Source organism: Ornithodoros turicata, chromosome 3 (genome assembly GCF_037126465.1).
Source record: "Ornithodoros turicata isolate Travis chromosome 3, ASM3712646v1, whole genome shotgun sequence".
Taxonomy (NCBI): Eukaryota; Metazoa; Arthropoda; class Arachnida; order Ixodida; family Argasidae; genus Ornithodoros; species Ornithodoros turicata.
Genome location: NC_088203.1, coordinates 70,113,610 through 70,257,788, shown reverse-complemented (window position 1 = coordinate 70,257,788; position 144,179 = coordinate 70,113,610). Strand labels below are relative to the sequence as shown.

The following is a 144,179-nucleotide window of genomic DNA, read 5'->3' as shown; positions in this document are numbered from 1 at the left end:
TCGTTCGACGCTTTCAAGATTACAGTCATTTAAGGTGCGTATTATATCTATGAAGTAATTATTCGTCCGCACGACGCGTTTTCGTTCATTTTCGCTCTGATTCCCAGTGGTCCTGATCACCGGCAGGCTGGACACAACGACTGAGGGACGGAGACAACGAAGTTTGCGCTTCATGCACGAACGTTGACGCGCGAATTAGAGAAGCCTAGATTGCACTTTATACCTGGATTACACAAGCAAGTAGGCATGTTTTTCAGGCAAGCTATTTCGGGTGTTGGATTTTTTTTGCATTGTATTTTCTCCTAGGTTACATCCAGGCGATGTCGTAAATGGGTGAGTCAATCATCTTCTGTGGTTGGTATTATGTGGCGGAAAAAAACGGAAGTTGAGGAAGAACAGCAGTCCAAAGGCGTGGAAGAGATAAAGAAGCGAGCAGCTGCAATGGTGAAGGAGAGATGCAGTGGTCAGCGTTCATCAATATACGTTGTGCCCCGTGTGTTCGGCGTTTGTGCATCATGACAATGCAGGCTTGCGATGGACAAGCATCACCCCCTGAAATTGACGTAATTTTCGAATAAAGGTATTTGTTTGTGATATTTATCGTACAGCGTAGCTTCCTGGGGCTGTTAATATATCGTAGAGGAGGGGAACCACACCGACGGGTAGGCCTAAATCGCTGCGCGCTATCCGTTGCATGTACCGCATGTGAGGGCGGTGTACCTCTTAAATTTAAGAGGTACATTTTTTTTTAATGTAGCTCTTCGCCAAGCGGTACTTAACCGTTACATATGCGTTACCTGGTTTAGAGTGTACCCCATGCCGTCCACCGAGGCTGAACTGGTCCGCATTCTTACCGCCCTGGAATACATTACTCACTTGCCACCCCAGAAAAGGGTCATCCTCACCGACAGCACGGCGTCCCTCCTCCACTTGATGTCGCCTCGCACCAACCTCATACAGGATATACCCAGCATGATCATTCAGACGTACAACAGACTCCGTGCCAGTGGTCATGCTTTGTCCCTTTAATGGTTGCCCGGTCATATGGGCCAGACCGGTAATACACGCGCAGAAGCGGCTGCAAGACGAGCTGCCGCAGCTGCTACTCCTGCCACTGCACGTCTGCCACTTAGACTTTCGGCTTTCCATTTAGCTATTCGCCGCTGGTGTGCAGCCCAAGCATTTAGATCTCAGGCCGCCGCCCATAGTCACGTGCAGTCCATCAACCCCTCGGTTGCCTTTTTCATTGCGTGTCACTGCAGTCGTCAGGAGGAATCACTGCTGAACCGCCTGCGTCTCAACGTTGCCCGCACCCCATCGCTTCTTTACAAAATGGGCCACCCAGCTCCCCCTTGTGTTCCAGCTGTGGCGAGGTGGCCGACATTCCTCATTGTCTTGTGCACGTCAGCAGTACATTCCCCAACGGCCCAATGGCAAGCCCTCCATCGCCGTCTAATGCAGCTGGGCTGCAACACAATGTCCATGACCACCCTCCTTGGTCCCGTCCCTCGGCCTACTCAGTGGGCCCTCACCACAGCCCCGCTTCGCTTTCTGAAAGACTCGGGCCTTACGTCTGCCCTCTGACTGGACTTTTTTGGACCATGTCGAGCCAGTACTGCACTACCTGGTTTTCTTTCTTTTTTCTCGTCCTTTTTCCTTTTTCTTTATTTTCAGTTTCTTTCGTTTTTGGAATAGCAAGCTGGCATTAGCCTGGCTGACATTTCCTTTATTCTCACGTGTTAAGGATTACCGCATGGATTCAGTGCTTTGCTGACAAGTATCGACTGAAAAGAGGCCACGGCCCAGTCATCGCCGAACAGATTAGCAGGGCCGAAATATATTGGATCAAGGAGGCTCAGAAATCCGAGTACGGGGTCGAAATACAAGAATTGACGCACAGCGGTAGCGTGAATGAGAAGTGTTCAATCGCAAATTTCGTGTCGATGCTCTACGAAGACCACATTCTAAGCATATCAGGACGGCCTATCTGTGTCCAGCGGCAGCTGACTGCCGACTTAATACATAACGTCCGAGACCGAGTGGTAGTATACACAGATGGCTCCACTACAACGACTGGATCGACGAGTGCCTCCGTCATACCTGCCTGTGGTGTTGAAAGTGGAGTGCGTTTGTCCCATGCGACATCGTCGACACTGTACTGTACGCTCTGCTCATTGCTATGGAATATATAGCGTCGACTCATTCACGAACCAGTCGGCCCAGGACGCATACTAACCCCCCTGTCCCCCACTCCTTCCTGCTGTCCTCTCTCCATCTGTCCACATCTGTACGCCGCTCATAGCCACCGTTGCTTCGCGGCGCTAACACAGAATAAAAAATTCATTCACGGACCAAGTGGGTTATTATCTCGGATTCCCAGGCTGCTCTGCAGTCCCTTGTTTCTGCAGGAACTACCAGTGCTGTCAACCCTGTAGTTGCTGATGTTGTAAAATTACACGCAAAGGCGGTGGCTGCTGGACACGACATGTGCTTTCAATGGATTCCAGGATACTGCGGCATTCCTGGGCATGATGTGGCTGATGATGCGGCACGCAGAGCACATCAGAAGCGTGCGTCACGACTCATCTATTTCCCAAGTCCGACGCTAGGGCCCTGTTGACTGCTTTGTGTCGCCAACTGGCTGAGGTACAATAGCTGTCCGGCGGGGCTCGCGCCTCGCTGCGCACCACCAGCTCCGCCTAAACGTGCCCTACAGGCGACGTCTTCTTCACAAGCTTGGAAAGGCGAATTCACCCAACTGTGGCACCTGTGGGAATGTTGAGGACACTGAACGTATCTTATTATCCTGTCCACGGTATCAGCAGCAGGGCACAGACAATCTCTACAAGCTTCCTTAGCTCGGCTGGATGGCAGACCATTTGATGTTGTTAAGGTTCTGGGCCCATGAACACCCGACCATCAGTTTCACGCCATACAGGCGTTTGTGCGATTTTGTGCAGACTCCAAGTTGGTGGACACACTGTGACTGACAGTGTGTGTGGACAGTGTGTGGACAGCGTGTGTGGACAGTGTGTGTGAGTGACTGACTGAGTGTCTTTGTCACTCATTGGTTTTATTGTAGATAGCCATTTGTGTTTTCCCAAGTGATCTGGAGTAGCCGGCTCTCGTAATGAGTGCCTATTTCTCCATTTTTTTCTTTTTTATCAACTCAACTTAACTCAGAACAGCTGCAGTATATTGCGCTGCCAACAAACGTTAAACAACCAGTACTATTACCCCACAGTCATAGGTTTACCTAGCTGGTTGTAGGAAGAGTTCATCGTGAATACTGCATGGCGGTACGCAAGACACTATCACGTCAGTCCGAGAACGCTACTGGATCCGTAGATGTCGTCAGCTGGTCAAAAATGTGCAGCTCCGCTGCATTGTTCGCGCCCGACTCAAAGTGAAACCTGCTGCTGCTCCTATGGCACCGCTTCCTGCTGACAGAGTGACTGAAAATGGACCTTTCAATGTGGTCGGCATCGATTTCGCGGGGCCTCTGTACGTGAAATCTAAGAACAGCATTGACCAGAAGACATTTATCGTTCTCTTCACCTCGAGCGTTACATCTCGAGTTAGTATCCAGGATGACCACAGCTTGCTTCCTACTGGCCTTTCAACGCTTCACCTCTCGACGAAGACCACCTTCAGTCATTTATACTGACAACTCATTAACCTTCAAGAGAGTGGAGAAGGAGATTTGGAAAGCGCTAAATGGAACAAGATTCCATGACCACCTCTCCACTCTTGGTACTCGACGGAAGAACATCATCGAGCGTGCCGCTTGGTGAGGCGGCTTTTGGGAATGGTTCGTGAGAAGTGTGAAGACCGTCTTAAAAAAGGTGATTGATTGATTGATTATTTAAAAGAAAACCAGGGAGAAATTGAACTTGCCTCCTGACTAGTTCTGCTACTCCCAAAACAAAATAACAAACAAACAAACCCCAAAAAAAACAAAAGTACATTTCCCCATCCCCAACAATTAGTGTGTTAGTACACTAGGTGCAAGTGAATAAATATCACTAGAACATGCAGAGAAACAGATACACACTAATGCAACGATACACGCTACAAATACACACTAATACACATTACTGATAGAGGCACTCACACAAAATCCTAAAATATGAGTTCCATGCCGCAGCTCACAAGGAAGTTCTCAAGTGCCGCAAAGGCAGTGTCTCGCTTTCTTGGGTCCCACAGTCCGAGCACTTTCACCACGTCGAATCGCCTGTTGTCTAGGCGGTCGAGGGTATACCTCAACCTAGCCCTTTGTGGGGCATACTTTGTACAATGCAGGAGAATGTGCTCAGTGTCCTCCACTGTCGCACACACTGAACAGTCTGCAGAGTCAGCCCGCCCAATCTTGTGGAAGAACTGTTGACCGTACGGGACATTCAACCGAAAACGATGCAGCAGTGTCTCAATGGGCCTCCGTGTACCGGATGGGAACCGGTATTTCCCTTCCGGATCGATCTTGAAGAGGAGATATGATCGGTGATCAGCTTCCTGCCACTGTTCCTCCATACCTGCTCTTGAAATGGACGGAAGTAGCGATTTCACGTCTGCCTTTAAAAATGGCACCACATATTTTGTTGACGAAAGATGTCCTACGTCCGCTAATTTGTCTGCGGCCTCATTACCCGGTATGCCAATGTGCCCAGGTATCCACTGGATGAGGACGTCATGACCGGTGATGTACGATCTTGCGTATTCTTTTAGTATGTCGTGAACAACTGGATTAATACGTCCGCCAGTCAAGAACGATTGTATAGCTTGAAGTCCAGCCTTGGAAGTTACAGTATATAACCCACTGAGCCGGTATCTCCCTTGTGCCTATATAATCTATTGCCATTTTAATCGCAACTAACTCAGCCATGGTCGACGACGTGCGATGCGATAGTCTCGCGATCCCTTCCCTACTATGCTCTGGCACCACAAATGCAGATGCAGATCCTGAGGTCTTCGTCGAGCCGTCAGTAAAAATCGCCGTCCTGTTCTTGTGATTGTCCATTGCGGCAAGGCAGTACTGTCGGATTGCCAAGGTTGGGTGATGTGCTTTTTTCTGCAAACCTGGTACGGACGTGCAAACTACCGGGGGTATAAATGTCCATGGAGGATGCAGCGCCGTTTCCTGTCTTTGCGCCTTAGGAATTGTTCGGTGGTGTTGAGCGATCGCATTTGAAAAATTCCATTTTCGGTGGACTAATTGCCGTGCAAGCGGGTGTTTGTAGTGTGACGTGCTTAGCCGCGCATAATGACGCACTGATTCCTGTGTCCGCAGCACAGCGAGCGAAAGTTCTCGGGATTCTATTGTGGTTAGAATATTAGAAGTGGCGCACGGTACTCCAAGACATATCTTCAGGCCCTTGGCTAGTGCACTCTGCAGTGTTCGCTCTGAGGTGTCAGATATACCATGTAACACCGGAAGGTGGAATGCAATCATCTGCCGAATGAGAGCTCTGTGTATGGCCAATAGGGACCTGGTCGACAGTCCCCAGTGAGAACCTGTGGTATGGCGCAACACGTTGCTTCTCGCATCGGCTCTTCCTTTTATATATTTGACATGAGCAGCCCATGAGAGTTGTGCGTCGATGGTTACTCCCAGAAAGTGACAGTGAGATACTCTTGTTACTCGTTGCCCATTTAGATGCAAATGAAAATGCTTCAATTTCTTTCGGGTGAATGGAAGGAAGACCGTCTTCTCTGCTGAGATGTCCATTCCTCTCTGCATTAAGAAGCCGTCAGTTACGTCTAGCGCATTTTGAAGACTGAAGCACTCCGGAGCCCCACAAACATATATCGTCAGCGTAGATGGTAATATGTACATTCTTTGGCAGCAGCTGTGGCAGAGATGATAAGACCACATTAAACAGTAGAGGACTCAGTATGCCCCCCTGTGGGACTCCACATGTGAGAACATGATTATCGCTTGCACCGTTCTCCGTCCTCATGTAAACAGACCTGCCCTGGATGTAGTCAGCAATCCACCGTAAAGGACGCCCTTGGATGCCTTGAGTGAAGAGGTGGTGGAGCACGTGACCGTATCGTATGCTCTTTTAATATCCAGGAAGACTGCTGCAGTTGTCCGGCCTTGAGCGCGCTCATGCTCTACATACGTGACCAAGTCCAGCACACTATCCATTGTACATCTGCCTTTACGAAACCCGGACATGGAGTCAGGGAAAACGCAATGCGCTTCTCTGAGCCACTCCAACCGACTTAGGACCATTTTTTCCATGATCTTGCACACACAGCTGGAGAGACTGATGGGACGAAACAAATTGACCTCACGAGGGGACTTTCAGGGTTTGAGTAGAGGAACCACTCTAGAGACTTTCCATGACGCTGGTAGTCTGCCTTCAGCCCAACTGGCGTTCATGATATGCAGTAAGGCCGTCTGAGCAGTTGGGTCCAAGTTAACCACATGTCTATATATAACACCATCAGGACCTGGCGATGACTGGCGAGCCCTTGATTTCAATGCAGCCTGGAGTTCCGCAAGGCTGAAGTCGAAGTCAAGTGCTTCGCACTGCGCATTGCGAGTAAAGCACGTGGTGTCAGTGACCTCTTTCACAGATGTTTGATGCACGCTAGTTGCAGATGCCACTGACGGTTTAGCAAGTGACATGCAGAATTCATTAGCCACCGTCTTCTCGTCCGTATTCCGATAGATAGCCAAGGCCCTAAACGGGTATGTCTGGGTAGTCGGCGTCCCAAGCGTTCTAATGATCTGCCATACTCTCGTTGTAGGTGTGAAAGGAGTCAAAGTAGAGCAAAAGGTTCTCCATTGTTGCTGCGACAACCTTTGAAGATGACGGCGGATGACCCTCTGTAAGCGGCATGCTTCGCGGTAGTCGGCACGGCTTCCAGACCTACGGAACCTCCTTTCAGCCCTGCGCCGTATCGCCCGCAGTCTCTCGTATTCCGCGTCCACCTGACGATACGTGTCGGGAACTGTGACAACCTTGGTTGCAGCCTCTTCTTCCCCTGTAGTTACTGAGGTCATGTGGCGAGGGGACTGAAGCTTGTATAGCCTCCAGTCTCTTACCCGAACTTGCCTCCGTCCTTTCGTAGGTGTGAACAGACGGTGCATAACAAGCACAGGCATGTGGTCGCTGTCCAAAGAATCTGTATGGGTAGTCCATTCCATGTGGTGAGCTATGTCACAAGAGCACAAGGTGACATCTATGGAACTGTGGCAGGAGTGGCCTCGAAAGAATGTCGGCGAACCGTCATTGAGGACAGTCAAATTAAACTCATCCATCACACACTCAAGCACGTGTCCCCGAGTATCGGTGTGCCGGCTACCCCAAACAACACTGTCAGCATTCATGTCTCCACAGATGATGACCGGTGAAGGAACTCCTCGGAGAAAGTCGCGAAACTGATCCACGTTGATCCTTACATTTGGGGCCACATACATACTAGTCACTGTGATACGCGTACTCTTGAGGTGCACCCGGCACGTTACATATTCAAAATTTTCATCTGTCGAGCATCGTAGGAAGGCACACGGTATGTCTTTTCTCACGCACAACATTGCTCTACTGTGGTTACCTGTCCTCTGAGAACTGTACACCTCGTACCCTGAGAGACCAAAGCTACTGTCCCCTCTCGGTTCGCTGAATGCCAATATTGGAAAACTATGGCAAAAAATAACGTTGCGAAAATCTCCCATTTTCGGCTTAAGGCTTCCACTGGATTGGATAAGGAATTCCAGGAATAAGGAATAGGAATAAGGAATAAGGATAAGGAATTCCACTGGAAGATGATGGCCGACTTAAGAGCCGTTGCCATGATGTGAGTCAGTGCTTCTTTCACGGTTTTTTTCTAGTAAGATAGCCTCCATGGCTAGCAACGCTTGTACCTCTGGGAGGTTCTGTGACGCAGGGTGATCTCGCAGAATGACACGCAAGACGACGAATAACATTGGTACAATCATATCTAAGGACTGCACAGTAGTCCTGCACGAATTCGCTTTCACACGAAGTCGTCGGGGCTCCGGGGTTGTGCTATGACGTCCCGCCGACTTCTCAAGGGGGCCATGGGCCTCTCCTTGAACGTGAGGTTTTCCAGCTGCGACGACAGCATACGTTCCTATGCCCTTATTCTTCCCAGCTTTGGGCTTTGCCTTTTGCTTTGTCTGGCTGGTGAGACGGGGATACTCTTGTGAAGTAGCTCTTACGTAGTCGGGGTTGGGTGGGGCCATCTTGCTAGTAGTAGGCTGACCATTTGTCACCCGACGAACTTGGGCTGCGACTGCCGCTCTAACCACCCTGCACGCTCCGTACGTCGCCGCATGTGGGAGGCTACAGTTAGCGCACTTTGTCTCCCTCCGTGCGGTGCACACCTTGTAGTCATGGGGGCCCGCGCACACTTTGCATCGTTCATCGTATCGGCATTGCCGAGCAATATGCCCGAATCGTTGGCAGCGAAAACACCGAGTAGGAGGTGACACATATTCTTCTACAGGGTAGCTAGTGAAACCTAGTCGAACCTCCGACGGCAGTGCTTGCCCTGACTGAAATGTGAGGATGACGCTGTCCTTCTCAACAGAGGAGCACGTCCCGTCATCGTCTCGGATGAAAGCAAATTCACGTTTCACAGCTTGGATGTTATGTGCGCTCAGGTAATCTTTCAACTGAAGCTCGGAATATCTCTTAGGGACCTTCCTTATCCTTCTCATTGTTCGAAGATACGACGATGGCACAAATACCTCGACTGCGAGGCCGGCAACCACCTCAATTTTCAGCAGGCTAGTCGCGGACCCCTCCGATGCGACGTTGATGACCAAACAACCTCCTCCATTGATTCTGTGCGAGAGGATTTTCTCTTGCGTTTCTTTTAGAATGTCTTTTGCGATGGTGTTTGGGTTAACATCCCAAAACGTCCGACTTAAGTCCTTCGGTTTGAAGACAACTGGAATGCCCGCAGGACGGTTCTTTTTGTATGTGACGACTTGGAAAGGAGTCGTGTCGTCGTCGTCTTCGTTATCGATTTCCAGGTTTACCACTGTAGCGTCGGAGGCGGGATTCGCGTCATCGTGAGGGACGTACCCACGCTCAAAGACATCATCATTTTCGTCTCGTTGGCGTTTCGCTGGAGGTTCTGGAAGCCTAGCAGCTGCAACGGCACTTGTTCTAGCTGTGCCCATGACACCGGCGTGCCGACGTCCGTCAAAGGCCCCAATGGGGCTGGAGGGACCTCCCCCTGGCGAGCCAAAGGGCGGTGCAGGGCAGGGAAATAGGGAAAACTTCGTCTTGAGGATAAAATTGACAAAAATCGCTAGGCATAGAGTGAAGAACGCGCAGAAAACACGTCCTCTTCGGCCGTCTTCGTCTTCGTGTAAAAAAGGTACTTGGCAAAGACAGATCCGCTTGCTTTTTCCTTTTCTGTTTTTTTTTACAAGGAATAGGAAGTCGGCTTCTGCTTGGCTGACTTTTCCTTTTTGCCTGCCTTTTTTTCGTAATAAACATATCCCCCCTGGTTGGGAGGAGTTGACTACAGTGCTACACAGCGTAGAAGCCGTTATAAATTCTCGTGCATTGACGTTTCTCAGCGACCCAAACGAGACAGCACCACTCACACCAGGCCACTTCCGTCATTTAACGACTCCCAGGAACTGCCGCCCAACCTGCAAGTACGTTGGACACGTCACCAGCAAAAGACAGCATCTGAAAACGTTGGATGAACGAATATCTCCTAGAGTTGAGATCTGCTCATCAAGTAACGATTAACAAGAGTAACAGTCCAGCATTACAAGTCGGGAACTTGATGATTGTGCAAAACGAAAGGATCCCTCGGCAGTTGTGGCAAACGGGACGTGTTACGGAACTATTAATAGGAAGGAATAAAAACGTTCCTGCCTGTGCGGTAAAATTCGGTACCGAAACTATTTTACGTAGGCCTGTCCAGTTGGTTTATGAGCTGGAGGTTTGCTAAATGTTTGTGATTTGGGGTTCGGCTTTTCATAGTGTGAAAATGAGACATCTCATTTGAGGGGGAGGTTGTTTTGGATTTGTTTGAGATTTAGCACAACTTCGTCGTCGATGCGTACGCAACATAAAAGTCTGAAAGGGTGAGAACAATTGTCACGATGTGATTGGTGGATGGTTTGGATTCTTGGTGATGTCGATGTAGTGTTATTACACTAACTCTTCTTGGAGATGGAGGAACGCTGTTTCCCCTGAGTATGGAACGTTGGACTACCGCTCTGCTTCACCTGTAACTCTTCACCTTTACCTTTACCTTGCCTTACTTTACTTTACCCTTATCCCTTACCCTTGCTTTACATTGATTTACCTTACCCTACTCTAGCCTACCATACCTTACATTACCCTAGCCTACCTCACTTTACCCTAGCTTACATTACCTTACCTTAACTTACCCTACCCTACCTTATCCTACCCTACCTCACCCTACCTTACCCACAGGAGAGCAATACCGTGCATGGTTCTGTTGAAATGAGGCCAGTGATTTATCCAGATCCCCCCTACACCTCTCTAAACCCCCCAAATGTGCAGTGACACCCCCTAACTTTTTCACCTGTGTACCCCCTACAGCCGGGTGTGCCCTTGCGATTTCAGCTTTAGACACATGTCGGTAATGATATGTTAAGCTGTGATGATGTAACTATAATAATGCCCCCCCCCCCCCAATTTTTTCCAACACCCCCCCATGCTTGGGATTCTGGATAAACCACTGAATGAGGCAGTCGTTGGAAAAGCCAGACAGTAACGGACTCTATTTCAATTGTTCATGTACCTACGAGCTTGAGGCTGCTTATATTGACTAGAGAGGAGGTGGACGATGGTCAATCAACCCGAGCCATACCCGAGCTTTGTGGTGCTTTGTGGATCAGCGGGTGGACCAAGAGCGTTGGGTGCGTGATTTCGCTATATTATGGACACAGGAGGCTATTGTACGACGGACTGTGCGCTTTTGAGTGTGCCAGAAGCTTTAGTGATTACATACGCGACCAAGTCATGGGCTAAGAAGACGTGCTTTTGCGCTGCTTTGGCCTAACTCTCTATGCTCCCAGGCAGCACACGACATCGGGCCGATATCGGCAGCAAGTTGGGCGTGTCGGCCCAACATATCCCCGACACTGCCAACTTGTGACCGATGTACGACATAAGTTGGCAATGTCGGCTCGATGTTGATGGAAAAACGCGACATCTAGCCGACACTGCCAACTTGCGACCGATATCACGCTGAAGTTGGCAATGTCGGTACAGTGTTGACGGAAATAAGCGACATGTAGCCGACAATGCCAACTTGCCACCGATATCACTTTGAAGTTGGCAATGTCGGCTTGATGTTGACCGACACCAACGAGAAGACGCTGACAATGTCAACTTGCGATTGACATCCCACAGAGATTGACAATGTCGCCTTGATTATCATAGAAACCAGAGACATGACGCCGACATTGCCAACTTCCGACCAACATCCCACTGAAGTTGGCAATGTCGGCTCGATGTTGACCGAAGCCAACGACATGACGCTGACACTGGCTTTCCATAGACTGACTTGGTGTCCCGCGCCAAAAGCAAGTAGCAAACACATTCGTTACGTTGATGTCGAGTTAATATTCGAAGCAATTCCTCACTTGAGCCTTGTTTGTATGCTTGAGCGAATTAAACTGAGATACGTCACCTCCACCATTTTGATTCCGAGACGAGCAGGGCTCTCGAATTTGCGGAAGCTCGTAAGACATGAAATATATAGTATCTGTTTTCGCTTCGAAAGGAATGCCGGTACCTTTTGAAACCTTCTTACACTTCGTGGTCCTAGGAGCTTTGAAACTTTTTTCGTCAAAAGAAACCATCAGAAAATGAAACGAGTAAGAAATAATGGCAGAAATAAAACGTTGTTTCCTAGCAAATAACAGTCTAACTTTGTTTTTGTAGTTACGATTGCCCACACACGAATATAAATACAAAATTATGTTGGCGCAACATCGGTCACAAATCGGTAGCATGTCGAAATGACATCGGCAGCATGTCCAAATGATATCGGGCCAATATCCTGACCCCACATCGGCCCAACTCTGGGCGGTCTTGCAAAGTGTATGTTGGGCCGATATCGGGGGTGTCGGCAGGAGCACATCGGGCCGATGTCGGCACGATATCGGGGTGCTGCTTGGGCTGCCTGTGACCGGACCTGAAAAGTCCATAATGTCGGAAATTTTGAGTGTGTTTTTCGTGATATGTTCCACCAATACTGTGAGTGTTCTTGTGCGACGAATGTAGTTTTAGTACTAGCCCGTATCCGGCTACTCAAACGGCTCACACGAATGTTCCAAAGAGTGTTCGTGCCCAATTAATTTAACGCCAGCGGTGTAAGTGATGTGGGAATGGTAAATAAATGAAATGTATTACAGACAGAGCAGCTATATGCAAATTTATTGCGCTACAGTTGGTGGGAAAAGCAAGCAATCATGCGATTAGGTTGCCAATATGTAAAGCAGATTTCTGCATCTATTTCTGGTAACAGCATAGGTGGTAGCGCACAGCATAGGTGGTAGCGGGTGGAGGTATTTACAAAAGTAATTAATGAAAAACCTGACAAGACAATGGAGCTGACTTTGGTGTTTGAACACACCCCAGCAGGAGCACCTGTCCGCACAATTACAGGAAGGAGTGTTACAAAGGCACATATCCTTTTATTCTTGCATGTTCAGATTCGTTCACAATAAACGGCAGTGGTATTGTAAATGCTGCAAGCAGGAATGGTCAAACAATCACCTAGTAGTGGTAAATGGAAGCCGTTGTCAAACAGTACCATAGTAGAATCGTATGCAATGTGGAGTAATTATAAAAACAACCAGCAAATGCACTAGTAAGGAACAGAATTTCAGAGCTTGCTGTCGAAGTGAGGGGACAGACAAATTGGCAGCATCACTTTGTGTAGCCAGTAAACTCTTGACTACGCAAGGAAGTTAAAGACTGTAAAATAAAAGTGAAAAATGTACACATAATTTACACAAACACTCAACATATATTTGTCACACAAGATTGCACGAGCTACATCTGTGTAAGTCGCATAACAATCTGCTTCAACATTCACTGGTGGTGAAAGATTACCAGTTTTGTTAACTTTTGCCTAACTTGAGCCCTCTTCTGCTTCTCAAAGGTTCTCTTGAACAGCTCATGGAGACCTAGTACTGCAAACATCCGTATCAGTACCTTCGCTAGGGCAATGACATGGGTGGGTTCAGTGTTGAAGTGCGGCAACTTCCTCACAGCATCACTTCTGTCACTGACTAACTTGCTAAATGCAGCAAGGACAACAGTGTCCACTCTGAGCGCACTCGGGCAGCCTGCTGCCGTCCTTATAACCCTTTCGCAAACACGAAGTGCCTCGTAGACGAATACATCGCCTTTATAAGTCCTCCGTTGTCCCTTATCGCAATGAGGATACTGTCTACACCTGTCCTCCACAAGTGTACTCACAGAGTCAGAACATGTCAGGGTTTTCGACAGTTGACCCACTAAGAACCCGCCGATGTAGGTCAGTACTTCTGAAGAAAATGTGGAAAGTGCAACTGAGCTCTGCATGCAGAGCTCTTCCACAACAGCAGTGGGAGTGTCGTCAACCTCTTCCGTACGGAACGGCTGCGCAACAGTTAACGACACACCCTCGTAGTCGCTGTGCACATTTGCGTTCTTGGATGGTGTCACACCAACAGTGACGGGCAGTACTTGAACTACCAAGTACTCAAGTAGTACTTTAAGTAGATTTCTGTGTACTTGTACTTTACTTCCAAGTACATTTTAAATCGTGTACTTTGTACCGTACTTAAAGTACTTTTTTCCGAGTACTTCCACATCAAGTACTCAAGTACCCAAACTTGGACTCCAGACAAAAAATCACAAAAGAGTATCAAAAATGCACCCTACTAAAAGTGCTAAAATGACAACAAGAAAACGAGAACACACAGATAGCGCTATCTGTGTGTTTTCGTCGTCTTGCCTTCATTTTAGCGCTTTTAGTGGGATGCAGTACCAAGAGTCCCAGTCTGACATTTTACCAAAAAGGATTTTTGTGCTGTTGTAAAGAGCATATTTGTTGAAGCAAATTTATTGTTGAGAGGCTTGAAATGTTGAAAAAGTATCAACGCTTCTATGATTATGTAAAACGAATGAAATACAAAGACACGCGCACATTATGACACTGCAACCGGCAGCACAATGACTTGGTCAATTGTCATTTCAATTCTCCCAATGCAGGGTTCTATGCTTTTTTTATATTGTTTCCTTCTTTGGCAATTAATAATCATCTTATATCACAATGTGTGATTGCATTACATGGTGAACACTCTGAAAGACACACAGGCTTTAATTTTTACATTTTACGTTTTTTTAATTGGTCACGTGGATTACATTGCTGCAGATCACAGTCGTATAAAAATTATGGCTTACATTGTGCTTCATCCTTTTCTACTTTCTTCATATTCTTTTTTTAAACATGTTGTATTTGAAAAAGTAGCATGGAATGTCGAGAAGTATATAATCTCCGTTGACTTGTACTTTTTTTCCCTTGAAATTTCCCAGCCTGTTATAGAAGAAGATTAGTACCGGAACACCACACTAGGTGGGTGATCTTGGATCAGTCAGGGTATAATACATAATCACTGATTACCTCTCTACATGTAACTGCAAATTATGTCATCTGATTAAGTTCATATTCACGGGTTAGCACTTAACCTTGGACTTTATGGCTTTTGAGCATTTGTCAAGAATGCTCGCTAAAGTTTTGCAAAAAAAAGCAAGACACTTACAGATACTAAACAGTGAAATGCAAAGTGATACAAATTAAATTCGCAGTGTACTTGATGAATACTTGGACTTTGTCTGGTACTTTGTACTTTACTTGAAGTACATTTGGAATTGGGTACTTTGTACTGTACTTGAAGTACTAATGACGCCAGGTACTTGGCACTTTACTTTAAGTATAATTTTGAAGTACTTTGCCCATCACTGCACACCAACGTGGACGAGAAGTTTCCGGTACGCCAGCCGGAACTGTGCTGCTGTCGGGTTATTGCTCCAGCCACCTCGCTGGCGGGAGCAGGAGAAAAACATCTCAACAACAACAAATAAGTAATGATAATGAATGGGGAAATTCGCCACGTAAGGTGCGGCCCACTACCCCAAGGCACAATGGGGCAGGATGAGATGTGTCCTGATGATGAGGTGATGAACGATGCTAAATAGAGTCGATAGTCAGTGGAGTCAGTAAGACATCAGAACGGTAGGAAACACCACAGCACACAAACACACACACACACAGCACACAGCTACGCAGGCAGATCATAGGGTAGAGAGGAGACCAGTGTCCCGGAGAAAAATCTTTAAATACTCAAGAACTTGGCGATGGTCAAACTGGTTAGACCAAGGACCGAGAATGGTTGCCAATGTGAATGGTGCGGCCGTGATCAACTGCAGGTGACACTGTAGAGCTGCTCTTTGGGAGGTGCACAGATGGCAGTCGAGGAGCACATGCTTGGTATCCGCCAAAACAGCACAGCGAGAGCAGAGCACCGAGTCGGAGCGGCCAATGAGATGCTTGAAATGGGGGGAGAATGCAACCCCAAGACGAAGCCTGTGTACCAGCGACGCAAAATGGCGAGGCACACGAGAAGGCATGGTGAAGCCAAAGTCAGGGGATGGAACGTCCCGAGACCATTGCGCATGTGCGAGAGGCCTCACCACATCATTTAGGAAGGTTCGCCTGTCGCCTTTGGGGAGGGTAATCCGCACGCTTGATCGAGAATGATACGCAGATGCTGCAGCCTCGTCAGCTTCTTCATTGCCCCGGATGCCGCAGTGTGCAGGAACCCACTGGAAATAGTGCCCGCTGATCTCAAGACGGCTTAGTTCCTCGTATGTCCACCACCACAGGTGCAAGTGATCGACGAATACCCATGTTCGCTATACACTGGAGAGCTGCCTTGGGGTCGCAGTATATCACCCAGCTGCTGATAGCGGCGGATGCAATGTGCTTGAGGAAGAACTACATGGCATGCAACTCTGCAGACGTGGGTGAGGTGCAGTGCGAGAGACGGTATGCGTGGCACGACGACATGGTCGGGATTGTAAAGGCAGCAGTGGAGCAGTGTAAGTTGGTCGACCCATCTGTGAATACTGCAGTGTGCGAAGGGTAACGGCACTGCATCATGTCTAGCGCAAGTTCTTTCAACACGGGTGCTGCAACGTGATCCCTCTTGCTCTTGAGCCCAGGAATGGTAGTGGAGATCGAAGGTATCGAAAAGACCCACGGAGGGGACCTGGGGACGACTGATCTTCCAACAAAAGCCGGTTGCACAGCAGCGATGCATTGAGAAATGTTGCTCTGCCTCCGCCTTTTGAGCTTCTAAACCAAGTGGTGACGACAGTGTCCCACGACGAGGCGTAGATAATGGCGCACAGTTTCTCTGAGACGTAAGACTTCTACTGGCAGCTCCCGGGCCTCTGCCACCACCATGCGCGTTTCAGCGGCGCGGGGTACACCGAGGCAGATCCTCAAGCTTCTGGCCAACATACACCGAAGCCTCTGTTCAGATGTTCTTGAGATGCCGTGTAAGACCGGGAGGCTGTAGAGAATGGTTCCCCGAACCAATGCCCCATGAATCGAGAGGAGCACTTCCTGATCAATCCCCCATGCAGCGCCAGCGAAGTGAGAAATGACATTGGTCCAGCGTTGAACTTTCGCTTCCAGGTACCTGATATGGGCGCTCCACGAAAGATTGGCATCCAAGATAACACCCAGGAATGTGTGGCACCTCACTTGGCTGAGTGTATTATTGCCTAGCGAAAGAGGGAAGGCGCTCATGCGTTTCCGCGTGAACGGGAGCACAACTGTCTTCTCAGCCGAGATGTCCATGCCAGCCTTGGTGAAGTAATGCTGAACAGCATCCAACGAGTTTTGAAGGCGGCGTTGAATCGCTGGCTGGCCTTGATTTACCGGTGGTTCAAACGCACACATCGTCTGCATATACAGAGAGCTGAACTTTGCGATGAACGCATCGCTTGATATCCGCCATAACCAAATTGAAGAGGATGGGGCTTAATACACTTCCTTGAGGAACGCCTTTGGTCAAAACTGTTTTTTGCGTGTCACCATCCCGAGTGCAGACGAAAATGGTTCTGTTGGACAAGAAGTCAGCCACCCAGACAAAAAGCCTGCGAGACACTCTAGCCCGGAGGAGGGTGTGCAATACATAAGTGTGACTGACCGTATCATAGGCACGTTTGACATCAAGGAAAACAGCCTCGACAATCCTCTTCCAGCTCTTGGCGACTTCAACAGCAGTCACAAGGTCCATAAAGGAGTCAACTCAGCTACGGTGCCGACGGAAGCCCGCCATCTCATCATGGAAAACGTGATTCCTTTCCAACCACCGTTCCAGCCTGTGTAGAACCATCCGCTCCATGACCTTACCAACACAACTGGTAAGGCTAACTGGACGGAAAGAGGACAGGTGCGTGTTGGCAAATAAAGAAAGCGTGACCTCGTGATCAAGCTCGTTAGAGCAGAAGCTCTTCTTCTTGCGCTAAGAAGAAGCAGCATCAACCGTTCGTCTCCTTGTAGGACGAACTTCTCCTGTGAAGCAACCTCCGGTCGACGAGTCTTCGACTTCGCCTTAGGGACACCGGCTTTCCCGGTGCCTTTTCTCTTGGCACCCCCAGTCATCGACCTCCCCCCCTGTGCTCGGTAAGGGCGGTTGGCCCGGGTGGGCGCGGTTAGAGGAGATGCCGTCCACTAGTAGTGGACCCGACCCGTACTGGTCGGCGTCTGTGGACATCCGTTCGACTTCTCTTGAAGCTTTTGCGGCTAACGGGCTCCGCTCGGTCCCGGTTGTCATCAAGCCAACCAATGGTTCTGCTATCCGATCCCGGAACCCTAAAGCTCTGATACAATGCCTGGAGGCGATTACTCCCGACTTTCGAGAGATTAGCGAAGTTCGCCAATATGGCAAGGACGGTGTCATCTGCAAATCTGACAATGTAAGAGTCGTCAGGTCACTTTTGTCGACGTCCTCCTTTGGTGGTGTACCTGTCGAGGCCTTCGTTCCGCACCACCTTACTTGTATTAAGGGCGTCGTGAAGGGAGTGGACACCTCCCTGCACGCGACCGAACTCTTAGATCTATTCGCCGACGTCGGAGCTCTCGCCGTCTACCGCTGTAGCAGGCCAGAGAATGATCGCCGCGTTCCTACCGAATCTGTCATTGTTACGTTCGTCGGCCACTCCTGCCCTGAGGAGATTAAGTCCTGGCCTCTCATCTTTCGTGTTGACCCATTCAGGAGGAGACCCTTGCAGTGCAGGCGCTGCTTCCGGTTCGGTCACTCAACCAAGAACTGCAAGTCCGATGTGCGCTGCCGCCGATGCGGAGAAGCTCATGAAGAATCTGCGTGCTCTGACGGCACCCCCCTCAGATGCTGCCTTTGTGGTGATGCGCACTCTGCCGATTGCCAGTCCTGCTCTTACCGAGACCAAGAGGCTGCTCTGCTGGAGATTATGGACTCCCGCCATTGTTCGCGTGCTGATGCTATCGCTTCGATGAAAGGTCGCAGATCCGGCTTCGCAGGGAAAGCCCAGGTGAATGCGTGCTCTGACGACAAGCTCCAAAGAATGATCAACTCCGCAGTTGAGGCCGCTATGGCCACGCTTAAAGACGAGCTCAGCTCGTTATGCTCCATGTTCGCAACCCTCTCCTCCGTGATCTCTGGCGCTGTTCCAGTCATCTCTTGCAACGGCTCAGCCTCCCTGGTGCAGGAGCCAAAGGCCCAACCTCCAGCTGTATCTCCTGACCCTCGACCCCCCACGCGCTGCGAACCAGCGTCAAGCCAGGCCGACCCCCAGTGCATGGCTCCCTCTTCAGATTCCATGGACGCAACATCATTCAACCCTAAGCGCGGCGCTTCTCCGCCCGCGTTAAGGTGGTGCAGCCCCAGTGACAACCCCCATGGCAAACGCTCCAAGAAGGTGGGCCCAAATAAGGGATGCAGTGATGTTCTCGCTGCTGCAGTGGCGGAATCTCTCCTTGGTGATGGATAGCCTTCGGGTCCTCCAATGGAATTGCCTTTCGGTCTCATCTGCTTTACCGGACCTTTACTCACTCGTCTCTCATTGCTCTCCTGACATTATAGTTCTTCAAGAAACGTGGTTGGCTTCGCATCGGCCATTTTCCTTCCCCGGCTTCCATGTGTATCGCTTGGACAGGCCTGTGGGTAGGGGAGGTGGGCTTTTAACTCTCATCTCTTTAAAATTGGTGCATACTTCTTCCGTCGTTTCTCAGGTCACATCTTCCTCACTTGAGTGCCTTGCAGTTCAGCTTACGCTCCGAGATAACAGATCCGTGGCTGTTGTTAACGTGTACTGCCCGGCGGGCTTCCAGTCCCCCTCTGCCATCAATGGTGTTCTGACTGGTGTTCCTCGTGGACACCTTGTTCTCGGCGACTTCAACTCCCATCATGTCACATGGGGTCTGAGAACTGACTCTAGCGGTCGGGAACTGTGGAATTGGATCTGTCAACATAACCTCTCAGTTGCGAAATACGGGTCCCCCACGTTCCTTCGTGGTACTTCCCGCTCCGTCCTGGACCTTACCCTGTGCTCCACATCGATTCGCCTTGCAGCATGGAAAACTCTTGACTTGGGCACTAATAGTGATCATCTTCCCATCTACTTCGAAATTCTCACTCCTAGTAAGCTGACTGTGTCCGTGCGCCCCCTCTGTAACTACTCCCTGCAGGCAGAAAGCCTGGCCGGTCTCTTGAAGGAATGCGCAGGCCTCCCTGCCATCGATCGCGCCGCCAAGGCAGCGGCCTCTTTGTCTCGCTCTCTCGTGAAGTCCACGTTCCATATCCAGAAGCACTCGTCGTCGGACTGCGCGCCATGGTGGAACGAGGAATGTACAAGAGCGTTTCGTCGGCGCAAGGCCGCCTGGAAGCAGCTGCTATCGAATTCATGCCATGTAAACTGGAAGAACTTCCAGTTCCTTAAAGCTGTGTTCAAGCGCACCGTCTCGGCGGCGAAACATTCCTTCTATAATGGGCGCAACTCATTCCTCTCTCACCCGAAGCGCAGGAGGGACCTGCACAGGCACGTCTCCTACATCCGCGGATCGTTCTCGGGTACCGCCTCCCCAGAGCTCTCCGTCGCTGCCGACGATGTCGCCAAAGCCAAGCTCGAAGACATTGCCAGGGGTCTTTCGCTCCGCTTCAGGAATACTGTTCCCCACTCCTACGCAGGTCCCCACGTATCGCCCTCAGGCTTCTTCAGAGTTACTGAGGAGGAACTGGATTCTGTCGTGCACGCCCTCCCAAAATCAGCTCCTGGCCCGGACGGTATCACTGGCAAGATAGTAAAGTCCCTTTGGTCCTCCCACCCCCAAGAACTTCTCAACATCGTGAACATGTCTCTAGAGCACTCATGGGTTCCCGACGAATGGAAGGTGGCAAAAGTGGTGGTCATCAAAAAATCCGTCGCCAGGGGTCTTGACCTGGATAACATCCGCCCAATTGCCCTGACCTCAGTCCTCTGCAAGACGGTCGAGCGCATCTTGCATCGCCGCCTCTCTTCTCACATGGAAGCCGCATCCATTCTAAATGATAGCCAGATTGGGTTTCGTCCTCGCTGCTCCATCTGGATGGCTCATGTCAATCTCGAAAGCCAGATCCGTCTTGCCCGTGAAAATGGGAAGCTCTCCGCTCTCGTTACTTTGGACGTCGCCAAGGCCTACGATAGCGTGGAGCACAGTGTCCTCCTGCAAAGAATGGCTTCCTTAAATATCCCACCGTACATCCTCTCGTGGGTCGCGAATTTCCTCACCGGTAGATCGTTTTACTGCTCTGATGGCCGCTCCACTTCATCGCCGCATGTACAGCTTCGGGGAGTGCCCCAAGGATCTGTCTTGTCACCCCTGCTCTTCAACATCCTTATGAGTTCTCTGCCCCTGGACCAGGGCATCCTCACAATCACCTATGCCGACGACATAGCATTCTTCGCCTCATCGCCCTCATTGCTTTCGTTGTACGAGAAGTTGCAAGCGTACCTTGTCACCCTGTCTGCCTGGATGCGATCCGTTCATCTCTCGCTGAACGTACAGAAGTCTGCCGTGCTCCTCTTTCCCCATTCCGGACGCTCAACGGGCGTCATGACTCTCGATCTGAAGGTTTCGTCGGAGTCCATCCGCCAGGCAAACACACTCAAGTACCTCGGTGTGTGGTACGACAGCGAGCTTGATTGGTCCCTCCACCTTGAAGCCCTGAGCCAAAAAGCTGCGAAGGCCGGCAGCATCATTAATCGTTGCTCCGGCGCCCGCATCGGGATGCGTAGGAAAGCTTTACTGTTCCTGTATCAGAGTTACGTACGCCCGATACTGGAGTTTGGCTGCGTCCTCTTTTCTCATCTCCCAGACTACCGCTTGGCTAGACTCTTCACCATCGAGAAGCGGATGCTACGCCTTTGCCTCGGTCTCCCTAAGTATGCCTCGAACCTGGCGCTGTACTCAGAAGCCCAAGTTCCTCCTTTAAAGTCGCGCTTTCGCCTGCTCACAGTCAATACCTACCTTTCTCTATGCCAAAGCCCTCTCTCTCTCAGACACACGGCTGCCCTCAGGGACATGCCTCAGTGGCTGTCTAGGCGGTGGCGCAAGGCAAACACCCCGCAGCTAGTGTTCACTCAGCGCTTACTGGCGCCGTTAGGGGTATCGCTGACTGATCTCTTCTCACATGGATCTCCCCGGCCGAGCCCTTTGGTGCTGTCCGCTGACGCCTTCCAACCTGGCATCACCTCCGCCAATCCGGACAGGTTGGAAGCCATCCTCTCCGGCCATATCAACCGTTTCCCTCACCACCTAGCGGTTGCAACCGATGCGTCCGTTTCGGAGGAGCGGGCTGGCGTAGGCATAGTCTGCCCTCGTTTTGACGCGCATTTCCCTGTCCGCCTGCCTGACTACACCCCAGCTTTCGAAAGTGAGTTTCTCGCCATTACCCTTGCGGTTAGGATGGTCCCAGGGCCCTTCTGCAAAGTCCTAGTCCTGTCGGACTGTCTGTCCGTCATCTCTTCTCTCTCTAACCCGTCAAGCCCGCTACAGCAGCTCTTGGCCTCCCTTGCTCCGCCTCACGTCTCAGAGATTGTGCTCACCTGGATACCGGGGCACCGTGGTCTCTCGCTCAACGAGGCGGCAGACAGCCTAGCCAAGGCGGCACTCTCTGGTCCTATCATCAATGTTCTCCCCCCTCTGGCTGACGTTACTAAAGCCAGGTATCGGAGGTTCCTGCAGCTCACTGGGTCCCGCCTTGCTCCCTTCAGATACGCCCACCTCTCCTACTCATGGCAGCCTCACTGCTGCGCTTCTCGCCACGTCGAGGTGCTCCTTACACGTCTCCGATGCCTCGCCCTCCCGCTTGACTTTTATCTACACCGAGCTGGAGTCTCCAATTCTCCCGCGTGCTTGCACTGTGGTCAGGACGAGACTGTGGAGCACTTCCTTCTCCACTGCCACCGCTTTGAGCGCCTTCGTCAAGAATACCTGGCTCGCCCTCTGGCCAGAGCCGGCGCCCCCCTCTGCCTGCAGTCCATCCTATCATTTGGGGCTTCTCACTTGGGGAGGTGGAGCTGGGCCGTAGCGTCCAATGTGGCTGCTTTTGTCATCCTATCTGATCGTACCTGATATCTAAGGTCGCTTCACGCGTTACATCATGACTAGCCCTGGCCAATCGCCCTCAGTGGCTAACGGCCATTGCCCTGAGGTAGAAGAAGAAGAAGAAGAAATAAAGAAAGCGACAACATACGTGCTTATAGCGCGCGCGCTCAGCCCACTCTGCGCGGGACGGTTGAATAGACCATTGTTCTACCGTCATTGGATTGCTTTAGAGTTAGTGACTAGAGTTAGTGACTTTAGATTGCTTTTCTCCGACCCACATCAGGTTATGGGCCCAGGACACGGTTGCACTGTTTGCTGAAGGAGAAGATATGTCTGACTCAAGCAAGTTCGCGGTGGCCAAGTTGGTGGACGGAAACTACCAGGCATGGAAATTTAAAATGAAGATGCTTCTCATCCGTGAAGAAACCTGGAAGTATGTCACCGAGGCAGCACCGGAGAGTCCTCCCAGTACTTGGATCGCAGGAGACCGTAAGGCGCAAAGCACGATTTGTCTCAGCATTGATGACAGTCAGATTATTCATGTGTGCAATTGTTCCTCGGCAAGGCAAATGTGGGAAGAGCTGAGAAAGATCCACGAGAGGGCAAACCTCACGAATAAGCTCTACCTTTTGAGAAAGCTCTATCAGTTGAAGCTGGGTAAGGATGAAGACATGCAGGCATATATCAGGCGCGTTCTGGAACTGGTGTAACGTCTCAGAGGGATTGGTCAAGACGTCAGATTTCCAAGTGGCTGCCCTTCTTCTGAGTGGACTTCCGGACAGCTACGAAGCACTTGTTACAGCACTCGATACTCGCCCTGATGACGATCTCACACTGGAATATGTGAAAGGGAAATTGGCCGACGAGTACAAGAGGAGACACGAGATGACTGCTTGAACGTCTGATACGGAAACTGCGCTTCGTGCTCAAGGTCAGGGCACCGCAAGGACTTCTCGGGACAGTCGGGAATGTTTCTTCTGCAAGAAGATTGGCCATATTCGGCGAAATTGTACCGCATGGCAAGCCCAGAGGAGGAACCTTCAGCGACAGCGTGGGAGGCAGAGAGTCAAGACGGCAGCGTCCGAACGATCGTCATCGACAGAGATAACCTTCTTTTCGGGAGGTGATTCTTCTCTGAAGAACTGGTGCATCGACTCTGGAGCCACTATCCACATGTGTAATGACCGCAGATTCTTCACGAAGAATTATAAGGATAAGACGGAACTTGTCACCGTGGCTAATGGACAGCATGACACCTCTCAAGGCATAGGAGACGGAATCCTTTATTGCCAAGTATCCCAGTCCACAGTCAAGAGGATTCAAGTCAGAAACGTCCTTTATGTGCATGCTCCAGAAATGAACCTTCTCTCTGTGAAGCGGCTAACAGAGTTTGGGCACATGGTGACATTTGAGGACGACCGTTGCATCATTACCAGGACTGGTGCAATGGTAGCTACAGGAGGAATTCAGGGAGATCTATACCGATTAGGTACAAGCAGTACGGAAGGTGCCTACGTCACGCGAGTTTCGAGCCACAGGAACTGCATTCATGTCTGGCACCATCGTTTGGGACATAGGAGTTCACAGGCAGTTAAACGGCTTCACAGCGAAGCCTTAGCAGAGGGAATTCACATCCAAGACTGTGACCATATGCAAAAATGCACAAGTTGCATCAAAGGCAAGATGAAGCGGAAATCCTTTACGAAAGAAAGCTCCCGTGCTGATCACATCCTGGATTTTGTCCACACAGACGTTTGTGGGCCAATGAGCGTGCTCACGCCAAGCAAAAACAGATACTTCGTTACTTTTATAGATGGTTTCTCCAGATATACGGTGGTCTACCTGTTGACATCGAAAGACGAAGTTTCTTCTAAACTTCAAGAATATTTGGCGCTGGTGAAGAATAAGTCTGGGAGATATCCACGAATCCTTCGTGCTGATAATGGTTCGGAGTACACTGCTGGGAGAACTAGAGACATTCTACGCAATCAAGAGATCACACTCCAGACTTCTGTTCCGTATAATCCCGAACAGAACGGCGTTGCAGAACGGAAGAACCGTACCCTATGCGAAAGTGCAAGAAGCATGCTTTTCGGCGCGGCTATGCCGGAAATGTATTGGGGAGAAGCTATCTTGACAGCTTGCTACGTTCAGAATCGACTTCCCAAGAAAGCAGTTGATAACACACCGTATGAGCTGTGGAATGACAGTAAGCCGAACCTTGAACATCTGAAGATCTTTGGAAGCCATGTATTTGTGGATGTCCCGAAAGAAAAACGGAGCAAGTGGGACGCTCGTGCCGTTGAGGGAATTTTGGTCGGCTTCAGCGAAACGCAAAAAGGCTACAGAGTCCTTCTGAAAGGGAGCCGTAGAGTAATACCCTAGTTACACTAGCTTTCTCAACCACGGTTGAGTCGACTGCAGTCGAATGGCTCAACCACGGTTCTCAACCACGGTTGAGTGAACTGAGCAACGAAATCAGTTACACGGGCTTCTGTGAGCTCAGTTGAGAGTAGCGCTAGCAGTGTCGCCTGATGAGCAAACAGAAAAACCCCAAAACACATAACAATTTTAAATATTACGTCGTCAGAAAAAAGATAACGCTTTGGATGCTTTCCAGAGGTGTATAATGCCCCAAGAATGTGTGTTACTGTGTATTGGAAGGATTTCGTACGCAACTCGACATTTTTACTACTGTTCCGCATTTCAGCCGAATCGCGAAATATGTTCACAACACTAATTCGTACGAACGCTTCTGCTGTACTTCCGCTCATACGTGCGTCGCCGTCCATTTTTCTTATCCGCGTTATTTAGTCTTTTATTTTGTTGTACATGTCATTGTCCTCGTTGAGTTCTACATATTTCGTGTAAATATTTCTTGTGCTGCCGTGTCTGTACTGTGAGTGTACGTTCTGTTGGACAAGCGATGTGTTTGAGCAAACCGAAGAACGACGTGTGCGAGAGGGGGTCAGGAATGTTTTTCTGTACCTCCCCTACTTCGAGTCTCGACTGAGGAAAACAGAGTGTGAGCTGGATGCTGTGCGCGCGCGATAGATAAGCGACGAAAGCGGAAACCAGCACGGCAACAGGTGCAAATTCTGACAGCAAGAGCCCTGCGATTGTGCACAAGGGAGAAGCAACTGCGCAGCTATCGACGGCCAGCGTCTTGGTCGGAAACCACACTGCCCAACCTCGCTGATGAGTTCTTTAAACCGAAACGGGACTATCGCGTCACCTGTGCAACGTTCAGCTACATAGTGGGCGTTTGCCAAAGCATAGCTAGGCGAGACACGGACATGAGGCAGGCTGTGCCTTTCCAAAAGAGTGGCAGGTGCCCTTTATAACCTATTAGCATCTGCAGAATAGCCTTTTTGGTGTCAGCAGGCATTTTGTGAATTATGTGTACTGGGAGTTTTTACTTAGTGATTGGACAAACTACAATCCCAGTTTGTGAAGCTCACAACACAAGTAGAGCCATCTACGTCGGTTTGACGGAGTAACAGGACTCTCTCAAGATTCTGGACGGATGTCACATTGAGATGTGCTCTCAAAGAACCAAGGCTCAGACTATTACAACTACAAGGACGAATATGGTCGTCATGTGTACATAGTCACAGTTGTGTAGTCATATATGTACAGTCCCATAGTCATGCAACCTTGTGCATTACCTTGTATCTTGTGCATTATAACTCATTCCAACTAGTGTATTAGTGTGTATTAATATTAATAGTATTGTATTGTAGTAGTAGTGTGTAATTAATAATAGTATTAGTACTCGTAGTGTGCTCTATAGTATGAGTCGTATAATAAATTTTCTCAAACTACAAGGACTGGTACGTAGAGACAATGCAAGGGTTCATCGTGGGTCTAGTCATCCTATGTGACCAAGCGTTTCCTTTGCAGCCGTATATGATGAAGCTATACTCTGATGGCAGTTTAATCCTTGACTGTCAGATGCAAGACACGTGGTTGAAAATGCCTTTGGAAGAGTGAAAGCACAACTCTGCATCCTTCTAAAGGGGATTGAATGCGACATCAATAACTCTGACATGATAATCATGATAATTAGAGGTTGCATTCTACATAACATGTGCAAAGGCATGAATGACAGTGCAGGACTGAATGCAGGACTACCGCCATCATGTCAGGGAAATGCCACAACATTCAACACCAGTTTCCACTGAAGGTGGGGCATGTGTGCAGGATGCCATCGCATTGCACATTTATGGAGCAAGGCCCTCATGAAGTCGACATCTAGCGCGTCACCCCCACACCAAAAAGGGCCTCGAAAAGGCCAACACCAATTGTCTCCACCAAAGGACATCTCAGCATTAAACAAACCCTGCTTAAACACTAAGCATTTGCTTGTGAAGTAAATTATTAAAATGCCCATAAACCAACTAGATTGATTAGCATAGCAAAACGGTGCAGTATTGAAAATTTTTGCCGTAGCAAATAATGATGATTTTAGATGAGAGGTGCTGAAAGCGCCCATCATGCTTCAATAACATCGACGATTCCCCTCCCTCGTCAGGAATAGCCACCCTTGCTCTATGAGTTGGGAGATTGTGTACGTGTACTTGTTAAAGTTGCAGCCAAGGGCAACTGTGTGTCCTGTTGTATGAGGTTCGGTCATGTCCGTTGCTCTTAGCTGCAACTTTAGCAAGCAAAAACTGTCCATCATAAGAAACAAATGTCCACATTATCAAATAAAAAAAAAATGAAGAAAGCAACACCAATGACATTTTACAGTCTATGTTCATTTGAACTCTTATTTCATTTACTGGACACATCCATCAGGTGGACCCTGTTTGTTTTTTGTTTGTTTGTTTTGCATGGTTTTTCTTCTTTGCCTCTTCGTCATCTTGAGGTTGGTTTTTCTACTGTTTTTTATTCACGAGTTCTGCAGTAGCTGACCCGAACACCTCCATATTTTTTTTTAAATCTCAATCAATCAAACAAGGTTTTACAACACTATGACAGCATATTTATTGCGGGCAAGTACGTTTCTCTAAAGTGGATAATTTTACTGTCATGTTTCCTTATATGTAGATTTTATAACTACGGTAATATGCCTATGTTTTCTTGTTTTTTTGTTTGTTTTTTTCACGCAATGACCCTTAAGTAACAAAAGCCGAGAGTCACTGACATAATACATTACACATATACATTTAATGAGGCTTTGCAAGGACAATGCACTGTTATAAAGCTAAAAAACAAACTACGTATGCAAGTATTCTCTGTTATGGAAAAAAGAAAATTATTGTGGTGGCGATGATTGAAAATAAGTCTGCATCGAATGAAACATTTCTTTGAAGGAGGAAACATTTCCTTGAGTTTGAGGAACACACAATATGAACTGAAGGAAATGTTAGCTCTTTCCACAGTACACCATCTCGCTTGCACCATTTTAATTTGCTTATCGAAGCATTTCTTGTTGCATTCTATTAACTCCTTCCTGCAGCCTCAGTACTTTTTTTTGAAACCTTCATTCCTTTTTTCAGCTTTTGTAGCTCTCATTTCCACAGTTTTTTAGAGCTCTAGGACCTGCATCATCACAGTCTGGTTTTTGGGCTACTTCCTCTGTGAGGTCTGTGCAGGTTCCGAACTTGTCTCTTGTTGCTCAGTTGTTTGTTCTTCAGGCTGGGGTGCTGCAACAATGGTTTCCATCTGGCTGTTCGTGTACAATTGGAACCTTGAAGATACACAAGAATGTGTGAAGCGTGCAGTGAGACGACATATTACTGAGGAAGATGCCTCGATGTTTCCTCTGCAGTTTTTTGTACTCGTTTTGTCACTCCTTCGAAGTTTATCGGGACTACTTCCAACATAGCATGCTTATAGTGCATCACATACACATACACAGGGGATAAATAGCATGCATAACAAATGACATACAATACACACAAGCTACTGTTATTGTTTTTTTTTTTTTTTTTTTGCACATAAATCTCCTGACTATGGATCCCCACCCGCTAGTTGCCTTGCTATGCTTAGTAGTAATATGCATATGATCACATGCAGCATTGCCAGCACTGGCACTGATTTCCAGCTTAGTAAATGCTCATCCATATTTATCATTTTAGTGACTTGAAAATTGTTACTCTTTATTTTTTACCACGTAATAATGCCTTTACAAACTATTACATGTTTTAAGCACATGCTTGGTTCACAAGAGTTCAGAACAAGCAGTGATATACTAACTGCAACACATATTCCAGCGAAGAGGACGTACACACCCCATTTCCATATCTCCTCATCATCCTGAAGCAGATCAGTCAGATGCAGAGTTCCACACATCATATCAGCACACAGATTCAGATTGCAGCTGTGGTTATGCTCACCGATCATGACATCACATCACTGTTTCTGAAGTAGTCGTTTTATATACCAGTGCGAAACCGTCCAGTGTGGCTGTAGTTTTCATAGGTGAAGCTGGAAATTCAAGTATGACATGTCATCAGTTGTACCAAATAGTATGAAACATCGAAAAGGACACCAAACAGCATGTACATCATACGCGCTCGCAGGAATGCGACGAAAACGCCACTGATCGCACGGAATTATCTACCAGCAGGTTGTGGTAGCTGGATAAAATAGGCGTAATTAGCTATGACATACACAACAAAGCAAGCAGAAGCAAGAAATGAACTAACTGAGTTTCCTACCTGTATTCCATCGTCAGGTTTTCTATTTTAACCCGCACTTGTTTCCCGACGAAAATCGCAGTAGCTGTCTCGACGCGGTCGTAATCGGCAGCGTTTCTTTTCTGACCTCTTTGGTCCCCGATACGGCTATACTGTCGTCACAGGGGTTTATCAAGTGCATCGTCATGGCATCTGATCAAACGAAGTGTTTTTTACTGCACGGCAGCTCACTTATTGCTTCCGACGACATTACAGTAGCTGAAGTGGAGTCCGCCATCTTGCTTTTCAGTTGACCCGACCGTGGTTGAGGAGCTCAGTCGAAACTCAACCGTGGTTGTGCAGTCAACCACGGTTGGCGCTGCAGTGTAACACTCTCAACCACGGTTGAGTACAACCGTGGTCGACTCAACCGTGGTTGAGAGCGCTAGTGTAACTAGGGTATTACAGTAGCGCGCAGCGTAATCATTGACGAGAGTCAAGTGATAGAGAAATTCTGCTGCGAATCGAGACGCTATCCCACTGTTCCAACGGATATACAAGAATCGGAGAGTGCGGGCAAGACCGGGCAACATGATAACCAACAGCAAATTCCGCCTATTTCAAATGAAGTTGAAATCGAAATTCTCATCGAGAAACGAAGCTCTAGGGGAACAAGACGACATAGAGGACGACGTAGTCCCGCCTGTTCCTGTACCTCGTCGCTCACAGAGAAGCAACAAAGAAGTTCCGCCGGAACGGCTGACGTACATCACACAGATCGCCCCTCCCAACGATCCAGGAAGCTGGAAGGAATTGCAAGCGTTGCCCCCTTGTGAACGAACAAAGTGGATAGATGCAGCGAACGAGGAGATCGAGTCCTTACGTCAACTGAATACTTGAACCCTTGTGGAGTTGCCACCAGGGAAACGTGCGGTTGGGAGCAAGTGGATTTTTAAGACAAAGAGGGACAAGGATGGCAACATCGATAGATACAAGGCAAGAGTTGTCGCCCAAGGATATTCGCAAAAATATGGGGAAGATTACGACGCTACGTTTGCCCCAGTTGCAAAACTCACAACATTGCGGATCCTTCTCACCATATCGGCTACTCAAAAAATGAAGGTGCGTCACTTTGACGTGAAGACTGCGTTCCTCAATGGTGATATTGTGGAGGATATTACATGAAACAACCGGAGGGATTTATTGGACAGGGGGAAGAACATCGTGTTTGCAAGTTGCAGAAATCTTTTTACGGCCTGAAACAAGCCGCACGGGCATGGAATGTTAAGGCGAACACGGTGCTTCTGGAGGAAGGCTTTACCCGAAGCACGGCTGATCCGTGTCTGTATACCAAAGTGATGAGCAATAGCCCCATGTACATCTTGCTATACTTGGATGACATGCTGATTAGCCATGTAGATGACTTCTCCATCACGGAAGTATGGCGAAACCTAAACAAATACTTTGAACTGAAAGACCTTAGTCATGTAAGCCACTATCTCGGTATTGAGGTGGAAAGGCCACAGGAAGATTGTTTCCTCATTCATCAAATGAACAAAATAGACGCGCTACTGGAAAAGTATAGCCTCGTTGACGCTAAGCCCAGTGCGATACCTATGGAGACAGACCATATGAAGTTTACAGGGGAAGAGGATTTGCTGACTCACAATAACATTTACCTACAAGCTGTTGGGGAGTTACTGTACCTAAGTGCAAATACACGACCGGACATTGCATTTGCGATTGGTATTCTTTGCCGCCGCGTCAGTAAGCCGCGCACCCGGGATTGGAACGCCGTGAGACGGGTGTTCCGGTACCTAAAACATACTCTGGATTTCAAGTTGAAGCTTTCAGCAGACACGGAGATGAAGCTGGTTTGCTTTGTGGACGCAGACTGGGCTGGCAACCTCTCAGACCGTAAATCAACGAGTGGGTATCTTATCCAACTGGGAGAGAGTCCCATTGCTTGGTCCACCAAGAAACAGTGAACGGTGGCCTTGTCTTCCACCGAAGCGGAATACGTGTCTGCTGCTTACGCGTCACAAGAAGTTGTGTGGATACAAGAACTGTTGCATGGATTTGGCCACAGTGAGTGCGAGTCCACGTGCATCTATGAAGATAATCAGAGTTGCATAAAACTTGCACTCGGCGAAGGTCTTTCGGCAAGAACCAAACACATAGATGTTCGACACCATTATCTGCCAGACTTAATTCATCGCGGGTTGGTTGACATGCAGTATTGCCAATCAGCCGACATGATCGCAGACCTCCTTACCAAGCCTCTGCCGCGACAGCGACTGGAACCCTTCAGAAGATGCTTAGGTCTTGTCAAGGGGGGGTTGTCGTAGTTGTCGAGGGGAGGTGTTGGCAAATAAAGAAAGCGACAACATACGTGCTTATAGCGGGCGGGCTCAGCCCACTCTGCGCGGGACGGTTGAATAAACCATTCTTGTTGTACCGTCACTGGATTGCTTTTATCCGATCCACATCGGTGCGACGGATGCTTGCCAGGCTTCAGCAATGGGACCACCATGGCTTCCTTCCAGCTTGCGGGTACCTGTCCAGATATCCATGAGCTGTTGCATATAAACAGCAAGGTTCGAAGGTCCTCAGCGCCAAGATTTCGAAGAGTTGAATAGGTGATCCCGTCCGCACCAGGGGACGATTTGGGTCGGAACAACGAAGGGCAGTTTTAAGCTCTGGCAGAGAAAAATCCGCATCCAGCTGTGCGTTCGACAGGAGCGTTATACGCTCAAGATCCTCGCGAAGTTCAACCATGTAGGTATGAAACGTTGCAGTTCCGCAGCTTCCGCAGCCGCCGCCACAGTTCCGCAGAAGTCCAGAGCTACGTCTACCTCAGACTTGTTGAGGATCAGAACAAGTGACCCTAGTGGATTTGTGCAATGAAGGCCATCGCGCAGGCTACGCGCAACTTGCCAAATTCTGGCGGGTCTGCTGAAGGGCGACAGTGTCTCACAAAACCGGCGCCAACGCTGTGGATCAAGGGCTCTCAACCTATGTTGCACAGCTCTAAGTGAATGACGCGCTGCGACAATATCGGAAAGTAAACCCGTGCGTCGAGCTCTTCTCTCAGCTCTTCTACGGCAAGCACGTAGCTGTTCCACCTGGGGACTAGAGCCCGTATGTCCTCCTGCAACAGGTACGTGTTTGGAGGACTCACGAAGAGAAGTTGTCAACACCTCCGAGAAGTGTTCTGTGTTATATCTCCCGCTCTGATGACACCTCACATCGCTCCCGGAACACCTTCCAGTTAACCAGACAAACGGACCTATTGCCACGTCGCATGGTGCATCCACGGATCGCTATGTATATCGGAAGTTGGACACTTCCTCTCCCATTACAATCCGTAGACCATGACGCCTTTCTGAAGACATCTTTAGAGCAGATAGAGACATCGAGGACATCCGTGGTGAAGCCCCTAAGCATAAATGTGGAGGAGCCATCGTTCAGCGAGCACACATCGAGTTCGTCAATGACGTCGCTCCATATTCTCCCTTTGGCGTCCGTTTTCCGACTTCCCCACAATGAGTGATGTGCATTGATATCACCAACGTGAATGAATGGAGGAGCCAAGTTTTCCAGAAGATGCTTCACCTCACGTTTCGTAAGCGCTGACGAGGGTGGAACGTAGAGGCTAACCACAGTGAGCAAAACGTCACAAAAGCGTACTACACACGTGACGTAGTCCACAGCAATACCCGGCGTCCGTGGCTGTACAGCAGAAGTCATATCACTTCGTACGCACAATACTGTCCTGGACGAGGCCGCACCTCCTGATCGCACTATGTGGTACCCGCTAAGTCGAAGGTCATCCTTAACATAGGCTTCGCTGATGGCCAATATGGGGGTCGGATACTTCGATAAAAACAATTTCAGGTCAGGGAGCTTACTGCGCAAGCCACGTGCGTTCCATTGGAGGAGAGTTGCGTTTTTATAGCAGCGGTCCATGGACAGATGCGAGGAAACGCTCCGTTGCAAGAAGCTGCTTAACGGCTGAGAGCTCTGAAGAACTCGAGAAAGTTTGCAGGATGGCCTTGAGTGCCGCGAAAATCAAGGGAAGCAGAAGATCGGCCAAGCCATTTGTGTCGACGCGACGCTCAGGCTCAGACCGCTGTGGGCTCTTGTTTCCCACACTCGAGGTTCTCCCAGCAACACCAGCATATGTAGGGCAAACTTGAGGACGAGAATTCACACCGCCATTGTTTGGCGGGCCATGAGAATTCACACCGCCATGTTTGGCGGGCCATGGCGGGCTTGCTTGTCAGGTACACTGGTATGTGCTTGAACTGTTGTAAGTTGTCTGGAGTCCTGTTAGCCAGCATGCCATTTCCGCGAACGTTCTTGGACGGTTCCGGGTGTGGATTGGAACGCGAGGCGCCGACACGCCGTTGTTGGCCACGTCGCGGACTGCCGTTCGGAGGCGATGGGCTTGTTAGGTTCAAGACTTCCGTCTGGTGCGTCACTGTTGCCACCCGCTTCTTTGGGCACATGGAGTGAGAAGCGGCGTGAGGACCGCCACAGTTCGCACATTTAGGCTGCCTCCGAGCAGTGCATTCTTTCAACTTATGAGGCCCTGGCACATATCATGCACCATGTTGACCCTCGACAAGAGCGCGCCAGGTGACCAAAACGTTGGCACTTGTAACACCGGACGGGGCCTTCAACGTACTCAGAGACTTGGTAAGTATTGAAACCCAGCCGAAGAGTTTTCGGCAGCTTCATGCTGGATTTGAACGTAAGAATTACTGACTTGAGTGGCGTATAGTAGTCTAAACCCCCCTCCGTATAGACATGACGTCGTTGTCGGCGAGCCGAAGTGACACCTTCCTCTGCCAGGTAAGAAGCAATATCCTCGTCCTCGTAGTCAAGTGGTACATCATAAATTTTACCCATGTTGTTCAGATACGATGACGGAATGATGACTGCAACATCCAGTCCGGCGACATCTCAAGGTGGTCTTGGCTCAAGCGATATGTGCACAGGTACCTGAAATTAAGCAGTTGAAATTTAGCTGTGCAACACCCTTCTATGAAATGCAGCAAAAACTACTTCTGAACTGATATCCCCTCAGCAATATCACATACTGGCATAGCTGCTGTCTGAGTAGTTGTCTGCTAGCTCTGCTACGCTTTTCAGCGTGAATGCCAGTGATATCACCGACATCCTTGACTGTGAGCTTGCGACTCCCTTACCGCTGTCCAATTTCAGCGCCACAAGCATATCCGAAACCTGCAGCATCTTGTTATTTTTGTAGTCAAAGGAGGTGGGCCGCAGTGGTCCCTTTGATCCCACAGCCACGGGGTTCCTTGAATTCAGCGTGTCAAAGGCCCTAAAAAAATAAGAGTAGGGAAGTATGATGTGCATGCAGGCTGCCAACATATTCTTACCAGTCAATGTCCTCAATGAAGTCTGCTGTTGGGGTGCAGCCCACAAAGCATGAGATGTTCGCAGCTTTAGCAAACCTTAAGGCTTTGCTCACAGACTTACTAAGGGTTTGAGCGGCAAGTTTCACCTTCATTTTTTTATTTTAGAATTCCACGTGGGCCTTCGTGAGTTTATTTGCAGCCCGGATACCTTCCGTAGCCTGGACTTCGTGGAGTCTCTTTATGTACTCCCATCGAATGACCTGTAATCAAACAAGGAAGCCCGTAGTACAAATACTGCATTTGCCCACACCACATATAAATGCTTACCCCATGAGCATCGGACCTAAGCACCTTTTTATCACCAAGAAGGTTCCGCAGCAGTTTCAGGCCATGATATGCATCGAACATCACATGCACCACCCTGGATGCATCAGCAGGGTTAGGGAACGACGTTCTGAAATCTTGGCTTCTTTTCTCGTGAACATTGCATCCGAAGAGCTGTGCCATTGAAACGTTTGCTTATAACCCGTCGCAGGCAACGCCTACGACGTGAAGACCACAGTCCTCCAGGAACAGGATTGCGTCAGTAACAAGGCTTTTGAGCATTTCACCCGTCATTCCTCTATACAGAAAATACCCAAATGGCATCTTCCAGTGTGCTGCAACGCCGGCAGCCATGAGCACCAGAGCTTCTGTCGCAAGCGGAAGGTTCCTTGTGTCTCTTGGTAGTGATGTGCTTCCACAGTCCACATAGCCAACAAATTTTCCTCTCTTTGTGTCGAGCTGGCACTGAGTCATGTCATGTCAGGCACATGTCATCAAGCATAATCGTGCACAATTTGTCGCGGTCTGTCGAGCTTTCATTTTGCTTTTTCATGGTTTCCAATGACTCTCTCGTGAAGCCTGGAAATCCTTCCACTACCTGAAGCCAATTCGGTATTGTCTTCTCACTAGGCATAGGAAAACGACTTGCAACAAAGTCATAGGCTCTTGCAGAATAAAAATGGAGGGTGGATGCAAAGTTCCGTGTCTCTTCATCGTACCTGCGACCTTTAGGGTGTCGCATTGCATTTTTCTGCCAACCCTCAAGTAGCTCCTTTGGGAGCTCCTTGAAGGATCCTATGTGCGCTGCTGCTTCTGAAGACAGAAGGTTATCTTTCTTCACGCTTTCAATTATTTGCTTGACGCTCAGAAGTTTTGCATCTTCGCGCTTTCGGTCTTGTTGGGAAGCGTAGAGTCTTTTCCTCGTTTTTCCGAGGTTGTCGGAAAGTCTTTTAACCTTCTTGCAGGGCGTCTCCCAGTCAAAATAGTTATGTTCCAGCCAACTCAGGCGGTGGTTCACCCGTCTTTGAGGCAGCTTCTTCATTATCTGTCTCCTCTAATGTTTTTGACATGGTTTCATCCTGCAGAAGGAATAGTGGTAGAGATGTTTCAGACAAGTGGCACATCGTCTGGTTGGTACGAACTTAACATCAATAAATGCGCGTACCTCTAGGTCGGCATAACAACCTACCCATACACACTTCACAATACGCCCATTAGTAACACCAAATATCATGGCCTTCATATCACGGTTACGGTCCAGCGGCATACTCACATCTGCCACAACATTAGTGAATCGAACTGCTGATTAGTTACTTCCGACGCAGGTTGGGACAGTTCCACATCATTCCACACATCACCGACATCACCCTCAATCACACGCTCAGTTGTTCGCTCTACCACTAAAAGATATGCCACCCTGACGCAGGAGCCTCCCTCTTTCGTTCACATTTTGGTGTCGAAACCCGGGAACCCCGTCGGATTAGAAGAAAGCTCATGATCCTCCTGCACCTGCTATCTACTGGATGATGGAACGACCTGGACAACAGCAACCAGGAGCCATCCGTGCTGTCGCAGTTCCTGAAGAGGTCAGCCACATTGTTCGTTCTCCTGAATCCATTGCCCCAGAAGAGCGGAGGTCTACGCGTGACGCACCTTCCTGAAGGCCTCTGCCCTTACTTCAATGCACACGGACGATGCGGTACTGACAGACACCTCTTGCGACATTCTGCTTACGGATCCCGATGATGACATAAACATCGTCCCAACCAGGCCAAAAAATTCAGAAGAACTCCCGGTATTATTATTGTCGCCAATCATGGAACGTCGACACGCATGACTGCCTCATGAACTGCATCACCAACTGACCATCAAAATCATTACCGTGTGTCTGAATTCACCTGCCTTCATCAAATTGTTTCGCCATTACCGTCGCCGGGAGTGTGTTGTGGAAATAAAGAGGAGGAAGCCATCTGCCAACCATCCTCATCGACATCACTGATATCACTCTCAATCACGCCCTCAGTCGTTCGCTCGATTACAAAAAGATATGCCACCCTGATGCAGGAGCCTCTGTCTCATTATGTTTTACACTTTCCATCTTTGTTTTTCCTTGTTTGCGCCACATTACCCTTCTGGCTCCTCATGTCAACTCATGTGATGCCTTCTGGTTCTTGGGTATACAGCAACATATAAATAAATAACTTTACCCGTAGCAGCTCATCCTGGAGGGCTCGCCACTCAGCATCTCTGCTGCTTTCATCTTCCACGATTGGTTGATACGAGCAGCTCGGTCTGTCCAAGTCGGGTATCGATTCCTGCAAACAAAGCAGTAACCGGCAAGGGGGCTATAACAGATGCAGTACTTATTGTATATCAAAATAATTATTGTTTGATTATGCTCAATAGGTATAATTACGGATGGTGCATACTGAATTTACGACCTCAGAGACCTCGAATGAGAGTGTGGTGTCCTACCCTACATCCACTGTCTCTGCAGCGGTGCTCGATAAACTGTGCTGGCCTGTTGCAGATGCCCGAGAGCAGCTTGGCCTGTCCAATGGTGGATGATCCTGCAAACAGAGGCGTAACTGGCAAATAGACCATATAACAGACAGAGTACTGTATATTGTACCAAAGTAGCTACTGTTCCATTGGGCTGCGTAGTATAATTACAAATAGTACAGCATGGACTCACAGTTTCTGGAAGCAGCTGTGGCAGTGCAGGAACATCACCACAAGGTGGCTGGGGCTGCGCAGTATCTGGTGCCTCCATGGACATTCTTGAAGTACCATCCTATGCAAAAGTTAATATCCCAAGCACTGATATCACGTGATGTAGTATGTATAACAAAGACGCTGAAGAAACAGGTATTATCTGAACCTGAGCACTGGAACCTGGCCCAATATCGACCCAAAATTGGTCTGCACACATACAATTCCGCTATTACCACTGTAGTTTATATTAAAAGCAGTTCTAAAGATTAAGCAAGCGATCTGGTGAACAGAATACATGACAGTAAAACCCGAGTTTTGAATTTGAGCTTTTGTGTGTGTATATATTTCTCATTCTTTGTTAAAGAGGCATTAAACTGCAAACATTTTTCTTCACGGAATAAAAGATGTCGTTACCTTGACACCAACATAAAAGTAACGGGATCAACCCGTTTTGTCGTTCGTGATTTATGATCGGCAGAAAAAAAAAACGCATCAGCTAAACCAATCTTCGGCGTGGACACCTTATGCGTGCGAAGAGTGCTCTCTCGCGCAGAAAATACGCCAGCCACAAGAACATTCTGTCAGAGGCCTGGACTTGCAGCAGCGCGTGCAGCACAAAGGGCTGACTGACGGTATCGTAGACGTCCAGCAAAACTGCCATGACAATTTTCTTCTGGCTCTTGGCTTGTTCGACGGAGGTGACAATCAGCTGGAAGATTTAGATTTGCCTTACTCAAAACTGAAAAAAGGTGTGTGCTGTTGCACACATGAAACTGCTTGAATGTAACCCTTGAGGGCTCTCGAAGAACACCCTATTTGTGACCAAAATACAACAGCTGAACCAATATTTAAATTTATACCTTACTCAAAATACACAAGATGTGCTGCCATGCATATGATACTGCTTAAATGTACACTCTGAAATCACTGGAGTAAGAACACAAACACCTCAGTCATGGTTGCTCTAAGCTAGCGAACAACAGCAAGGGTATACGAATAAAAGAAGTCGAGCACAAGTGATGCAATGCGCTTGATTCATCAGACAATGAAACGTCTCAGTACTAGGTGCAGGTGTCACTGTTCCGTCAACAAAAACAGATCAACTTTGAAGGGGCGTCTGGTTGGCAGTGGTGACAGCCTTCAGCTTGAAACCCAGAAGGTGAAAGTTGGGACGTATTAGAGTGCAAACTTTTCGGTAGTTTAAGAATGCCTGCGGAACCATTTAGCAAGTAAGACAAATTCCATTTCAGTACTGAAAATAAAACATGAAAATACACCCACTGGAGCCTAATCTCTAAAAGATGAAGCAGTAACTGACATATAGGGTATTTTTCTCTTGTTCCTATTTGATGGCATTTGCACCGCATGACTGACTTGTCTAACATTACGCGACTTAACTCCATCTGCTGTGTTGTCCTGCCTCTGGATAGGTTGGCATATAGATAGATCTAGATAAGGTTGGCACAGCATCCCGATCGACATATATTCAGCTTTGTGTAAAACAACAAGTTGCGCATTTGCTTCCGTAACATTCATGGACAAAATTAACTGAGCAAATCACTGCTTTCCAAGGTGACGCCCAGTCGGAGTTGTAACCGGTTGTTGCAGTCAATAGCTTTTTCGTTCGTCTTTCGGAAACTTGTGGTTTGAAACATTGGAACTACATGCTGAATTGTTCTTGCAGACGGGAGCAAAACACTCACGCATTCTCGGCACGCAGCACAGAACACGAAACAAACCAGGAAGTCTGTACTGGCCTAGCAAATGCTTTGCAGTCGAAGGAAGCAAAACTCACGCTCCCCGTGGGTTCAGTGAAATCACAAAAATATATTGGCTCCCTAATAGCGAACTGTTATATCACTACCTCAATCCCCAATCTCAATCTGCGCATCAGACGGCGCGGCGGAAGCAACCAAGCCAAATGTCATGCCAAGCCGGAGCACCCCAGACCACGAATGTGTCGTCGACATAGGGTTTGCAGGCCGTGAAACTAAAAATTCACTTTTTCGAAAAACCGCGAGGAGTTTGGGATAATTACTTTGCATACATAATCACTGTTCCCTTATGAACACATCGTGTGAGTACCATTCCATTCTGTAACACTCGAAAATCGGCGTAGCTGAGCTTTAAAGAAGCGTAGATCACGCTTCCCCTTCAGTACATTTTCTTCAACGGTGTGCGACCGACTAGCACACCCCACAAACGCACAGAATACCATAACTCGAATGAACGAAGAATTTCCGAACAGAAGCGAGACGGAGCTATGGTGGCTAGCCACCACCATAACGGAACACCTGTTTCAGTAGAACAACTAAATGGTCGCCGCTCCCAGAATGCTTTCCGCCTGCGCAAAACAAAAGCACATTTGTGTTGTTTGAGAATCGTAAAGATGTGCTTGCTTTTAAATCATGGCAATCTGCTCAAATTTCACTTTCCTGAACCTGGTCGAACCGACATTTTGCGCTGCTGCAGAGCTGAACCCGAACACAACCAATACGCCTGAACCTGAACCCGACGCGAACCGAAAAAAAAAAACCGATTCCGATCCCTGGTTTGTACGCGATGCCTAGCGTCCTTGCAGCGGCGACCCCTGTGCTGGAGCGCCATTTCCCGCTGCCAGGGCGGTTCCTTTCATGTAGGCGTTATCACCACTTGTGCTCGTTGCTGTGGCATCCTCACGTGCGAGCAACCGTCCCGGTTTCCATGTCGGACTACAGCCAGGAATACTCGTATAGCGCAAGGTCTCGAGAGAAGCGCAGATACGCGTCCGAAAAATTGAGTTGTTCCTGGAAGAAATGGGCGAAGATAGTATTTCTGAATGGTATCCGTTTTGTAGGGCTCCGTGACGATTCCAGCACGTCGACACTCATGAAATCCGGAAAGTATGCTGTAACCCTCACTAACGTGCTGCTTAACGAAGGACTTCCAGTAGCAGTGAACGTTACAATGATGCCACCTCGCTCTAACGATCAGCTAACTTTGTTGTTCCTTCTTTGGGCTGAGCTGAGGAAGATAAACTCTAGTTTTAGAGCACTCACTGGTGCCCCTCAACCCGTCAAATGCGATTCTCTGAACGGTCTGTACAATGTGTCCGATTGATTTCCCTGAGGAGTCTAACCTGCTGAAACAAACGGCAGCGTCTCTCAGTGCTAGCGCGCAAGTAATCTCTCAGTTTCATTTTTTGGTTATATTTATATATACCCCTAGGGCCCTGGGGCAGGGCATTACATGGGGAGGGCAAGGTGATCTACGATAATACATTCATTTCATACATATGCACAAGTACAAAAGCGTATGGGAGAAAGACAATTATACAAAGATAATAGCAACTAAGTAAAAAGAAATAATATATTTATTTCCTTACAAACAAACAAACAGAAACCATGGCAATATAGTCAAATTGTTACGACATTTCATCCATTCGATTTGGTTAGTCAGACAGGGGAGTTAGTTGCCTGAAAAATAATTGTGCGCGTGCATGGCTTGCGGTACGCCAGAATAGAAGGTTGTAGTTTCGTTTTGTTGCATGTTAGCGCCACGAAGCAACTGCTGCTATCATCTTTTAGACGTGCACAGACAGCTGTTCTTTCCCCTGATTTGCCGAAAACTGTGGTGTTCACCGTTCTTGTGGCATTCTGCAGTTCATAATTGCCTCAGAAATGGCGTACTGCCTCCATTTTCATCAAATCAAAGGAGAGAACGTTGTCATTCGGGGTGATGATTGGCTAGGGGCATGCTGTGCGGTGAAGGAGTGGAAGACAGGGGGTTTGTGTGCGTCCTGGGCCGACTTCCAGGAGAACTGTGCTAACATTACTCGAAAGTATCCTCTTCTGCTACAAGGTCAGACCAATCATTCATCTACACCGTTGTATGCGGGTACGTTCATGAATGCGTGAAAGTGAGTGTGCCTGAACACCTGACTTTATATGGTAAAAGATTAAAACCAGCGGATAAAACACAGACAAGACAGAAACAAACGACACGCGAGACTAGCAATAGTTTAATGACCGTCGGCAGAGCCAGTGTCGTGTATTAAGGGAGTCTGGCCATTAATGGGACCTGCATATACCTAGGGCTCCACCCACAATTTGAAGTGTCTAGCCAATCACAGGTCGAAATACAGTTTCCTATTATTCCAGGCTATCGAGTAGTGATGTGTCGTTCGCGAATGAACAGTTCGGAATGAACGAATCCCGGGCACAAACTGAATGAACTCATTCACTATTGTCGATCGTACTCGTTCACCAGTTCACTTAGACGTCCCCGTTTTGTAAGGTTCCGCCTGCGTTCGCTTCACAGTTTCTCGTTTCTCCACTCTCCTCCAGTCGATGGTGCGCATGTCGCCATCTATGTTCGCCGCTGTAAAGCAGTGTTGAACAGAGGAGGCACAGTAAGCGGGTTTCGCCGCCGCGAAAATAGTGTCGCCGCTGTCATTTCCCGCCAAATTCCGGCTATTTGCTATTTACTTTCCATTGGCTCCGGTCCCCCACGTGACCTTTCTCGACCATGATTGGCTGAGGCTCATTTAACCGGTGGATTCTCCCGCGTTCGTTTCTCCGAGGCGCCGACCCGTCTGACCGTTGGGCAGCTAGCGTCTACGTATGTGAGCAGACGGTGATTTTGTTTCGTGGATTTCGAAGATGTTCGAGCCATGGTCGAACGCCTGAATGAAAGGTAAGCAGACAAACGTATGATGCATGTCAGTGATCAGACGTTTAATACTGTCGCCTAACTGTGTGCATGGAGGTACGCCTTGTCCCATATTACATCTGCCGGTTATCAGTCATGATCTGGTAGATGATTATGCGTGGCGTTACTTGTTGCGTTTTGTTGCGCTATTTGAATGTGTCTGATGTTTAATACACTGATGTGCATGAAAAGGAAAGCAGCGTGCATCGCGTACGCCGGGCTCCTCGAATTTTGTCATTAGGCGCGTAACGATAGCATGTCTTATATAGCGTATTCAGCCAATTAACGTTGTCTGTGCTCGGGTTTACCATATCATTAACAGGTTCCTTTTCTTTTTGCTTTCATTCAGACGCCGACAGCTGTTCGTTGCCTTGCGATCCGCGAGCATGTGGCCCTTGTCACCTGAAAATTCTACAGTTTGCTGGGGTGAAGCGGACGGCTTCTGCGACTCATCACGTGCTATGTATGTGTGTAATAATATTTACTTTGTCCAAACCTAATAGGTTCCCTTAAGGATAGTATAATATGATAGTCACGCTATCTGTTGCTCGGCACTATTTATTCTTTATTTATGGTGCAGTATTCTGTAATAATCGTGTAGATTTACTTGCATTCAAATGTTGCTTCTTGTTTATATGTTTACCGTGTCAATAAATTTGTACATGTGAATTCCTTCGTCTTCTGGATCTTCATTTTCTGCTTCTCGACACTAATAGTATTAGCAGATGGCCTGGCGAAGCCAGTGGAGTGCAGCTGTAGCTTCCACAGTTTCGCCACGAAAACCACCGCCCCCTTAGCCACGTGATCATCCGTAACGAATCACGACAAAATAGCCGGAAAACGGCGCCAAAAAGCGCGCGCTGGCTGATCGAACTGCGCATGTGCGCTGCGTGCCCTCTCCACACCCTCTCACTCATCTCCTCTCCCCCCCCCCCCCCTGTTCCGAGCGCTTCGCCAGGCCATCTGCTAATATTATCGGGAAGCAGAAAATGAAAATCCAGAAGACGAAGGAATTCACATGTACAAATTTATTGACACGGTAAACATATACACAAGAAGCAACAATTGAATGCAAGTAAATCTACACGATTATTACAGAATACTGCAGAAGAAATAGAGAATAAATAGTGCCGAGCAACAGAAAGCGTGACTATCATATTATACAATTCTTAAGGGAACCTATTCGGTTTGGAGAAAGTAGATATTATTATACATATATATAGCACGTGATGAGTCGCAGAAGCCATCCGCTTCATCCCAGCACAACTGTCGAATTTTCTGGTGACAGGGGCCACATGCTCGCGGATCGCACGGCCACGAACAGCTGATGTCGGTGGCTGAATGAAAAAACAAGGGAACCTGTTAATAATATAGTAAACCCGAGCACAGGCAACGTTAATTGGCTGAATACGCTCTGTATGACATGCCAGCGTTACGCGCCTAATGTCAACTAATGCCAAAATTGGAGGAGCCCTGCGTACGCGATGCACGCTGTTTTCCTTTTCATGCACACCAGTGTATTAAACATCAGACACATTCAAATAGCGGAACAAAACGCAACAAGTAACGCCACGCAGAATTATCAACCTGACTGATAACCGGCAGAAAGTCATGTAATACGGGGCAAGGCGTACCTCCATGGACACAGTTAGGCGACAGTATTAAACGTCTGATCACTGACATGCATCATACGTTTGTCTGCTTACCTTTCATTCAGGCGTTCGTCCATGGCTCGAAGATCTTCGAAATCCACGAAACGAAATCACCTCCCGCTCACATACGTAGACGCGAGCTACACAACGGTCAGACGGGTCGGGGGTCGGCGCCTCGGAGAAACGAACGCGGGCGAATCCACCGGTTAAATGAGCCTCAGCCAATCATGATCGAGAAAGGTCACGTGGGGGGACCGGAGCCAATGGAAAGTAAATAGCCGGAATTTGGCGGGAAATCTCAGCGGCGACACTATTGTCGCGGCGGCGAAACCCGCTTACTGTGCCTCCTCTGGCGAAGCGCTCGGAACAGGGGGGGGGGGGGGGAGAGAATTCGAGTGAGAGGGTGTGGAAAGGCACGCGGCACACATGCGCAGTTCGATCAGCCAGCGCGCGCTTTTTGGCGCCGTTTTCCGGCTACTTTGTCGTGATTCGTTACGGATGATCACATGGTCAAGGGGGGCGGTGGTTTTCGTGGCGAAACTGTGGAAGCTACACCTGCACTCCACTGGTGTTGAACGCATGCGCAGTAGTTAGCCAGGCGAAGCTCGGCGCGTGTGGCCCGTGGCCCTATCTGATGTGTTCGAACAAATCAGCGAACATGAAGGGACTCGTTCGAAAGATTCGTTCGCGAATCATTGACGCCAGTGGGGCATGTGACCCTTATCATTACTAGTTTTTTATGCGGAGCCTCTACCGTAGCCACTGAGGCGCCAAATTCGAAGTAGGCAGGCACCAGGGGACTGGTTTAAGATTTCTAAGTACTGATCATTACTAAATACGTACATGAAAAACATGTCCGCCATCTCACATACTAGCCAGAAAGGCCCTTTTCCTGTATACCTGACAAATAACTTGGGTTTATCGAGTGCAGATCACCACCAGCGATACGTATAGCGAGCCGATCATTAACAAAAAATCAGAAAACACATTTTTGATTCTGAATACTTCCACCCATACGACGTCCGCCACAAAGCTCGATATCGACGCGCCGTAGTGAACCAACGCTAAGATTCCAAAGGAGACCAGCAAGAACAACGCAGCGAGTCGCGGAGAACGCAGACGCGCCGTAGTGAACCAACGCTAAGATTCCAAAGGAGACCAGCAAGAACAACGCAGCGAGTCGCGGAGAACGCCGAGAACGCAGCGAGTCGCGGAGAACCGAAGAACCAGTGCGCCGTTTGAGAGCAAACGATTCCGTTGCTCTTCGATTCAGCTCGCGAGTGAACGGTTCTCTCCTCGTTCTCCTATTCCTTCGATTCAGTTGAGTTCTCTATCGTTCTTCGATCCCCGGCTTTGCGACTCGCCTTCAGTGCTCTCCGATTCATCCCAGATCGTGGGGCTTGGCCAATCACAAACCGGTAAGCTCTCAGTGTGGCCAATCGAGCTCGTGGCCTGTCATATTCAAGCTTCAGAGCAATGCCGACAGATGGCGCCCGCACTGGAATAGTTGAGTGTTGATTCATTCGACCAATTCGACCGCCGGGAACATCGGAAACACTACCTCGAGCGGGAAGTAAGCTCGATCGTGGGTGGCTTTCGATTCTTTCTAACAGGTCGCAGTGAGTCTCGCTGTTTCCCGTAGACTAAGTTCATTCTTTTCGAAAGAAAAGTGCTGCACAGCTCCATCACCAGTTCTTAAATACATGAGAGGCCCATGGCGAAAAGATTGTGAGAGGGTTGCACTGCTTGAACTAGTTCAGGGCCGGGGTGCAGGCGAAAAGAATGGACCTACTATGAAGGGGACCAAAAAGTAACTATGAAAGTGAATTTGCGTGATCAAAGAAAGCCCTGCCGAGAGGCGGAAGCAAGCGGAAAGTGGACTGAAGAAAATGTAAACTACGAGAGAATTACAGTGCGGCAGAATGAACTGTTTATTTTCTTCATGACAGCGAAAGACGGTCCCATAAACATGCATTCGCTTATCGCAACATAGGACCAATATGGCCTGCAGGTGACTGTCAGATTTAACGCGGTAATGTCATGGAACATTATGGAACACACTCGCCCACAAAACAGAACTCTTACTCAGTTACTTTCTACAACCTACAACCCTGCACATAAGTAGATGCCGGTTCGCCGTTGAGATCGGTCACGTGATGTTATGACGTCACGGAAAGATGAACGAATCTTTTGAACGGTTCAGTGAACCAAACTGAACTGTACGAACGAGTTCATCAAAGTGAACTGGATTGCCCATCACTACTATCGAGTACTTATACCTCACCCTTATTTCCTGGGTGCCACCATTTTGGAAAAAAAACTAGATTGATTTGGATTGTAACGGATATCACTGGTGACAGACCAAAACGACGGATTTTACGCGCGCATTCATCAACGCCACCGGCATGAAGAGGGGCATGCTGGGAAGACTGAGAACTGCAGAAATGGTTGCTGGCAGAACTGATTGGCGAGGAGAGCGGCAGAACCTCCTCTTCGCAATGGCGGCTGCCGGAGTGAACTTTCAATCACGTAACGTAAGTAGATGGAACCAGAAATGCCGAAAAATGTCTGTATAAATAAAATTCAATGCTATAATGCAAAATCTTGCGAATCAGTGACGTCTTTCGTGCTATTTTGTTGGGATCGCTGTCTTCACTAGGCCTAACGGTAGCGACGAAACACGTCATTTTCGCATAAATAATGATGGTGGAGTGAAAGTTGAAGGCAATTTTGCAGCTAGTTACATGAGGACGTATACTCGCAGGATAAAATTAGAGCAGTTTACGGAAAAAAAATTGTCACAAAATATCCGCTCGCCGTTCGAAGCACCATCCTCCATGTTGAAGAAATTTTTGTGTCATGGCGGCTGTCTTTTAAAACGGCAACCAATGAAAGGCGCCCAAGTTCGATTGACATTCTTTTTTTAAGCAGCTCCTAATGGCCAGACTCCCTTTTAACACACGGCAATGGGCAGAGCAACACAGCTGCGCTGTGAAGCGGTTAAAACATTTTTCGCAAGAACCAACTGCAGAGTTGAACGAAGTAAGAAGGAAGTCACTAAAGAGGTTAGCCAGCTGTAGGACTCGAGCCCACATCTTCTGTATTACCGGTACAGGGCTCTGCCAATCTAGAATCAGGTAATCCAGAAGATGTGGGTTCGAGTCCTGCAGCTGGGTAACCTTTCCAGTCGCTTCCTTCTTTCTTCCTTCATTGTTCTTAAGCACTTGGAGCTTTGTGTGTTTGTCATGTCTTCTGTGTTCCAGCCACAGACCATCAATTTCCATCGTGCCAAAAGGTGAAGGTCGAGTGCAGAAGGTAAATGTACGTGTAAGGAAGCTGACCACAGCCCTTGCAGGAATTATTTCTCTGATAATGATAAGGAGGGAGCACTTGTGTGTTCCCTCCTCTCTTTACCCAGTGTTACACAGGAACACTCTCGTTACACAGTTCTACAGATACAGCCTTCAGTACCATGAAGGGGGTCACAACCCTCCTCTCCCATACTCTTCGCCGACCGTTTTGCTCCTGACTACAGCTGCATTATTTTCAACATTTCACGTGAACCACGTCAGCCGTAAGCCAGGTGTAAGACATAAAAAAGAGGGTCGCAGGTGGCATCTCTCAGTTGACCTATTTTGCATGAGGCGAGCTCCATAAGTTTCTCCACTCCGGGTGCGTTTCTAGTTTGGCGCAGAACCTCCGAGCCAGATGTCTTCTATGGTAACAGTTGTTACGTCGTTCCTATTCCTTGCTGTGGCCAAACTGGAAGCCGCTACGGGGAACACGGGAAATTTTTATGGTCTTGATCCATCACGATCAGACCTTTCCAAGTACCAGAAAGGAAAGGTAAATAGTTTCCTTGATTCATGTATCGTCCATGGACTACAGTGTCTTTTTGCAAGTGCGCTGCACTATAAAAAAAAAAAAAAGTCGCAAGAGAGTATTAAGCAATTTTACACCCCCTGCTGCCAGTGAACTCTCACCAAAACACCCTTGAAACTCCCTCCTTGTGCGTTTCTACGTTTTGATGCTTTAATAACTCCCTTCAACCTGCGCGAGTTAAGCGCGAGACATCTGCATATTCTTGGACCGTTTTCCTCCTTGTCATTGCGCAGTCTAACAACACTGATATCGAGGCCGTTGAGCTTGAGCGTTTGAGCTCTGCGTGCGTCTCTGCTTGTCGTGCGGAGACTTGTTAACGGTCTATTGGCGATTTTCGCAAGCCACCGAATAATATTTTTTTCAAACAAGAACGTCTTCGGTGTGCTGAGGTGTAATGAATGCGACGACTGCAAATCATATAGCTGCGTGGTCGCGTGTCGTCCACTATATATTATGTACTCAAGGTAAGTCTGCGTCCTGTGTTACGAACAAGTATACATGGCTTTGAAAGGATGATCGGTTAATTTGGGGACACTGCTATCAAAATGGGGTAGCCGTTGGCCTGTACATTCTTCACGAATTGTGGTTGAGAGTTTCTTTCTTTTCATAAGTTTGGAAGTATATCTTTGTGCCAATCCCAAAATTCGCGGTCACCCCCCCCCCCCCCCCCCCCCGCCGACGCGCTCCTCCACTATGCTCCGCCGCTATGCGGGAAGCGGCCTTACAGGACGTGAATTCAATGTTCAATGGGAGACGGCGTTTATGCCAATTAACAGCTAAACAGAATGAAAAGACGCAAGAACAACGGCTGCGGTGTATTCTAGCACGGAGCTTAAGGGTATGTCTTGGCATCCCGAGAGCTGCGGAAACGCGGATGGTGATAGCAGAAGCCCGTGAAATACCCATTGAAGTCTTACTGTAGAGGGAGACCATTCGCCGTTACTTGCGCCTCAGAGCACACCACCGCCGCCATCCACTAATAGCAAAAGTTTGTCGCCGGAAGCAATGTAACGCATACAACTGTTTCATGGAAGTGAAACCTAAAGTTTCCCCGTTTTCTGCAAGATCAGTGGTGTCCACGACGCCTCCGTGGTCGCTTCCAGTACCATCGATCGCATTGTCAATTCCTGATCTTAATGTCAAACGAAACCAAGTGCCTACATCAGTTCTGAAACAGCTTGCAGCGGATATGATGCACAGTCGATATTCTGACCACACTGCAGCTTTCACTGACGGATCCTCCAGTCATGAATGTTCATCGTCTGCATTTGTTATTCCAACTGACGGTGTGTCACATGGATACCGTCTCTCACACCGCACATCATCAACGTCGGCTGAGCTATATGCTGTCCTGTTGTTTCTACGTAAGACGTGCTGTGACGACCCGCGGGCCTGGGTCATCTACTCAGATTCAAAGGCTGCTCTTCAATGTATAGCCAACATGGGAACACGTGGGTCGCTCGCCCCAGTTGTCACTGATGTCCTACATCAGGTTCAGCGTCTAAGCGATCACGGTCATCATATATCTCTGCAGTGGGTCCCGGGTCATTGTGGTTTGAGCAGAAACGAAAAAGCCGACAGAGCGGCAACGGCTGCCCAACAGTCTCGGACTGTTGTACCAACGGTGTTACCAAGAGGAGACAGGAGATCACTTCTAGGAGTGAGCTCATTCAGCCACTAGCTCGCCAGCAGTGGAGTCGGGACATCACTGACAGGTCTCTCAAGTATTCGGTGGATCCCACTATGGCCTTCTCAGTTCCTGACCGTTTACCACGTTATTTTAGGTCCCTCCTGCACAGGCTTCGTCTCAACGTAGCCTTCGCTCTCCAATTCAAGTGCCGAATCGGATACTGTGACAGCTGCCTATGCTCCAAATGTGGCGTCGTAGCGAACATTGAGCACGTCCTAATAGAATGTAAGCTCTACGAAACTTAGAGGCGGCAACTCTGTGCTCAGCTGAGTGGTGCTAGCCGACAGACGTTCCACCTGGCTGCAATTCTTGGCCCATGTCAGAGCCATGTGCAACACCGTCGAGGTCTTCTGATGTTCTTGGAGTTCCTCTTGGCTGCCGGCTTGCTCCAGACGCTGTAGGGTCCTCCCCTGCATCTCAAGGACCATTGGCGCTTCTTTCATATGCTTCTTCCTTTTGTGTGACGTAGCGTTGCGCAACCAGAGGACGGGAGTTCAAGAGTTGTACTTGCACATAACTTCATTTTCATATTTCACATCTCATGTTTCTCGTGTAATGGGGTAGTGTACTGCTCTCAACCTGTGAATCACCCCAGGCCATAGTCATGATTTATTTGTTGTTGTTGTTGTCTGCGTGGTTTCGAGTGGAGCGAACCATAGGGGGATATCTTTATGGATACATATTTATGGGTATATGCATTGGTGGCCAAGCTGTATCAGGAAATCTCATGAATTACATGGGGGTGGTTGGAAAAATTCAGGGGGAGTGTACACCTCCCTGGGGGGTGGGGGTAATGAAACCCCTGGAAAGGACCGCAATTATAGCAAAGTGCCTTAGCGTAAAAAATATAGAAAAAAAAAACAGCTGAGTCGTATAGTTATTAGGCATTCGCATATACAATTCATCAATGAAAAACTTCACTTGACACACCAACAGAAACAAATGAGTTTTTCCAAATGAGACACTGAAAATTTGAAAAGCGTTTTAAGTTCTTCGTACATAGTTCTTCACGAACGATTATCCCAACGTTCAGGAGCACTGAAATTGTCGGTTTACAGACTGTATTGTTGATTATGCTTGCATTTTCAACGTGAAAAAGAAAAAAAAAATCGGGGAAAGAGAGATAATTAAAATTTTTCACACATTGGCCCTCGTACATAACTACTCCATCTCTATTTTTTACCTTCTTTTTTCTGCGCCTCTCTGTGCTCCGTATAGTTTTTCGTGCATGATATTCGGAGAGGCTGCTGCAACGCTGCAAGCCCATCAACTTAGTGTAATAATTAAGATGATGCCATTCTCTGCACTTGTCTCCACTATTACTTCTCAATTATCATATTACTTACAGTGTAGTGTATCAAAATGCATGTTCAGACCAGATCGCTATAACTACTTGTTGAGGTTCATGAGTCACAAGAACTGCTCGAATGTGAATGTACTTCCTAACGTCGACAGGAGCAGCACTACATCGAGCAAGGGTAAAAACAATGCCTGAAAACCTGTTTTCCTTCTAAATTCTTCATTATGGGGGGGGGGGGGGGTCAGCTTTATTCTGTTTAGTGGTCGAGAGCCCTCGGGGCACAGAAAAGCTGACTGCAAGCCATGTGCATGCGGCCTGCGTGTGTGAGAGGCCTGATTACCCTGATCTAAGTATTGCTTCATCTTAAGCGAGAAATAAATAATGTACTCGAAGGCGGCGTAGCACTTGTTTAGCACTATCTCCAAATATGGTAGTGAACAACTTTATTTTTGACGTTGAGGTGTCTAATCGCCACCGGCGATATGCTACCCTGTTCCAGTTTCTACTCCCCTATACAGGCTATACTCAAATCTACAATAAACATTGGAGATCAAGTTGAAAGCTATATGCTGGGATTGAAGGAACGGGTCGCACCATCAAACCGCGTTATTGTTGTTTCGTTTCAAGCTGATCTAAACTCGCTGATTGCTATGCAATTTATTTTTGGAGCGCTTTACATTTTCCACGCATAGCTATACTAGTGAATACAGCAGACATCTGTCGACGTCTGTACGCCGCTCATGGCCGCAGTTACTCCGTGGCGCTAGCACGCAAAAAAAAAAAAAAAGAAAACTGAATACAACAAGATCCGTACGGTGCATCCGATGCACCCTACATTTGTAGTTGTATGGGACGAATGTCGCCTCGGTAGAAATACTTTAACCCACTGGATCACGTCACCGAAATGTTTCCTTTCCAGGCGGGGGGCGGTAGACGTGCATTGTCATTCAGAGATGCGATAACACACCACCGAACGCGTTTCAAAATGAACCCCCAGAAAAAAGCTCATTTTCATGTTATTTTGGTTTCATCACTGATTTTCCTTTCCCACACTTCAGCCAATCAAATTTTCCTACTTGCGGGAGGCAAAATCTGGCATGGGACTTACTGCAACATCTGTTGTAATTGTCTGTTCTTGTGTTGTTGTAAATTGCCGTGTGACCTATCCACCTGCGACTATACGCCTCGTGCACAGACTAAAGGTGGCGCTTTGCCTGGCCACGTAGCGGTGGGAAAGTGAACTTTTTGTGTGAGTCGTCCGATATCGAAACCAGTCAAAAGTGTACGTGGCGGGCGTCATGAAAAAAAAAAAAGTGTGAATCGGTTGTGCAACTTTGCCTATTTCAGTCGTTTTAGACTGCGAACGACTAATTTCTGTCCTTAGAGGTCAATAAGGCATAAGACTATATGCAGAAGTAGGCATGTCGTCGTTATTACAATTCTTTGAGCTTTTCTTCGCGCGCACCGCATTTGCTTGTGTTTTCTTTTAAACTTTCTACAGCAAAGAGATGCAGAAGTCTCATTATCTGAGCGGACAAAGCCACAAGGTCCAAGCTAGTTGGAAATTAATGTCTGAATTGAGAACACACATCACGAACGATATATGGTCTGATTACGGCAACCAATTAGGGTCATTGGCCGAAAAAAGACATAGAATCCACGGAGTAGCTTATTTTGTGACATGTACGTTGTGATGTGTGGATTTGGCGGGAGACTGCAGAACCTTGTACCCGTCGGGGCATTCTCGGGTCCCGAAAAAAAAAGGGTCCCTGGTTGCGTGGGCGGAAATAATGGTCCCGCGGAGTTCTGTGCGCCAAAAAATACAGTAGCCGTTCTGGAGAGCCGATGAAATGGATCCTAGCGGGCCAAGTGTTATCATTCGCCCTCCTGATTTATTTGTTTGTTTGATCTGTTTGTTCGCCCTGATTGATGTTAATGCACAATAAAAGCGGCACCACATTCAATGAGGAACATAAAAAAACATAACATTCGCTGCACCAGTTGTATTGAGCGCATTGCAACTGTTCTTTCTGTTCCTCTCTGTTTTTGGTGGAGTATGGACAATGCGATGCGATTGCTTGCAGATATGTCGGAAAAAAGGTACCCGCGTTCTTTTATAACAGGACGAATTATAGAAGAATAAGCAAAGAGGCACATTACCTTCTGTATTCGTACCAATAAAATAAAACACACATAAACGCTTTGCACTGAGCTCACTAGCCTGGTTACTACCTCACGCTCGCTGTACGGGGTGGCTCGTTGGATGTAGTTCCCAATTCAACCTAGTGTTACAATTCACAAATCAAGCTATAGTGTCTTCCTACTGTTACAACTCGTGTACAACTCGTGTCTCCCTTTTTTTTCCTTTGACAATCAAGCTCAAACTTATAAACACAAAACTAGTGTCTGACCAACAGTGGGAAAATACTAGCATCCATCCAGCTAACGATATCGCTGGCGAACTAGTGCAGCGAATGATGTCTTTTTTACGGTACTCATTGAATGGCGTGCACATTTTATTATCTATTAACAGATGACAAGGGCATATGCAACGAATGGGGAGAGCCAATAGTAACACTCGGTCGGTTGTGATTTGTTTCATCAGTTATCCGCAACCACGCCCCTGCATTTTTGGCGCGCAGGAACCATTTTTCTGCCGCACCATCAGGGACCATTTTTTTTCCCTACACCCGGCATTCTCATACGTATTTGTGCACCCAACGACTCAACAGTTCGTGCGCTACGGCATTACTTTTAGCAGCTATGAATTCAAGCGCGGCGTCACCGAAGCAAGGTGACTACTGAAAGCGTACGAATAGCCCTCCAGAACCGAGCGGACTCACACAACTAGTTCCTATGACAGCCGCCAGGATTTTCCGTGGCGGACGCTTTGCACGAAGCGTATACCTACAAATATGGGTAAGCAGTATTGTAAATACACTAAAATAAAATTCACCCACTGCTCTCTACTTCTTCACCACCTCGTGTGTCGGTGACCTATTGTATTCCTACCCACTGCTTAGATTTGGGAATATACACTGTTAGAAAAATGTATACCGTTTGGAGTATAAACTGCTTGTCTCAGGGCGCATACCTTTTGAGGTCTAAACGCTATATCTTCCTCAAGGTATAGTATCTTTATACCTCCCTGTAGGTATATTATTTGCACCTCAGGGTATAAATGTATACCACCTAGAGGATATATTTTGAAGACTTTGTGGTATAACTGGCGAAAACGGTAATATTCGATTTATTTCAGTGTCATATCCGAGTGGCGGCATCCCAGCCGCTCTTTCCACAAATTTTGAGAAAAAGGGCCAAAGGAACGATAACGAAACAAGAAATACTTGGAGACACTCGCGCACAAACTCACACAGAATGGATGCGAATAGGAGAGGAAAGAAATGAAGCAACAATTAGCATCAAATTGGAAACACGCCGCGGCTACGCATGGTGAGACAATCCTGCGCCCGGGAAGCAACTTAAGAAGTGAGGACGTGTAGATTTATTTATTTTGGGAACAAATAATAGGTTCCAGATGTCACTGCCCAACCTATTTAGAATGCTACTGTATTGCTGACTATGTTTTTAAATTAACTTATTGTTTAACTGAGATGATACAATCGCCGACACAAATTAATGTGATCCCACATGTTGTGGAAGAAAAGATATACAAAATGCTGAAGGTATAAACGTAATGGAGAAGTACTTTATTATGCCCTCAGCTGCCGTGGAAGGTATAGACGGAGTGATCTATACCTTACACATGATTTAAACAGGGTATAGAGAGTGGTAAGGAGGTATAAATGTCGTACTTTAGGCCTGAATTATACCTTTTTTGTACCTTTTCTTCTAACAGTGTACACGCCTTCGATTCTGAATTTCTTTAGTTCTGCACCAAAATCTCTGGTCCAACGATGTCGCGTTTGATCAAATCACTGCCACTCGCAGGCGCCACCACTCGCATCGCCACAACACTCGCAGACGCCAAATTGTCCATATCTTCCATTTCATTTAGTGATAAGTCTGGATATAAACGTGATATAAAAGATGTCATCATTTAATTACGTAGTCTGTATATCCATGCTTAATAGCTACGAGTCCGCGGCCCATACCTGTTTCCCTTGCTACAGCCTGCGAAGTAGCGTTTGGTCAAATCGTTCATTTTCAAGCGACCAAAGAACAAACAGGAGATAAGATCACCGCTCTGTTGTTGTTTCGTGTTTGTTCTTTGGTCGCTTGTGGATTTACACCGACCATCCCAATCTATATACTTTAGACTTTTTGCCAAATCGTCGCCCAAGTGGCACTCGCTGGCGCCAATTGCCTCTATTCTAGCTCGTAATAACTCTTGATACCAACTTCACACTGACGGTATCATCATAAAATTACGTAGTCTGTGTATCCTCTGCGGACCGTAGCTGCTGTCCTTGCTGCACCCTTAGAACTCGCGTTTAGCCAATTTGTCGTCCAGAAGGCTATCACATGCGCCAACCTGCCAATTTCATCCGGCAATCTCCCGATATCTGGAAAGTCTCATGCTCGTTCTCACAGTTATACATCACGTCTTATTCTTTATCTTATGCGAAAGCTTCCGGGCGTGCTATAGGTGTTGTTATCAGGTCGGGGCGCGAAAAGGGAATTGCTCGCCTCAGATATGTCCTCCTCTCCCTGCCCTAATTTGTTCCTTCTCACGTACTCACGCTGTAAGCTGTAAACTTAAACTGTACTGTAAACTGTAAACACCCTGTAAACTTAGCTTCCTTGCGTAGTCCTCTGCTATCAGGTCAAGCCGTGTTTCAGAGGGGGTGTCCCGCAATGCTGATCTTGTTTGTTCTAAAGGAACTTCTCTGAAGGAATTTTGAGAATTATCAAGGCGATCTGAATGACGATAATTTCAATACTACTTTAGCTAGCACACTGTGTACATGTTTACCAATGTTAAAGGTATTGCAGAATAGTCTGGCTTTAATGGAACGCACTGCAGATGACGAATGTGGCAATTTCCACTGAGAGGCTAGCATAGCTTGGCATGACTCTCGAAACCAACTGTGCAGGTGGTGTGAAGGAGGTTCCCTCCACTGGTAAGTTTCAGTGGGAAAGGTATTACTGCCGTTCTGTGTTAGTATTTCATTCATGTGTATCATGTCGATGATAAGTGGTGTCAGTGCTCAGTTCTTATGCTGTCGTTACTGAGTTTCAGGTTGACGAGTGGTTTGCACCGCACAGTGGAAAAAAATTCACAAAGGAAGAAAGTAAAATGTAGATTGCAAGGAAGAGAAAAGGAACAGTTGAACAAAAGGATAGGTACAGTGCTGGACAAAAGTGTATGGAACACGCTCCGGAGCATATCTTCCTGATCCCATGCGATCCCATTCGCTGCTAGTGTGTCACTCTGAGGAAGGAATGTGGCGGAGCGAGTTTCGTGAACTTTTGTCTAATTTTGTGCCTTTTCGTCTAATAAACATAATCCCCCCCCCCCCGTACACATACCTATTTTAGGCAAGCTGTATTATGTAGGCTCATATACGGTGTGTCCCAAATTGCATGTGAGCAGTTCTTTATAAGGAAACTATTTTCTTTTGCCAATAAAAAAATCTAAAGTACATGCACTGCACTTTATGCCTGAGCCAGACGCATTTAAGAAGGCACTTCTCTCCCTGCTTTGCCACTGCAGATCTAAGAAGTGGGTGCGAATGTGCCAAATTCCTCCACACTGATCTGTCAATGTAGTGACAGATGAACAAGTCGGAGATTCACTCACACACCAATATGCACATTCCAAACACTGTGATCTCTACCAATCTTGGACAGCACACGCATCCTTACAGCATATAGTTTTTACAGTGCATCCTACTATCTGTCCAATCCTTATACTTGAGGAAGTAAAATGTTTGTAAATAAGCATGTTTTGAATTTTGGTGTGTGTGTGCTCTGTTTGATTTGATTCTTCTCCGTAACCTTTCAGCAACGAAAAAAAAATATTCTGCTCCTTAGATTAGTAGGTCTACATTGACTGACACTACTTGAGAAGGCTATATAGAAAGGAATGTAACATAACCTCGTAATATATCACTCTCATGTTGTCTCCTTAGCAGTGTCGCTTAGGACAAAATTGCTGTATACGTGGGCGTACCGAGAGGGGGACTAGGTGAGGCATGCCACGGAGATCCAAGGTTGCGTCTGAAAATAGTGCGCTCGTTAATCATAGGTCGTAATGCTTAATCTCAGATGTCATAGGAGGAACCTCTGAACACCCGCACTGTCCGCAACGTCCGCCTCCAGAAAGAGATACGGAGGGAGTTGAATGCTTGCCCCCCCCCCCCCCTGGGAGAAATTCTGGGAACGCCCATCGACTAACGCAGGGGTCCTCCCCTATTGTGGCAGTGCCACGGAAAGACAGCCGGTTTCGGGTTTACCTGTGGCCAGAGCCGTCGCGATGTCAAAGTCCACCTGGGGCACCATAAACCTGAAGTCGAACAGAAACGAAAACTTTTATCCGTGTGAATTGCAGTAGTTGGTCGCACAATAGACGATTTTACAAAGATGCGCGCTCCACCAAGCGCGCGACGTAAAGCATCATGGGAACTTTGAGGGACACTGCTCCGTCGTCTGCTTCAGTTATGGCTTATCACGGCTGCCGCTGCCGCTGCGCACACCGGGAATGTTCTGCTTCTTCTTCTACCTCCGCCTCTGGCCGTCTCATAATGCTCTAAGGCTCTGTGAGGTCCCATGAACCCTTGCGGGCCACACACACGATGAGAATACATGTACCGCTTCTTTATAACCCCCCACCCCCTTTCTCCTTCTTCTACTTTTTTCAGTAGTTTATAGGAGCAGCACTGAACACATTGTTTGGGTGCGGGTGACAATTATGCCGGCTGTCGCTTGTTTCCCCACGATGCTATGCAGACTTGCCGTCCGGCGCCCCCTTAGGGAAGGCGCCCGGGGAGGCTGTCCCTCTCCGCCCCCCTTCGAGACGGCTCTGTCTGTGGCCAATAATGTGTAATGTTGCGCGTCTTTGTTGTAATATCATTCGGATAAATATTATGTGCATTCTTCTGCTAAAGATTGTTATTCATTATCGGCTCTCACCGTATCAGGATATTCAAACCGTGCAAATAGCACTTCCAGCCAAGTGCAACAAGTGCCGTAGCCGTTGCTGATCTAAATGATTTTGTATCTGCCAATCTGGTGTAAGGGTCTACCACAACGCACCTGTGTTCACCCGTAGGTGATGGTTTACAGGGATTCACACCTGCGGTACACAGCTGTAGCTAAAATGCTGTTAAAGCCTTGTTACTACATTACAGTAGTTTTCAAAAGTAGTTGCAACAACAGCAGCGAACATTTGGTTGAACTACAGCTTTTTCCGCCGTTATTAATCCTCTTGTCGTACATTTTAATCCTTATACCATGACATTTAATCCATTTGCCAAGGAAATTAATCCTAATTTCACAGAATTTAATCCGCTTCTCATGCAATTTACTCCAAGTGACTATGTGTGGGCTACATGACTTTTTTGCGTATTTTGGGACAATTCCCATGTGTATGCATATCGCACATGCTTTTCACTAATATTGTGGGTTTCTGCACCATAACGGCATACTGTGGGACTGTCAATCTGGATTACGGTGTTGTGGGACTATTCTCATGTCTACGAGTATTACCCATGATTTTCATTAAAAACGTGGGTTTCTGCATTCTGCACTAATGGGATACTGCGGGACTCTGTATATGGATTACGATATTGCGGGACTATTCCCAGGTGTACGGATATTACCCATTAGATATGCGTGTTTCTGCACTGTAATGGGATAATGTGGGACTGTCGATCTTCATTACGACATCCTGGAACTATAAGCAAGTCTACGGTTATTCCGAGTGCTTTCCATGAAAAACGCGTTTTTTGCGCTGTAATGGGATACTGTGGGACCGTCAATCTTCATTACGATATTGTGGGACTATTTCCATGTCTATGGAATGGACTATATATAGTACCAGGATATCGTAACCAAGATCGACAGTCCCACAGTATCTCATTAAGGTGCAGAAACCCGCATATTTAATAAGAAGCATGGGTAATACCCGCACACATGGCAATAGTCCCACAATATCCTAATCCAGACAGAAAATCCCACAGTATCCCGTTATACTGCAGAAACCTGCATTTTGAATGAAAGGCATGGGTAATAGCCATAGACACGGAAATAGTCCCACAATATCGTAATCTAGATTGACAGACCCGCAGTGTGCCATTACAGTGCAAACAACCACGTTTTTAATGGAAAGGAAGTGGAATACCCGTAGACATGCATATAGTCCCAGGATATCGTAATCAAGATCGACAGTCCCACAGTATCCCATTAAGGTGCAGAAACCCGCATATTTAATGAAAAGCATCGGTATTACCGCACACATGGGAATAGTCCCACAATATCGTAAGCAAGGTTGACAGTCCCACTGTATCCCATTACGGTACAGAAACCCGTATTTTTAATGAAAACCATGGGTGAAATCCGTAGACATGAGAATAGTCCCACAATACCACAATCCAGATTGACCGCGCCACAGTATCCCATTATGGTGCGGAAATCCGCATTATTAATGAATAGCATGTGCAATACCCGTAGACATGGAAATTGTCTCAAAATACCCTAATCAAGATTGACAGTCTCGCAGTATCCCATTAGTGCAAAAACCCGTGTTTTTAATGAAAAGCCTTCAACCTTCAGCATCAGGCAACTCTTCGTGACGTCATCAAACGAGAACATTGAAAAGCGGCTGATCTACGACAGACATCTGGGGCATGGCACTGCGCCAACAGCTCTGGCTAAAAGAATGCTGTTTTTTATACAGGTTGTGTTGCTATCGCTCCGTGAAATACCATGGATAAGTTATCAGGATGCAGCCCACTCTTGCACTACGGCATATTTATCGCCATGGATACTGCAGGAGACTACATTGGATTATCAATTCCAAACCTCTTCGAATCAACCTTCAGCATCAGGCAACTCTTCGTGACGTCATCAAACGAGAACATTGAAAAGCGGCTGATCTACGACAGACCTCTGGGGCACGGCACTGCGCCAACAGCTCTGGCTAAAAGAATGCTGTTTTTTATACAGGTTAGTTACGATTACGTGGGATGCTTTCATAGTGATGATCTCTCTCTTTTGCGAGTGCCATGCCCCCGAAGGATTGGAAGATTGTTTTTTCAGTGTTTGTGTAACATGAAATTCCTGTTGCTTCTGTCTGGGGACGTTGAAATTAATCCGGGACCTATCCCACCAAGAGAAATGAAAACTCGCTCAAGTGCAAATGACGACCAAATATCAGCTATGATGGAAGTCCTACAAAGGCTGGAAGATGGGCAGAGAGAGATGATGAATGAAATCAGGTGTGTACAACAGAGGCAGCAGGAAGCTGATATAAAACTAGATACGTTGTCGTCCAGAATTACGAGTCTGGAAGGTGAGGTCACAGTTGTTAAAAATATGGGAAAAAAGGTTGATAAGATAGAGGAAACTACTAGGATATTGCAAGAACGACTGAATAGCCTTGAACACACACAAACACAAATAGAGATACGATGATGAGATGGGGCTGATGCCGGCCAGCAGGCTGGGCGCTGCCCCAGTGCCACTTGTACGTGATGAGAGATGATGATGGATATGATAAGGGGTCCGGTAATCAAAGCAGGGTGGAGAGGCCTGTTGATGACAAGAAGTCCCAGAGGTCACGCAGACCTTGGCGTGTATGAGCTGGACTGGACCATGGGCCCAGCACCATGCCTATGGTAAAGGGGCGATGATCGATCGCATGCAGTTCGTGCTGCAAGATCGCACGCTCCCGCTGGTAGTCCGGGCAGTCCATAAGTAGGTGATGCAGGTCTGCACGCACACTGCATGCTGCACAAAGGTCCGAGGGCGCACGGCCAAGACGCTGCCTCATAACTGGTGTAAATGCAACATTCAGACGCATGCGGTGAAGCAGGGATGCGTAGTGTCGCGGAAGGCGATGAGGAAGCGACAGTGAAAGAGAAGGATCCACTGCGTGGAGCAGAGCGTAGGGTGTAATGTCACGCAGCCACTGTGATGTTGTCTTGTCTGCAGAGAGAGCACGGACGAGGGCCTGACGATCACCTTTAGGCAAAATGATAGAGTGGGCTGAAGCTATATGATGACCCCGCAGGGCCGCCCGGTCGGCCTCTTCATTGCCGGGTACGCCGACATGACCAGGTACCCACTGTAATACTATGCAGTGGCCCAGGTCTAGCAGCTCCTTGTAAGTTTCAAGCACGTCAGCAACAATGGACACGAGAGGACCTCGAATGCCCATTGTTGCGAGGCATTGGATAGCAGCTTTCGAGTCTGTGTAGAAGACCCATGGCCGAGCTGAACACTGCAGGATCTTGCGCATGGCAAAGAGCAAAGCATGTATCTCAGCACCTGTTGACGACGTCAGATGCGAGAGACGGAAGACACCAGTTATGTCTTCGGACGGAATAATATAGGCGCATGCAGAGCTGGATTTTGTGGACGAGCCATCCGTAAAAACAGGAGTAAAGCCTGCATACAGCTCGCTCATCATATCCAGTGTGAGCGCCTTGGACACACCTGCAGCGACATCATCCTTTCTCTGCAGCCCGGGAACGGATAGTGAAGTAGATGCACTTACTCCGTGAGTAGATGGTAGAGGGAGGGTCCAAGGTGGAGTTGAACGCGCCTGGGGTTCAACTTGAAAACGTGGCAGGTCAGGCTTTAGCTGTTGAATGCAGGACCTGAACTTGTTATTCCTGCGACGGGAAAGCTTCAGCAGTAAAGGGTGCTGCCGGTGATGAGCCAACAAACGGAGATAGTGACGGCTCGTCTCATTAAAGCGCTGGATAGCAAGCGGAGTCTCTCTCACTTCTGCCATGACTAAACAAGCATCCGTTGTTCTTGGCACGCCCAGGCACACACGAAGGCTACGTGCCAAAAGACACTGAAGCTTGGACTCGGAGGATGGCGAAATCCCGTGTAATACTGGAAGGCTGTATAGGAGCGGACCACGCACCAAGGCTCGATGAATGGCCAAAAGAGATCGCGCATCACAGCCCCACCTAAGGCCAGCAATGTGTCGCATTAGGGCGATCCCTTTGGAGAGTTTCGTTGGAGAATAGCCTTGAAATGCAAAACGATGAACTAGAAAACAGGTTACGTAGGAATAACTTGCTGTTTCACGGAATCAATGATATGCCAAAAGAGACATGGAGTGAAACAGAGAAGAAAGTAATAGATCTTTGTGATAGACAGCTGGGTTTAAAGATCGAGTCTCTGAGTATTCAGAGGGCACACAGGCTAGGACGTGATCATCAGAATAAACAAAGACCAGTCATTGTTAATTTTTCAAATTACAAGGTGAAACAAGAAATTATCTCTCTTTGTTACAAACTTAAATCAACCAATGTGTACATCCATGAGGACTACTCACGGGGAATAAGAACACAACGGCAGAAGTTGAGAGAGTTTGCGCGTAGCCGCGATATGCCTTTCAAAATAAAATATAATAAGCTTTTCGTCGAAGGGAAAGTTTGGCAGTACGACCCAATCTCACAATCAATAAGATGTTGTGGGACGAGTGATGAAGCTAGACGTGATACAGTAGCTTGACACGTGCCCTCTCTTACGTATGACTCTATGTGTAAAGAATACGGAATAATTAGTATGAACATACGTAGCATTGTAAATAAGGTAACCTTGTTTGAACATATATTACTTTCATATAGTCCACAAATTGTAGCTTTGACAGAAACCTGGCTCCATGAAGGTATTGCTGATGAGGAAATTATACCACCTGATTACAAAATGTACCGTAATGACCGTATACACTCTCGTGGTGGTGGAGTAGCCCTTGTGTGTAAGAATTCCATGTGTTGCACATTGTTACCTGGCCCATTTCCCCCAGAAACAGTATGGTGCAAAATTAAGATTGGTGGATCAATGATTACCATAGGCGTCATTTATAGGCCTCCGAAGTCAGAGGAGTTTTTAATCAAGGTGCAGGATTATATGTTGGAGCATGTGAATTTTAAACAAAATATTATGCTGTTGGGTGATTTCAACTTAACGCATATCAATTGGGGTACGCTCGAAACCAGCGGACCAGAAAGACACGAGTCGGATGTATTATTACAAATAGCATTTCAGTATAACCTCGATCGAAAGGTTAATGAGCCAACGAGATATGGAACTGCGGTCTCAGTACTAGACCTTGTATTGGTATCAGCTTCACTTAGGAACATAGAAGTTACTGTTCAAGATGGCCTGTCTGACCACAAAATGGTCCTTCTTAAGTACTTGGAGAGTTTAACACTTAGCAAAAAACCGGTTGTTAAAAGACTAGTGAAAAGCTATAAGGATGCAAATGACAATTGTGTGCTATTGTATTTAGAAAATGTCCTTCAGGAATTGTATGCTTGTATGAATACCCTTCATGTGAACGATGTATGGCTTTTATGCTGTGTCTTATTGCCTGGAAAAGTATATCCCAAGCAGGCCTAAAATAATTCGAAAATGGAATCCCTGGGTGACTCGTGAAATAATTCACTTAAAAAGACGACTTAAGCGCCAACGCCACGCTGGTCACACTGCTGCATTTAATGCCGACAAGGCAGTATTGAAGACGAAGTTACAGAAAGCAAAGCGTAGTTACTGTTCAACTTCTTTGGAAACTTTTATGAGGACAAACCCACGAAAATTTTGGAATTTCTTTAAAGAATCAAATAAGTCAATTGAGAAAATACGTCATAATGACAAGTTGATATCGGAGCCGTCGCAAGTTGCTAATGCTTTTAATGTATACTTCGAATCGGTCTTCGAAATACATCAAGAAGAATTGTCCACATTAGCAGTAGATAATAGAGGGAGTGAAGTTGGCTTGTCTAGGGAAGGTATTTTGAACTTACTCCTGAAATTAGATGTTAAGAAGTCATCTAGACCGGATTCAGTACCAAATGAATTCTTGCGTAGGTATGGCGATATCAACTCCTATTTCCTTTTTGCCATATATGAAAAATCACTTTCGGAGTGTAATTTACCAGATGACTGGAGGAGAGCAAAAGTAATTCCTGTACATAAATATGGTGACATGGAAGACATAAGAAACTACAGATCTATATCACTGACGAGTCAATCATGTAAGCTACTTGAGCACATAATTAGCAATTATATAACTGATTACCTTGAAGGCATAGGATTCTTTTGCATGAACCAACACGGCTTCAGGAAGGGAGCGTCCACAACCACACAGCTAATCGAAGCTATTCATGACTTTACTAGCGCTATCAACCAGGGGCTTCAGGTCGATGTAATATGCCTTGATTTCTGCAAAGCGTTTGATAAAATACCACATCAAAAACTGATTCAGAAACTGATACGTACTGGAATAAATCCGCGCATAATTCACTGGCTAACAGCGTATCTGTCACGAAGAACGCAACATGTAGATCTGCAGACAGGTTTATCTGATGATGTACAAGTCAAATCAGGAGTCCCCCAGGGATCAGTTTTGGGTCCTCTCTTATTTTTAATTTATATGAATGATATTGAATCTTGTGTTAATGGTCCTGTTACTATTAGATTATTCGCAGATGACTGTTTAATATATTGCCCTATCAGAAACGTTGCTGATCAAAAATTGCTTGCTGGATGTTTAGAGAATATATCGAAATGGTGTGGCGACTGGGGAATGCATATTAACTGTCGGAAAACCGTTTTCTCTCAGCTAACAAACAAAAAAATCTACAGCAGAGTTTGAATATAGTATCCAGGGGCATAAATTAATTAGAGTTGACTCATTTAAATATTTGGGTATTAATGTGGCATGTAATTTACAGTGGGACGAACATGTCAGTGAAACATGTTTGAAGGCTAGGAACCGTCTTTGGTTACTCAAAAGAAAACTGAAGTACAGTTCGAGAGATGTGAAACTGACTGCATACAAAACACTGATCCGTCCTGTGTTGGAATATGGTAGTATAGTATGGGACCCATACAAAAAGAATCTTACGGCCCAAATAGAAAAAGTTCAAAGGTTGGCAGCCCGTTTTATAATGTCCAACTTTAGGCGAACTGACTCTGTATCTAATATGTTAGAAGCCTTGCAATTAGAAAGCCTAAAAAGCAGACGTAGATTAGCTAAATTAAAGTTCTTCTTTCTGCTATATCATAATAAACTAAAGCTCAATAGCCAGATATACTTAGAATCTTTGTCATCGCGGTCCTTACGTGCACGACATAGTAAGGCTGTGAAACCATACGAAGCAAGGGTAGACTTGTTCAAATATTCATATTTCCCACACACAATCACAATCTGGAATGCATTACCTGAACATATAATATCTGTGCAAAATGAATCTGCCTTCATTGAAGCCCTGAGCAATACTGATTTAATATAATGTTATGCTAATGTTAGCGCTATTATGTATTGTGTGCCGCCCTGGAGTCGGCCGCGGTGTCCCAAGGGCCGAGGATGGTCGACAAGTTGAAGGGGCGGCAGCCAAGGGTGGCAAGCTACGACTGCAGTGTACGCCTCTCGTTGACATAGGTCCGGCAGCGGAGGAGTATGTGCTCAACGTTGGCAAGTACGCCACACTCGTTGCACATAGGGCTAGCCTCACAGCCTAGCTGGTATCGATAGGACGGAGTGAAGGCCACATTCAGACGTAGCCTGTGGATGAGTGACTTCAGAGGACGAGGAAGCTTTGCAGGCAGTCGGTATGACAGCGTTGGGTCTACATTTCCCAAAGAGGACATAGTTGGAATGTCGTGTTGCCACTGTAGGGTAGACCAGGAATCGGACAAATGCCTGAGAAGGGATCTTCTGTCTCCTCTCGAGGGTATAATGGGCATAGAAGGTCGTTGTTGGTGTGCAGCGGCAGCGGCAGCGTCGGCCTCGTGGTTCCCAGTTATTCCGCAATGCCCTGGAACCCACTGAAAGGCAACGTAGTGGGAGCGATCTTGTAGGGACTTCAGGGCGCACAGGATGTCTATCACCACTGAGGCAAGGGAACCGCGGATGCCCATGTTTTTAATGCACAGGAGAGCTGCTTTGGAGTCTGTGTAAATTACCCAGTGCCGCGGTTCACAGTCTTCCGCATATGTCAAAAATAACAAGATAGCATAAAGTTCAGCGGATGTCGATGAGGTACGGTGAGATAGACGACACCCACGTGTAACAGACTGTGATGGAATGGCAAAGGCTGAAGATGAAGTGGCCCTGGTCGACGATCCATCCGTGTATACAGCGGTACTGTTGCGGTATTGAGCCTCGACGAAGTCAAGGGTAAGTTGCCTAAGAATAAAATCAGGATAGTTCTTTTTGTTGTTCTTGAGACCGGGGATGGAGACAGTGACAGACGGCGATGGCAACGTCCATGGAGGCACTTTGGGTGCCGTCTGGTCGACTATGAATTTGGGGATATGAGGTCTGAATGATGTCACAGCAGCATGAACCGTCGCGTTCCGTCTAGCGTGAAGCTTGCGAATCAGAGTGTGACCGTTATGATGGGCACGTAGACGCAGATAGTGGCGTGCAGTTCCCCGAGTACGGAGAACGTCAATGGGGATGTTCCTGGCCTCAGCCACTACTAGAGGGGTTTCAGCGCCTCGTGGGACCCCAAGACATACCCGAAGGCTGCGCGCTAGCATGTCTCGAATCCTTTGAATCAGTGTCTGAGGAAGTCCGTGTAGGACGGGAAGGCTGTACATCACTGAGCCACGAACCAGGGCATTGTGCAGCATGAGGAGATCCTTCTCGTCTCGCCCCCATCTCATACCTGCGAAGTGACGAATCACGTTGACCCAGCGTTGGACTTTCTGTTCAATGACGTCTATGTGGCGCTTCCACGACAAATTCCATGATAGAGTCACGCCTAGGAACTTGTGATGTGTCACCTGCTCCAGTGGGCTTCCACCAATATACAGGCGATATCTATGCATGTCTTTGCGCGTGAAGGCTAGAACTGCGCTTTTCTCTACGGATATCTCCATTCCTGCCTGGAGTAAGTAGAGGCGAATGGCATCTAACGTGAGCTGAAGACGCTGACGGAGTGCTGGACGGGAAGTGCCTGTAGTCCAAACACAAAAGTCATCGGCATACAGGGACAAGTTGACTTTCCGCTGAATGCAGGTTCCAATGCCCGCCATAACGGCATTAAAGAGGAGCGGACCTAGGACGCTTCCTTGTGGTACCCCCTGAGAGATGGGGAATTGCTCTGTGTCGCCTTGTCTTGTCCGGACGAAAATACCTCGTTGACTGAGGAAATCGGCTATCCAAAGCAACGTTGTACGTGAGAGCGCAGCGCTGTATAGAGCATGTAAGATTGATGGATGGCTAACGGTGTCGTATGCTCTCTTAACATCAAGAAATACCGCCGCCGAGATCTTCCTGCCTCGTCGTGCCTCTTCCACCGACGTGACCAAGTCGAGGACAGAGTCTATCGAACTGCGGTGCCGTCGAAACCCAGCTTGCTCTTGAGGGAAGAAGGCACGGCTTTCGAGCCACCACTCAATTCTACGCAAGACCATTCTTTCCATAACTTTCCCCAAGCAGCTGGTCAGAGTTACCGGGCGAAATGATGCCAGTTGGGATGGGTGTTTTCCTGGTTTTAGCAACGGTACCACTTGGCCGACTTTCCACTGCCTAGGAACCTGTCCATGCCTCCACGAGTGATTGCAGATGTTCAGCAGGGCCTGAAGGGAAGTAGGGTCAAGGTTTCGAATCACTGTGTATGTAATGGCGTCCGGGCCTGGAGAAGACTTCTTGCATGCAGCTGAAATGGCTGACGAAAGTTCTGCCACGGAGAAGTCCATATCCAAGGCAGGGACAGCTGCTGGGTTGGCATGCTCGAGAATAGATGTCACATGGGCTGTATGGGTTAGGTACTCCTCGGTGCTGGTTACATTGGCTCCCTTCGTAATGACACGGCAGAATTCCCTGGCCACCTCTTTCTCAGACGTAGATGTTAGAAGCGCAAGAGCTCCAAGTGGGTTCCGAACTGGACGGTTCTCCTTTAAACTTCTTGCGACTCTCCATATCCGAGCAGGGCTCTCAAAAGGTGATAAGGAGCAACAGAAGTGCCGCCACCGTTGACGGCCAAGGTTTCGGAGTTCTTTCTGGACAAGCCTACTCACGCGTCTTGCTTCCTGTATATCAGAAAGATCTCCTGTCCGTCGAGCTTTACGTTCAGCGCGCCTTCGGACAGCACGTAGTTGCTCCACACGAGGGTTAGACCGTCATACACTTCTGTGGAGCAGAAACCCACAATATTAGTGAAAAGCATGTGCGATATGCGTACACCTGGGAATTGTCCCAAAACGAAAAAAAAAAAAGTCATGTAGCCCACACATAGTCACTTGGATTAAATTGTATGAGGAACGAATTAAATTATGTCAAATGAGGATTAAAAATAATGAAAGGAGGATTAATTCCGTTGGCAAATGGATTAAATGTCATGGTATAAGGATTAAAATGTACGACAAGAGGATTAATAACGCCGGAAAAAGCTGTAGTACTTAAACTACAACTTTGTTAATTGCTTACTTAAAATAGAAAATGACTAGTTATTGACATCTCTCGTGCGTAAAATGCATGTAGCAGTGTCGCAATGCTATCATATATATGCATGATCATCGCATGATTATGTCCTCCGTCCCCTGATTCTGGGATTGTTCAATCCTGCTATCCCAGGACGAAACTTCAGGTTTGGGCAAAATCGAAACAGCACGCTACACAGCGAACTATGATGAGGTATTCGGCAGCAGGCAGGCAATTTGTTCATATCTGTCTACCATACACCACCTACATACATACCACCTAGCGCAGAATTTAGAATAAAGCTTGTTGAACTCTACTACGTGACAATTCGGAAGGTAACCGTTATGCGACGAACACAACTGTACCCAAGAGCAGCATTCAGGGACACCCCCTCTGAAACCCGGCTTGACCTGATAGCAGAGGACTGCGCAAGGAAGCTAAGTTTACAGGGTGGTGCGTGAGTACGTGAGGAGGAACAGATTTGGGCAGGGAGAGGAGGACATATCTGAGGCGAACAATTCCCTTTTCGCGCCCCGACCTGATAACAACACCGATAACACGCCCGGGAGCACTCGCGTAAGATAAAGAATAATACCCCCGTTACACAGGCAGTCTTAACCGCGGTTAAGCTAACCGAGGTTACGGGTAACTACGGTTTGGCGCAGTTACACGGCGAATGCAACTGCAGTTACCAGATTAGCCACGGTTATCGTAAACCGCACTTGGCAAGCTCGGTTTGTGCTCGGTAACGGACAATATGGCAGTATCCGTGTCGACCGTGTGTGAATCCGGTGACTCTTCTTCCCAAAATCATATGAATTCACATGTCTCAACCACAGAAGCATTGATACGCATTTGAGAAGATAACTTATCGGCGCTACGTTCCAACACATAAACCGCGTAATCACACTCGAATGGCAGAACAGTTGAATGCTGGACTGCCTCCCTGTAAAGGGCCGTACATGGTTCACGGTGTCATTTTCGTCTTCCTGATCTGCGCTGTCATGTAAAGGCTTGCTCTACGCCATCGTTTTTCAAGGGGGTCGCGACAGATCATCCCAGGTTATGCCAGCTAAACGTGAAGACGGTTCTTTGTGCCCGTGTGAACCTCCATTGAAAGTTTCACAGAGAAGAGGGCAATAAAAGTGGAGAAAATAAGCCTCGTGAATACCGAAACTCACGCGACTCTGACATCACAGCCCTCGCCGCCCCCAGTGAGGCAACGCACGAGAACGGCTATGGCTTACGGCTGACGGCTACCAATGGGAATGAACGCAACTTTGAACTCTGTGACGTCTGCGCTGTGCTCGGAAGTGTGTTCGAGGGCTTGTTTCTCGCTAGGGGCTAGCTCTGGCGTGAAGCACAATGCGCCCGAGATATAATGAACCACATCTATGAAAGTGCCCCAACCCCTTTAAGAACATAACATTGGGCCTGTCGGTGCAAGTTCATGCTAAAGGTGATAAAAGAGCAGACATAATGACAAGCGTTTGTGTCATTTTGTGTGCGCTTTTATCACTATTTATGTGGTTTTTCACGCCATGGGGGGGGGGGGTTACAACGTCCGCACGTCTACTTTCAGAGCACCACTTGATATGAACTCACAAAATTAAGGATGCACAAACAAAAATATCACGCAGACAATAACACTGAGGATCCTATAAGAACACGCAGCAAACATCGTCAATCAATTGCGAGCTAACAACAAAATCAATTGAGGAAGACGGCATTAAATGCACGAGGTAGGAAACCACCAGAAAACCACGTGACCTCCGTCAACGGTCTGACTGATTTGTGTGTAACAGCAGCGAACTGTGGTTCACGGTAACAGCGGTTTGGTCGGCTAACTGCTGTTAAGCGTAATAGCGGTTAAAGCTGCCCGTGTAACAGGGGTATAAGACGTGATGTATAACTGTGGGGCCGAGCATGAGACTTTCCAAATATCGGGAGATTGCCGGATGAAATTGGCAGGTTGGCGCCTGTGATAGCCTTCTGGACGACAAATTGGCTAAACGCGAGTTCTAAGGGTGCAGCAAGGACAGCAGCATCCGCAGAGGATACACAGACTACGTAATTTTATGATGATACCGTCAGTATCAAGTTGGTATCAAGAGTTATTACGAGCTCAAATAGAGGAAACTGACAATTTGGCGCCAGTGAGTACCACTTGGGCGTCGATTTGGCAAAATGTCTGAAGAATATAGATTGGGCTGGTAGGTATAAATCCACAAGCGACCAAAGAACAAACATGAGACAACAACAGAGCGACTTTTTTTTTAAATTCCGTGTTAGCGCCGCGAAGCAACTGTGGCTATGAGCGGTGTACAGACGTCGGCAGATGGAGAGAGGACAGCAGGAAGGAGTGGGAGACAGGGGGAACAGAGCGACTTGCGTGTGATCTTGTCTCCTGTTTGTTCTTTGGTCGCTTGAAAATGAACGATTTGACCAAACGCTACTTCGCAGGCTCTAGCAAGGGAAACAGGTATGGGCCGCGGACTCGTAGCTATTAAGCATGGATATACAGACTACGTAATTAAATGATGACATCTTCGATATCAGGTTTATATCCAGAGTTATTACTAAATGAAATGTAACATATGGACAATTTGGCGTCTGCGAGTGCTGTGGCGATGCGAGTGGTGGCGCCTGCGAGTGGCAATGATTTGATCAAACGCGACTTCGTTGGACCAGAGATTTTGAAGCAGAACTAAATACCAGAATCGAAGACGTGTATATTTCCAAATCCAAGCAGTGGGTAGGAATGCAAAAGGTCACAGACACACGAGGCGGTGAAGAAGTAGAGAACACTGAGTGAATTTTATTTTAGTGTATTTACAATACTGTTTACCCATACTTCGGGGTATAGCCGCCGGTGGATAGGTCACACGGCAATTTACAACAACACAAAAATAGACAATTACAACAGATGTTGCAGTTCCTCACTTAAAGTCCCATGTCAGATTTTGCCTTCCGCAGGTAGGAAAATTTGATTGGCTGAAGTGAGGGAAAGGAAAATCAGTGACGAAACCAAAATAGCATGAAAGTGAGCTTTTTTCTGGGGGTTCATTTTGAAACGCGTTCGGTGGTGTGTTATCGCATCTCTGAATGACAATGCACGCCCCCCGCCTGGAAAGGAAACATTTCCGTGACGTGATCCAGCGGGTGAAAGTATTTATACCGGGGCAACATTCGACCCTTACAACTACTAATGTAGGGTGTATCGGATGCACCGTACGGATCTTGTTGTATTAGGTTTTTTTTAATTGTGTGTTAGCGCCGCGAAGTAACTGCTGCTATGAGCGGCGTGCAGACGTCGACAGATGTCTGCTGTATTCAGTAGTATAATTATGCGTGGAAAATGTAAGGTGCTCCAAAAAATAAATTGCATAGCAATCAGCGAGTTTAGATCAGCTTGAAACTAGACAACAATAATGGGATTTGATGGTGCGACCCGTTCCTTCAATCCCAGCCTATACACCGTTTTCCCGTGGACGTCGCCATATTTGAACCGAAGCGCTGTCTAGCACGGGAAGCACGTTGAAGGCTGTTTACCACACATGCCAGAGAGAAGGAAAATACACGGGACGTACGCTTCCTCCGTGTTATCGCTTTCCTCCTTGCTGGAATGTGCTGGGTGCGAAAGTGCTGGGCGCCAGGCTGGCTGGAAAACGGTGTATACCTTTCAACTTGATCTCCAATGTTTATTGTAGATTTCCAATAACCAGTTGTATGGATCCATGGTATGAAGACTGGCATGTGATTGAGTATAGCCTGTATAGGAGAGTAGAAACTGGAACAGGGTAGAATATCGCCGGTGGCGATTAGACACCCCAACGTCAAAAATAAAGTTGTTCATTAGCAGATTTGGAGATAACGCTAAACAAGTGCACGCGCCCCCGAGTACATTATTTATTTCTCGCTTAAGATGAAGCAATACTTAGATCAGGGTAATCAGGCCTCTCACACACGCAGGCCGCATGTACATGGCTTGCAGTCAGGTTTTCTGTGCCCCGAGGGCTCTCGACCACTAAACAGAATAAAGCTGACCCCCCGTCCCCCCCCCCCCTCCAACAATGAAGAATTCGAAAAAAAAACATGTTTTCAGGCCTTGTTTGTACTCTTGCTCGATGTAGTGCTGCTCCTGTCGACGTTAGGAAGTACATTCACATTCGAGCAGTTCTTGTGACTCATGAACCTCAACAAGTAGTTACAGCGATCTGGTGTGAACGTGCATTTTGATAAACTACACTGTAAGTAATATGATAATTGAGAAGTAATACTGGAGACAAGTGCAGAGAATGACATCATCTTAATTACTACACTAAGTTTATGGGCTTGCAGCATAGCAGCAGCCTCTCCGGATATCATGCGCGAAAAACTTTACGGAGCACAGAGAGGCGCAGAGCAAAAAAGGAGAGAAAAAAAAAGATGGAGTAGTTATGTACGAGGGCTATTGTGTGAAACATTTTAATTATTCCTCTTTCCCTGATTTTTTTTTCTTTTTCACGTTGAAAATGCAAGCAAAATCAATAATACAGTGTGCAAACCGACAATTTCAGTGCTCCTGAACGTTGGGACAATCGTTCGTGAAGAACTATGTACGAAGAACTTGAAACGCCTTTCAAATTTTCAATGTCTCATTTGGAAAAGAAGCTCATTTGTTTCTGTTGGTGTGTCAAGTGAAGTTTTTCATTGGCGACTTGTATATGCGAATGCCTAATAACTATACCGCTCAGCTGTTTACGCTAAGGTACTTTACTATAATTGCGATCCTTTCCAGGGGTTTCATTACCCCCACCCCCCAGGGAGGTGTACACTCCCCCTGAATTTTTCCAACCATCCCCCTGTAATTCATCAGAATTCCTGATACAGCTTGGCCACCAATGCATATACACATAGATATGTATAAAGATATACCTCCCTATTGTTCGCTCCACTCGAAATCACGCAGACATCTTATCAAGCCGGGTACCGCATCTTGGCTTCTATGCGCATTGATGATAGTGCCAGCCGCAACAACAATGACAAAGAAGAAATTGTCGTTCCTCTTCGCTGCTGATACGAGTTGCGCAACGGACTAAAACCTGATACCTTCCGTTTGAATTCAGCTCGGGAAACTTGCCAAGATACGGGGCACAAATGTGAACTTTGCACGGCAAATCGCCAGCAGTTCGAACATTTACACGGCAGCAGACATCTACGAGCACTGGTGCTAAAGTCTGAGCAAAAAAACATCGTAGATGAAAATACATATCCGTTACGAAGCCCTTTGAATTTCACTGTTCTTGGTAATCAACCAATTTTTCCTGAAGTGCAGCACGCATAAAGAAGTCCATGATTCGCTTACACGTCTACCTGCAAGAAGTGACCCACAGTCTCCTTTTGAAACATTGCATCACTTGCCAACTTCTTTGAGAAAAGCAAAAAGTAACCTTTCTGCAACCCCGATGATGGCAGGGGCAACCAAGGAATACACCACAAAGGGTCACTGGTGTAGTCTGCATAGCGAAGCCATTATCAACGACTTATACTAGGCCCTTGTACTGGGATTTTAACAGTGGTGACCGCAAAACTTGGAAAAGGCGCCGGCAGAGCCCTCTAAAACGGGCAAAACCCTTTGTATCACGGTGCCAAAGGCATATTCGGGACGGCTTATGCCATTGCCCTTCCCACTGGGATTGTAACAGAGGCTACCGCAAAATCCGTAAAAGACCACAGCAGAGCCCTTTAGAACGGGCGAAACCTCTTTAATCATGGTTCCAAACAGATATTATCAACGGCTTATGATGCTCTTCTACAGGGATTGCAACAGAAGCGACCACAAAATTCGGAAAAGGCAGCAGCAGAGTCCTTTAAACGTACGAAACCCCTTGTATCATGGTACCAAACGTATATTCATGACGGTTTATGCTATGCCTTTCTACCTGGATTGTGCAAGAGGGGACCGCAAAATTTTGATACGGCGGCAGCAAGGCCTTTTAAAACGGACGATACTCCCTGTATCATGGAGCGAAAGAAAGTTATCAGTGGCTTGTGCAATGCTCTTCTGCTGGATTTATAACACAGGCGATCACCAAATTCGGAAAACGTGGCAGCAGAGCCCTCTTGAACGAGCAAAACCCCGTGTGTCATGCTGCCAAAGACCTATTATCAACAACTTATACTATGCCATTGTACCGAGATCATAACACAGGCGACCGCAAATATCGGAAAAGGATGCAGCATAGCCCTTCAAAACGGGCGAGACCCCTTGTTTCATGTTGCCAATGATATGTCATCAATGGCTAGTGCTATGCCCTTCTAGTGGGATTGTAACAGAGACTACCGCAAATATCGGAAAATGATGCAGCATAGCCCTTCAAAATGGGCGAGACCCCTTGATTCATGCTGCCAATCATATGTCATCAATGGCTAGTGCTATGCCCTTCTACTGGGATTGTAACAGAGACTACCGCAAATATCGGAAAAGGACGCAGCATAGCCCTTCAAAACGGGCGAGACCCATTGTTTCATGCTGCGAATGATATGTCATCAATGGCTAGTGCTATGCCCTTCTACTGGTATTGTAACAGAGACTACCGCAAATATCGGAAAAGGATGCACCATAGCCCTTCAAAACAAGCGAGACCCCTTGTTTCATGCTGCCAATGACATCTCATCAATGGCTTGTGCTATGCCCTTCTACTGGGTGAAACTACCGCAAATATCGGAAAAGGATGCAGCATAGCCCTTCAAAACGGGCGAGACCCCTTGTTTCATGCTGCCAATGACATGTCATCAATGGCTTGTGCTATGCACTTCTACTGGGATTGTAACAGAAACTACCGCAAATATCGAAAAAGCCCTTCAAAACGGGCGAGACCCCTTGTTTCATGCTGCCAATGACATCTCATCAATGGCTTGTGCTATGCCCTTCTACTGGGATTGTAAGTGAAACTACCGCAAATATCGGAAAAGGATGCAGCATAGCCCTTCAAAACGGGCGAGACCCCTTGTTTCATGCTGCCAATGACATGTCATCAATGGCTTGTGCTATGCACTTCTACTGGGATTGTAACAGAAACTACCGCAAATATCGAAAAAGCCCTTCAAAACGGGCGAGACCCCTTGTTTCATGCTGCCTATGACATGTCATCAATGGCTTGTGCTATGCCCTTCTACTGGGATTGTAGCAGGAACTACCGCAAATATCGGAAAAGGATGCAGCATAGCCCTTCAAAACGGGCGAGACTCCTTGTTTCATACTGCCAATGACATGTCATCAGTGGCTTGTACTATGCCCTTCTACTGGGATTGTAATAGAAACTACCGCAAATATCGGAAAAGGATGCAGCAGAGCCCTTCAAAACGGTCGATACCCCTTGTATCATAGTTCCAAAGTCATATAAGTATTCGCAACGACTTATTCTATTGCCATTCTAGTGGAATTATAACGGATGCGGCCGCAAACTCCATAAAAGTCTGCTGCAGAGCCCTTTAAAACGGACAAAAAACCCTTTAATCATGGTGGCAGACATTTTACACACATATAAAGACGCGACGGCTTATGTTATGCCCCTCTGCTGTGATTGCGTCGTAAACGACCGCAAAATTTGGAAAAGGCGCCAGCAGGGCCCTTTACAATGACTCAAATGATATGCATCATGGTGCCAAAAAGATACTATGAACGGCTTGTACTGGGATTGTAACAGAGGCTACCTCATCGTTCGGCAGCAGATCGAGCCCTTTAAAACGTGCGAAGCCCATTTAATCCTGCTGCCATGGCGTACCTGTTTCCCCTGTGCATGGAGAGGTCGCATTTGAAGAAACTGCTTCCAGAACGACACTCGCGAAGGCAAAAACAAAAAAGAAAAAGAAATAAAATGCTATCAAATTTGGGGCTTAATATGAGCCCATATAAAAACGATATAAAAAATGTGTTAAGCTGGTTTTACAGAATGTATACATCAAATCCAGATTTCGAAGATCGAGCGCTGCACCATTTTCCCTTTTGCACCCTGAGAGGTCGCGTTTTACAAAATCGCTTCCAAAATGGCAGTCGAAATGGCCAAATGGCCAACTTCATCGACTTCGGGACTTAATATCATTGGATATAACAATAATATTAAAGATGTCCTAAGCTGATTTTGTAATATGTATATGTGAAAGTAAGATCACGGGGTTTGAACCCAGTATCTTGTTCCCCTGATGCACCCTGAGAGGTCGCGTTTGACAAAATCGCTTCCAAAACGATACTCGAATTGGCCAAATGGCCAATTTCATCAACTTCGGGACGTAATATCATTTGATATAACCATAATAGTAAAGATGTCCTATGCTGATTTTGTAATATGTATATGTGAAAGTAAGATCACGGGGTGTGAAGCCCGCCTGTTGCACCCAGGAGAGGTCCCGTTTGACATAATCGCTTGCAAAACGGCACACGAAATGGCCAATTGAAGAAAATTCGGGGCTTAATCATTTCATATAAAAATAATATCGAAGATGTCCTAAGCTGATTTTGTAGTATGTATATGTGAAAGTAAGATCACGGGGTTTGAACCCCGTATCTTCTTCCCCTGTTGCACCCTGAGAGGTCGCGCTTGACAAAATCGCTTCAAAAACGACACTCGAATTGGCCAAATGGCCAATTTTGTCAAATTCGGGACTTAATATCATTGGATATAACAATAATATTAAAGATGTCCTAAGCTGATTTTGTAATTTGTATATCTGAAAGTAAGATCACGGGGTTTGCACCCCGTACCTTGTTCACCTGTTGCACCCTGAGAGGTCGCGTTTTACAAAATCGCTTCCAAAATGGCAGTCGAAATGGCCAACTTCATCAACTTCGGGACTTAATATCATTGGATATAACAATAATATTAAAGATGTCCTAAGCTGATTTTGTAATTTGTATATCTGAAAGTAAGATCACGGGGTTTGCACCCCGTACCTTGTTCACCTGTTGCACCCTGAGAGGTCGCGTTTTACAAAATCGCTTCCAAAATGGCAGTCGAAATGGCCAACTTCATCAACTTCGGGACTTAATATCATTGGATATAACAATAATATTAAAGATGTCCTAAGCTGATTTTGTAATTTGTATATCTGAAAGTAAGATCACGGGGTTTGCACCCCGTACCTTGTTCACCTGTTGCACCCTGAAAGGTCGCGTTTGACAAAATCGCTTCCAAAATGGCAGTCGAAATGGCCAACTTCATCAACTTCGGGACTTAATATCATTGGATATAACAATAATATTAAAGATGTCCTAAGCTGATTTTGTAATTTGTATATCTGAAAGTAAGATCACGGGGTTTGCACCCCGTACCTTGTTCACCTGTTGCACCCTGAGAGGTCGCGTTTTACAAAATCGCTTCCAAAATGGCAGTCGAAATGGCCAACTTCATCAACTTCGGGACTTAATATCATTGGATATAACAATAATATTAAAGATGTCCTAAGCTGATTTTGTAATTTGTATATCTGAAAGTAAGATCACGGGGTTTGCACCCCGTACCTTGTTCACCTGTTGCACCCTGAGAGGTCGCGTTTTACAAAATCGCTTCCAAAATGGCAGTCGAAATGGCCAACTTCATCAACTTCGGGACTTAATATCATTGGATATAACAATAATATTAAAGATGTCCTAAGCTGATTTTGTAATTTGTATATCTGAAAGTAAGATCACGGGGTTTGCACCCCGTACCTTGTTCACCTGTTGCACCCTGAAAGGTCGCGTTTGACAAAATCGCTTCCAAAATGGCAGTCGAAATGGCCAACTTCATCAACTTCGGGACTTAATATCATTGGATATAACAATAATATTAAAGATGTCCTAAGCTGATTTTGTAATTTGTATATCTGAAAGTAAGATCACGGGGTTTGCACCCCGTACCTTGTTCACCTGTTGCACCCTGAAAGGTCGCGTTTTACAAAATCGCTTCCAAAATGGCAGTCGAAATGGCCAACTTCATCAACTTCGGGACTTAATATCATTGGATATAACAATAATATTAAAGATGTCCTAAGCTGATTTTGTAATTTGTATATCTGAAAGTAAGATCACGGGGTTTGCACCCCGTACCTTGTTCACCTGTTGCACCCTGAGAGGTCGCGTTTTACAAAATCGCTTCCAAAATGGCAGTCGAAATGGCCAACTTCATCAACTTCGGGACTTAATATCATTGGATATAACAATAATATTAAAGATGTCCTAAGCTGATTTTGTAATTTGTATATCTGAAAGTAAGATCACGGGGTTTGCACCCCGTACCTTGTTCACCTGTTGCACCCTGAAAGGTCGCGTTTGACAAATCGGCACTCGAAATGGCCAAGTGGCAAGTTGTGGCTTAATAACATTTGATTTAACAATAATATTAAAGATGTCCTAACCTGAATTTGTAATATGTAGATGTGGAAGTAAGATCACGGGGTTTGAACCCGGTATCTTGCTCCCTTGTTGCACACTGAGAGGTCGCGTTTGACAAAATCGCTTCCAAACCGGCACTCGAAATGGGAAAATGGCCAATTTCGTCATCCTCGGGGCTTAATATCATTTGATTTAAAAATAATATTAAAGATGTCCTAAGCTAACTTTGTAGTATGTATATGTGAAAGTAAGATCACGGTGTTTGAACCCCGTATCTTGTTCTCCTGTTGCACCCTGAAAGGTCGCGTTTGACAAAATCACTTCCAAAACGGCACTCGAAATGGACAGTTTTATCAAGTTGTATAGTTTAATATAAAAGCGATATAAAATACAAAATGGTATGATTTGTATATTACTCACTCAACATAAAGTTGTCTGTTCTGTCAGTCCTTTCGAGTTCTGGAAAAAATGACCGTTCGCCTTTCGAACTCTTTCAGACCGGCCGTACAGGCTCAGCGCATGCCTATTACGATAATACCGGGACTTAGTCCGTCGAGCGCCTAAGAGGGGAACCCTGTCTGAGTCGCAACTTTGAAGGCCCTGGATGCATCAGGATTGACACTCACACATCGTGCCGTGGTTAGTATGTGGCCTGGAGAACGTACTGAACAAAAATAGGCGATGACATTTCTAGAATTTGACTGCCTTTGTCTCCATGTCTCCAGAGGTTCTTCACATGGTGTTCTTCTCTATTAGACGATGACATCTTACAAATTTTATTCTGTTTTGCTGTTAATTGGCATAAACGCAGTCTCCCATTGAATTCACATCCCGTAATGCCGCTTCCCGCATAGCGGCTGAGTATATTGACAGAGTGCGCCGGCGGGGGGGGGGGGGGGGGGGACCGCGAATTTTGGGATTGTTAGCTGTATAGCTTAGCTAGGGGCTACTTGCTCAGAGTAACTATTGACTTACTATTTACAATAACGTTTGTTAAGACTGCCTTGAGCAGGCTTCAAGAGTTTAAGAAGAGGCTTAGGTAGCTCAGTGTAGTGCCCATCGGTTAACTTGATTTATATCAAGGCCGATACGCGGCAGGCAAGCAACAGGAAGGGAAATTGGAAGGAAGGGAAATTGCTTAGGTAGGTACCACAGGTTGCTTAGTTTTGAAGAAAACGTAGGCTTTCGCCATTTTAGGTGGTTTATTTGCGCAACAAATTGTTCACGTTGCGTTGAAGGTTCTGAGGGAAGTGGCTATACTTTGTTTGTCCGCGTGCTCATCGTAAAAATTAAACCGATCCCTCTGATCATCAGCTTTCCTTTTACTTTTTTTCTTCTTGCTGTTGTTCACGAGCACGGAGCCACACAGTTGGGTTGGGGAAGTCCATGCCCCTCTGAAAGAACAAACCAATGCATGGAACTTCGGCGCTTGCGTTAAGCCGTTACTGAAGCTCTCTCGCCGGCAACGCGCAAGTAAAGCAGCCAGACTTAGCCAACACCTCCAAAGCCCATTCGCACACGAAACGAGGAAATGTGCATCGCTGGCGAATGGTGAACGTCATGTTGGAGCAGATGTTTGAGGAGACCTTTCGCAGGGACTTCTACAAGTACTTTGCTACATTACCTCCACTTAGTCTCCTGTTCATTGTCAGCACGGAAGCAGTAAAAACCGGACGCGGCTTCGATTCCCTGACTTCTGCGGGAAGTCGCTAACTATTTACCTCTTTTCGCTGTTGTTCATATGCACGGTACAACAGAGTCGGTTCTACGCCGCAAATACACCTAGAATAAGCAAGACAATGCGTGTGGCACAGGCACGCTATCTGCACTGTACAAGGAAGGACATATGCGCACGCTATTAGGGAGCAAGTAGTTAAGGACGAGGAATTCTGTAACACATAGTGAGAGCATGCGAGCTATTTCGTGTAATTACGAGGACGGCAGCATCTCCTTGAGTCTGAGGACAATTGACAGTTTGGATGAGGGATCCGTGAACAGCAGGATGAGGCGGTCTGCGCAGAACGAACTCCGTGTCACCTTGTTCCTTGCCGATTCTTCGTCAAGCTGTCCTTGTTCTGTAGCTCCAATTACACCAGCATTACACCAGCTAACTTGAATGTACTCGCTGTGTACTACAATTATTTGTTCTTATAACACATTCACAACTGTTCCGAACTCATCAGGGTCAATAAGATGCAACCGCCTTCGCAAACTGTACATAATTCGTACCAGCGCAACAAATTCAACAACTGCTAATTGTTACCCACCTTCTACGTCCCCATAGGTCAACAATAGTTTTGCAGTACGTATATATTCCCCTGAAGTGTATGTATGTATGTGTGTGTGTGTGTGTGTGTGTGTGTGTGTGTGTGTGTGTGTGTGTGTGTGTGTGTGTGTGTGTGTGTGTGTGTGTGTGTGTGTGTGTGTGTGTGTGTGTGTGTGTGTGTGTGTGTGAAGTGCCGAGATCCCTGGATTTCGAACTTAAAAAGCCGCCAAGATCCCAGGATCTGGAGCGTCCCGGATCTCAGCGCTAGTCAGGGCGATGTCCACGCTGGCAGGAAATGTAAACACGACTGTTTTTCGTTTCCCGTGACATCAGCGTATTCGCTGCGTGAAATTCAGCACAATGTCGACGCGCAGTCCCACGCATGAAAAACAGATATTGGGCGCGGAAGTTTACGTAGTGTGTAACGCGCACCCTTTTACATACGCACCCATCTGGGTCCATCTTATATCAGTATGTGCTCCACAGCACACGCCGAACGCTTCCACGTTGGTGTAATGCTCAGTAATATGCACGTGCTTTACCCGTGGAAACAGATAGGTGCCGCGAACTAGCCCCATATACGTCCCTTCTTACAACTTTCAGTGTATACTTCCCCTTTTAAGCCCGCTGTCTTCTACTTCACTTCTCACTTGGGAATGTTCGTACAAGTGATGTTTACTTTCCACTCGTAGGAGCAATGTATGCAAGGCGATGTATTACTGTACGCGACACTGTATTACTTTCGTCGCGTCCTGATGAAAGAACGGATCGGCATAGAAGATGATCAACCCATGCGTTAGCTCAAAGCGGCAGTTCGGACCTCCTGATGGTGTTAGGATTGCGACTACATTCGGCTGTGCTCCACGCGTATATCATCCACGTAAAATGGAAACGGAAGGAGCTTCCAGGTTTTAGAGAAAATGAATTAGATCCTACTGTTAACACATATCCGGTTTCGGTTTCTCCGTCACGTCACCCTCGTTCCCGACGTCGCAATTGTGCAAGACGACAGAACAACAATCGGCGCTTGGTTGATCCGCAAAGTGATATTTTCACGTGAGACCCTACCCAGTTCGGATTGACGATTTGTTTATTAACATATGTTATTCGGAACGAATGTAGCGTGTAACATTTGTTGTGCAGGTATTGGTGCTGTAACTCAGAGAGACGCGCCTGACAAATGTTTATGCTGTGTATGCCAAATATGTGACGAGAACGAGGTCGACACTTAATAACACTTACTTGTCTCTTCAAAAGGGGGGGGGGGGGGGGAATATGTTTATTGAGAAAAAAAAAAAACAAGGAAAGGTTAGTCAGGCAAAGGCCGACTTGCTATTCCTTTCGTAAAGAGGAACGGAAAAGGAAAGGGGACGAAAAGATAGGAAGAAAACGAAAAAAGGAAAGAAGGCGGCATGAAAGAAAACGAAAAAAAAACGAAAGAAAGAAAGCGAAAAAAAAGGGAGAAAACGAAATAGAGGAAAGAAAACGAAAAAATAGAGAGAGAACGAAAAAAAGAAAGAAAAGAAAAAAGAACGAAACGAAAAGAAAAGGGAAAGAAACGAAAAAGAGGAAAGAAAACGAAAAAAGGAAAAAAAGGAAAGAAGCGAAAAAAAGAAGAAACGAAAAAAAGAAAGAAACGAAAAGAAAAGGGGAAAAAACGAAAAAGAGGAAAGAAGACGAAAAAAGGAAAGAAGCGAAAAAAAGAAGAAACGAAAAAAAAAGGAAAGAAACGAAAAAAAAAGGAAAGAAAACGGAATACACACACACACACAGACAGATACACAAAAGGGCCTTAGAGGCTGGTCGAGAGACCGGTTGCACGGAGAAAGCTCAAGAGGGCAGTCGTAACTGCCCCCTGGTTGTGCAGGACCGGGCCGAGCAGGGTGGCCAAAGAGACGTTAGGGTAGCCAAGTTGTCGCAAGTGGCGTTGGAGGACGAGTCTTTCTGGGAGGTACCGGTTACAGAATAGGAGGTAGTGCTCGATGTCGGCTTCCACATAGCAAGTTGTGCAATCGGGGGAGTTCGTCTGGCGCATTTTATGCAGGAGTGAGGGTGTCCGTGCAACATTCATTCGAAGGCGGTGGAGGAGTGATTCTTCAGCTCTATTGCAGCGGCAGGCAATAGTGAAGTCCTGCATGGGGTCAATGAGGCGTACGAAATGATGATATGAGGTAGAGTCCGCTCGGAACTGCCGGGTACGGACATAACGCCACCGACGAATGTGCAGGGAGCAGACAGAGATCGTTAGGGGCAGAGGGGTGGCAGGAAGAGCTCTGTTAGATGTTGCGTCTCTTGCTGTTGTGTCTGCGCGGGTGTTACCCAGAAGGCCTACGTGTCCCGGGATCCATTGAAGCGTCACAGAATGGCCAGTTACCGCAAGTTGTGTCAGAGCTTGTAGTATGAGCGTGTGGAGAGTGCATATGGTGCTGGGGCGAAACGAGAGCAGCAAATCCAGTGAGGCCTTGCTGTCAGTCAGAACAACCCACTGTGCAGCCGGCAGACCGAGCAGATGCTGTAGAGCAGAGAGGATGCCGAGGAGTTCCGCTTCCATAGAAGACATTGGGTATGGGAGGACAACGGCTTGCTGAAAGTCACTATCAGGGATATAAAATGCAGCACCCGAGCTGTCTGCCGTGACTGAGCCGTCCGTGTATACCTGGCGATGATTCTGATACGTGGAGTGCAAACAATGGAGAGCGAGTTGGAGGGCTACAGGTGCGGGAGTGTCACGCTTGCGCTGAAGACCAGGGATGGTGGAGCAGATATCAGGACGCGCAAGGGTCCACATTGCTGGCGCATATGTGGGAGTGGTTGGGGAGGGAGGAAGATGATCCTTCAGGCGGGCGATGGTCTTGCCGAAAGCTGAGTCAGGGCATTCGTCGTCAATATGGCAAAGATAGTGGTGAGGGTGACTGGTTAGATAGCGAGAATATACTCGAAGTGTATCAGCATCCCGCAGAAGAGGGACAGGAGTCTCCCGTGCTTCAGCAAGCGTGCCGTAAGTCTCTGATGTTCGTGGTACTCCCAGACAAATGCGAAGGCCGCGGGCTTGGATGTTAAGGAGCTCGCGCTCCTGCGTTTGGCTGAGGGCATGCAAGATAGGGAGGCTGTAGCGTAGTGTCCCCAACACGAGGGCCTGATGGACGCGATGAAGATCAGAGCAGGACGGGCCCCAGGACGCACCAGCGATACGTCTGAGGACGTGAACTGAGGCAGTCGCCTTTGTGGTAATCATCTTCACATGGCGGGACCAAGTTAGGTCGCGATCAAGTATAACACCTAGGTATCGGCATGAAGTGGCGAAAGTCAGAGGGGAGCCGTCAAGGTAGAGCGGATACCTGCGGAAGCACTTGCGCGAGAACGCCATTGCAACAGTCTTCGCCGGCGACACTGTTAGGCCACGGGAGGCAAGATAGGTGGTAATCACATGTAGAGAGCTTTGCAGTCGGCGCTGGATCGTGTCTCGACGGATTGCAGAAGTCCAGATGCAGATGTCGTCGGCGTATATTGTGATGGATGTATGAGCAGGGATCAACGGGGTAAGGGAAGCCATGATAAGGTTAAAGAGGAGGGGGCTAAGGACACTGCCCTGCGGGACCCCACGGGTCACGTGGTGCTTGGTGGTGTCACCGCCAGCGGTGCGCACGAAGAGATAACGGCCTGATAAGAAGTCTTGTATCCATCGCAGGGGGCAGCCGCCAACTTGAGCCGCAGTAAGAGCGTCAAGGATGGCAGCATGGTAAACACTGTCGTAGGCTTTCTTTACGTCGAGGAACACAGCGGCAGTCAATAATCCCTCTGCTTTGGCTTGTTGCACCTGACTGACTAGGTTGATGACACAGTCCAGCGCTGATCGGCCCGGGCGGAATCCCGCCATCACTTCCGGGAAATACTCAGCAGTCTCAAGGAACCAGCTGAGACGTGTGAAAATCATGCGTTCAAGTGTCTTCCCTATACAGCTGGTGAGGGCAATGGGACGAAAAGAGTCAATGTGATGCGGCGATTGGCCCGGTTTGAGTACAGGAACCACCATGGCCGTCTTCCAATTTTCTGGGACTTGTCCGGTACACCAACTCTCATTGAGAAGCCGCAGGAGGTGCAAGCGGCCCGATAGGGGAAGGTGCCAAAGGGCCTTATAGGTAACCTGATCTGCGCCAGGTGAGGTGTGCTGGGGAGCGGCTGCAAGTGCAGTTTCGAGTTCAGAGAGGGTGAAGAGCGTGTCCAGGACAGGATGACTTGGCGCGTGGACTGGGACTACAGGCGTTACTGAGCTAGGGGTGTTGGTGGTAAGTCTTGCGCAAAAATCTTCGGCAATTTGTAGTTCAGGCTGTGATGTACAAAGGGACAGGGAGCGGAACGGATTCCGCTGAGATACAGGGGAGGAGAGGCCTCGTAGTACTCCCCATATCCGAGAGAGTGGTGTACGAGGGGATAAAGAGGACGTGAACCTGCGCCAATGGTCCCGCGCAAGCTGACGCAGATGACGCCCAATAACTTTCTGAACGCGCCGGGCTTCGAGGCGGTCAGGAGCGTGACCAGTGCGTCGGGCACGGCGTTCCGCGCGACGACGAAGAGCACGAAGCCGCTCGTACTTAGCATCGACGGCAGAGAAGCACACCGGGACACGGGAGCAGTTAGTAGCAGCCTGCGCAGCACCTGCTACAGTACGAGCAAAATCCTGCTGGTTTCCCAGTGCATCGTTTGACGAAGCTGACTCCAGTGTGGCCTGATAGAGCTGCCAGTTGGTTCGCTTGACGGAACGTGATGTAGCCGGCTGACGCGATCGTCGGATGCCGATAAGTACGGGCAAATGATCGCTTCCAAGGGTGTCGGCATCTACTCCCCATGTGAAAAGACGAGCCACTGATGTTGACACAGCGGTAAGATCAAGACACGAGGAGAGGTATGTGGCTTGAAGAAATGTTGGGGAACCGTCGTTTAATATACTTAGAGCTCTGTCGGCGAAGAGGTCCGCAAGGCGCTGTCCTCTTGCGTCGGTGCGTGTGCTACCCCAGACGGCATTATGCGCGTTGAAATCGCCACAAAGCACAAGCGGCGACGGGAGGCTGGCAATAAGTGTGTCCAATTCAGCAATGTCGTAGGGAACACCAGGGGGCAAGTAAAGGGAGACAACCGTGAGGTCAAGGGAGCCTAGCCGAACGGAGCAGGCCACGTAGTCACCAGTCCCCTGCGTGCGCACTGTCCGGCGGACTACGGGGATGTCAGACCGGACGAAAAGCGCGACACGACTTGTTCGTCCTCGGGGTTCAGAAAGGAAGGTAAGGTAATTCGAGAGCCGAAAATCTTCTGTGATACCGCATTCGGAGACGCAGAGCAAGGGGAATTTGTGTCGCCATGTGAACTGGCGAAAATCAGGCGTCTTCGACTGGAGACTTCGAGCATTCCATTGAAAAATAGTCGTGTGGCGATAAGGGGCTGTTGGAGGAAGTGGCGGGTGATTAGCCATTCACAGGTGGAGAGGGAAGATGACGCAGAAGAGGCTCAAGTGCTAGTACTGCTTGAACAGCCGGTAGATCTCCCGAAGCAGGTATTTGTTGGACAATGGCGCGCAGTGCAGTGAACATCATCTTCAAAAGGCATTGGTACTGCACCGAGCTTTTACCCAGGACGGTGAATACTGGCTATCCGCAACTGTTTTAGGGGTTCGATCTCCGCCAACCCCGAAAAACGACACGCACGTTTTGTTTTCCTTCTTGTTCTCACGATGAAATAACCAACACCTATAGGTACCGTGCGACAACTAAAGAGGGCGCGCTGCTCCGTCGCGACAGCGCCGCCAGTGGCGGTCTTGGAAGTATCCGACGTGATACCACGCCGCCCGTTCTATGCATTCTCAAATTGAAACGTAGCTTCCGTGGCTACCACCGTAATTAGAAGAGCTAATTTTCCAAGTGCAAATAATGTGGAACCTTTCAGGGGCGCGAGCGAAGAGAATGGAGAAAAACTGCACGGGAGCAACCACCGTACGTATTTATAATGTATCTAATAGTGCAGAAGGAGACACAGCCATTCGCGTCTGTCGGTGTCAAAACACCTGTAAGTGATACGTCGAGAGGATGGTTATTTGATGTCTCACAAAATACTGGCTTGCTAGCGAAGAGTATATAGGTGCATTTCTCTGACTCCAGCCGCTTGTGACATCTTGTTTTTGACGAGTCTCGTATTCATTTCGTCCTTTTGGCACATCACTGCGCACATAGCTTCGTCGCTGAAACGTACATCATGCGTCCGTTTGATCCATACAAATAAACACGTGTGGTCACAACATACTGTCTGAACCTGTGCCGCAGTTTTTCCAGCATCTTCAGATACAATAACGCTAAAGAGATCTTCAAATAAGAAATTGTATATGCGTTTTTACCTCTGCTGCCGCCGTGGGCTTGCGGCCCGACGGCTGTGAAATGGTCGGTGCGTAAATACTAAACTTTTTGGCCAACGTAGAGCTTCTATTCTCACTGTGAGGCTCGTCAACCAAATTACCGGGAGCTCTGGGCTGAGCTCTCCGGGAGTATCGGCTCTGGGCACAGGCAATAAAACACCTCAATCATTAGCTCGAAATAGGTTTCCGTTTGAGCGGTGCATTTGACGGTGATACAGTTTCCAGCGGCGTTTCACCGTCACGAAAGCGGCAACTGGAAATCATTGATCATCTTGCAGGCCCTCATTCAGTTTCATTGAAACTAGAACAAAGGAAATAGAACATATTCGCTCATGTTGTGTACACCCCATGCAAGGGCCGAAAATCATGTGAAACGAAACATCTGGTCCCTAGTTAGGAATTCCGTTAGGTGCTTGCGCAGTTAACGATGCAACAGTTCCGGTGTGGTAAAATTAGACGTTTGCACTTCACATGTAAACAAAGCTTGCTTCTCGGCGGCTATCACGCAAGGTACTTTCTCTGGAGGCCGCATCGCGGCGCCACCAGTTTGTCTCACAGTCCCTATGCCTCATCGCTCAACAACACAGTCACATATGCAGTAACCACTCACTGTTAATAAAAGGCAGGAATGCCGTGCGTATTGAAAGTTCGGAACCAGGAACGGCCACGCAAAAAGCACAACACGCAACTCGCCGAGAGGAGCCATGCAGACGCCGCAAAGGCCGGAAGAGAACGCTCCTGATGTCACGACTGTTCGAAGTGCGGCTTTCAGTCGGGGGCAAAGATGCAAGTTGAAAATTTCATTAAAAATTTTCGGAGCTGAATATGTAAAATTTTGCATGGTGGCTCGGAAAGATATAAGGAACCATCTGATAAGGCCTACTTACTTTACATCTGGGGTCCAGACTGTCCCTTTAATTTGTTTTACATCAAAACAATATTTTCAAACTATATATCGCAGATGACGCACTCGCTCACAAATTTATCGAACGAGCAAAAACAAAACCACGCTCCAGGATATGGGAAAGTTTAATAAACGTGAGTGGTGGTAAACTATTCCATCACACATGAATACTGATAGCTCGCAAACCAGGAAAACTTGGCAATTGATCAGCATGTAGTTGTCGATCCATTAGGCACGTTGTTCTACCAAGGTGGTTAACTGTATTCGAATTCGCTACTACGTCAATAAAGACACTGTTCCGTCTATGTTCTCTGATATGATGAGGCTTATGCGTCTGACAGCGGCTTTTCTATCTAACAACAGCAGCTGAATTCCCAGTTGCCAGGACTGCTTACGTGCACGCCACATGAACTGGTGATTTGACTTTGTTCAATTCGTTTGTACGCTTACAATTATTCATTAGAGTGCTCCTGCGCTCGCAACTCATTGTCTATCCCTTGACTCATTGACTCCGAGTCATTGACTATCCCTTTCATAGCCATATTAAATAGCGTTGTTGAAGTGAGGTCTCCTTGCGGGACTCATTTAGAGTTAGAACGAAAATACCAAAAATAAAGAAGTATTTCATCAAGAGGAATAAGACTTGTTCTGCCAACACAATTGCCGGTATCCACGCCAGTAGTCCTGTCTTATAGAAAATCACAAATGCATGTTATGTACGTACTCAGATAGATGAACATACTTTACAGTGCTTTGCAAGCCCCCCGAACAAGACAGTAGCATACCAGGCCTACAGAAATTACAAGAAGGACCCATACTACGGCGACGCGTGTTACAGATCAGAATTGACAAACACCCCAGGCAGCGTCGCTACAACCTACCTGAAGAAAGGAAAACTGTGAGTATAAAGTTTATGTAACCGGAATATGCTATATGGACCATACGCACACCGAACATAAAGAAAGCGACGCTTATTATTCGAGTATGTCGGCCCTGCTGCACGTATGCGCCACCAGCTTGTGCCAGTAGGAACTTTGGTCATCAGTATTCTCACTCTCTCTCCAGTAGCGGTCGGTCGACTATTTCGAACCGACGCTTTCATGAGTTATAACACCGAGTTGATGCGCGCACTTTTCCAAAACTCAAAACTAAGAAATAGAATATTCACTGAGCGAAAGTGCTTTAGATGTGAAAGTGGACGGATGAAATTTTGCACACCATTAGAAGGTTTGTCCAAAGCTGAAGGACAACCAAGAATGGGGGTAGCCTGTGTCAGGACACAGCCGCAAGTTTTTAACGTGATTACCTGATGTGAATGGAGACAGTTCAAATAAAATATAGTAGTTTGAATGAACCGTGTATAATTTCATTATGAAATATTCGTTTTGTTCAAGTTTAGTACATATTTATTATAGTAAATGAAAGAAATGCAATAGTTTTATATCACGATGTTGTTCCTGAAACAAACTCAGTGAGTATACGTTACAGCTATAGACGATCGTCTTGGTTGGGAGAGGACGGTATCGTGGGAGGCAGGGCGGAGGGTCGTGTCATCCCTCTGTTCAACACCGGGCGATGGTACGAGAAGTAGGTGTAATTTAGACATTCGAAGCTGATGCTGCTTGTAAAAGATAGACCTAGACAAGCATTGCACGGAGCAGTAGCCCTCGTCACCCGTCGCGCAATCGATGTTGCACGTGTCCCTCATCAAATCGACGAATTGTGTGCCCTACATTATGTTCACATTGAAGTTGCCTTAAAGGACTATCGGTATATCGGCGTCCACTTGGAGAAACGGACGAGGGCTGTTATGGAGGGCGAAGCGAGGAGAGGAGAAGTAGGGGGGAGAAATGGGGAGAAGGGAAAAACAACAAATTTATTTTGAAATGGAGAGTGGGGAAGTTCATCGCCAGAGGCGATACTCTACCCCATTGCTGGTGGGGAGGTGGGCAATAAAATAATGAGCCCCTTCACAATAACGATCGAAGTCCGATGGTGTCCAGAAATGTCAAAAGAGCTTTGAGCGCAGATCGTTGCTGGGCTGGACTGCGCCAGGGACCAAGCAATTTCGATAGGGAGAAGGGGCGAGAGTCCAGCTGACTAAGAGACTCGTAGAGTGCGGTTTGGGATGGTTGGTAGTGGGGGCAATGAAGAAGAATGTGCTCCAGATCCTCAAGAGCACCACAGTGGCAGCAGGTGGGAGAGTCAACTTGTCTCAAGCGGTAACGCCACTGAGCTGTAAAGGCCACATCGAGTCGCATTCGGTGGATTAATGCAGCATCTTGACGAGAGGTGTTTCGTGACATGCGAAAGCGAGCGTTGGATCAACTCTGCTCAACATAGATGGGAGGAGAATGTCGGTTGTCCATTTGGCGGGAAGCCAGGGGTGCCACGGGGCGTCGCAAAATGGAACGGCGGTCTCCTCTCAGCAGAACAATACTGGTCCGTTTTCGATACGATAGTGCTGCTTCTGCGGTGCTGTCGGCCTGCTCGTTCCCCACGACACCACAATGGGCTGGAACCCACTGGACAACTAGCATGTGGCCTGCTGCATAGACAGTGTGGTAAGCCATTAACACATCTGTGACGAGGGGTGCGGATGGGCCTCGTATGCCGGAATTTTCAATAGCTTCAAGTGCAGATTTGGAGTCTGTGAAGACTGCCCATTCCCGCTGGGTAAAATCAGCGATGTGTTGTAGAAAAGAAAAAGGATGGCATAGAGTTCCGCAGCTGTTAAGGAGGTTGGATGTGAAAGGCGGTGTCCTTGCACTACGCCTTCGGATGGTATGACGAATGCTGAGGCGGACTTGTTGTTGCGGGATGCGCCATCTGCATATGCTGTCTATGCTGCCGTAAACGTAGAAAACTTCTCGTCTACCAGTGCGTGAAAATGGGCTCGGAGGACTTGAGGGGGGGCTGATCTCTTCTTTCCAGAAGGTTCGGAAGGCTTACGATAGTCGGCGGTACCGGCAGAGACCAGGGGTCTTCCGGCATTATAACGTCCTTAGCTATGAAGCCAGTCAGAGTCTGGCGTGTCCTCTGCGCTACTCGATAGAAGTAGCTTTCAGGGCGGTATCGGATTTTCCTGAGGAGCGAGTGACGGGGAATGTGAGCAGGCAAACCTAGGAAGTGCCGAGCCGTTTCACGTTCACGTAGAACCTCAACCGGGAGTTCACCAGCTTCAGCCAGTACTTGCCGTGTTTCAGCCATTCTTGGAACTCCGAGGCAGCGACGAAGGCTTCGAGCAAACAGGGACCGAAGGGTATTTAATGATGTTGTTGATATCCTGTGCAGAATAGGAAGGCTGTAAAGCACATTCGCCCTCACCAACGCGGCGTGAACTGCGAGCAGGGAACGCTGATCACAGCCCTATCCTGAGCCAGAAAGATGTTGAATTGCGCGGAGCCATCGCTGCACATTAGTTTCAAGGTGTTTAATGTGGCCAGTCCAGCGTAAGTCCGAGTCGATTACCACGCCAAGGAAGCGGTGGAAGCGTACCAGCTCAAGCTTCTTGGCACCAACCCAAAGAGGGAAACTGGTCATAGGTTTGCGCGTGAAAGGGAGCTCGACGCACTTTTCGGTTGAAAGGTCCATCCCAAGGTGCGTGAGGTACCTATGTACAGGGTTCGCCAAGATAAACTTCGGGGTTTGTAACGAAGATAAAACAAATAAGAACAGCGTCGGAAAGCTAAAGTAGATATTAGAGGACGTATTATGCCCCAAAACTGTATGTCGCTACTGCCACTTGCTCCGTTTCTCTGCCACTTGCTCCGTTTCTCTGCGGATAAATCGTGAAAATTAAAAAACCGCCGCTGCCTAATCGGCTATGTCTGCCTAATCGGATGTCGTCTGCAACACCGCGCTCGACTGCTTCGCCATCTGACTGAAAGGAGCTGAACCACAGTTTGTGTTTCGGCTCCTTTCCGTGAGATGGCGAAGCAGTCGAGCGCGGTGTTGCAGACGACGTCGAACATGTGGAACTGAATGCAGACTAGTTCTCTGCGACGCGGCTTTCGACCGTGTCGCTATCTGAGTAAAGTAGCTGGAACACAGGTATAGCCGATTAGGGAGCGGCGTTTTTTAAATTTTCACGATTTATCCGCAGAGAAATGGAGCAAGTGGCAGTATCTACATACAATTTTGGGGTATAATACGTCTTCTAACATCTACTTTAGCTTTCCGGCGCTGTTCTTATTTGTTTTATCTTCGTTACAAACCCCGAAGTTTATCTTGGCGAACCCTGTACATTATGTAAAGCGAGCTGCAGGCGGCGTTGTATGGCTGGGCGTGCTTTTCCAACTCTCCAAAGGGCGACGTCATCTGCATACACGGAAAACGACACTTTGCCAGGAATTACTGATTGTAGGCCGGCCATCACCATATTAAAGAGTGTCGGACTGAGAATACTTCCTTGGGGGACTCCTTGATGAACAGGATGCTGAGGGCTTTGGCCTTGGGACGTACGGACAGCGACTGTTCGGTCCGTAAGGAAGTCTTGGAGCCAGATGAAGAGCTGACCGGATACCCCAAACGAGCGCAAGGCGTGCAGCACACAAATGTGCGAGACGGTATCATATGCGCGCTTGATGTCGAGGAAAACCGATAGGATGGTCCGCCGATGGGCACCAGGATGTTGGACTGTAGAGACTAGGTCGAGAACTGGATCCATGGAGCTTCGGTGGCAACGAAATCCAGTCATTTCTTGAGGGAACGCACGTTGTTTTTCGAACCACCAGTCGAGGCGATGCAAAACCATTCTCTCAATCAGTTTTCCCATACAGCTTGTCAGGCTCACAGGGCGAACGGAGGATAGGGCATTTGGTAGCTTGCCTGGTTTCAAGATGGGAACAACCAATGCCTCCTTCCAGGTAGGTGGTAAAGATCCTTGTTGCCAAGACGTATTATACACAAGAAGGAAAGCGTGGAGTGACCGCCCGTCAAGATTTCGCAGTGCGGCATAGGTGATTTTATCGGGTCCCGGGGACGAGCCGGCGTTCTCAAGCTTCAACGCTGCCTTTAGCTCGATTAGTGTGAAGTCGCGGTCCATAACTTCCGGTGGACGGGGCCAGTCTTGGTGAAGTTCTGCCGTCAAACTGTGGACAAAACTGTGGTGTAGCGGTGTCGTCGAGGCAGCCGCCGGTGTCGTTAGTACCACACAGAAGTCCGTCGTTAGCGTGTTTTCGTCTACACCCTTAACGACAGCCAAGGCCGCGAGAGGATTCTTTTGAGGGGGCGCCTCCTTCAGAGATCGGATTGTCCGCCAGATCTTCGTGGCCGGGTCAAACGATGAAAGATGGGCAGCCAATTGCTTGCGAGAGAGCCTCTGGTGACATACCGGTGTGCACAGATGTTCTGTGGCCCTCACGAAAAAGTCTCCAGTTTGTGAAATAAATCAGTCCAGTATTTGCTGAGAGGGGCAGTCTGTCGTGCGAAATATATAGAGGAAAATGATCGCTACCTCTAGTGTCGACGTCCGTAGCTCACGACAAGTGGCGAATTATGTCGGTTGAGCACCACGAGAGGTCCAATACATCGAGTGACGTTGGGGATCGAATGTAAGTTGGCTCTCGGTTGTTCAGCAGGCACATGTTATTATTCTCCATTCCCTCCAACAACCTCCTTCTCCTACCGTCCGTCGTCCTTGGGCTTCGGGAGAAGGGAAGAAACGGATGAGGGCTATGAAAAGATGGCTAAGAAGCAAGCGAGCTGGTGAAGTTGATGCATAATGTAAAACCCCGAGGCTAGCTGTTATTGAGCGCGAAACGAGAAGCGGAGAAGTGAGGTGGAGAAAGGGCAGAAGTAGGTGGAGAAATGGAGCGAAGGGGAGAAACGGATGAGGGTTATGTTGGGTGCTAATGATCCAAACAACAGCATGCCGATGTCACGTGACGACGAGTCGGGATGTATCTAGACGGAGCCGAGGAGGAACCGAAGGGTAGGGTCAATCGTCATTTCAGCCAGACGTAAGCCACCACACTAGCGAATGCAGTGCATGTGGCTGTCGATCTCGATTGTGATCGGCCGACAAATGCTTGGGCTGGGTATCTGTTTGTATCCTGTGACACTGCAACACCAGCATCTCCCCGGAGGAATGGCTGCAGCCGTTGATTGGTCGCGAGGCTGACGTCATGCGTCTTGCTGTTACCTGGCAACGGAGGCCGCCAGAGATTCGTATGCTTTTGTTCAGAATGGGACAGATCTGTGCGGCCTCGGGAACTGAGGTTTTTATTTTGTTCAGTCTGTTGTGACTCTTCAAAGGACACGGAAGACGGAAAACAGCCGTTCAAAGGACAATGGCCGTCTTTTCTTTATTTCTCCTCCTTTTTCTCTCTGTTTGGAATGGCAGCCGTTGCGCTGTTGGCTGACCTTTCCTTTTTATATTTTTTTGTCAATATATACATATCTCTATACCCCCCCACACACACACACACTTTATGGGATGGTTGGAGAGTCCAACAAGCAGAAAGGCAATAGTTTTGCTAAATTTAACCCCCCCCCTATATCCACACTTGGACATAGGGTTCAATGGACCAATCCCAGCATGCACGTGGCACTTGTACACACTGCCCCCCCCCCCGGGAAAATCTTAGATCTGCCCTAGCTAAATGTACTGACACACTTTATTGAACATTATAACTCACAGAAATATCGCATAATAGCAACTATGATATTGGACGGAAATGAAAAAGAAAACAAAGGGCAAGCAGCTTTTCACAGTTTTGCATAGCCCTGGTGGTCCGGCCCTGTGTGGATGTCGACACTATCCGTGTTTTCATACTCACATCGTGCATCATACATCAACATTTCCTTTTCCGCAGCTGTTGGATTCCGCATCATTACCGAGCTATCACTCGTTGTAGCTTTCTTCTTTATCCTGTGCAGCCTCATCTGCTTTTCTATCTTTTTGTTGTGCGCTGGAGGTGGTTTTGCGGTTGCAGGGGACTCTTTGCGTATGTTATTCAACATCCTGGACAGTGACATATAGATGGGCTTTGCACTTTCTTCAGAGAGTTCATCAGTTCTCAAGTAGCCAATAATAGCTTCTGCTACAGTGACCGCTCTTCTTTTATATTCCACTGGTTCTTTGCTCGTGGAATTCATACATGATATTTGTTTGACAAGTTTGTCAGCTTGCTTTTCAAACCCAGCAGGGCAACTGCTGTCACTTTCATTGTCATCATCTGTCTTGGTTGGCTCCTTTTCATTTTCTTTGGCGACTTTCTGCTTAATAACAGCATGGATGTGCTTACACATGTTGAACCTCACCATGTGGTCGGTACATGAGCACACGTATTTATGGACGCAAATTTTGCAGTCAGCACACACTACTTTGCAATTCGTGCATGTTGTGGGTTTCCACTCAACTATGTGTGTGACACCTCTAGTGGTCTGCGACGTAACTTGGAAAATCCCAGAGCTTTCTTCACAGATATCAGTATCAGGTATTAGGAGACCACAGCTGTGGCTCTTAGCAATGGTTTGAACTCTGTATGTCTGCTTCCCCTTGCACATTTTGATGAGCCTGTCAAACAGTTTGTCTCTCGTCAGGCGCATTAAACATGAAATCAAAGTGTCGACTCTCCGATTTCGTTTTCCATCAAGATATATGTACTTCAGTGTTTTGTGAAATCGAGAATTTGCCTCGAGATACATGTTTGTATTGATACCTGTGCCAATTCGGTAGCAGAGTGCCCAACATTCTGCACGTTTGGCATAATGCTTTGCAAAATATTCAGCGAAGGACTTTGTGTCATCTGAGTACATTAGTTTCTTCGTGAATGCATCAAGCAGTGCTGTGAACTCCTCTGTGGATGAACAATGCATTAGGAGTTTACATGTTTTGTAAACTGTGGTTTTCATCATATGCCCCTGAACGTGCCCCTGAATGTTCTTTTACCAGTTTTGGTCCACGCGTGCCACGAGCACAAAAGTCGATGTCTTGGTTCACCCATCACACTCCTCCATCCGTGGTAAAATTCTGCAGCATCATCTAACATGAAGACATTCGCATCCAGTTTTCCTATCTTATCCCGTATGCATGTAAAAAAGTGTGCCATTGACTCGGAGTCAATCTTGCTGCTGATGCAAAATGCACATGGCACACCTGCACCAAATTCATCTACAGTCGCCACTGTTGTTAGCTGAAAATCGTACTGGTTTGTTCCATGTGTGCTGTCTACCCATATTTTGTTAGCGCCTAGCAACTGGAGAACTTCAGCTTGCCCTCAGTCATTATATATAGTGCAAAATATTTCTTTCTGTAGCAGCTTACTGTGGTGTCATCATCTTGCTTTTTATAGAAGAGCACTGGTGAGCACTGAGTGTCCATTCGCACCAGTTTTACCCACTCATGTACACTTATTGAGTCACTCTCATGGAGGCGTTCTTTGTGCGCGATAACAAAGGACTTGGCACTGTTGTGTGGACAGTGGCAGGTTAAGAGGTGCTGCCTTGTCAGGTTACTGGATACATTGCTGCGCACTCAGTCAAGGATAGCATCCATGGATACCCCAGCAGACAATCTTGCTCAAAAAGGTAGAAAAACACATCAGTGGTATTGACTTTTCTATGTGCTCCAAATGCCCCACCTATGCCGATAAATGGTAATTTCACGACTGAAGAAAGGAATGAATTACCAAGCAATCATTATTGCAAGTTACGCCATTTTAGGTGCAGTAATGTTAGAAAGATGTCTATAAACGCACGCATATACATTTTGAATAGAAACCACAGAACGATATTTCAGCAGATTCTGGTTCCAAAAAGTAGTCTGCGACTAAACCCAGTTCCACCACTGTATAAGTCAAAGTAATACAGCTCACCAGCAATAGCTGCCTTCTCATTCTGAGAGAGAGACAGGTGAGCGGGATTGAAGTCATGACCGTAGTGCTGTCGCTGAAACTTCACATGCACTGTCCCATCCTTGATCTTTGCCACGAAGGTAGAGAAGCAGTGCCTTCCTGACTTGCAGCTGCCCTGGCTTTTCGGCAGACGCTCACCATGTCCGCAGGACTTTCGTGGTTGCCCAGAACGATGGCATTCAAAGTATTTGCACAATGTGCCGTCTCTCAATCGCTTAACTCCAGTATTGCACACGTACTTGACACACATGTCAGCTTCTGTGTCAAGCTTCCAAACGTCGAACTCTGAAAAAAAAAAGAGGGGACAGATATACAGGTCGTTTAGTTTACCTCTACATGATCTAAACTAACCAACTTAACAGCTGACCTCAACTGAATCAATTGTGAAAACTTGCCTTCTCCAGTTTTGAATTCGAGTTCAGAAAACTCGGCGTGAAATCCGTGCATCTTGACGTGATGTCCCAAGAGGCCATTCAAAGTTCCGAAACTCTTGCCTTCGCACTTATCGCACACAAACGATCCAACATTCACTAGTACGTTGTGTACTCTCCTACAGTGCTGCAGCATATTCTTGCGTAAGGTGAACTGCTTTTCGCACAGATAACATGTTGTCGTTGCCTCCACTCGTTCTGATGTGCAGCTGTGTATGTCCTCACCGCAATCGCGGTCCTTTGATGACAATGTGGATTAAGCTTGGGTTGGCGGGGTCGACGGCGACACGTTGCAGTTGACAGGCTGCAGGCAGGTTGCGTAATCGTGGTCCTTCCATGATGAAGAAGACTTAGTATGAGCTGACATGTGCTCACTGCAATCATGGTCCTTCGACGACGGTGAAGTATGAGACGATTGAGTCGAGGGCATGACTAAACGCACGCCGGCACGCACACGAATCTCTGGCGGCTTCCGTTGCCAGGTAACGGCAAGACGCGTGACGTCAGCCTCGCGACCAATCAACGGCTGCAGCCATTCCTCCGGGGAGATGCTCGTACTGCAACAATGTGTCCGGTCTTGCCGCAGTAGTTAGAACGAGACACACATTCGTAGAGCGTGATCGATGCAGCGGACTCATGATCGCTTATCCATCTATCGTTGAGCACAAGGTACTCGCACTGGTGCAACATAATAGAGAGTTTTAGTAGACCGTACGCAAAGGGCGATAGCGTTTGTAACGGATAGAGTTGGTGGTTCTGCGTACTGCGCGAAGCTCTCCTTCTGTATTGGGCGTTCGCAGTACCATCAACGGTGCGTACGCAAAGGCGATAGCGTACGATGTACTAAAACTCTCTAGTGTCCGTTGTGATGTCGACTGAATGCGCGGCTCTGTACGTTGCTGCTGCGATGTCCATGATGGAACCTGAAATCTTTCTTGTCGTTCACCATGTACAAGCCCTAGATAGTGGTCACCCGATTCAGAGCGACGTAAGCAAGCTGATGTTGTTGGCCGCTGTCGGCTTTGAAGACGATCGGATCGAACGTGCCGCCCTGGGATTTCTGTATGGTAATCCCGCACACCACACGGAACGACAGGAAACTGCTGTCACTTGCATTCCACCATTTTGCTGAGACCGATGTTGTTGGCAGACGCACGAACTCTGCCCTACGTATGTGTATATGCAACAAGACTGTGCTGTGCGTGGTTTATATTCTATAAAGTTTTAAAATCTTCCCTATTTTCGTGACGCGCAACTTTTCAAACTGGCGTCCCGAATTATAAGACGTAGAAACCTAAACCTTACCCACCGGCTGTCATTGACATCAGAGAAGTGCATGTATATGTATATCCATATGTGCGTAAATTATGTTCACCAATAAAGTGTTTCTGCACTTGCAGTTGTACAATCTTCTGCTGAACGATAGCATCCGTTCGAAGCGACGTAACGTGTACCCTGACTTGGAACTTCTCGCCACAGGAACATGCTCAGACAGGCCGCCACAATGGTGTTCAGACTTGCGAAGGTCACTGCCTGTCAGGTTCGATTCTTGGCGTCAGCGCCTTTTCTCTGGGTTACTTGAATTCGTTAAAGGTCATCTACACCGATTTCCCGATGAATGGAAACGGTTGTGATATTCAGAACGAACACATCTGCCCGCAAAATGCTCCTTCGTTCCTCAATTTTGTCTTCCTCTTACGAAAATTAATTAATCAAAGAAAGCAAAACAAGCCATGAGCACAGCCATTTTTGTGACGTAGATGTGGGAAACCTGCTCCATAGGGTGTTTCAAAAAACGTGTCATTCGGACTTTATAAAAAAACGGGGCGACGGAAAAATACCAGGTAAACGGCATTTGTGTGGCAACTGAATTTGCTATCCTGCGAAAATATTTTCATTTGATTTTAATGAAAAGAAATTGAATTTCTTTAATTGAACTTCAAAATTTCCCAAGTCAACCTCCCGTTTTTTTTTACAGAATTAGAGAGCCCGTAGCGAACTTAGTCAGAACCACCAAGAAATCCGCTCGATATTGCAAAGGGAACTGCCCAAAAAAAAGTCCCGAAGTTGAGGCTTCAGAGTTTCGGGTATTCAACAGCGCACCAAATCAGTCGCAAAGATGCGCGGAGGGCAGGACATGTTCCTGCCCCCATGAAGCTAGAACAGTTTATCGCCTGACCGGCGTGCAGCACAAGACGCGCCGATAACATAGCGGGTGACATTCCACCATACGTTGATAAGCGGCAAACAAAAATGATTCCGCCTCATTTTTCCCGCCCTGTTTTTTTTTTTTTTTTGCGACCTTCTATCTTTCATGGGGGCAGGAGGATATCCTCCTCTCCACGAATCTTTGCGTCTGATTTCGTGCGCCGTTGAATACCCGAAACTTTGAAGCCTCAATTTCGGGACTTTTTTGGGGCAGTTCCATTTGCAATATCGAGCGGATTTCTTGGTGGATCTGACTAAGTTCGCTACGGGCTCTCTAATTCTGTAAAAAAAACGTGAGGTTGACTTTGGAAATTTTGAAGTTCAATTAAAGAAATTCGATTTCTTTTAATTAAAATCAAATGAAAATATTTTTGCAAGATGGCAAATTCAGTTGCCACACAAGTGCCGTTTACCCCGTATTTTTCCGTCGCGCCGTTCTTTTTATAAAGTGCGAATGACACGTTTTTTGAAACACCCTGTATGTATTCTGCAGCATCCTAGCGCGCCCAAAATGAACGACGTACGGATGTATCGTGACCTCACTCCTCTTTCATGAAAATCGTACCACAACCATTCGAATAGAATTGTCTATTAATGAAAGTGACCTTAGGAGTTGTTCCCCACAAGTGCTTATGTTGTAGAGTGCGTCGTGCTATGTTCATGGAGAGCCGTTATGTGTTTTTACATGTTTCGCATGCTTCAACCCACACAAGCAATATTCAATTCACAGTTGTTTCGTAAATAAATGTATAGGGTTCCACCTCATAGCGGTTTTGCGTCGCCATTTCTCACTTCCTGACCATGGTAACTTGTCATGTAAATAAGAGTATCTAAACATTGACAGACTAGGGAACTTGACACTGTGCTGTGTACCCCAACATGTTCAACCTGGCAGCACCTCCTATTCATTCATTTTTTTTTATTAGTGCATGTGTGCACAACTGCCACTGAAACAAACTTGTCCCCAAATTCTTCAGTGACATAGGGTATATAGGTTGTCACAAACCGAGTAAATCTGGTGGAAATGGTTGAGGTTGTCTTCTTCCTCGTATAGCGCACTTCGTTGCAGAATATACCGAGTATAAGTGTTCTCCTGGTCCACAAATGCTCTGTCGAAGCTGAAAGAATCTTACAAAAATGGGGAAGCGCGGCCTTGTTTGCCCAGAGAAACAAATATGAAACAACAGCATTCAACGTAAATAATGGCATCCTCGGCAACTAAGACTGGTGATACTGAAAACCTAATATTTTTAGGTTACAAAATTTGGTAAGAGTCAGCTGGTGTATTTAGCTATGTTGGTCACCTCCTACACCCCTTTGTTTCATTCCGCATCATTTGGATTTCTAGCGACCAGGAGCTAAGCCTGACTGTGTATCAAACCATGTCACAGGGTATGTGCAGATAAACCTAACCGGCATCCGTACACTTAGCTTGTTGTCTACATAACAGACGAACTTCCGGTGGCGCACCATGGCGCATTTATGCGTGCGAAATCAACAGAAAAAAAAAAAACGTGGAAGCTATATACTCAGCGTGAAAAATAAGCAGAGTGACGAAAACGACGGCTTCCGTGCATAAGAATAGGGCAACATGGCGGTCTCAGGAGAGTTTTGTGCAGGTACCACTACACTCTTAAAAATGAGGGGGGGGGGGGGGTGTCGAGGTAGCTTGCCGTTGTTGGCCGCACTCAAGTGGGCATCGTCACGACTATAGCCAAAAAAAAAAAGGAAAAGAAGGTGGGAGAAAGGGGAGTTGAGGACTTCGAAGTGATGTAGAAGCAGGATGACCGGTACTGATGGGACGGAAGCACACTGTAGGTGAGAGGTGCACTAGAGTGGTCTCTCCGCTAGGCCCGTTGCTTGGAGAAAGCGCACGAGGCCGCGAGTTTTTGAAAGTCGTTCCGCACAAGAACCTTCGGGGAAGAGGACGTCCGTCAGTATACCAGGCCTGGCGTGGGGAAGATGGGTTTCCCGCATGGCATGGTATGCACGGCATTCTGTCAGGATATGCGCAATTGTCTCCGGATGATTACAGTGTCCGCAACTGGAATCCTCCCTGGAGCCGATCTTGCACAGTTGAGAGTTCGTGAAAGCAGATCCTGTGCGTAATCGATGGAGCATTGTCTGCATACCACGGGGAAGATCTTTCGTGGGGAGAGAGGGTCGGTGATTCTGCATGATGTCCTGTATGCCAGGGTGACGCACCTCAACTAGCTGTTTGACGACCAAGAGCCTGTCAGTGTCGGCCGGGACTGCTAAGGATGGGCTGCAGCTGTTGTGTGCTGAGGAAGCTAGCTGGTCCGCTCGTTCGTTGCCTCTGATGCCGACATGAGATGGGATCCATTGGAGCGTAAGCTCACCTCCGGTTAGCCTATGCTGGGCACACGATCTCCTTATACATCGGGCCAGAATGCTACCACACATGGGGTTTATCACGTTGTTGAGGGCACTTTTGGAGTCCGTAAGCAAGACGGCCTTAGGTATTCCGGTGACTTGAACCGCAGCAGCTGCGTGTAGCAAGGCCAGGAGTTCGGCCGTCGTAGATGAGATTGGGTAGCGAACTGATTTCCCTTGCCAGGCCTTGTTTATTGACGGGATGTAGTACGCACTGGTAGCACTTTTGGAACGGTGGTCAATGGAGCCATCCGTGAACACCAGAGTATGTGTGTGATAAACGTCGCTGATCAGGTTCTCAGCCGCCATCCTGGCCACTAGGGGGCTGGACTCGCTCTTCTTCCGTAGACCCGGGATGTGAAGCGTTGTTGCGGGCACGAACTCCCGCCACGGCGGCGTAGGTGGACTAGCTGGGAGCCGAGGAAGAGCGCCCCTGTTGGCTAGAGAGCTGGTGGCACTAGCCAGGCGTCCTAGGGATGTGTGTGTCCTCTGTTCGAGGTCGGTGAAGAGGGAATGCTTGCTGATGGATGTTGATGCATCATCCAGAAACTGGAGTCCTTTGAGCTCAGAGTGGACACTAACAGGCTTTTCCTTAGCTTCCAGGTACGTTTGGGTGACGCTAGAGAACGTTGGGAGACCAAGCGCAGTTCTTATGCCAGCGCGATGAAGGCGCTCAAGGGCCTGCCATTGTGTAGGCGCGAGGTCTACGTATGGCGCCACGTAGAGAATGCGTGACAAGATCAGGGCTTTGTGGAGGGTGAGCAATGACCGCGCATTGCAGCCCCATGACTTACCGCTGATTCTGCGTAGCAGGTTGAGGAGCGTTTTCTTCCCCTTGCAAATAGTCTCGTTTACTTGCTTAGACCAGCGTAATGTGCTATCGATGGTGACACCAAGATATTTACATGACGCGCATCTTGGGATGGGAGTGTTGTTAATGCTGAGGCTTGGGAAGTCTTTGCCCACGTACTTTCCACGGGGAATGCAGACCATGCATTTTGACTTCTCTGGTGATGCTTCCAGCCCTCTCGCTAGCAGCGCTGCATTGAGCCCGTTCAAGGCAATATCAGCTGTGTCACGAACTTTCTCCTTGTCCGTTCCCACAATGCGGAGGCAGATGTCGTCCGCGTAGATGGTGAGATGAAGGGCATACGGTGTAGGGCGAATTCCTCGGTGAATCCCTGCCATGATTAGGTTGAATAGTATAGGTGATAGAACACTGCCTTGTGGGACTCCTCGCTCAAACTTCTTCACAGAGCTGATACACCCGCGGACGGAGACGTCAAACGTTCTGTTGGACAGAAAGTCACATAGGTATCCTAGAAGGCGGCCAGTGACTCGAGCTGCTTCGAGCGCAGCGAAACATGCCGAGTGCGTTACCGAGTCGTATGCCTTCTTCACGTCAATGAAGAAAGCGAGAGCAAACTCATTGGACTCTCTCGCTTGCTTCAGGCTAGCAGCCACTTCAGCGATTGCGTCAGACGCGCTCCAGCCCTTCCGGAATGCCGTAATGTGATCTGGGAAGCAACCGCCTCGCTCCAAGACCCAAGCCAGCCTTTTGTGAATTATACGCTCCAATAATTTGCCAACGCACGAGGTTAGGGCAATGGGACGGTAGGAGGACAGTTGGCTCGGTGGCCTCCCCGGCTTTAGGACGGGTATTACTCGAGCATGTTTCCAATCAGATGGGATGCATCCAGAGGTCCAGACGTTGTTATATAGTTGGAGCAGAGCGTCGAGTTGGTCGTCGCCTAGGTTCTTGAGGGCCTGGTTAGGGATCCCGTCCGGGCCAGCTGCACTGCGCCGCTTTAACCCTTGGATGGCGTACTTCAGCTCGGACATCGTGAGGTCGTCGTCCGCCGGGGAGCCATTTGCTCCTGTGTGGCTAGGAAAAAGGCGTTGGGCACTGCAACTTGCGACGCGAGCTAGCTCGCTGGCATAGTCTTCGGCTATGTTCTTGGGCTCCCTGTTTGAGGCTACCGATAAGGTGACAAGCGGGTCGACAGGCTCGGGAAGGCTTTCGATCGCTCGCAGGGTATGCCAAACCTTCGTTGTTGGAGTGTGGGCATTGAGGGACTCGCTGAACTGTCTCCATTGGGTCCGCCTTAATTTCAAGGTATACCTTCTATGGGCAGCACAGACACGCTTGTAAGCGACCCAATCGCCCTGAAGGCCGGTTCTCAGAGCTCGTCGCTGTGCTCGTCGTCGCGCAGCACGGAGGTTGAGGTATCGGAGGTCAGGGGCAGGCATACTGGCCAGGTAGGATACTGCTTTTGAGCTATTAGCCAATGACGCCTTTACAGAGTCGAGCAAGGTATCTACCGTGGAGCCGACCAGTCCCTCCCTGAACTTCACCCAGTTGGTAATAGTCTTCGTTTTCCTGGGGCCGTTGCTGCGACTCGGAGGCGAAAGCAGGATGGGGAAATGATCTGAACCCCATGTGTCAGGCTCGGCTTCCCACTTTAGGGTGACGTCAGGAGAGACCAGAGTCAAATCGATGGCATTTAGGTAGCGCGGCGAACGCATATATGTAGGAGAGCCGGTGTTGAGCACCACGAGGTCGCTGGAGGAGAGGTAATTGACAATGGAATTACCACGTCTGCAGTTTCGTCGACCACCCCAGAGACTGTGGCTCGCATTGAAATCTCCGCACACAATTAGGGGACCTGGACAAACGAGCCGCAGAGCCTTGAGAGACTCGACGTTGGGCGGAGCATGACCCCACTGGTAGACAGATATGACTGTGACTGACTTGGAGCCGGCCCTCAGTAGACACCCTTAAAAATGAACTTCACCACATAGCACGCTCCTAGCCAACCATAACCCCGAATGACATCGTTCTCGCCCTAGATTTGTTGAAAACGGGAGGAGGAGCCTATTTTGTGGCATTATGCACGGCACAAAGTAGGCTCTTCCTCCCGTTTTCAACAAATCAGGGGCGAGAACGTTGTCATTCGGGATGGTGGTTGGCTAGGAGCGTGCTATGTGGTGAAGTTCATTTTTAAGAGTGTAGGGGCACTACCGACGAGCAAGCATCCATGTGGGACATCGTTTCGGATTGTGCACCGATAGCGTCCCTGAGCACAACTCTCCTGCATCCACCACGTTGCCCGATTCTGATGCACGGAGGTCGACGTTTTCGTCGTTCTGTTTATTTTTTACGTAGGGTATGGCTCCCATGATTTTTGTGTACATTTCGCACGCATAAATGCGCCCTCGTGCGCCATCGGAAGTTTGCCAGTTAAGTAGACAGCAAGCTAAGTGCGCAAATGCCGGTTAGGTTTATCTGCATACACCCCCTATTAGGCCTCTATGGTCTTTATGGACCTTCAACGTTGGTTTGGCCAGATTTCACCCGTGGCTTTTAGTGAAACTTGAAGTACAGTCGACAAGAGATTGGAGAAATTGCTTATTTATATTTTTCAGGGAACACACATAAAAACCAGAAACAATGCACTGTACCAACTATGTTCAAATAAATACAAATATAGTTTATTGTAGACATGTGCATGTTAGCACATTACAGGTAACCAACAACCAGTGGCGGATCCATGGGGGTGAGAGGGGACGGCTGGCGATCGCCCCTCTCAAAACGTCAATTTATATATTGGATTTCCTTCTTTCCCTTCTATTGATTACATCACGTCCACGAATGAGCAGGCTTTCACTATATATGTTGTGTTGGTGGTGCCCAGAGTGCCGAACGGAACCGAGAACCGAAAAAAAAAGCACGCTGTTTTCTCGATCAACCGACTGAACCGATATTGCAACTGCCAAGCTGGAACTGAACCGCATGAGAAGAAAAAAGAAAAAGAAAGCGGATACACGGTTACCGGTTCAACGAAGGGCCTTGTAGCACTGAAATGCGCGCAACTGCGCACCAAAATTGACGTATTTTTATTTGTGTTAGTTGTCAATGAGTTGGAATGCTCGGCAGCATCTTGCGGATAATAGTCAAGCCGGAAAACCTCTCTGCTTTCTGGAGACCCCCAGCGACATTCAGAAGTATGCGCTCAGTGTCTGTTTCTCTTGCGACACCATCAGTATGCTCTTCGTGCACATTGCGCTACTTTTCCCAAGTTAACTTTCGTACACTATGAGCCATGACTGGACTTGTATTGTGCTTGCATCCATGTAAAACATATCAGGTGCCTTTTATACTCCGTGTTGGTGCAATATTTCGAAGAGCTGTGTCCCCGCGTACTAAATAAAACGCAAAAGGGTCCCATATCTTTCTCAAAAGCGTGTTTCACTTTTTGTCCACAGATTTAGGTATTCAGGTTCAAAGTTACTGCAATCATATGCGAGTTCTTGAATTCGCAGAACGGCGAAACGCAGCAGTAGCAGACGATTTCTCACTTTATATGTCCACGTAGCGAAGGAGGGAGAGGAGGTAATAAGCAGGCCTTCTGTATCTAGGTGGCGTTGGCACAACTGCCATCATAAGCGGTCACTCATTGAGCCATCAGTAGTGGCTACCACTCGGTAAAATAATCAAACGAATGACATGATCTTTGCTCTCGCCAGGGTCAACGCCGTGCTGTTGGCACACTGCAACAAAGCTTAGGTCTCACAGTCCTGAGCTAGCTGAGCTGAGAAAAAAAATATAAATCGTGTAACTTTTCCCTGAAAATGTCAAACGCTGTCAAGTGTCAACTGCTTTAAAATTAATTACCTGCGGGTACCGTCACCAAGGAAGTGTGCAAATAGCGTTAGTAAGCATGTTTGCATACACTGACTCCGGAATAATGTTATTATTTCATCATTTCTTGGGGCTCAGTACCTAGTGTAACAGCTACATCGCGTTCAACAACCTGTGTATGCTAAAGTAATTCTATCTCGCCAGAAATGCCTTACTTACGGCACGAACACCTTGAAGCAAAGTCGGCGGTATGTTTAGATGCAATAACAGGTTTGGAGCGATATGTCGTTGCGTTTCCGACACATTTTCGTATTCCTGTTCCAAAAGACACGACACTTTGTTTATCTGCTCCGAATAACACAGTTGCCAAAGACAGTTTTAAATATGCTGTCAACACGCTCACACTAGTTTTGCAACTGATTGTATGAACTATCTGAACTATGAACTAGTATTGGAACTATCTTATTCGTAGTCTATATTATATAATATGTAATGCATAATTGTTTGTGTTTCGGAGTTTAAAAAAGTTACAAATACATAAAACAACACAAATTATATCCCTTACTATCCGATTGCGCTTAGCTTATGGATGTTCATGAAGTTGACGAAGATCGTCACATATCAGTAAGAAATAACAAGAAAGAATTCTGCTTCGCCGTTATGTCACGTTTTTGCTCCTGAGTTCTAAATGTTCCATATTATGAAAAGTAGCGGTAGCGGTAGCGGAGAAAGAGTCCGCTGCTACCCATGTTCGTAGCGGAAATACTTTTCCCGTTACCAATCTAAAATTTACGGCGATCGCTACACTGCTTCTCAAAAAAGCAGCCAATAATGTATGCGATAGTAGAGCCGCTACGTACAACACTGGTGTGTGGCAAGTCAAACCTGGGTCTCGCTGAGACCACGCGGTTAGTTATTGCAGCACAGAGCAGACTGAATATGGTTATACTCAGCTATAAGATTTCCGATTTTGGAACAACAGCTCCATCATACACATCCACAGCTTCCCCACCTGCACACATCACCCTTTCATCAGTAGTTGTGTTTACAGAATAAGAGAAGTTGTGTCTACCAAACACGCTCCACTCAAGTAAACTGAAAACGATATAAAAACTGCCAGACGAAACGTAAAGGTATCAACTAGGGTTGTCAATCCCGAGCCATTTTTGCAGTCCCGGGATTTCGGAATTTTTTGCTGTCAATCCCGGGATCTCGGGACTGAATTTCGGGATTGTGACGAGTTCAGATGGTACTTCCAAGTATAGTCCTGCGGGGGTCAGGATTACCTAACCCGGCATTATCTAACTAAGCCCATTTACCTCAAGTGACTATATCGGTGTGTTGTGCGCAGTTCATGTGCGCTGTGTCAATTCTACCTTTTCCTGAAGGAAGGCACTCGGGAAGGCACTCGAAAATTCGCAGTGTAAACCCATTGGTAAAATAGTACCGACGAAATTCTTACATTTTATTTTTATTTTTATTCGTTTTTCTGCTATGACAATGCCACTCCTTTTCTATTCATGTGCATTTCACTGTTGCGCGTGAAAAGAAGGCGAGTTCCGCAACACTTGAAGTCGAAGGAAATATTATTTCCTCAAGCTGTGTAACATTCCACTGTGTAACAGCAACAAAAAAGTCGAATGGAAAGAAACGAAACACTGAACAGTTTACAACACTGTCGCTGCGTGCTTGTCACATTGTACAATGACTGACACACGACCTGAAAAGAAACAAGGGAAAGGGTGCAGGCTAGCTGGTATAGATCCATGAAGAAGACCGAGAGACACGGACACAGAAGACGACACACGTAGGTTCTCAGACACAGCAATAAATTTATTAGCTCATCTCAACTTAAAAGCTAAAGAAGATTTTTAGCTTTTAAGTTGAGATGAGCTAATAAATTTATTGCTGTGTCTGAGAACCTACGTGTGTCGTCTTCTGTGTCCGTGTCTCTCGGTCTTCTTCATGGACCTGAAAAGGCACAGAGCGTCGAGGGTGGTGCCTCCCAGTTCGGAGCGAAATTTTGTGAAAATACTGGCTGCCAAACTGAACGTCCGTTCAGCATCTGCGCTGGAAGAAATGACAGCCAGTATCTGTACCCACGCGAAGGCAGCAGTCCTCTGCTTCCTCCAGTCATAAAATGTGATATTTCCTTACTAAGGGGTGAGTCTGTGCCTGATGGCCTGCAGGTGTTTGATTTTTTATTCATATATGCTCACACGAAAATCCCGGGATTTTTCGGAAGAAATCCCGCGACTTCTGGACGTCAAAAACTGTCGGGTTTCGGGATGTCCCGATTGACAACCCTGGTATCAACACGTCCAAATAATGTAATGCATTTTTTCTCTAGGACCAGCACATCACCCACGTGGTAGCGATGCTTATCTACATATGTACTCTTGACGGTGAACACCCTACCACATAGGTGTTGTTTAGCGCACTCATGCACATCATCAATGCTGACCGGTCTGGCAGATGATGTCGACAATACCTCACCAGATGAAAAAGACTGGTTCGTAGCACTGAAGCAATTACTGCCTAAATACCAGCGTGCTGCAAACATATCGAAGGTTCTTGATTGTGCCTGCCAGTGATTTAAAACTCTGGTGCTTGGACTGAAACCGCATGGATCAGTACTGAGTCAGCGATCATAGTTGCATAATGAAACGAGGGTAATGCACAAAAAGTGCAGCTTCGGCTTCAGTGACGCTTCGGGGTCGGGGTCGAGACGCTCACCCCGGTGAACTTTTGCGGTGCGCTCGCACCTTCTGTGGTGCAATCGTACCGTTTCCTTTGTTTTTTCTTTTCTGCTTTGGGGTCTACCGTCTTTCTTCTTTTGGGGTAGCAGAATTCGCTTGCGCAAATTCAACCTCCCTTGTTATTTTACCAGCCAGCCAGCCAGCCAACGAACGAACGAACGAACGAACGTACGTACGTTTCGGGATACCTGGTTATAAATTGGTGCAACAGTTGTTGAAGTTTGAGCTGAACGTATATGCACTGTTATTTCGGGAGCAAAGCTTCAGTACTTCGCAGTATAGTCACAGTATTTCCCAGTGTGGATTTCCTGAGGAACACGGCTCCCTCAAATGAGAGGCTAGAGCCGCAAACGAAACCATTTCTGTGACGCTGTCCGCTTTAGGTTGGCAGTGCGATTGACGAAGGACTTTGCGATGGGCTCTGGCTTATTATTCTTGTCTTGGAAACCGTATGGAAATATATCAGTCTTCTTGAGAGCTTCAAACTTCAGGATGCCTTCAGTGATAAGTGCAGATAGAACACACTCTTAAACCCGTACCTTTTATTGTAACTTTTAGAAACATGTAACTTCTATATAGACGTAGATTTCGAGATTTCTTATAGGTTACACCACTGTAACGCATATTTAGAGGTTAAAAGCGACCTAGGTCATGTCTTTACAACACGAATAGAAGTTACATCTCGGAAAAAACAAAAACAGCTTGTTGTAACTTATAAATGTACCCTCTACTCCGACACTGTAACTTCTAAGCGAAATCTCCAACGATAATTTCTTTGTTAGTTTCTTATCGTTTGTTTTCCTTCTGTTTTTCAGCATAATGCCATGTTTCAGCCTCCGATTCGAGACGACAGTTGCGAATCTACGCTGTTATTTTTTATCTGTTTCAGCGTCATCTATACGTCGACTACATGTTATCAATGCTGTATGAACACAGATTATAAGTTCGCAGTCTGAAATACTGATAGTATGTTTCTTTCTAAAGGGTGGAAAACCATTGTCAATGCCGCAACCACCAAGATTTCCGATTTCGCTGCGTAGCCGAGCCTGGTCTAGGTCCTGAGAGCGGTTTCCTTGAAACGCTTAACGCTCGTCGTCCGTCCGTTAACAAGTGTAATCTGTTTTAATCAGTGGTTTCCCTCGCGTTTATCATAGTATCGTCAGGAACAACGGAAAAGCTAGATGTCGCTAGCAAACAAGGATATTTTCGGTGTTCTCAGGGGAAAGTGTAGCGAGTGCGAAGATTGCAAAGAATATATAACCGAAAACGAACATCACCACCGCAGCCCTAATTCACACACTTCATACACTGGGTAAGTGTACATTTTGTGCTAGGTACGTGCGTTATTTTGATAGCAAGAGCTCTTAGCGCATGTTTGTTGTTATTATGGCAAGCGTTTTGCGGTCCAGCATATGAACGCCACTAACGCTTGCTACTTTTCTGCTCTTACTTGGTCGCCAAGTCAATAGACCTCTACCTGTTTGTAAACAAATGACGTCATAGTGTTCGACAGCGCCAAGAGTTTGGTAGAGTTGAATTACGTTCAAAGCTAGTGGCGAACAAGGTCATGCCCGAAAGCCACGGTTTTGAGGGGATTACGATGGTCTCTGAAAGGGACGCGACCTTCGGTCCTACTTTTCTTTCAATTGGAGGCAGCAAACAATTGCCAATTCGTGGAACCCAGCTCCCCCCTTCCGAGCTGTTTCGGTGTCTGTCTGTCTACCAACGTCATGATGACGTTTCTCGGGTAGAGGTTTATACACCGGCGTGCATTTTGCGAGCTGCGGATATATGCATCGAGATATATAATTCGCAGCTTCCTACTTGTTGTATTCTTACGATATTCTAAGACTCAACGCCTCTCACTCACGCCAACTCAGAGTGAACGCCTTCCCGCATTTATGCTGCTTTATAGCTTGTGCTTTGTACGGATTTGAATGGTTCCGTAAATGTTACTCTCATTGCCCAAACTTTTGTTCCCAGGATCCCACATGCAGGTTCACATACCGTCACCAGCGCAATGCAGTACCTCACAAACTCGTCCCAGAGCGCCTCCAACGCTGATAACGCAGTAAGGTAGTGCTCACCTGCGTTACTGTACACTCATATTCCTCAAGGTTGTGTGCGTTTTATGTAATACTGTATTGTCATTTGCGCTCGCCTCTGCAACACGAATGTGGAATAAATTTTTTTCTGCTGCAATTCTCCATTTCGTTGGGTCTGTTCAGCTTAGCAAACATAGGTCAGTTGTTTTGACTCGCTGGCTTCCTCGCACTTTTATGCATTGCTTCTCACTTAAAAGATAGTTCTTTTTCCACATACATGGTAAAGCGACCATGGTTTCTCCTCACATCAGAATCGCACTTGTGCACAATGTGTCACCTCTCGACAGACTTCAGTTTTTGTAATATACATATGTTCAAGATCTCCTTTTCTGCTGGTTCATTTTGGTACCTTGGTGTGTTCTGTAAAGGTCGCTCCATATCCCACGCACAGGGTGTTTGTTTTTATTCGCATCACACCAGCGCTCATTTGACAGGTGGGTTGTGTTAATTTTCGCAAATTAACCCATCCGTAGTTAGAAACATTTCCGACATTTCCTGACGCATGTGTTTGTAACTACGGATCGATTAATTAGCAAAAATTCACATAACCCACCTGCCAAATGAGCGCTACTCTGTTGCGAATAAAAATAAACATCCTGTATAAAAAGCCGCACGTTGGCGTAACCTTTACGGGCAGGTGCTGGATTGAAGGCCGTAACCTCTAATTAGTGGGTTTCCTTGTAACTTTTATAAAAGGTACTGCTCAGAGGGTACCTGTAGCTTCTGAAATAGAGGGTAAAATATTGCGATTTTTTACCCTTTACTAAAGGGTACCGCGTTAAGAGTGCACTCCTCTAAATATACTCAAACGAGCCTTCGGGGATGTCATGCGTTATATCTGGTGGCAACTCAACTGTCACATCAAACCGTCGTAACTTCAAGAATGGAGATGGCCCTGTAACACCATACATCATCATGCTGGCAATGCCATTTTTCTGCTCTAGACCCAAACGTGAAGCGAACCGCTATGCTTGCAGACGAGCCGAACCCTAAAACATAACCGTCACAATCTCCGCGCCACAGTGGTCAGTCTGTGGATTAATTTTGCCTGCTGATGGTTCTTTAACGTGACGGAAATTTCGGCACACCGTGTTTCACGTCCGTCGGGGCATGGAAAAGCAACTTGTACCCTGCCACCAAGTTGCTGGCGTCCTCGTCCGGTTTTATGTAAAAGCACCGTACACGGACATTACCCAGACATTGCAATACTGGAGATACCTACAACATTTGGGATTCTGGCAACTAGCCTAAGTGGTTTCTGATAATGAAAAATGTCCAAATTTCACGTTTGCTATACTCAGGTCGCTACACTGCAGCACTCCGACAGGACGAAGGGGGGTTAAAACAAGCAGACAAACGTGTGTAGATACTCTCAACTGACAGGAATTTCATTTGAGCAGGCATATTTCAACAATCACAAGAACGACAGGTGGCGCACTAGCTACAGAAAATGTCATTTCCTTAGTGTGGCCCACGTGGGTATCCAAGGTAAGCCCCACACTCTACGTTTGGAAAATATTTTTCTAGGTTAGTCAGCGCAAGGGACGGGATACAGTGCACCCCTTTTCTGTGAATACAAAAAGCTTCAGTCTAGTCGCGTACAGTCTTACCAGTATTCCTGCACAGAACAGATGCTTTTTCGGAGCATTATATGCATTCGCTGCCCCTACAGTGTAGGCCAAGGTGGCCCGATGGGGTGCGGCATATGGGCGAGACATGTTCCAAAAGTCGGACATTCAAGCACCGCCCCGACTGACCAATATTCGCAAGTTCCGCGGCATATGGGTGGCGCGCCTAGAAATCCAATATGGCTGTCCGAGAGATGATCGTTTTCGCGTGCAGTGCCAGCTTACCCTTCACGCACATGTGCTCCTATTTATCATTACATGTTTAAGTGCTGCGCGTGTTTGGAACGATGCCGTTGCCTTTCGTTGGATCACTCTCCTTAGGCGACATCATGAAGCATGTCGGAAGTGCAGAAAAAAGAATCTGGTGCCTCATAGAAGGCGAAGAAGTACTGCATGCTGATCACATCATCTGCTGCGGCGTGAGATCTTGCACTGCTGATTCGGTGACAGTGCAGGGACTTTGTGTCCAAACATCCCACGTACAACAGAAGCCGCACGAAGTGGAGTTCGTTTACGCACGAGACAGCAAAATCAAGGTACGTGTGTTTATTTGCTTGAACGTGCACAAGGCGACACGCAACACCCGCTCCGTTGAACTGCCCAGCCATGTGCGCAGGTTGACCGCGAGGAGATCATGTGCTTTTTGAAGGGCCACATGAAGGGCCACTGTTCGTGCAAGGCCGGCAATTCCCAGCGCTGTAAACACCTCATTGCCATGTTGCTACTTGTAAACAGGCAAGGAAGCTTTTTTCTCTCTTACTTACTTTTTACTTGTAATCGAAAACAAGGTTAGTGGGCAGGAAAATAACCAATAAAAATTATGTGCACGACTGGAATTCAACACTTGGATTTGCTTACGTGCACCGACATAGAACAGGCCTGGGGAAAACTTCGCAAGAACCCAATTTATCAAGCAAGGAAGCTCAAGCAGTTATGCCATGTAAAGGGACTGCCGCGACTACAGCTTACTGAAAACAACCGAAAAGAAGTCCGACAAAGGGTAATTCCAGCTTTACCGCAGAGTGCACTTGCACTTCATGCTCGTGGAAGGTCCCAGCCAAGGGATGCTACTACACCTGCTGCTGCTCCAACTTGTGAAGAGCGTGTTCTTTTCAGGCACATGGCAGATGAACGCCTGATATCCTACACAGAGATGCTGTTCCACGAGGTAGCATTTTATGATGAAAGATGAAAGTCACTGAGTGTTGGTTAGCTGAGTCAAGGTTAGCCAGCTGTAGGACTCGAACCCACATCTTCTGGATTCAAGGCATTTGAGGCTTTGTATATATTTGTCCCTTCTACTATGTTGTTTCAGCCTCAGAACTTCAGTTCTCTCATGTTCAGCGTTTTATGATTCAGTGTAATTCAAGTATTTCAGGTTGACAGAGAGCGATATTTGTGAACAAGAAAAACAATTCTATCAAATGCACGTGAGAATAACATAAGAAGAGGCTCTAAAATATGTACAGAAACTAAGTGCCAGGAGAACACTAAGTGGCAAAAGCAGCGAAAAGTTAGAATAACAGGCAGCGCCTGTCGGGCATACTTCACGTTCATTCCTCGACAGGATCGGCCTTGGAATGACAAAGTGTCTGCTTTGCTGGAAGACAGCTTCAAGGGAAACGAGTCCACACGTTATGGCAAAGCTTGCGAGGAAAAGGCTCGGCAAGAGTACACAAGCATCACAAATAGTGCAGTCACACAGCTCGGCTTGGTTATCAACCCTCTTCTTCCTTGGCTGGATACAGCCCGGACGGTGTAGTGTTTAGAAATGGTGCACCGGCCATCCTAGTGGAAATCAAAAGCCCAGTTCAAGGCAAAGTGATGAAAGCTTCTGAACTTGTCACAAAAAAGCATTAAAATGGATGGAGAGAACTTCATTCTGAATACTAATCACAGTTACTTTTCTCAAGTACAGCCAGGAATGTTCCTCCTGAATATAAATGTTGCACACCTTATTGTGTGTTCCAAAGTGGAGTCACTGACTGTAGTAGTGCAGCGATGTGACACACACATTGACGAACTTGTGAGAAGACTGCTGTATGTTTATTTCAAACACTTGTTGCCGCAGCTTGCAAAAGCGTAAGTCTATTCAAGCATCATTAAAATCAATTTCTGTGCACTCAAATATGTCTCTCTTTCCCGTGCACACACACATACACACACAGTGTTTCACTTGTCTCAGCTGCATAGCGACATATTTTCAAAAGCGTTCATCGGATAGTATAGCGCTTGAAAAGTTCACGATGCCTGCAATTATTATCACTATGTGATCAAGGGCACCGGCCATCTCCCAGGGCAGAGGTCCCTTTAATATTTTGAATGTCTTCATTCTCTGGATGGCACGCTCTACATGTACACATGCACGTGTTCTGTTGGCATCTTCAGCTGAAAACTGATTCTTTTTGCGCAGAAAAGGTGGTTGTATCATTCCCAATCCGAGTTTGGCACACATGTCATCAATATTAAAACCTTTATCCACTATGACATCATCGTGGAAACTAGTGAGCTTATCGAGAACTCCGGATTTCTCTACACAAGCCTTGTCCGACGCCCTACCACCAAACGCACTGCTGACAAATGTTATCAGGCCACCTGGTGAAACTCCAACAAGCACTTTTGCAGTGTGGCAGCCCTTGTAGTGGGAGTACGTCAGTATGCGGCATGACGCACAGTGTGATTTTTCTATCGCAACCTCTGTGCAGTCCTGCACCATCCGCACATCGTGGTACCCTTCAAAGCAACGTGGCAAATTTTTTTAGACTTCTTCTTGTGAAGGCCATGGGATAGCAGCCTCAAGAACTGCTGAAGGGCTCTGTAAAGTCCCATAGAAGTGCCGATGGACTATGCCAAATAATGTAGCCAGACATGTGAGCGACAGGCAAGTCTTCAAACGGACAAGGACCAGAACAACACGCTAAAGGACAGAAATATCTGCGTCCGTGCTATCAACTGCTGCAACCTCTGCAGAAATTGTAAGTACACTCTTAGAAATGAACTTCCCCGCATAGCACGCTCCTAGCCAACGTACCATGATCTCGAATGATATCGTTATCTGCTGGGATCTGTTGAAAACGGGGGCGTACGCCTTTTTTGTGACAATTATGAACAGCATAAGTGTCACAAAAAAAGGCGTACGCTCCCCGTTTTCAACAAATCAGGGCAGGTAACGATATCATTCGAGATTATGGTTGGCTAGGAGCGAGCTATGCGGTGAAGATCATTTTTAAGAGTGTAGAGCTGTCATTCAGGTACCACCTGTAAATGCTTGCACTGCAGAATCTGTAGACAGCAGGTCCACAAATTTTTGCTTTTGCATAAAGGTCTCGGTGTCCACCTGTACACTGCTGTCAGTAGGCAGTGGTGAAGCCTGCAAGCTGTAGGAGGGCATCCGCCACTTCGTGTTCAGTAGGCGCAAGGTCTGATGTGTCTGCATTAATATTTACCAATGTATCTTGTCCAACACAGCTTTCTGCTTCTGAGGATATTGCGGGTTCAGGTGACAATCCTGGAAAGTAGGACACAATCACTTGTTTCTCATAGAAGAAATACACACAGCTAGTACCAGTCTTATCTAATTTTTTTTTAAACCATTGCACAGGCTCTACATTGCTTTAACAGCCCCTCTCCCTCTTTTCAACCTGGTGCTACAGTGGCTACTGATGCTTACAGGTCTTCAGAGCTGTTAGCATGTGCTACAGCACCACAACTGGGTGCTTGCTAGCACGGATAAATATTATCTGAAAATGTCACATTTTCAAGAACAAAGCAGGTTCAAAGGTTTAAGATCATACTACCCACAATAACAACATGTGACAGATTACATTACATACTGTGCGTGCCCCTGGCTGAATGTCGTGCAGCACGAGCAGCTGATGACCGAGTCTGTGTCAAGTCCTTTTTGTCGTGGCTTCTTGCAGGTATGCATCGCGATGGCACAGCATTTTTCTTGAGCCTTTTCCGAGCTGGTATACACACTTGAGGGTCTGCTGTAAATTTGCTCTGTAGGAGCTTTATTGTTTGAAACAATTGTCACAGGGCTCTACTACAACGATCATACGAGCCAGCTAAATTCAAAAGGTACAGAACGCCGGGGACATCCTATGATTCAATGAGATTCAATGTTATTTCGCTTACCCATGTTGCTCGAAAAGAAGTCGTCGTCCACGAAATGTGCACTGCATACTTTCATTGGCGGAGTCACAGGCTTTCCGATCCTAAGCCTCACTACCCATTCTTTCTTCATTCGTGGGTCATTTGGAAACGAATGGAGGCTTATTTTATTCACTAATGCTCTGTTCTGGCACTGTGCACGCAACAGATGCGATTGTTTTTACATCGTTTGCCCATCGTGTTGAAATAGCGCAAACAACGAGCAGACAAACTCACAGACACAGTAAACGCACGTACATGCATAAAGCAGTTTCCCACCAAACAGGCCAGGCGCCCGCGATAATCTCTGTAGTGCTTCTCACTTTGGCCGCGATGCGGCGTCCGCGTCTAAGGAACTTGCGAATAGCACGCAGCACAATCTAAACCAATAGAATATATGGTGCCTAGGACACAACCAACAATAGGCTTCTTGTGGCGAATGCCACACCCCCGTAATTTGGGCTCACCATTAAGGTGGGAGCAAAGACTTTGCAACTTATGCGGAGCAGAGAATATAACCTGTATTTAACCTTTTATTTAACCCGTGTTTAACGTTTGCCTCCTTGTTTTAACCCCCCTTCGTCCTGTCTGAGTGCTGCCGTGTAGCGACATGAACTATCACCAACTCCCGTTGATCTCCTACATACTCAGATCCCTCGTTTAACGTGCAGCGTCCATGTGGAGAAGAAGGTCATCGTCTGTTCACCTTCAGGGTCTGACACCGGGAACATCGTACGCAATAAAGTTGGCGATGGTAAGGGCTTTTCTTTGACGGATATTACTTAACTAACCGAACATAACGGGATGAAACCTGGTATAGGTAGATGTGAACTAAAGGCTCACAAACACACACGCATGATGGCCGACACGCAGAGCAACTTACCATTGCTGCAAAATTATGATCAGGTAATTGTTGAGTCTGTAGGCCAGTCTCGTAGTCACGTAGTCATATCTGCCGAAAGCGCAGAAAGAAAAAAAGAAGAAGGAAAGGGATTTACGTTCGACCTCCACAAAATGCGGCAGTGCTGTGGATCAGTTTAATTGCGGCTTGGTTGTTAATTCGAAGTAACTTATCCTAAGCGGTTGAAGAGTTCCCGTCTCGCTGAGACATAGTAATAAATGGGAATGCACCTAGGTAAATGTATCCACTAGCACTCGCCAAGTCCAGGTCCGCGGTGACTAGAAACTCGCTGCAAACTTTGGTATGTCCACCCTTACTCGGCAAGAAGAGAACAAGATGCCTACGATGCATTAAGTATTTGACTGAGGTCGACCTGAAAAGTGAGAAACAATTGAGATGGGCCTGTGGTATACAGGGTGTTTCACGAAAATCCCCCGGCTGAATAATTCGTGAACTGATGGTGCCATCGAAGAAATTTCGTTTTGGTAAAGTTCCTTGGGACATCGGCTATGAACTGAGTAGTGAGCGGCTCATTTGCATACTCTCACTAATTAAATAAATATCCTAACTTTTCAATTTTACTTCTCACACTTACGGAACCTATGTTTTACGCATGGGGACCTTCAGCGAAAACTATGGCAAGAAAAAAAAAACGCGTCGACACTTAGTGATTTTTCCGAGTAATTAATCGGTTTCGGTTTACATATTTCTTGCGCGGAGCAGTGCACCAATGCGCTCTTTGGATGAGCTATCCTAGGAGCTACAAGGAACAGCCGCAACCCTGCAGGAGGCGCTTTGGTGTTCCTTCTCTACAGGCTCAGCCTCCCGTTTTCAACAAATTGGGCGAGAACGTTGTCATTCGGGATGATGGTTGGCTAGGAGCGTGCTATGTGGTGTAGTTAATTTTTAAGAGCAAGCCCTTTCACCATCACCACCACCACCTAATTTTTAAGAGTGTACCCCACGAGTTCATAGCGCTCGCGGCGCATTCGTCATCATCCATGATAAGAGCTCGCTATCTCACCTACGGAACGACAGAACCGCCAGCGTTGTTTACCAGTCGCTTTGATAAGGAATATTAAAGCATCTCTTGCGGCTGTTCGTAATCTCCTGTCGACCCCGTGCGTGAACCGTGCGGTTTAACACGAAATTGACAGCCGGATAGCTGGTACAAAGAGCGCATTGGTGCACTGTTCCGCGCAACAAATATGTAAACCGAAACCAACTAATTACTCGAAAAAATCACTAAGTGTCGACGCGTTTTTTTTCTTGCAATATTTTTCGCGAAGTAAAATTCAAATGTTAAGATGTTTATGTAATTAGTGAGCGTATGCAGATGAGCCGCTTAGTACTGAGTTCATAACCGATGTCCCAAGGATCTTTACAAAAAAAAAAAAAAAATTCTTCGATGGCGCCATCTCTACACGAATTATTCAGCCGGGGTATTTCCGTGACACACCCGGTACACCGTTTTCCCGTGGACGTCGCCATATTTGAACCGCAGTATTGTCTAGCTGGGGAAGCATGTTGAAGGATGTTTACCGCACATGCCAGAGAGAAGGAAAACACACGGGACGTGTGCTTCCTCCGCGGTATCGCTGTCCTCCTTGCTGGAATGTGTTGGGTTCGAAAGCGCTGGGTGCGAGGCTGGCTGGAAAACGGTGTATAGGCCCTGCACCTGATGAGTTTCAAAAGTACATGCAAAATTTCGCTCATGCAATCGGGCAGGTCTTGTTGGTCTTGATTGTACTGCATGGGATAACAGGACACATGTTCCCGTACTAAAGCAGTATATTCCTTCCAGAACCTTCAGAACCTTCCATCTCAGTCACAGTGAATACTAGACACCTGATACTGCCTGTGCAAGAGCCTTTCTCGTTTGTTCCCTGCCACAGACACGCCGCTCCTCGTCCCATTCGGGATGGCGCTTGTGTGATTTTGGATGTACAGTATTGTCTTTGGCGTCATTACTCGGCGCAGTGGAGTGTGATCAAAGCAATACTTCACTTCCTGGGAGAGAGATAACTTATGGACAGCCTCTGAATAGGTGAATCATGTAGCATAGTTCCTTTCTCACCTTTTTTTTCCTTTCCTTGTTTTTCTTCTCGCTTTGTTGATTTTCAACGCAATGTAGGAAGTCGACCATGCGTATGACTGGCTTTTCCCTTTCCTTTCCGTTTTTATTCGAATAAATAGAAATGTTTTGCCTCTTTGAAGCACCGCATGACTACATTTCTTCTTAGGACTTTCGCGCCCTTGTGTAAAAAATGGTACTACAGTTCCAACATCGACAGATCTCATGCTGCAGACAAATGTAGGTTCCTACCTGCGGCATAATAACCCTTGCTCTGTCGTGCTGTCCCTAGTCATCCAGCTCACGTGGCGCTGGGCTCCCGTCTATTATTCGGAGACATCCGCTGAATGAAATCAATCGGCTTCGTTACGTCCAGGCAGTTCCATCTGAGCGTGCGCTTTTTCACGCTTTTGTGACGACGTTCTTTGTGCTCTTCTTTTACCAGTCCCTCAGAGAAGCTGCTCTTATATGCACGATGAGCATTTGATATATGGCATATGTAGCCATGTACGTGACACTATCGCGTAGGTGCACCAGAAGGACGGACCAGCCTCTGCCCAAACCACCCACGCACCCTGTCAGACGTGAGGATAGTGTCTGAGGAAATCGTAATAGTCGTGCGATGTGCTTCAGGTTACAAGGTGCTACACATTTCAGTTAATGTGCTACATGCTTTCATTCCAGATTATGTGTCGCAACAAAACCTGTATACCGGATGCGGTCAATGTTACCTGGCCAAACCGCTCTACATGCCCGGTACGTCATGTAATTTCAGGTTTCCCTGTATAGAATCCAGTCAAATGAAAATAGCGAAGATGTTACGAAATGCCGTTCTGTTGGAATGTGGATAGAACTGAACAACAAAGTGTAAATGGTAATATTATGAAATAATTTAGGCAAAACAGTTGGACCAGTTGGCACTCCGTCAAACATGAAGTGGTATCCCGTCGTAGAACAATAACAATAACAGATAAAGGATCATGGCTCTCGTCCCGAGGTACTTCCCTTAACATTTTCTTACCAGTTCGCTGGATTTTCTACCCTTCTCTGACTTTGAGTAGTGGTTCCCAAATTGTGAGTCAAGACCCCTAGGGGGATCGCGACACGTTCCAAAGGGGGTCGCGAAGCGGCGCACTAATTTAAAGTGCCACTTCGGACTCATAAAACAGCATTTACGTTATTTACTTCTAGAAAAGAAGTTCCCTCAAGGATTCTATACGCGAAATTTCACTCCTGAACGCTGTGCATTTCAGTCACTTTGTGGAGAACTGCTGAGCCTCCACAAGTACCGATGACGCAACCAGCGAGTGACGCAATCAAACGGGAAAATGGGAGAGATGTCTTCTCCATCCTTTGTGTTTTCTCGAAGGTCGCAGCGCCCGGAGGATATGCCACGTGGGGCTCCGCTAAAGGCGGGGTCTCATAGCCTCGATTTGAGCAGCAGCAGCAGAGCAACAGCAGCGGAGCAGCAGAGCTGCAGCGACACGAGTGGTCCCATAGCACTGGGCGAGAGCAGCAGAGCTGCCGAGCTGCAGAAATTCCCTGCTGCTCTCGTATCCGAATTTTTGGTTGCTGTGCTGCCCTGTTGCTCTGCAGCCTGAGCAGCCGGTCTCGAAAGCCAATCAGGAGGCTGGTTGGTATTGTTTTCGTTCGACGGTGTTTAGGGTTAGCAGGGCGGTGAGTGACGGCAGAAGTTTTGTTTCCTTTTGTTCCGTGATTTGATTCTGAAGATCTGGATACGCTTGTGATTGCCAGTAGTTTGGAGCGAGTGTTCAATCATCGGGACTGCGTGAAGTGCGCTTTCAGGACATAATTCAGTTCATAAAGTGTTCGACCGAACCTACGTGATTCATATGTTGTGTACCAGTTGTAGCTACATGTTCGCTTGTTTTCTAGAAAGTACTTCAAAACCCGTGACCTGATAACGTACAAGCAAATTACTTTCACGTCCATGCCGTGTGAAAACCAAACCGAACAAATTTCTTGTGGTCGGTATTCCAAGACCTTGCTAGGTGGTTGTAAATGAAACTGACCCTTGAGAAGGGTCAGATGGAGGTAGACAACGTTCAGACAACGAAAAAAGGTTCGACAGAGATAGATAATGAACCCATTCCTTGTGAAAACAGGCAGAAAGCAGTGAATACTAGCAGAAGGGGCCTTTGTTTTCGTTAGACAATTTTATTTCACTAATAGCAACGTACGCATTTGACAGTCACCGTAAGTCAAAATATCGAATACTATAGTAACGAGGCAATATTTAATTATTTATACGACAAAATCCCGTAGAAGAATCTCCACACAACACAGCAAGGACGGTTCTGCACAGCAGTAGGACGAACCTACGTTGAATGTCAGGAAACTAACTGCGCACACATCAACGAAGAGTCAATCAGGTAATACGAGGCTCAGACCACCACCACACTCATCTCAAAGTTCACTTATGAGCTCCAAATCCACAATATATATCTCACACAAACGCCTTTCACCTAGGATTGCGTTCCTAAGTGTGTGCACTAAAAGGCTTAGCAGCTGCGTACGCCTTCGGAATGTGCGAAATGTAAACAATGCCAGAGTTGCCAACACGCTTTGTGTTTCCTAAGCCGCTGCTGCCGCTAATTCAAAACGAAGCTGATTGATTGATTGATTTTAAAAGAAAAAAATGGAGATGGTAGTCTCGAGCCACTCGGGACTGGCTACTCCAGGACGCGTTATTAATAAAAGAAAGGGAAACTACACTAACCTCGACGCTTTGAAACGCTTTGAAAGAATAAATGAAAACATCATCACCGAGCTTGTCACCAAAAGCGAAGTCTCAAGGCACTAAAAACAAAGAGTGTCACAATGTGTCAAACAGGTCCGTCGAGACTAGAAATTGCACAAGGGCGCGCATGGCAGGTATGAGCTGATTTGCTGGCCAGCACCCAAGAACCTTTTCGGTGGAGTATGGCCGATTATCCAGGCGAGACAGGGACGACACAAGGGTACATCGGTGTGCACTGTACCTCGGGCAACGAAGCTATGGGACGCCTCCAGCAGCAGAGCAGCGGCAGCAGAAAGCTGCTCTGCTGCCATGTTGCCGTGTTGCTGCTGCCGCACCGCTGCTGCTTTGCTGCTGCTGCTCGCATAAAGCTATGGACCCGGCCCTAACAAAGTGCAAAAAGTGAGCCCCCCCCCCCCCCCGGAAGACGCGAACGAGAACAACGTTGCCAGATGAGAGCCGGGCGCTCCGTCGGAGCCTTACATGACGTCACAGTCCTAAAAAATAAAAGATAATTTTATCTAGCTGTCGCGTCATGTAGAGCCAAAATATTTTGCAGGAATGTAAAGTGAGACAAGAAGATTTCAATAACATAACTGTGGTAGAACTCTGAAAACACGAGAAAAGCCCGTAGTGGGACTTTAAAAAAAGTGTCACGTCGCGTCCGCTGTCCTGGGTTACCAGGAAGCCCGTGGCAGCAGACCCGGAGGTTTCTCATAAATGCGCTTGCATGCGGGGTACGCGACGCATTCGATGCATCACACAGCCTCACTTTCACGCCTGCTTTCGCTTGTGCAGGAGGGCCAAAATCTATGTCGTGAGGTCCACTCACTCCCGCTAAAGGCCACAGCGTCTGCGTCTAGCCTTCACGGCACACGGCGCGTCTTCCCAAATTAGAGCGGACGCTAAAAACCTAAGAAAACCGTTTCGCGTGCGTTGTCGATGAGCGAAGCACGCAGTAGTTAGCACATATGACTGCGCCACATTTGCTCAGGATTGAGCACTCGTTCGTAGTTGTTGTTTCCGAGTTTTGCGTGCTCCCAGCTGCTTAATAATGGAACGATTTCTGACCGCTGTCAAACGAAACTCATCTTTGGAGTCCGAAAGCACAAGTACTCCTGCCTTTGTGCAATACTTTTTGGCCTTCGCCCTCTGAATGTAGCGCCCGAATAAAATGTCAGCTTATATCGTTTTGGCTAACGTTCATGCGCTGAAATCGGAAGACGTCTGGCATCGCCGAGGGGAGGGGGGGGGGGGGGTCGCGACGAGGTGGTGTATATTTTGATGTGCCGTGAGCCGGGAAAGTTTGGGAACCACTGACTTAGTGTGTTTTACCGCTGGGCAGTGGCACCCATTGAATGTGTGACATTAGATGAGCGATATAAGGGTCAAGGCGAAATCAGATAAGTGCAAGTCGTCCGCAGAGATCATAGGCCGGCATTTTCCGAAGAATTCATCCTGCTTCGCACTATAACCGGATTTCCGCACAGCCCATCACCATTATAAACGATGGCATCACAGCCCTCATACACCCTCGCAGAAATTCAACTTCAACACCCATCATCGACTTCAGCTACAGAACCCATCACCGCCCTCAGAATCCATAATCGGAATAGAACTTCAGAACCCATCACACAGTTTCTGAAAAAAATTCACTGTATTTGAGGACCCTTCTGTCATAGTCCATACCTGTGGCCCCTAGAGCAATGATCATCCTCGTTTTTTCTTAGTTGGAATACACGGTCCTTGTCATCGCTGCTGCTTACTTGTTCACTGCATTCACTGAGACCGGAGTGCAAAACCCTCCAAAAATGTATTTCCTTCCCTACCGGTCAATACGTCGGGCGTCCTCATTTTTGATATGATAGCTCTGATCCCCCACTCACCGCGCGTGTTTGTTCCCTTTGTAAGGCTTGTAACGCTTTCCCCCTTCGTGTGGCGTGCCAATGTAACATCCTTTCTTCGCAGCTTTGCGCTCAAATTAGAGCCGTGAAAAACGAGGCGGAGCAAAGGGCTCATTTCCACAGATTTTCGGCGAATTTGTTTCGGCAATTGCCCTTGCATTACGAGTGGGATTATGTGCTATTCTGAGTAAAATGACCACGGGGAACCCATTTCCGCAAAGGACACGCTAGGTTGCCTTGGGAAATTTCAGAGTTCCATTCCAGAAATTAACTTTCCGTTAATTGAAATGAAATAAAAATGTTACCAATATGTGGCGAAAGTTATTGGCAGAAAAAAATCCGTTGCCCGATTGTCTCTCCGGGGCCTACGTTTCTTACTATGAATTTTTTATCATGGTTGGTGGACCACTCTGTATACAGGGTGTCCCAGAAAACGTGTCATTGAATTATAATTTAAAAACTACACCACCTAGAGCCATGCGGTCAACGGCATTTGTTCTTGCTGGGTTTTTGCCACCTCCTCACGTGAATGTCGTGTAACGTAAGTTTAATTATGTAAATTTTTGCGAGCTTAAGTCCGAAATTTGCCTAGTAAAGGTCACTTTTTTGCTCCACCAATGTGAGGAGCATGTCTAATTTAGTCCAATTAATGATAATTGACAGAAATATTCAGGAGCTATCCCATCGGAAAAAATAGCCGAACATCATGTTCTACGGAGGTCGCACAGAATAGCGCACGATGAATTTTACAGCGCAAACCTTGTCAGTCCGACAAAAGGAGGTTGGAAACCCAGCCCTCCCTGACATCACAGAAAGAGATAAAACAGGCACGGCTTATCACATCCGACTTGCGCTGGGATAATGCTTTCCCTCTCCCAATTTTAGGAACTGTTACTTTTTCTACCATCACTCTGTGGGCTGGCTTCGGAACCTCCTTTCGTCGCACTGAGAGCGATTGCGCTCAAAACGTCATCGCGCGCTACGGTCCGGTGCTCCGAAAAGCATGATGTTCGGCTATTTTCTCCGATGGGATATCTCGTGAATATCAGTGTGAATTATCATGAATTTGAGTGAATTCGGCACGCTCTTCATATTGATGGGGTAAAAAAGTGACCTTTACTTGGCAAATTTCCGAGTTCAGATCGCAAATATTTACATAATTAAACTTGGAGTACATGACATTCACATTAGGAGGTGGCAAAAACCTAATCAGAACAAATGCCGTTGACCGCATGATCCTAGATGGCGTTAGCTTTTTTATTATAATTCAATGACACGTTTTCTGGGACACCCTGTATACAGAGTGGTCCACCAACCATGATAAAAAATTCATAGTAAGAAACGTAGGCCCCGGAGAGGTGTCCCAGAAAACGTGTCATTGAATTATAATAAAAAAGCTAACGCCATCTAGGATCATGCGGTCAACGGCATTTGTTCTTACTGGGTTTTTGCCACCTCCTCATGTGAATGTCGTGTAACGTAAGTTTAATTATGTAAATTTTTGCGAATTGAACTCGGAAATTTGCCTAGTAAATGTCACTTTTTTACCCCACCAATGTGAAGAGTCAGTGTCTTCGTCAGTGTCTAATTTACTCAAATTAATGATAATTGACAGGGATATTCAGGAGCTATCCCATCGGAAAAAATAGCCGAACATCATGCTCTACGGAGGTCGCACAGAATAGCGCACGATGAATTTTTCAGCGCAATCTTCGTCAGTCCGACGAAAGGAGGTTGGAAACCCAGCCCACCCCGGCACCGCAAAAAGAGATAACGCAGGCATGGCTTACCACGTCCGATTTTCGCTGGGATAATGGTTTCCCTCTCTTAATTTTAGGAACACTACTTTTTCTACTATCACTCTTTGGGCTGGCTTCGGAACCTCCTTTCGTCGCACTGCGAGCGATTGCGCTCAAAAAGACATCGCGCGTTATGGTCCGGTGCTCCGAAAAGCATGATATTCGGCTATTTTTTCCGATGGGATAGTTCGTGAATATCACTGTCAATTATCATGAATTGGAGTGAATTCGGCACGCTCTTCATATTGGTGGGGTAAAAAAGTGACCTTCCCTTGGCAAATTTCTGAGTTCAGTTCGCAAATATTTGCATAATTAAACTTGGGGTACATGACATTAACTTTACAAGGTGGCAAAAACCTAATAAGAACAAATGCCGTTGACCGCATGATTCTAGGTGGCGTAGTTTTATTATTATAATTCAATGACACGTTTTCTGGGACACCCTGTATACAGGGTGTTTCAAAAAACGTGTCATTCAGACTTTATAAAAAAACGGGGCGACTGAAAAATACAGGGTAAACGGCATTTGTGTGGCAACTGAATTTGCCACCTTGAAAAAATATTTTCATTTGATTTTAATTAAAATCGATTGAATTTCTTTAATTGAACTCCGAAATTTCCCAAGTCAACCTAACGTTTTTTTTACAGAATTAGAGAGCCCGTAGCGAACTTAGTCAGATCCACTAAGAAATCCGCTCGATATTGCAAATGGAACTGCCCCAAAAAAGTCCCGAAATTGAGGCTTCAATGTTTCGGGTATTCAACGGCGCACCAAATCAGACGCAAAGATTCGTGGAGAGGAGGACATGCTCCTGCCCCCATGAAAGATAGAAGGTCGAAAAAACACAAGGCGGAAAAAAAGAGGCGGAATCATTTTTGTTTGCCGCTTATCAACGTATGGTGGAATGTCACCTGCCTTGTTATCTGCGCGACTTGTGCTGCGCGCCGGTCCGGCGATAAACTCTTCTAGCTTCATGGGGGCAGGAGCATGTCCTGCCCTCCGCGCATTTTTCCAACTGATTTGGTGCGCTGTTGAATACCCGAAACTCTGAAGCCTCAACTTCGTGACTTTTTTTTGGGCAGTTCCATTTGCAATATCGAGCGGATTTCTTGGTGGACCTGACTAAGTTCGCTACAGGCTCTCAAATTCTGCAAAAAAAACGTTAGGTTGACTAGGGAAATTTTGGAGTTCAATTAAAGAAATTCAATTTATTTTAATTAAAATCAAATGAAAATATTTTTGCAAGATGGCAAATTCAGTTGCCACAGAAGTGCCCTTTACCCCGTATTTTTCCGTCGCCCCGTTTTTTTATAAAGTCCGAATGGCACGTTTTTTGAAACACCCTGTATATACGAGGGTGGTTCCATAAGTTTCCGGCCCGAGGTAGAAAATGCGCGCGAATTTGAAAATGCGATAAAGGACGCGTGGCGCCATCTGTTGGAGGGCCGGCGCACCACCCTCAACCCTCTGCATGCTTTTGTCGGTTGGAGAGCGGCATTTCAAACAGCCAGGGTGCACTCTTCAGTTAAAATGGAAAAATCGAGTACCGCGCTGTGATAAAATTCTTGACAAAAGAGGGACTTTCGACTAAAGAAATTAAAGCGCGACTGGACAACGTGTACAGGGAAGACTCTCCGTCGTACACAACGACTGGGCTAAGCAGTTTCGACTGTGGCGAGAGTCCACTGAAGATGATCCACGCGATGGTCGTCCAGTGGAAGTGGTGACACAAGAAAATTTGTCTCTTGTCGAGGAGGAAGTGCTGAGTGACAGGCGTCTGAAGGTGAAGGAAATCTCAGAAAGGCTGGGGCTTTCCAAAACAACCGTTTTTCGCATCATCGGCCAGGGCCGTCACATGACAAAGGTCAGTGCGAGATGGGTGCCACGACTTCTCTCGTCATTTGAAAAGCAACAGCGCGTCGTCTGTGCCAAAGAGTTTTTGGAGCTCTGTCAAGAGAACGAAAAAGAAATATGAACGTCAATTGTCACAGGGGATGAGACTATGGTGCTCTATGATCCCCTTTCGAAAAAGGAGTCGATGGAATGGCGCAAACCAGGAGAAGCACCCCCAAGAAAAGCCAAGGTCACACAATCCACAAAGAAGATGATGGCAACAATATTTTGGGATTTTCACGGGATCCTCCTCATCGACTTCAAAGAGAGGAACACCACAGTGAGTGCGACTTATTACGCTTCACTCCTGCACCGACTGCGAGACGCCATCAAGGAAAAGAGGCGCGGCAGGTTGAGTTGAGGTGTCCGGTTGCTCCAGGACAATGCCCCTGTCCACACGGCTTCTGTTGCCAAGGCTGCACTGAAGGAGAGCGGCTTCGAAGAAATCCACCACCCACCCTACTGTCCAGACTTGGCACCGAGTGACTACTTCTTGTTCCCAAACTTGAAGAGGGATCTCAGAGGACGGAGATTTCAAAACGATAGTGAGGTGCAAGAGGCAGTTTTCCAGCATTTTGCGGACAGAACTTCTGACTATTTTTTCAACGGTATAAGAATGCTGGTTGAAAGGTGTCAAAAGTGCATTGAAGTTAGGGGTGACTATGTCGAAAAGTGATACACTTGTTTCGTCTCTATGCCTATTAAAAGTTGGTCGGGCCGGAAACTTATGGAGCCACCCTCGTATATATAATGAAGGGGAAAAAAGCCATTAAAGACACAGGTATATGACACTAGACGTATTTGAAATTACAAATTGCAGATTAAGATAGCTTCTATGGCTGCACGCAGAGAAACAGATACTCATGGAACGATGCGGTCCTGTCGCATCGTTCCATGAGTATCGTTCCATGAGTATCTGTTTCTCAGCGTGCAGTCATAGAAGCCATCTTAATCTGTAATTTTTAATTTCAAATACGTCTAGTGTCATTTACCTGTTTCTTTAATGGCTTTTTTTCTCTTCATTATAATTCACTGGCTTGCACTGTGGCATTGAGGAGTGCTCAGTCACCCTCCCATGTGTATATCGCTCGCTGAGCGACCCCTGGTTTGCCAATTTCGAACGATGAGCAGCTACCCAGACCTGACGAGCCGCAAACACGGCGAAACACGTGTCCTCTCGTACTGTCGCATCGTTCCATGAGTATCTATATATATATATAAGAGGGAAAAAAATAGCAGGAGCTCTTTGGCTGCACGCATAGCATATGTTTGTAAATCAAACGTCGCCATGCCAGTACTGGACAGGACTTGGAGCTTTTGCACTTGTCTAGAATGACGTGTGAATGAGGAGGGCCCCGCCACCTGGCGGCGCTCGATAGGTCAAGTCCAGGAATGCGGTGTCAAGTCTGGGTAGTGTCAACGTCCTTGGAGTCGGGGAGGGGGGCGTTGTCAGGACCTCAGCTGAAACGAAAGGAAAAAAGAAGCTTTCGTTTATGGCAGACTGGAATGTGTAGATAAGGTATGATTCGCGTTGTTCTCGGGATCGATCGGTAGTGAAGTTTGATTGAAGAAGAAAAATTGAAACGTCTTGAATTGAATGACCCGGTTGGTTGAAATGGCGCGAAACAGGAAGATTATATTTTTTCGTCACATGGGCGATCGGTGGTTATTGCACCTAATTCTAAAAGACGTTTTAGTCTGACCGACGTACTGTGCTTGGCACGTGTTACATTCGATTACATATACAACGTTAGAGGAGTTGCAATCTAGATCAGCGTTGATTTACGTAAAAATCGGATTTTGTGCTCTTGACTGATTGGATCGTTTGCATTAATTTACAAAGCTGGCATCTACGACCGTTGCATGGGTGGCAGCCTCTTGGTGAATTTTCTGGTACGGTTACTTAAAAGCGAACTAGGCTATCTTGTAAGTTTGGTGCACGCCTGTAGGTGGCACGCGGTGGTTCAGGGAAAATTTCTTTTGTGCGTTCGGACTGGAGTTATGATGGCAATTCAGTATATGCTTGATATTTGGGATATTTCCAGCGAATGTTAGCGTTACGTTTAAGGTACCATTTCGTGAGTCATTTTTTCGTTTTAGAAGTAAACTTTGGTGATCCATTTTGCGATCTATGTCTAGTGCGTCTTCAACTAGGTCGGAAGGAAATTGGCGGTCTAGAAACGTTTGTTTTAGTCGTGGGGGATTTATTGGCAGAAAATTTTAGTCGGCTAAGATCAGCGTCGTTTGAGCATGTTTTCCTCTATCTCACAGCCTGACTATAGGGAACAGCCAACTTTATGTGCCGTGGGTGGCAATCGTTGAATGACAAATGCTGCTGGGAATCCATGGGCTTGCGATAAAGATCAGTAGTTAGAACACCATCAGTTAATTTAACTTGCACATCCAGGAAGTTAATGGTGGTCGCCGAATATGAATGGGGATGGCACTCCAGGGAAAAACACACACACACACACACACATATATATATATATATATATATATATATATATATATATATATATATATGTGACGAAGGAACGGAGCGATCAGTGAATCGGGGAACGAACATATGTTTATTGCGCGAGCTGCACCTCCTCTTTTATACGTCACACTCCCCCCCCCCTCCAAGAGAAAAGCGAGTAGGGGAATGGTAGAGGCGTAGTTTACTAACGTGGACGATGTCGGTTAGCCGCCCAAGAGGTAAGATGGAGCGGTCGATTTTATAATTAACAGTTGAAATCTTGCGAAGTATGGTGTAGGGTCCTTCCATGGCAGGAGCGAGCTTCCCACGGTTGGGGTGCCACGGCGCTATCGGCAAGGAGTCGTCTTTGATGCAACTATCACTGGAGCGTGGTGTATCTTGAGGGGGTGACTCGTGCTTGAGCGTTCGGGTTGAAAGGTCAAGGGAAAGGTTGAAGTCTGAAGCGTAGTCGAGGCCAAGAAGGAATTCCGCCGTCATACCACGGAGGACATGGACTTCGACTTCCCGTATCGCCAATTTGTAAATGAATGCGGACGCGACCCAAGGTTTGTGTGGGAGATGTAACCTGTTGAACTGCGATGCTGGAATTCCTGAGGAGTTGAAGTTTGAGTCTCTTGTAAATGTGTTCACTGATGCAAGAAATTGTGGCTCCCGTATCCAGAAATGCAGTTACAGGATTCCCATTAATGAATGCGTTGAAATGGATTACTGAAACCTTGGATCGCTGTCCCCGTTTCCCTGGTCAGGGCCGAGGGCAGAGACCGACGGTCGGTTAGGGCAGGCGTTGTGCCAGTGAAACTGCTGGGGGAGCCCAATGGACGCGCAGTGCCTACATTCGGTCTTAGGAATGTTGGGATGCATTTGCACGGTGTCAGCCGCTGGGACGTACTTTCGGGGTTGCGATTGGCTGTAAGTGCTTCGCGACTTCTGACGATTTAAAGCAATATCGATTTTATGGGCGGCTCGAAACCAATCCGTGGAAGATTGAATGTCCAATCCTGCGAAGGCAAGCTCATAGTCTGGTAGAAGACCGTCTGTCAGACCAGAAACTACGTGAGCGGCCGTGAGTCCTGCGGAGTCGCCGAGCCTTCGCTTTTCTTCACAGTATGACTCGATCGACTGGTCCCTGCGCTCTCGATAATGAATAAACGCGCGGAAAGGGTCGGCAGCCGATGTTGCGAAGCGGAGACCCATGCGGGATTTGATGTCCTCCCACGTCTCGTTGGTGCCAAAAACTTCGTTTAGATACCACCGGAAAGCTTCGCCTTCGACATATTCGCTGAAATTCTGTACCTTTTCGTTGTCGGTCCAGTTGCAGGAATCAGCCTTCGACTCGAAAAGACGGAGCCATTTCTGGATGGGTACGCTGCCGGCCTCCCCGTCATATTTGGGAATCACAAGTGGTTGGTGTTTCGGTGGCATGCTGCAGGTGGCTTGGCTTCAGGTTTTATCCTGTCGACTCATGTGACGAAGGAACGGGGCGATCAGTGAATCGGGGAACGAACATATGTTTATTGCGCGAGCTGCACCTCCTCTCTTATACGTCACACACACATATATATATATATATATATATATATATATATATAATATATATATATATATGTGACGCCTTCTGACGCCATCCGATCAAACGTTGCCTGCTTGCGTACTGCTGATGATGGCCCAACAAGGCCGAAACAGCTGATTTACAAATATATATATATATAAAAGGCAATTGAATTGGAAGAATCAGACGGCCACGAATATGTATATATGAATAGATGAATAAATCAACGAGCCTTAAGACGAAAACGAATAGGAATAAGTTAAAATTAAGATTTATTATTATACAAAATAGGGATAAAATTTAGCTATTACAAAATCGACGTTTCGGCGGAAACTCCGCCTGCTTCAGGAAACCCTGGACGCCGAACGTCGATTTTGTAATAGCTAAATTTTATCCCTATTTTGTATAATAATAAATCTTAATTTCAACTTATTCCTATTCGTTTCCGTCTTAAGGCTCGCTGATTTATTCATCTATTCATATATACATATTCGTGGCCGTCTGATTTTTCCAATTCAATTGCCTTATATATATATTTGTAAATCAGCTGTTTCGGCCTTGTTGGGCCATCATCAGCAGTACGCAAGCAGGCAACGTTTGATCGGATGGCGTCAGAAGGTCACGTAGCACGTGATGCCAACCATCAGGGTGTCCTAAGACACCTCTGAAAGCCCAGTGCAAAGCCAGTCAAGTGTATAAGAGAGAAGAAAATTAGCAAGAGCTCTTTGGCTGCACGTGTAGCATATGTTTGTAAGTCAAACGTCATCATGCCAGTACTGGACAGCTGTTTCGGCCTTGTTGGGCCATCATCAGCAGTACGCAGGCAGGCAACGTTTGAGCGGATGGCGTCAGAAGGTCACGTGGCACGTGATGCCTCCCGTCAGGGTGTCCTACGACACCTCTGAAAGCCCAGTGCAAAGCCAGTCAAGTGTATGCTGATGATGGCCCAACAAGACCGAAACAGCTGTCCAGTACTGGCATGGCGACGTTTGACTTACAAACATATGCTATACGAGCAGCCAAAGAGCTCTTGCTAATTTTCTTTTCCCTTATATATATATGTATATATATATTGTTTTTTCCGAATCAATAGACCCAACTTCTGCGCCTGGTTCGATTTAAAATGAAACTCCCTCCGCATGTGTGGATCACTGGATGAACAACAAAGCAATGCAAATACTGTGAACCTTACTTATTCGGCTTCTTCGTCGATATCTGGGGACATCTTGTTTTTGATCTCCTTCCTGGGGTGACGGAGGTTTGCTTCCTTCAGTATTGTCTGCCAGTGATACAGTCTCTGCGACATTCAACTTGAAGGCTCATGTGGAGATTGAAGTGGTTCATTGTGTGCTGCTACAACCAACTAGCAAATGACCACTGCGAAAACGCAAATAGGAAGTACTAAAACCGTGTAAAACCCCTTGAATTTTTCCAAACCAACGCATATAAAGTCTCAACAGAAGCCGTACCATCACCAGGGTCAGCATCACGCACAATTGCGTGCCGCAGGTCAGCTTCACACGGCTCTTCTGAAGGGCCATCTTCAGGTTGACCCACGCCAAGGCTGATACCGTGCTCTGTGCTGGTGGCGACGCCTACGCTGCTGACATTTCTCAAAACGGTCACCAGATGTTTTTCTGCAGTGGTCAGCTGCTCGATGCACGGCGGCCACCTGTCCCGTTCTTCCGCGTGCATATCAAAGCAGCTTTCGCTTCACGATGGACTTCCAATCCTGTCATGCCTAGCTGCAAAATACATTAGCTCTATGTCTGTACCTTGTGTGCGTTCCTCGAAATGCAGTCACAGTATGACACAATTGTGCTGCATTGCCAAAATTGTTTACTGCCTCTCTGACAAGCACTTATTTGCGGGTTCATATTTTTCTTCTCTGTGCGGCTATCTACATGGCAATATCAAATGAGCATGCTTCATTGCTAATTGGGCAGAAAGGAATCTGAGTACTCACCTTTCGCCACTTCTCTACCGTCTTTACAGAACCGCCCGCAGCATCCAAGCTGTCGGCTAGTTGCGCCGAGTCCCTGTCCCGCTGCTGTACTGTGGAAGCGCGCGAGAAGGCACCCGGAAACAATATTTCGTTGTGGCGCATGTAGCGTGCCATGATTCCGTACTGCGGTGTGGTCGTGCGGCATGGATACCAGAACGAGATGACGCCAGATTTAAATGTATTGAAGCAGAGGAACAACGATGAACCGCATTGGTTGGAGAAATTGCACACTCGCTCGCAGGCTCCTGTTCTCTACCTGGGATGACGCCATGACACGGGAGAGCTCGTAACGAACACGATAGCCTCAACGAGCAAGTTTAACGTAAAGTAGTGAATCGGAGAACATTCGATTATCTAAAAGGTCTCTCGTTCGGCTAGCACCAACGACCCATTAAATCGATAACGTTAACGTGCGAGTGAATAAGCCCATTCATTCCAAGCCGAATTGTTCGCGAACGAGGCGTCACTACAGTCTGTATTGCTTCTTCCAATGGCATGAATGCGCAGGTAGGCAGCGTACTATACAGCGAAATCACGGATATCCGACACCTGCAAGAAAGATATATATATATATATATATATCCACGTTTACAGAATTCGAAATCCCGGGATCGTAAAAAAAGTCCGGGAATTCTTAACCCCAGGTACAAGCAGGAAACGCTATTCTGGCGTAGCACAGTTACAACACTGTGCCTTCGGAAGATTCGCTTCATGGTTTCCACTCTGGAATTTTCTTGCGTTCAGACGTGCCGATTGCTCACGAAGGTCGCTTTCTCCGTGATAAACGCCTCCGTGACCGCACACTCCTTAGGGAATGGCACGGTACCCCAACTAGTAGGAAATCCAGTAACCCGTAAAAGATAGATAAAAACAGTGTTCTTCCAGAAGGAGAGCTCTCTCCTTAAAGCTCACTTCACCTTTCTGGATACCATAGGACTTCGATCCTTACTGTGAAGGGGGTCATTATTTCATTCCCCGCATCACCACCATCAATGGAGTAGAGTATCGCCCCTGCCGATGAAACTCCCCATTCATCATCTCGCAATCAAGTTGTTGTTGTTGTTCAAAAAGAACAGTTTCAGTTGGAAATACAGGCGGATCCCGATCTTGTTTTGATGTATTTCATCAGTTTTTGAGCGTGGTGAGATTGCAAAGTCAAGCGTAAATCCTAGCAGCGAGAAAAGACGTACTGAGCCTGTCATGCGTATCACAGCGAATGCGCAAGATCGGCAAACAAGATGGCGTTACCTTAGATTATATTGCATTATGGCTCGCATTATATTTTTTTTATTTATGGCAAAACCCATATATAAGTAGGAAATTTCTTTCAGGCAACGCATGTTTCCTGCAGACGGTGGGCTCTCCACAAGTGCCATCGTGCTGCGAGTATGTGTACACCTTATTATGCGGAGACAAGAAGTTCATCAACTACAACCCGAAGAAATGCGACAAGTTCTATAAATCTCCTACGGAAACGTGTTGAATGTGAAACAACCACGCTGTTGCACTACATCAAGTTTTCTCATGTATAGCATGTGTGCCTACCATGTATTAAATGAGCCCTCCAAAGTAAAATATCTTGATGACGTAAGTGAGTTTCACATATGTTCGTTACGTCTATCACCGTCATGAATTATATTACAATAATATTTCGTTTACGTTATGCATATTTTTTCATAAAATAGTCTGGTACGCTCCAGAGGTATGCACGTTGTTAAGGAAGACGATTATTTGTCTGTTTGTATGAAAAAAAAGAGAAGAAATTGAACTCGTCTCGTCGTCACTCGACGGTAGTATTCATCTACTGTCACTCTCATTTGCTTAGAGGCATGGACTGCATATTAGTTCAAGCCTCTCCGAAATTTCGAGACTTAAACATCTTCACCACGGCTATCCGTCTCTCTGGCTCTTGGCCTACAGACATATTAAAAATTTCTGCATACCGCAAAGGTCCACATTGGGTTGTATTTCGTACCAGAATTCATTCATAGTTTACAACTGCCTAGTGGAGCTAGTTCCAAGGCCTAAGGAAGCCTCCCTCTGAGGTCATTTCAAATACCAGCAAATTAAGGTCACGGCAATGCTTGTATCGAAACCCTCTATCACCCCCAAATCAAATTAAATTAAATTAATTTATTTCGTTTTGTACAGAAATATGGACGCCAGGCACAAAGGGAAGTAACCTGACGAGCCGCCTGGCGCCAGCGCAGTGTGTGGCAGGTGCTGATAAAATATATATAATTTTCGCGCTGCGTCGCTATTAGTCAGTAAAACAAAGAACACCCACATAGGTACATTCTAAATTTTATGTAAAATTACAAAGAAACAGTTGTTAATATTTTAGATTCCCTCTTTCGCTACGGCATTCGGTAGGGGCCTTCACTCCTGCCTGGTAGGGGTCTACTCGCAATGGTTTGCCCACAACACCCTTCAGGGCAACACATCGCCTCAGACATGCTCCTAAACCAAAGGTGCTGCACTCTGCCGCTTCGAAAAAGAGAAGAATAAGTCCTGGGTTATAGAAAAAAACTGCTCTAGCAAAAAGCGCTAGAAAGAATGACACCGAAGAAATGGTCCCCAGCTAGCACGGGAGGAAAAAATAGTCCAGTGTCCATTGATGGTGCTTCTAGGTGCTTTATGGTGGCCTCGTTTTATCGTAGATATCATAGTGTAAAGAGTTACGTTTTAAGGGAAAGAGGCATGTTTTAGTGCAAAGTTTCGGTTTTGGTATGTAGGAGGTCTGGTGGGCCACCAGCCAGTGTAAGTCGGCAATGTGTTCAAGTTCAATTCAAGTTGGTCCACCCTCTATTATTTGGGAAGATCTGCAGGCATTTTGTGTTTCCAACTGCTTTCTTCAGAGACCTGAACCATGTTTTTTTTACCTGTGAAGGGCACAAAAGTTACAACATTATTTGTCAGTGACGAAGCACCTCACACCCGGCTTAAAAAAATGATTATCTGAGCTTGACGTGTATTAGTGACCTGCATTGTACGTAAAATACTCAGATATCTATTTATATTTCATAATTTTTAGATACAGCCGAAGCTTACTTATACTTGCATTTAAAAGTTATGTTTATTAACTTTTAATTAACTTTATTATGTTTATTAACGGTAGCATTAGAGTGTCAAAACAGAAAGAGCTGCATGTATGTGCGTGTGTCCGTGTGTGAGATGTGAAGCCTCACTGAGATAGCGGTATGAGTGGACATGCAAAAGGGATATTTATTTATAAGAGGGTAAAATGTAAATGAAAAAAAATGATTTGAAATTGAAGTAGTCAAAGGTAATTAAGAGTTAGAGGTAAGAGTAATTAAATCTAATTAGAGGTAATTAAAGGAATTAAAACAAGAAAGTTGAGCTTAAAGGTAATGAATTAAGATATGTGTAATTAAGAGAAAGATTAATTGAAAATAAAGAATAGGGAAGGTAGCCTCAGGTTATACCGGAGGTAATTAAATGCAATTAAAGCTAACTATAATTAATTAAAGGGGAATTGAGAGTAATTAAGGGAAGTAAACGTAATTAAAGCCAATCAAGGGAAGTCAAGATTACCTCATGTAACCTGCGGTTACCTAAGGAAATTAAAGGGTAATTACAGGGTAATTGAAAGTAATTGAGTCTAATTAAAGGTTAATTAAATGGAGTTACATACGTCCTTTACTTATAGGTGTCAAACCGGGAATGGAGCATTGACTGGAGGTAGACAACCAGAAGTCATGTATAGACGGCATGTGGACAACCGGAAGTCGGGTTTATACTGGAAGTGGACAACCGGAAGTTGGGTTTAAACCGGAAGTGGTACCCTGAAGTCAAGTATGGACTGGAAAAGGTGGTTAATGCTAACGCACTTCTCTCGCATTTACCGCTAAATCGCCAGTGATTTTTTACACAATTTTCTTGTTTAGTACTTCCTAAGTGTGGCAAAATACAGAGGGCTGGTTGATTGACAGAGGCAGGGCCGCCAACACTCTGCTACTCTTTGCCAACCACCCCAGTGAACATCATTAGGGACACTGGGCAAGCGCAAGGATTGGATATCGCTTCCCCTGCCCCATTAGACCGATGTCTGCGTCGTACAGTAGCCGAGTTATCGCTGTGGAAATGCCAAATCACTTACACAAAGCGGTTTATTGCAACCTAGTACAAAACGCGTGAGTGCATGAGTCTAAGGTAGGGGAGACAGTTAATGACTAAAGTTTCGGAATAGATACTCTTGCATGTTCTTGCGCAGTACTTCCAGGGTTGCCCAGTTGGCGACCGTGTTTATGCCGAAACCTGCCATAGTCTACATTCGGCCATCCTTCAGTGACGATCGTCCTGGTCGTCATCATCGGTGTCAGAAACAAGTCACAGACAACCCAACACGTCATGGACAACCCAATGTTACAACCTGCCGACTGGAGCACATCCAGAGTAGAAACGTCTGGTGAGCTGCTGTTCTGCAGAAGAGCAGGTATTCAATCCGTATCTGGTATTCAATTCCGTATCTGTCACAGGGCAATGCTCCGTCACAACGTATGGCCCTTTATATCGCTTCGAGAGCTTGGTCGGCTGGTCGTGCGGTGAAGGATCTCTCTCGACGATCACGAGACCACCGGGCTCGAACCGTTCTGCATCGCTCTGCATCTTTGTTATACGTTTCCGTTGTTTCCTTTGGTCACTTTCGATACAAGAGATTGCCTCTTGGCGCTTCTGTATCAAGGCTTCTTCGAAGTCCTCCCGTAGGGCACCATCCACGGGCTTCCATCAAAACGTCTGGGTTTAAAGTTGAACAGGAACCCAAATTGAGTTTTCTTAGTTGCTTTGTGCACGGTACTGTTGATTGCGTACTGCACTTCTAGTAGTTGCTTGTCCCAGTCTGTATTGAGGATATTCCGACGAACTTGCAGGAGCAGGAGTGAGGATACGGTTTACGCGCTCCAACTAGTCCGTTAGCACGGGGAGTCGCAATAGAAGTTTTCACGTGGACAATGTTATGCTCCTTGCAAAACTGCTCAAATTCTTTGTCCGTGTAAGAGGTCCCTATCTCTGTGATGACACGGTGAGGGCTACCAAAACGGCGACTAAGTCCTCAAGGAACTGCACATCAGGTACAGCGGCAGCGCTACGCAACAGCGCGCAGAGTTACGAATTTAGTCAAACCGTCGACTGCCACCACGAGGAAGGTATTTCCCTTTTTGCTTCGACTGAACGGTCCAAGGTGGTCAAGGTGGAGGGTATGGGGAGGCACCCCTACTCTGTCAATGGAATGAAGGTAACCTGGTCTTTTTTCAGAGGAATTTTATTGTAAAGGCACTCCAGGCAAGACGCAGGTACCGCCGTAACGTATCTTCTCATGCGGGGAAACCAATATGTCTCCTCTGTTCTTCGTTGTCTCCTAGAGTCCAAAAATGCCCTAAATGGTCATGGCACAGGGAGACCACTCTCCAACGAGCAGAATCCGGAACTGCCCAACCTACGAGGCTGTCGTCGCCAGAAACTTTCGTATACACCGGATTTCCCTTCATGGTTAGTTCTTCGTGATATCAAGATCATGACTGGACAATTTTGGTGTCTTCAGCAAAACACAACTTTACTACGGGATGATGACTGGAGTGTTTCATCGCCGGGGGCGATACTCTACCCCCATATGCTGGTAGGAATGCAGGGAATGAAATAATGAGCCCCTTCACAATAAGGATCGAAGTCCTGTGGTGTCCAGAAAGGTGAAGAGATCCTTGAGGGAAGAGCGTTGGTGCGCTGCATATGGCCAGAGACCACGCAGTTTTGTGAGAGAGAGGGGACGAGAGTCTAGCTCGTTGAGGGATCCGGAGAGTACGGTTCGGGAAGGTTGGTACTGTAGGCAATGGAGAATAATGTGCTCTAGATTTTCAAACAGCGCAACAGGCCCTTCAACAGGTCTTCTGCAGTCGCATATGTTCAAGATCATATGTTCAAGATCTCCTTTTCTGCTGGTTCATTTTTGTACCTTGGTGTGTTCTGTAAAGGTCGCTCCATATCCCACGCACAGGGTGTTTGTTTTATTCGCATCACACCAGCGCTCATTTGACAGGTGGGTTGTGTTAATTTTCGCAAATTAACCCATCCGTAGTTAGAAACATTTCCGACATTTCCTGACGCATGTGTTTGTAACTACGGAACGATTAATTAGCAAAAATTCACATAACCCACCTGCCAAATGAGCGCTACTCTGTTGCGAATAAAAATAAACATCCTGTATAAAAAAGCCGCACGTTGGCGTAACCATTACGGGCAGGTGCTGGAATGAAGGCCGTAACCTCTAAATAGTGGGTTTCCTTGTAACTTTTATAAAAGGTACTGCTCAGAGGGTACCTGTAGCTTCTGAAATAGAGGGTAAAATATAGCGATATTTTACCCTTTACTAAAGGGTACCGCGTTAAGAGTGCACTCCTCTAAATATACTCAAACGAGCCTTCGGGATGTCATGCGTTATATCTGGTGGCAACTCAACTGTCACATCAAACCGTCGTAACTTCAAGAATGGAGATGGCCCTGTAACACCATACATCATCATGCTGGCAATGCCATTTTTTGCTCTAGACCCAAACGTGAAGCGAACCGCTATGCTTGCAGACGAGCCGAACCCTAAAACATAACCGTCACAATCTCCGCGCCACAGTGGTCAGTCTGTGGATTAATTTTGCCTGCTGATGGTTCTTTAACGTGACGGAAATTTCGGCACACCGTGTTTCACGTCCGTCGGGGCATGGAAAAGCAACTTGTACCCTGCCACCAAGTTGCTGGCGTCCTCGTCCGGTTTTATGTAAAAGCACCGTACACGGACATTACCCAGACATTGCAATACTGGAGATACCTACAACATTTGGGATTCTGGCAACTAGCCTAAGTGGTTTCTGATAATGAAAAATGTCCAAATTTCACGTTTGCTATACTCAGGTCGCTACACTGCAGCACTCCGACAGGACGAAGGGGGGTTAAAACAAGCAGACAAACGTGTGTAGATACTCTCAACTGACAGGAATTTCATTTGAGCAGGCATATTTCAACAATCACAAGAACGACAGGTGGCGCACTAGCTACAGAAAATGTCATTTCCTTAGTGTGGCCCACGTGGGTATCCAAGGTAAGCCCCACACTCTACGTTTGGAAAATATTTTTCTAGGTTAGTCAGCGCAAGGGACGGATACAGTGCACCCCTTTTCTGTGAATACAAAAAGCTTCAGTCTAGTCGCGTACAGTCTTACCAGTATTCCTGCACAGAACAGATGCTTTTTCGGAGCATTATATGCATTCGCTGCCCCTACAGTGTAGGCCAAGGTGGCCCGATGGGGTGCGGCATATGGGCGAGACATGTTCCAAAAGTCGGACATTCAAGCACCGCCCCGACTGACCAATATTCGCAAGTTCCGCGGCATATGGGTGGCGCGCCTAGAAATCCAATATGGCTGTCCGAGAGATGATCGTTTTCGCGTGCAGTGCCAGCTTACCCTTCACGCACATGTGCTCCTATTTATCATTACATGTTTAAGTGCTGCGCGTGTTTGGAACGATGCCGTTGCCTTTCGTTGGATCACTCTCCTTAGGCGACATCATGAAGCATGTCGGAAGTGCAGAAAAAAGAATCTGGTGCCTCATAGAAGGCGAAGAAGTACTGCATGCTGATCACATCATCTGCTGCGGCGTGAGATCTTGCACTGCTGATTCGGTGACAGTGCAGGGACTTTGTGTCCAAACATCCCACGTACAACAGAAGCCGCACGAAGTGGAGTTCGTTTACGCACGAGACAGCAAAATCAAGGTACGTGTGTTTATTTGCTTGAACGTGCACAAGGCGACACGCAACACCCGCTCCGTTGAACTGCCCAGCCATGTGCGCAGGTTGACCGCGAGGAGATCATGTGCTTTTTGAAGGGCCACATGAAGGGCCACTGTTCGTGCAAGGCCGGCAATTCCCAGCGCTGTAAACACCTCATTGCCATGTTGCTACTTGTAAACAGGCAAGGAAGCTTTTTTCTCTCTTACTTACTTTTTACTTGTAATCGAAAACAAGGTTAGTGGGCAGGAAAATAACCAATAAAAATTATGTGCACGACTGGAATTCAACACTTGGATTTGCTTACGTGCACCGACATAGAACAGGCCTGGGGAAAACTTCGCAAGAACCCAATTTATCAAGCAAGGAAGCTCAAGCAGTTATGCCATGTAAAGGGACTGCCGCGACTACAGCTTACTGAAAACAACCGAAAAGAAGTCCGACAAAGGGTAATTCCAGCTTTACCGCAGAGTGCACTTGCACTTCATGCTCGTGGAAGGTCCCAGCCAAGGGATGCTACTACACCTGCTGCTGCTCCAACTTGTGAAGAGCGTGTTCTTTTCAGGCACATGGCAGATGAACGCCTGATATCCTACACAGAGATGCTGTTCCACGAGGTAGCATTTTATGATGAAAGATGAAAGTCACTGAGTGTTGGTTAGCTGAGTCAAGGTTAGCCAGCTGTAGACTCGAACCCACATCTTCTGGATTCAAGGCATTTGAGGCTTTGTATATATTTGTCCCTTCTACTATGTTGTTTCAGCAGCCTCAGAACTTCAGTTCTCTCATGTTCAGCGTTTTATGATTCAGTGTAATTCAAGTATTTCAGGTTGACAGAGAGCGATATTTGTGAACAAGAAAAACAATTCTATCAAATGCACGTGAGAATAACATAAGAAGAGGCTCTAAAATATGTACAGAAACTAAGTGCCAGGAGAACACTAAGTGGCAAAAGCAGCGAAAAGTTAGAATAACAGGCAGCGCCTGTCGGGCATACTTCACGTTCATTCCTCGACAGGATCGGCCTTGGAATGACAAAGTGTCTGCTTGCTGGAAGACAGCTTCAAGGGAAACGAGTCCACACGTTATGGCAAAGCTTGCGAGGAAAAGGCTCGGCAAGAGTACACAAGCATCACAAATAGTGCAGTCACACAGCTCGGCTTGGTTATCAACCCTCTTCTTCCTTGGCTGGATACAGCCCGGACGGTGTAGTGTTTAGAAATGGTGCACCGGCCATCCTAGTGGAAATCAAAAGCCCAGTTCAAGGCAAAGTGATGAAAGCTTCTGAACTTGTCACAAAAAAGCATTAAAATGGATGGAGAGAACTTCATTCTGAATACTAATCACAGTTACTTTTCTCAAGTACAGCCAGGAATGTTCCTCCTGAATATAAATGT

The 144,179-nt window shown here is 47.0% G+C and overlaps 1 protein-coding gene across 1 annotated transcript; it reads left to right on the top strand.

Moving 5' to 3' along the window:
* Positions 1-59,822: 59,822 nt before the first annotated feature.
* On the top strand, positions 59,823-136,562 carry LOC135389612 (uncharacterized). Its single transcript, XM_064619647.1, has 5 exons — positions 59,823-60,062; positions 89,188-89,336; positions 118,290-118,372; positions 121,278-121,349; positions 136,316-136,562. Exons 1-5 carry the CDS (start codon positions 59,823-59,825, stop codon positions 136,465-136,467), a joined length of 696 nt encoding a protein of 231 aa, XP_064475717.1. The 3' UTR covers positions 136,468-136,562.
* The last annotated feature ends 7,617 nt before the right edge of the window (positions 136,563-144,179 follow it).

Bases quoted from the DNA above. Each gene is read 5' to 3' on its own strand.
- LOC135389612 (XM_064619647.1), top strand. From the start codon at position 59,823: ATGGATAAGTTATCAGGATGCAGCCCACTCTTGCACTACGGCATATTT. The intron at 118,373-121,277 runs GTAAGGGCTTTT...CTTTCATTCCAG, and splicing joins ACGCAATAAAGTTGGCGATG to ATTATGTGTCGCAACAAAAC. The intron at 121,350-136,315 runs GTACGTCATGTA...AATTTCTTTCAG, and splicing joins CAAACCGCTCTACATGCCCG to GCAACGCATGTTTCCTGCAG.